This window comes from Falco punctatus, assembly GCF_963210335.1.
Source record: "Falco punctatus genome assembly, chromosome: 5".
In the NCBI taxonomy this organism is placed as follows: Eukaryota; Metazoa; Chordata; class Aves; order Falconiformes; family Falconidae; genus Falco; species Falco punctatus.
Window position 1 is genome coordinate 18,556,236 of NC_137584.1, and position 129,766 is coordinate 18,686,001.

Genomic DNA, 129,766 nt, shown 5'->3' on the forward strand with positions numbered 1-129,766 from the left:
TGTGGAGGACTGTTGCAGGAGCTCTCTTGGTTTCCTGTCACTTTCGTCCAACAAAAGTGCCCAGTACAGCTTTCCAAGGTGTACTTCAAGGTCACGATTGTGACTGCATCTGTAAATACAATAATATATTGCATCTTAGGACTGATTTGTTTATGTGAGGTATTAAATTCCTTTGAAGCCCAGCTAAGAGGAAAACTAATGGTCAGCTATGGTACTATTATCATGTCTTCTGGCTTTGTTTGGACTAAGTGCTGTAAAATTCTCATCTCAGTATGTACTGGAGTGAAATTTTTTAAGCTGGGAATCCTGAGTGTAATAATCTACAAGGAAGTGGGAGGATTTGTGAAAGCACTGTACCATTGTTTAAAAGAGGTTTTAACCAGCGTATAGGTACACTGTCTTTTAGTCCTTTGCATTTTGCAAACCTTCTTAGGCTGTACCCTGAAACTGAAACATTGCTTTGGATTCCTCCTTCATATTTCCTGATATTATGGCACTTTGGTCTTTTGTATGTACCTGATATGCTTAACTTTAAATATACCCTGAAGTACCATAGACTCCAATATTAACGAATTTTTTTCTGGATAAATACTTATATTAAAGAAGATTTCAGAAGGGACCCTGTTTTGTTGTTAACTACATAACAATTACAATTGTTTTTCCAATCAGTGCAAATATTTTTTATCTTTTCAGAGCAGTGGGGAAGAACCTTGCCCGAAGGCAGCCTATGAGACATTTTGCCCACTAGATGGCAGAAGATACTTTGGACCAGAATATTTACACAAAAATTACTATTACTGCGCCTAAATACTGGGGTTTGCCCACAATTGCAGAGATTTTATTTATTAGAAGTATATCTTGTCATACATTATCCAGAGTTCTTTGAGTATATAGCCCCAGAGCCTCTGCAAATAAATGTTAAAATTAAACCACAAAGGTTTGATTACAAAATTCTCATTAACTTATGTGGCATTGAAATCATATGTCAGTTATAAACATTTCTGCATGAGATTAATACATAGAAGAATCTACTTATCCAAAAGAAGCTGAAAAGGTGCAATGAAAGTGACTTAAATACTATAATTGTATTTCCATTATAATGTGTATCATGTTTTGAGACTGTATATGTAATGTACTGTATGCATTTTAAGTGCTTCATCTAAGGTAGCACATTGAGTTGCTATATGGCAAGCTTTTTTACCCAGTAACAGTTCTCACTAACATTTTCATGGCTGTTCATGTGGTTTTGGTACAACACTGTGACACAGCAGTAATTCATGTTTTGCCAGCTCCTCCTAGAGCATTCGCAATTCCAGAAGCTGGAATCTTCACTGAATAATGCAACAAGTATGTAGTGCACATAGGTAGAAGTCTCCCTCTCTCTAGCATACGCACATGTATGTAAATATGTATCTATGCTTTGACTTATTTTTCTCTAAGTGCTTCTCTGATCATCAGGCAAGTGCCACAGTTGCTAATGCCATTGTTTACTGTGACTGTTTTCCATACAAGTTTTGCTTCAGTAACATCTGCAGGCTGGAAGCACTGAAAAAAACAGCTACCTCTCATACTGAGAATGGTAGAATATATTCTGAAACATTTAGTGGAAAGTAAAAGGGTGTCAAAGACCTTAACTGCAGCAAAACTTACTCTATTGTTTTATATGCACAGAACAAATGATCTGAGTATCAGCAGAAAGTTTCCAAACAGGAAAACACTTGGGCCTCAGTCAGTTTGCTTTAACTAGCTGACACTTAGTTAACTTGTCCTTGTAACTTAAAGTATTTCCCTGCTATTATGTAAATTGCATGTTATTGATAGTAATAGAATCACCCATACTTTTAATATTGCCAGATCTAACCCCCATTTTTCAGCTTCTTATAATTTTCTGAACTGTAACACTTCAGGGTAATATTTTATGTCCTGGCTGTGCCTCAGGCTGAACTTTTTGGAAAATTTTGGCTGAGAAGACTTAGCCTTTTCCAAGAAAGCCTAGGGAAAATGAGTTCGTTATTCCATGTTAAAAAAAAAAAAAAAAACCAAAAACATTCTGGGATCTTTTCTTTGAATGACTCTTGCTGTCTGGTGCTCTGAAGTTAGGATTTGAAATTACACTGAGGAGGAATGAGTAAGAAAAGGCAATTTAGTCAGAATATGACCTTTGTTACTCATGGGAAAATCGGTTACAGGCCTTTGCAAAATTGTTCCTTGCACGTAAGCAGTATAATCTCCCTTGGTTTTTGTGGTGAACGTCTCCAGAGAGCATACTTATGTACCACAGGTCTGCCAGAGCGGGCATGCAGCATCCCCACAGCATGAAAGAGGATTCTGCCTTCTATCACTACTGCCATGTGCATCTGGTTGGTCCATGTGATGTTTCACAGGTGACTGAGCGTACACCAGTCCACGGGACTGTGACCTGAGATAGGAAAAGAGCAGGCTGGATTCATCACTGCCCATTTCAGATGTCTGCATCTATGTCAGCCACTGCATGCTGCTCCCTGTATAAGCTTTCTTAGGCAAAATATGCATGTCTCTTTCAAACTGCTGCTGCCAGTGGATGAGGTAACCTAGGTCAGATAAATATAAATGTATTTTTATTATTATTACTATCATTATTATTATTGTTATTTTTTTCTAATCTGGATGAATCTGATCTGATGACTCCAGTGAGAGAATTGGATATGCAGTTTTGGAGGAGGAAGCTGGGGCTGGCTGAGCATTAAGAAGGTGCATATTCTCAGCATAAATTAGTTTCATTTAGCTTGTTTTGCTTGACAAATGAGACTTCCTAACAGAACCCGAAGGCACCTCTGTACTTTTGACATCAGGCACGGTCCCCAGAGTACCTCCTGCAGCTTAGTGACAATCTTATCCCCCGGTTCCTCAAAAATGAATTTTGCTTGGACTATGCTGGTCCACCTTGAATAAGAATTAGCTGTTTAAGAACTCCTAAACTAACACAAATGTTTACGAATGGAAGTCTCTTTTCTTCTGTTAAGATAAAATGAAAGAAAACAGTTAACAAAAGACAGGACAGTGATATGCTATTGGAATTTAACTAAGCTGTTCTCTCTCCTTGTTGTGAGCCTTAGGAAGGAGAATGTGTTCTTGTGAGAACTGTCTCATGCAGAATGAAGCCTGAGAAAGCTACTCTAACACTACCACAAAATTGCTAGTTTTTTACCTTGCATAAGGAAGAACAAAACAAAATGTTTTTTCAAAGGACACCCTTCCCTCTATTGTATGGCTTGAAGAAGTCCCTTGTATTACTTTATACTACTGAAACGATGTGCTGATACAAGCAAATTATTTTGTAACTTATTAGAAGTTGCCCTTCATTTTGGATTTTTTTTAACGCTCTCATTTCTTCAACCTTTTATTGGGCAGAAAATATAAACATTGTTAAACTTGTTTCGCTTGTTTTAAATGATGTCTCTTTTGTAGAAGTAATATGCCGTCAGTTAACAATATTTCTTGAGTTCAAGCTTGCCTTCTCAGCTAGCATTTTCAGATCTACTATTTCACAAATCATATATCTCAAGAAACAATTATTATATCAATATCTTAATGGCACTGTAGAAATCAACTTGTCCACAACAGTTCATAGAGAACAATCAGGCTAAATAAACATATTTTATTCCAAAATTGGAAGGAGATTCTCCAGGCAGTATGAACTGCTTCTCTCTACACTGCTTTAGGGGACTGTTCCAGTGGGGTCTATCACACAAAATGGTATCATGGTCTAGAAATATCCTTTCTTGTACATGAGAAATTGTTTTTATATATATATATATCTCTCCAAAAAAATTTTGTTGAAATGATTGCCTAGATGATTTTTTTCTACTTTTCTATTGCTTAACATAAAACAGAAGGAAAGTGTTAAACAAAGGGAAGTTCCTTCTGTGAAATAGCTGCTTCTGATGACATTTCCAACTGATCTGAGGCCTGCTAGAGTTTTGGGCAGGTTAGGGTAGCCAGTAATGCTGCTTTGAGGATGTGGTTCTAAACAGGTTTTAATGCTCTCACTGATACCATATAAATATTCCAAGAAGACTTACACTTGAAACCATTTAAAAAATCAACTATGTCATTTGGGGGTAGATTTGGGTCTATATTCCCTTTGTTGTTGCTGTAAAAGATAACACAGCACTCCTTTAAATATATGTTTCCTGTCTCCCATAAAAATCTTGGCTCTTAGTTTGCTTTCATGTTAGCAGAAGAGATTGGTTCCAAATGACATCAAGAAACAAAGAAGCTCAGTAAATTAAGGTGCCTGGAAAAATCAAATAAAATCAAATAAATCCAATATAATGGATTGTTTGATCTTGATAGTGAAACAAAACAAACAAAAACAACATCTCATGTCTGTTAAAATTTCAGTAGAGTGTTGGAATGGAGGTCAGAGCTTCCTCGATATGAAAAGGAATCCTGTTACGGGGATAAGTAATCAACCACCTGGGAGAATATAAAACTAAAATGAGAGGTGTCCACGGAGACGCAGCAGTGCTGCCAAGTTAAAGATTTAAATCCAAATAAAATATTACAGTAGTCTCAGGTGATAGCATCCATAGAAGTTTGGACCTCATTAGGGGAATTGAAAAGCTTAGAGCTGTTTCCAGTAATAACACTCAATTTAGTTGGTTAAATTAAAGCCAAACTAATCTCCTTTCCATGAAGTGTTTGAGCAACTTGTAGAAAACTCCCCCATCAGTTTTCTTGTAGGAGAGAGAAGTCTCATATAAATAGCACTGCAAGACTGAGCTCAAACTCTTTGCACCAACCTGGCAATTCCCATTTACACTTTGGTCTAGTCATATCTCTTCATGTATTAAACAAATCTAAGACCTCGCTGTTTTATCCTTCATCAGATCCTATAAAATGAAACTTCTGGAGAGTGTTTGAGTTCATGACTGTCAGCTTTACACTCATAAAGAAAGTGGTGAGTTCATGATTTCAACAGAAGTTGATGGAATTTGGTTTGAAGGAACTGCAGTTGAGTTTTCCTTTTCATGTGGAGTCCTCGGTGTTTTTTCATGTAGTCCTCAACTGCTTATAAAGATTCTTAGGAAACATTTAACTAGCCAGAGTTAAAATGAAAAGATGACTTCAAAGGAACTGTTGAAGTAAGGAACAAAACATGTTCCATATATTAGAAATCCGTATTACACCGAATATTAACCAAACTAAGCAAAATTATCCTTCTTCATAGGAGGAAGGAATACCACATACAGAAAATGACTCTGTACAAGTGTATGTGAATATCCTCCAGCAAAGCCTTTTCAAAGAACCATGCTTACAACATGTCAGTTAAATTATAAAGTCCAGTGTTTATTGGTGATTAAACTTAATCAGTGTCCATCTCGGTCTTGGTCTAGCCAGCCTTGAACAGTACTATTTCCTCTCACCCTTTTGAGTTTTCCACAACACTTCTGAAACAAGTGTCAATGGTACAGCAAATTTGTTTTTCCAGTTCTCCTTGGCATTTTTGGATATATATACAGCCAGACTGAATAAATTGTCTGTGTTTAGATTTACCAAGTATTTTACTCTGACTAAAATTAGACAGATACAGCAAATGTGAGCTTGATATAATAAATTGAAAGTTGTGGACACCATGAGGGAAAAATTACTTTGTTTTTTATACAGAATTTTAGTAAATGCGTAGAAATAAATCTTGAGAAATATGACACGTCTGTTGGCTTTTGTTGTTACTTACTGTGTTCTACAACTTATCCTGGATCCAATAAAGTACTTAAGAGGAATTGGCCTCAGTGAATTTCAGCATGTGTTTAAAGGTTAGCATATGCTGGAGGGCTTTACTGAACTGGACATCTTGCTGTGTCTTGTGATTTATCACGCTTTTATTATACTGTCTAAGCTTCTCATGCTTGTCACCTTTGCTTTCACAGTTTAGATAATTTCTTACTTTAAAAATTCTCTTTGTTCTTGATAAGTAGTGTAATATTTCCCTTTTCAAAGCAAGAGATGTCCCATGGAAGCTGTGTGCAGCAGGGATGAGAAAAAAAAAGATGAGAAGATCAATCAGAACTGTTCAGTCAACAGGACAAAAATCAAGAAACTCTTTATCTTCCAAGGTAAGAAGGTATTTTACTACAAACTGTCTCAAACCTTCAGTGTGCTGCCACTATCATGTGAAATACTGTCCAGTGTGGTCCATTTGAAGCCTATTGGGTGGCTTTGGAAACGTGTAAAATGTGCTCAGGGATGAAGACAGAGTTCCACAAACATGCAGAAATTAAGACATTGCACATTAGGCATCCAGATCCCCACAGGACTCTTCTTGGGCAAGTTATGTCTGCTTTACATAGGAGGAATAGGTTACATGAACATAACATGGATACTTCAGACTGATCTGTCCAAGACACTGCTACTCTGCATTCCTCTACAGAATCCACACGTCACAAAGTTTAGCTAGACTATGGTTGTTAATGATGACAAAGCTGTTGACTTTAGGTGGCAAAACTTCAGCTTCACGTGTCAGTCTTGCAGTTATGGTCATGTAGTCATGGAACTCATTACTATGATTTCTGAAAAAAAGTTTCTACCTTAGTCATAGATGGTCAACTGAACTGTGAAATTGTGGAATATGGGTTGGACTTAGCAGCCTGGGGTGTGACAGGAGCAGAAAGGCTCATTCCTGTGCCATGGATATTTCTTTGCTGACCTGCCCAGGCAGAGCATGACCAAGAAATTGCTAGTAATGCCAGAAGTCTTCAGTAACCTACATGTGTCTAAAATATATTATTAAAAATGTCTTAAAGCTTGAAAAATTGTAGAGAATAAATAGTCTCGTTTAAAAATAAAAATAGCAAAAAATTACTCTAGAAAGTTCAAAGGTTAAGCTGATATTTCATGTCAGCTATACCCTGCTTTTTGCAATAGGTGAGGTCATTTACCCTCTTTAAAGTGCCTTGTGTTAATCTATGTTACTATAACAGCCTTAAAGACACAATGATGCTCACTTCATGCTGTGTTGTTGATTTAGTGGGATGTTGTTTAGTCAGTACTTTCTTCCTTCCCATGCCTTTTTCTTCTCCTTATTAAAAGTCCCTTTTTGCCCTTTGCTAAGTCCACTGATACACAAAGCATAGTACCATGAGGTAATTAAAAAAATCCTTTTTCTAAAAAGCAGTTGACCCAAAAGTCTTCCTCAACACTTTATTCTACATAATTAATATTACAATTAAGCTGTACTTATTTAAAAACCACCCTACAAAGAACCCAAGCTAGCACTTCTTGTTGAGACAAAATCCACTGGAAGTTGTGCTGTTGAAAGGAATGCACACTTGGACCCCAAATAATCACAGAATTATGTGATTTCATTTTATTCAGTGCTCCTGAAATTGCTAGTTGAAGAAATTAGATTATAGGAATGAATCATGTGCTTATTGAATACAGCACATTTGTGAAACTAATTTCTTATTTATGCTTTATTCCTATTGTATTGAGAGATTGAGAGTCTAGAGAGTTTTGGTGTGTTTTGTGTTGGGTTTTTTTTTTTGTTTGTTTTTTTTTTTTTAATAACCATGTATAGCTCTCTTAAACTGTGAGAGTCTCTTTGGAATATAAGCCTGTTTATTTTATTGTGCTCTGTTTAGTTATTCTAAAAAAAAAAAAAAAAGTTACAGACACATAATTGTAGCCATCTGTTGTGTTTTAAGTCCAATCTAGCCAAAAAGTCAAAAAAGTCATGGCAACAACTTATAAAAACAATGGCAATAATATGAACTCACTATGGTTACTGGTGAACCTTTATTTCTCCCCTCAAATGAAGTAAGTTTCCTCAGAGAATTATTTTAATGTTTGATTTATTTCTTTATTAAATTTGCCCACAGTATGACCAGCTTCTCTATCAAGATTGTCATATAGCTGTCTCCTTGATAGTAAATCTGTGTTTCTCCAAAAAGGTGAGTTCTGTTATCACACAAAACCAAGCTCTAAGGAAAACCCCAGTGCCTGCCATTACTCTAGCACAAACCAGCAAGCAGGATTAAGACTGTTTAAGAAAATTTATTAGTGGGGCTGAATAGTATTTATCATATATTATATTTAACCCATACTCTGACAGATTTTAAATTCATGATTTATAGATTTTAGATATTTGATGTATTTGGTTTAATAATTCTCTGAGATATTTTGTAAATAGTTTCCTTAATTAATTTCATCAAAATGTCAGTGACTTTTATGAGGGTGTTAATTTTCAGTATTATCCTGTCTTCTAGACATATCCAGTTTGTAAATGTACCACAGTTATTTTAACGAAGAGTGATGAATTGATACTTGCACTGTGAAGCAATAAATGGCACACATGTTGACAATGACCTCTAGATGTATTAGATAAAGTCAGATAGATGTTTTCTGCTACTGCAGATTGTTGACATGGTACATTTCATTAGTTCCCATTTCTCCGTATTTATGGAAGAATCACATGATAGAAAGCCATGCACGACTGTCATAATCATTCCCACACCTATCTCCTGTTAAACAGCAAAGCTGAAGAGAGTTCGGGGACTGCTGTCCTTTCAGGAGAATTACAGAGCACAGAATTCTAGTGGCTTGTAATTTCTTGAGAAAGGTGAGGATGCCCGAGGCATGAAATGTATCACAGCTACACCGGTTTCTCTCTTTTGACTATGTAAAGCCTAGCCTTACGGCGATGGTAATTTGGAGCCTCATGCAGTGCTTGCCATTAGGCAGGATGGGTATGACCCCAGGCCACCTCTAAAGAGATAGTCGTCCAATGACAAGAATCACATTTCCCCCAGTTGGTGAAGCAATGGGCATTGCTGTCTGTCCTACAAAGTTCTCTAATAGTCACCAACAGCAAACTGGGTTGTTTCTGTAAAGTCAGATTGGGCACTGACGTGGAGAAGTTAAGACAAAAAGTAACAGAGATCAGTGTCCAGTTGTTTAAGCCACCTCCATGAGAAATAAGAGGAGATGTAAGTAACGGGCAATGTTTGCAGATCGTTTTATCTAGCTAGTAATAATCTAAATGTAATGGCAGGTATTTCACACTGCTGTAAATGGGAGGTGAAATAAGAAAGGTGAATGATGGTGTCTGTAAATTTCATTCACAAGTATAAATGTAATGTAAAAGCCAACTGCAATTTTTTCCCTTCTCACTTGCTGGGTTAATTAAGATTGTGTGTGGAATTCCTTGCTTTTACTCTTGGTTCTTTTGATCAGTATGTCTAGTGAGCGCGGGAGTGAACACACTTTCACTAGTATCTGCCTCATATTACCAGTAAAAGCGATGGTGGGGATTGCTTTTACAGGTTATTGCTAACTTTTTTTTCAATGGTGTACAAAAATTATCAGTTTGTACCCTAAAGATGACATATTTACAGAGCGATAGTAACCAAAAAGCTTTGGGCCAAAATATCAATTTTCTTTTCTGAGAAACACTGAACAATTATTTACACAGTCAGACTTTCCCTGTATTTTCTTGATATATAATGAAATACCTTCTATACAATATCAGCTTCTCATTTAGGCATCCTTGGAGTTCCTCCCCTTTTTTGCTCTGCTACTTTTGCTTTTAACAGACTTCTGATTGTCTCCCATTTGAAGTAATTTTCCAAGTATTTATCATTATTTCTTGTTTGTGCATGCATTTGTGCAACTAGAAGTGTCTGTAGCCACTGTCTTTCGAGTCTTAATGCCTGAAGCTATCTGGTGTGATACATTCCTTTTATCAAACAACTCAGTAACTAAAAATCAACTTATTTTTGTATCATCCATACAAAGCACTTATTTCTTTAGTGTATCATTGTACAAATCTTTCTCAAGCTTCTTGTATTGTTTCATTAGAAGCAGATCAATGTGTAAAAGTAGGGTGTACCCATGGTTCAGAAGGCAAAAGGTGTGTGTGGCTGTGAAAAAGAAGCTGTGCCAGACTGGAGGCTGATCGGTAGCGCTATCGGTAACCTCACTTGGTCATCACCCACCGGAGCTGGGACTGTGTTAGGCAACTGCAAGGGCTGCTGATTTTCTGGATACTGTGTCATCCACAGCAAGTAAGAGAAATAGTTTTAGAAAAAGGAAAGACTTCAGGACATTCTCAGTATGGAGCTCAAGAAGCTGAAATACTAATGACACCAATTTAAATGCAGGTGGGATGGTTTGGGATGACTTAAAACCAAGGTTATTATTTAAAAAAATGAGTACTCCTGAAGATCAGAGACTTAAGTTTCTAATCAGAGATCTCATCTGTTAAACAGGTGGTTGCAAAAACCATTTGAAAAGTATTAGCAGGATCAAAATATCGCAGTTGTTTGTTGCAGTGCTTGGAATGTCAGTTCGCTCTAAACCTCTCTCCCATTTAATCTCTTTCAGTCTCTGGTTCATATTAATCTGGGCTAATGGTGCAAACATTCTGGGTGTGATGCAACAAGGCATAAAAGCTTGTTCATAATTTGAAGTATCTGAGTCATCCTTTTAACTGATAAGGATATGATTAAGTGCTCTGCTGGAATGGGGCCAGAGTACATTTTACTGCTAGCTAGAATCGGTTTGCTCGCGCACTGTAACACACACACCTTTGAATCTTGCTCCATCCCTATGCAGGCTGGAGTTGGTACATTGTGGACCATGTAGATTGTGAGAGCATTAAACAGAAAGAGTTCAAATCATCCTCCAGTGCCACACACAAAAAAGAAAAAAAAAGTCATGATATATGAGTGAATAAAGAAACCAGGCCCATTTCTACAGTTTGCATGAAGGGAAAATCTCCCACTGACTTAATTAGGTGCACTGCCTGTCTAAAGCCTGCATGATTTGGCCAATGTTTGCTGTCATTCCAGTGTTATGACAGAAGTCACCAGAACAATTCCAGCTGAGAAGTAGTCATGCTCCATACTTCATTTGGAGAACAAATGGAGGATGACTGCAAAACCTGCACACAGACTGATGATAGCTAATGATATCACATAACCCTGTGGCTCAGCTCCTGTTGAGCTCTCAGATTTAATGACCCTTCTATTTACACAATGACATGAGACAGAAAAGGTTTCCGGTCAGGTACACAAAATAAAGCTTTTGCTTTTAGCTCTCATACATTTTGTATAGGAAGTTCTGTTTTGACAAATCCCATAAAAATAGTATTTTATTTCCAATTAAAACCCTTAATCTTTTATTCTACTTATATTTTTCCTGTTATTGATATCTGGTGGCAGAGTTTTAGTTTCATTAGTTTCCTATTTGCATATTATTCTTGTGAAACTGACCTAATTGTGGTTTCTAGCAAACACTCCTCATAGCATTTTTGGTTATCGCTCTTTTCTTCTTGAGTAGCCTACATCTTGACTATAACTCAAGTTCGTGTTACAAGACACTTCAAGAGGAAAAGCTCTTGGTTTTAAAGGACTTCTGTGTCTGTAGCTGTTCTCTTCTTGACTGTAGAAGCCAGAATTATCCTCTTTTATTTGTTTTATCTGCCACACCTTTTTTGTACATTTTATTTCTGAAATATACCTTCCTTTTCACATTTTTTTCTGTTTTTAAAAGGACTTATTAACATCCTTTGTATATCACAAAATAACAAATTGCTGCAGTCAAATACATACTGCTAGGAGATGGACTCTACTGGTTTCTGCTTTCACCTTTGTAGGCATCCTTTTTGGGGAATTAGAAAAAGGCTCAAACCCCCCAAAACATGTGGAATTGATAAACTTGATGTCAAGGCAATCAGTCTAGTCAGTTTGGATAAAGGACTCAGATGATAGGGCTAGTGTTTTCTTTCTTTTTCATTGTCACACACAGCCTGTTTGTTGGTCCCTCTCATTTCCTGTGTGATGAAATATTGCTTGAGCGCTTTGGAGGATCAGATAAAGAGGTGTTTCAGCATACAGCCAAGCAGAGAAAAATTGTGGAACTGAACCTACAGTGGCACTTACTGCAATAATTCTTCATTATCAGTCCTCAAATCTACTGGCTTTTCTAAATCTTCACAGTTACATCCCACCCTGCTTTCTTGCTTTCACCTCCGCAACCCTGCTCAGGCTGTGCTAGGTGCCCCTCCCTGAGGGTGCTCCTTCCCTTATGTAGCATCAGCTGATTGGAACTGGCTTGAAATCTCACCTTAAAAGTTTCTCTCTTTCTTGTGATTAAAATCAGAATGCAAGTCAGCATTTAGAAAATTATCCACCACTGTGTCAATTGGATTTTGCTGTTCATAGGGACCTCCTTGGACCTTGGCTACATGTGGGCATCCTAGGCTCAGACTTCAGCCTTTCCAGTTGTCCCATAGACTATTGCTTGTTCACCAGTTTTTCTGCCCGAGCATTGTCACTGAGGCATATTTTCCAGCCTTTTTTCCTCACAAATTTGAAATCAATATTACCTAATAAATAGCTGGTAAAGAGTAATATTTGAGATTTTCAAAACCTCAAATATAGATATTTGAAAAAGGTCTGTGATCCAATTTCTGTGCAATTTCTATCAATTTCCTTGCTGTGTATTTCTGCCTTAAATTCCTCTTCACTTTGCATTTGTTCTCCAAGGACAGAAAATAAAAACAAATACTGTATTTCCGTTTTCATTCAGCTGTTTGGTCATAATTACAGCTCTTTGGTAATGTTAATCAATAGCGTTTCAGGACCCCCTCAAAAAAATCAAAAATCTTTTTTTTTTTTTTTTTCCCACGAAAAATCATGCAGCGGTAGATTATCTCCTATGCTCTTTTCCCTGTCTCTATTTGGAAGATCCAAAGGCAGCAAAGACTTGTTGAAGGTCCTCTTGGCAGGAGGCAAACTCCTGTAGGAGGAAGCAGGGAGAGATCTGCTGGTAAGGTTGACTCCTTTATCTCTTTTCTTAGCCTGAGAGTATGTTGGAGGGAAGAAAGGAAGTGACATACTTAACTTCAATAGTCTCTCTGGTTGGTAGATATTCCTGGGGGAAAATGACTGAATAGTTTTTGTTAGAACAGCATCATTCTAAGGCCAGAGAGGAAGAAAGGGGCTGTGAGCAATGTTTTTAGCTGAGTCTTTACTGTACCCAGTGCCAGTCAGGCTCAGAAAAACAAAATAATTATGAGAAACATACTCTTCAATTCATCTTCTGTTTTTCAGTTAAAAATGTTAAACATTTCTATTGATCTTGTGTCTATGCCTGTGTGGTACTACTATTACAGCATGTTAAACTACACGTGCTGGTGTGACTTACTTAATTTAGTGCATTTCCAGGTCCTTCTTTGAATACCTGATTGCCACCAGAGTTTTCCTGTGAAAATTAGATACCCAGCACTTGGGGACTGTATACGTAACGAGCTGATATTGTTTGTCACTGTTGGCTATGGGAGAAGACACACTCCAGCAACACAAAGAACATCTGAATCAAGAAGCAAAGGTAAAGCCCAAAAACTGATGGAGGATGTTTGTAGCAGCAACTGCTGTGGTGGGAAAGGGAAAGGGGGAGGTGGGTGGGCGGAGTGTGGCCAGCAGCAGGAAGGGTGGTGGCAGTGTCCCAAGCAGCACTGTCCTGCATCTACCTGGCCCTTACCCCACCACTGGCAAGCAGCTGGAGGGTCTCGGGCTGCTGCCTGCCGTGGTTTTCATTGCAGTGACATATAACAAAAGGAACTTGTGTGCAAGCAGTTAATACGACTCCGTGTCCGGGTACTGAAATTCTGCATAGTGTCTCAGCAGAGATGCCATACCATGGGGGCTGTGGTGATGCCCTGGTCAGGGCAGCCTAGAGAAGATCTAAATGTTTCGGAGTCCCTGAGTAACAAGGTTTGTAGTACCTGCCTAGGGCATTAGGAGGGTATAGCCAAAGAATGTGCTTTCTTATGGAAGGCCTGTGTGGTACAGATTAAGGCAGATGACACAGATGCTGTGGTATTACACTTCTCAGAGACCTAAACTATAAACCTTTTCTGGTCGCAGATGAGAGGAACAAAAGTCTCCGTTAAAAAACATAGAACAACTGAAGTCACCAAAAGACAGTTAATAATGACCTATAAAATGCATGCAATCTTCCAGTCAACAATATAAAAGGTATTTAAAATATTTAACAAAGAAAGACTACTAGAGGCAAGAGTCTCTTTTACAAGAGTGTCCTGGCAAGAGGGGCGGCATTACAGTCAATTATTACAAACAAAATCCAGGTTTCTTAATTAAAATACAAAATACTGGCTCTGCTGTTTAGCCTGTAATAAGTTATGTCTTGAGAAGACTATAATTACGCTGGCGCCTGCTAGTGCCTCCATAGTTAAGTCTGTCACCATTTCCATTATAAACCTCATTTTTAAGCAATTTATAATGTAGCCATAAAAAATAATTTTAGATTGAAACTTGGCAAAGAAATCCTTAGACCAAAAAGTTTTGTTTCTTATTTTTTAATACAAATAATCTGTTTGGTCATCTTTATGTTTTTTTAGAAGAGCACTAAACAAGCCAGAAATTTTACAGCTTTGAAGCTTTCTAGCCATCCTGCAGTATAAACATATTTTCTTTTTCTTTTTTTCATCTGCATCAAGAGGAACCTTCATTACTTGGAAGCAGAGGATTTTAGTTCTTCAAAGATCCATAAATACAGGAAAACAAACTTCATGATTCTTCACGAGAATACTGAAAACCGATTAACTTTGAATTACAATGAAGAAAGGAGAACAAATAGAAATGAGTTAACCTTGGGCCTCAGAATAAATCATTGCAAAATATTTCTGCCATGAGACTGACCTCAGCTTTTCATCCCCCTTCTCATGCCAGAGGAAGATGTGGCCAGGGCTGGAGGCAGGTGTCTCAAAGATGGATATCAAAGCTAAGGTGGAAGTTTTCCTGGCAGCCTATTATGTATGCTTCTAGCAATGCTTACAGGAGCATACATAAAATACCTGTCTGAAAGTCATAGAAAATTGTCATTTACTTGTCCCAGTGCGCATTTTATCACCAAAGGGTGATAAAGGGGAGACAATGAGCAGAGAAAATATTGGGCATCTCCTCTGAGAAATCACTATGAGAAGGTACGCCTGCGTGCTTGGAGTAGGTGGAAATACGGTACACCTATTGACCACTATTGATATAACAACTGACTAAACTAAAGAGGTTCCCTGAGTATCATCCCAACCTAAGCTATGAATGAGCAAACTCCAGTTTATTTTTATGATTTAATGCTGAGTTTCTAGAGAGGCAGATGCTTTTTCATGAGTAGCACTGAACAACAAATAGTAAAACCTATGAAAATATCATTGTGAATCCTCTTCCCAAAGGAAAAGACTGTTCTGCAGTCCCAGTCTGCATCTGTAGCTGTCTTATAATTTACATGGCTTAGCTAGAATTCCTCCAGGAAATACCATTTGTTCCAAATTACAGATCTGAATCCTAAGGAAGAAGCACTGAAGGTAGTAAAGCTAAAAAAGCAGAAATCAAGTACTGCTTATGTGTCTCTATCATGTTTAGATTACAGTGCAGTTTCAGATGCAAAGTAGATCGTGCTCTTCTTGCCTAAACCTGCTTCACACGGGACATGGATTACTGTATTTAATATTATTCAGATCATATTTTCAGAGCTCTGGCTACTTAAAATAAAGTTTAGCAGCTGAAGTGATCTTTCAATTTCAATGTACAGATTTTAGTGCAAAGTAGGTATATAACTTCTCCAATATTTCAGTTTTTCTCAACCACCTTAAAAAAGCTCTGAGGGAAGCAAATAGGTTTTCTAGGCTAGCAGCATAAGCTGGTTTTTAGCTTTATTCCTTTGCTTTTCCAGCTTAACAAATTCTGGCTTGAATAGTCTGTTGTAGTAAATTTTGGAAACAATTACCCATTGTTGATTAAATAAATTTCATCAGCTGTGGCCAATTGTAATCATTTTGCAAGATAAAGGCATTACATGCTAGAAGGGAGCATGGTCTAATGCAAGGAATTCTGGAAACCAGTATTTTATTTCAAAGGCTTTTCTTAACTGTGTTATGGCCATTGCTACCACACTGCTACTGCGTGTTGGCTAATTGAATAGACCCAACTCTGCAGAGTTTAAATGGTTTCCCTGATGTGTTCACACACTTGCATGTCTCACTGAACTTGGTTGCTACCTTCTTTAGGGTTCTTACAATGATAATTTAGTACAAATACACAGGATCTAAATAATGTCCTTTCTGACTGAGCTAGTGTGGGAACAGTGCCAGGAGAACACTGTTTGCTAATATTACGGACAATTCACAAAAACCCTGGTATTGTGCGGCTGATTGTTAGCTGCCTCTGATGTTGTCAGGTTTTCTAAAAATGCCATTGTAGTGAAAACCTTACAGCATTTTGTGGCTGGATTGTTGCCAGTTCCACAGCTGGGCCTAACGTTCCTCCCTGATGGATCCCCACACCTGAAAAAGTCTATGTCAGAGGGGTCAGCAGAACTTCTACCTTGGACTTCTGGAGAACAGACTTTGGCCTCTTTAGGAGCCTGGTTGACAGAGTCCCTTGGGAGACAGTCCTGAAGGGCAAAGAAGTCTAGGAAAGCTGGATATGCTTTGAGAAGGAAATTTTAAAGGTGCAGGAGGAGGCCACCCTCATGTGACGAAAGACAAGCTGGCGCGGAAGAAGACTGGCCTGAACAGAGAGTTTGGCTGGAACTCAGGGAAAAAAGGAGAGTCAATGAACTTTGGAAGAAGGGACAGGCCACTCAGGAGGACCACAAGAATGCCATGAAGTTCTGCCGTGCTAAAATTAGAAGGGCCAAAGCCCAACTAGAATTTAATCTGGCTACCACTGTTAAAAGACAAGAAAAAATGTTTCTAGAAATACATTGGCAACAGCAGGAGGGCTAAGGAGACTCTCCATCCTTTATTGGATGCAGGGGGAAACATAGAGACAAAGGACAAGGAAAAGGCTGAGGTACTTAATGCCTTCTTTGCCTCAGTCTCTAATAGCAAGACCAGTTGTCCTCCAGGTACCCAGTGCCCTGAGCTGGAAGACAGGGACAGGGAGCAGCATGAAGCCCCCATAATCCAAGGGGAGATGGTCTGAAACCTGCTACACCACTCAGACACACACAAGTCCATGGGGCTGGATGGGATCCACCCAAGGGTACCGAGGGAGCTGGCGGACGTGTTCACCGAGCCACTTGCGATCGTTCATCAGCCGTCCTGGCTGACCGGGGAGGTCCCAGCTGCGTGGCAGTTAGCCAGCGTGATGCCCATTGACAAGAGGGGCCAGAAGGGGGATCCAGGGAACTGCAGGCCTGTCAGCGTGAACTCAGTGCTGGGGAAGGTTACGGAGCAGATCAGCCTGAGTGCCATCATACAGCACATGCAGGACAACCGGCAGATCAGGCCCAGTCAGCATGGGTTTAGGAAAGGCAGGTCCTGCTTGACTAACCTGACCTCCTTGTATGACAAGGTGACCCACTTAGCAGATGAGGGAAAGACTGTGGATGTTGCCTACCTAGACTTTAGTAAAGCCTTTGACACCGTTTCCCACAGCGTTCTCCTGGAGAAACTGGCTGCTCACACTTGGGTGGACGTACTGTTTGCTGGGTAAAACATTGACTGGATGGCCGAGCCCACGAATGGAGTGCTGGGGAATGGACTTACATCCGATTTGCCAGCTGGTCGCAAGTGGTGTTTGCCAGGGCTCGGCACTGGGACCAGTTCTGTTCAATATCTCTTTCAAAGATCTGGATGAGGGCATGGAGTGCACCCGCGGTAGGTCTGCAATGACACCAAGTTTGGGCAGGAGTGTTGATATCTTCTTGAGGGCAGGAAGGCTCTGCAGTGGCATCTGGACAAGCTGGACCGATGGGCAGAGGCCAGCTGTACGAGGGTCAAGAAGGCTCAGTGCTGGGTCCTGCACTTGGCTCACAATAAGCCCACACAGCGCTACAGGCCCAGGGAAGAGCGGCTGGGAAGCTGCCGGGTGGAAAAGGACATGGGGCTGTTTGTCAACAGCCAACTGAACGTGAGCCAGCAGTGTGCCCAGGTGGCCCAGGCAGCCCAGAGCACCCTGGCTGGTATCAGAAAGAGCGTGGGCAGCGGGACTAGGGAAGTGATCGTCCCCCTGTCCTCAGCACTGGTGGGGCTGCACCTCAAATCCTGTGCTCAGGTTTGGGCCCCTCACTACAAGAAAGACGTCAAGGTGCTGGAGGGTGTCCAGAGAAGGGCAATGGAGCTGGTGAAGGGTCTGGAGCACAAGTCCTGTGAGGAACAGCTGAGGGAACTGGGGTTGTTTAGTCTGGAGAAAAGGAGGCTCAAGGAGGACCTTGTCACTCTCTACAACTGCCTGAAAGCACGAGGTGGGTGTTGGTCTCTTCTCCCAAGTAACAAGTGATAGAACAAGAGGAAACGACCTGGGATTGTGCCAGGGGAGGTTTAGACTGGATATTAAGAAGAATTTCTTCAGTGAAAGTGTGGTCAAGCATTGCAACAGGCTGCCCAGGGAAGTGGAGTCACCACTCCTGTAGCCATTTAAAAGACATGTAGATGTGGCACTGGGCATGGTTTATTGGTGGACTGGCAGTGCTAGGTTCATGTTTGGACCTGATGATCTTAAAGGTCTTTCCCAACATAAATGATTCTATGATTCTATGTAGAAAGATCAGTTAGCATACAGTGATGATTTTCGGGTATGCTTATTCTAGCAGTGGTCCCATGCATATGTCTTTCACAATCCTCCTGCAACAGCAAGATCTGACTGGTCTCTCAAGGACTGAGCGATTCATGGAGCGCTCACTTAATTGCAAGTACTGGAGCAGCAGCTCCTCTGTTACTGCCTGACATGCCAGTTGATCACTTACAAAATGGGAAACTTTGCTAAGCAAAGGAATTAATTTTAAAAGAAGACAATAACATCTGTCCACAGATGTGTGCAAAAGGGAAAGAAGAAATGTGAAAAGAAAGATGATGGGGGAATAAGGTTTAAAGTTTAAAAAGTTGAAAAGAAAGTCCATGTGGGATCAGAGGCAGCACATTCAAGTGGTAGACTAAACACGGAGACATGTAAAGGGAGGAATATAATAAAGAAGGGGAGCATGCTTATAAAACAAAGCACAGGAAAAAGGTATGAAATGCCCAGAACTAATTGTTACAGATTGAGAGACTGCTGCATCATCCAATTGCCAGTAGAGGTGCTAAAGCCAAGGCTATAGAGCTCAGTAGCAAAATGCTCAAAGGAAGAAATAATTTCTATATTTAGATGGGTAGAGTACTTCATGACATGAACAATATTGCAATGTAGCTACCTAGATGCGTCCGTTTAGGAATGAATTTTATATGTATCTGTAGTTGAAAACAAAAAGACCACTAGCAAGAGGCAGAAACGGTTTCCTGAAAAGTGTTGGGGCCAGCCCAGGAACACCACAAAACCCTTATGGCTGTGCTGCAGCCTAAGAACAAGGAAACCAGCAGGTACCAGTCTGCAGCTGGGGCACAATAAAACCCTTCTACAAGCTGAGCCAAGAATAATCTTCTTTAAAAGTGCTCTGCTTTGCTACTTAAAAATGTTGCTCTTGTCCAAGTGTTTTGTATTTGCCTCAGTGCAGTTTCTTTTTCTTTTCTTTTTTCTTTGTTTTGTTTTGTTGTTGTTGTTTTTTAACTAATTAGAGGTTTATTGCAAACCAAAGGGGATTTCTGGGAGCTCTTTGGGTTTTTAAATTATGCAAATGACAGCACTCTGATGTTGGATCATATTCTTTGTATATTGTGTGGTTCACATATTCTGAAGGGGGTGTGTGGAACAGGTTTTTCTTTTCTTTTTTTTTTTTTTCCCCCTAGTCCTTGAACACAGTAAGTGTAAAAAAAGTCTTCAGGTGGATTCTGAAATTATTTTACTTCATTTTCTTAATGTTAATGTTAAAGAAGAATATATTTTTAATGCTACAGACCATTCTGTGCTGATAGCTTTACAACTTTGTGCATGGAGTATGAATAGAACAAACTTCACAGATGATTATACTTAAAGCTGGAGGTCTTTCTGTAAATTTTAAACAAAGTGTTCTATTAAATGCCATCTATAAAATGCTTGATGACTTACCTCCTAGGCTGATTTGTGATTTTGTCTGAGCTTTTGAAATCTTGGATGAAAAGCTTTTGCTACAGGAAACTGGTTGATAACTGAATAAAGAGCACTATAACACAGAAGTATTGAACATTTCCACATAGTAAGTATTATTTTGCAATGCATTCCTCTGCCTGCAGCATAAAATGGAAGTATTCTCTCTATGTAATGCTTAATGATCCCCAGGGATATGTGTAAAGCATATAGATGTCAGGTAAAGCCCCAGTGGTTATCCTAAAATTCCTCCGTGTCTGAGGAGTACCCTTAACTTTGTAGTTCAGGACAGCTATCTTTCTGTCCTGTTATGAAGTTAAATAAAGTAATAACATTGAACAAATTTTCTGTTCCAAAAATGGTAGTGTTTCTGCCCCTGGAATGATTCCTGTCTGTCAGTCAGCAAACACTATAAGATTATTTGGGATAAAAGGAGTTTATATCAATATGCAACATTTACAAATATCATATTTGATTTGTGTCTTAACTGCCATTTTCTGCAGGCAATTTACCAATTTTCACACTCTGTCCATTACAAATGGAATTCCCTTTGCATTAGTAGACATATCTTTCAATGACACAGAAAAATGTGTTTGTTTCTTATGTTTGCAGGTTAAGAATACAACTGTTATATAACATCCAACTTCATAAAATAAAAAAAAAACCAAGTGACAGATGTCATACATGTTTTGTTGATTGGACATTTGGAACACATGAATATATGCATGCTTATATCCAAAGGCTCGAATGTATACCTCATGCAATCCCATACAATTGTAAATCTGACTTGGATATAGGTAGTATAACAGGTACGCATAACTATGGTGTCTGTGTAATGTTTCTGACCCAGGAAGAGTCCAGATGACTTGCTTTCATTTTGCTGCAGAATCTGTAGCTTTAACCTCAAATGATTTTCCTGCTTTCATGAAATATTTTCATAAAAATTATTCTCCATGTACATTTTGCAGCAATAACCTCGCAGAGAAACAACAAGGACAGACTTAAACATTTTTAATGCTGGATCATTTGTTTATGCATAATATTGATCTGAATGCCAAATTTAGCTGGTCATCAGCAGGGTAAGAGCCAGCAGGATTATTCAGCATGCATGTACAGGGTTCAGATTGAGAGTGCAGGTATCTTGGAGACAGTCTGCACTTTATTTTGTCAGAGAATTACAGAGAACCATTGCGGTGGGAAGTAGTGCTCAGCTGATGCGATGTTGAGAATGCAGAGGGAGTCTGCATTCAGTAACTATCCACCGATTTTATGTATCTTTTTATGGGCATCGCACAGTCAATGATTGCAGTGACTCACTGGGTAGTTACAATGTTTTTCACCATTGCAGTGTTATGATCCATTGGAATCTGAGAGTGGCAAGACCTGGGTTCCTGGATTTCATTACTTCCATTATGATATTTACTCTAACATTATTTAGGTTAGTACAAATTTAATGAGCTCTGAATTCACTCATCATGTGCGTATATGCCACATTGTTTAAAGAAATTCATGAAACTGTTTCCTATCTCAAGCTGCCAGGGGTGCCTGGATGGTGCTTTGCTGCTACCCCGTCTCTGAGACCCTGCTCTCCAGGTGCTCCACTGGTTACATGCTCCTCTGTCAGATACCTATCCCAAATGGGACCTCACTTCAGGAGTCATCTTAGTTTATCTTTTATTTTTAAAGGACTGGATAAAGGCTGGTCAGGTGTTTTCTTACGTTGCTTTCAGGCTCAGTGGGGAAGAAAGAAGGTCTATCTGTATGTAGGTTTTATATTTCAAGATTTCAGTTTTAGACTGAGGGTAAAACTGGAATCTCTGGGGCATCTTGTTCAAACCCCTGTTTTTGGTTTTCGGTCAATACTTTATATTGACCTCAACTGTTATTTAGATTTGAGTGCATCTAAAAATGGTGTTAACATGACATTTCCTATAAGTTTCAATATTATGCAACCAGCTAGGGATAATTTCTGTTGTAAAACTTGAAAACTAGAACTCAGCTGACTTGGAAACTTAACCCTAACCTAAACAACATCAGATATCTGTGCCAATGTATTTTTACATATTATCAAATAATGTATCTTGACATGATGAAATTGTATGTGTTATTTTTTCTTTACAAGTAAATTGATCCATATTGGAAATATGAAATGGGACCTTATAGCTATTACAGATATCTTTCATTTATTTCACAAAGGCTTGCATATTTAGAGCTGGCTATCTCTCCCATGTGTGAGATATCCATGTTAACAATGTTTATGGAATACAGGTTTATTGCAAAATGACACTGTGTTTATAGTAATAAAAACTATTTTTATTTTTACTTTTTTTTATTATTATTATTCTAGTCAAGGACATTTGGTGCCTTAGTGGAAGGTAGGTTAATGTAAAATAAATCCTTTGTATCTAGGTTACATGTTTGGTTGTGGCTCCGTCCGAAAAGAACAGGACCTGTTTTCATCAAACGTATGATTACTAGTTTATGTATTTTCTTACTCAGTTTCTGTCTGGAAAAGTGTTCACTACATAAAAGCATCCTCAAACTTGAGGGCATTTTTGGCTTTTTGAATGGGAAAAAATTAACTAAATGTGGAACTCCAAACACTCTAGTGGGATAATATAGGAAGTTTCTTTTGCTGGACATACTGATGGGCTGAGGACTTAAATCCTCTGAGCAATCAATCCACTGGCTTTTATGAATGCTTAGGGAAAAAAAGGAAATATATTGCTGGAAAAGTCAAATAAACCTTGTTGCAGGATATGTGATGGCCAAATTAAAAAAAGACATATGTATGGTAAAGTCTTAGGTATCATTGCAACTGTTTGAGCAAGACAAGTGAAAGCAAAACAAAAGCAGGAAATAATACTTTTCTTGTAACATGGATTTTGAGGGCAAACCTCAGTGACGAGAGAAAACGTATTCTGATTCTCACTGCTCTTCTGCTGAGAACAATAGGGCTTTTACTAAAGAGCTTCATAACTAATTTTAATGTTAATTCAGCAGGTCTATTATGAGATAAATCCTTCCTTGGGAGAAGCATTGTCCATTACGTGTGCTGATTTATGAGAGAGCATCAGCTATATTTTAATCATAGCTGGACTAGACTGTACAGACTAGGACTCACAATATATAAGAAAAGCTCATTTGTGCTTAATATACTAGATAAATTGTTCCTGGCTTCTTAGGGTGTGACTATATTTGCTGTCACACTCCCAAGTTTACTCAAGAACTGTGTGATTTGCTGAGTAGGTGCTAGTCATGTAAGGCAAAACCCGACGGGATGCATTTTATATACCTGATTTTTTTTCTCAGTGTCATGTATTAACCTTTTTTGTCCTTTTCTTTTCCCCTTCATCAAAGGAAAGTCTCCTCAAGAACAAATGCAAATTATAGGAGTGGGGAAAACGACCGCCAATAATCTGAGCAATATGAAATTTAACACTGTGATTTTGTTTTAGTGAGAGGAAAACACCAGTTGTTGGCTGTCAAAAAATTCTAAGCTAAACCTTAACTTCATGGGCAGCAGCTATAAAATCTATTTAATGCTTCTTAATTCTTCAGTGAAGCTGTTTCTTTCTCCAGTTAATAATAGGCTGTGGGATTAAATCTTAGTTTTTGATATTTACTGGGAAATGTAGTATAGCGATTTGTGAGTCAAAATGTACTTTGAATAAATTACCATTGCAAATTACAGTTTATGAACGTTGTGATTATAACCATAATTACACCATTGGCTATGCATAACTTGAAATCTTGCTTGCTGAATAAATTTGTTTTCATTCAGACTGCATTCCCAACATTTTTAGAAAAGAGTGAATCAAGCCTTATTGACAAAATTTCCTATGGAGTTTATTAAAAAGGTCACCTTTGTTTGCTAAACTTACCTAAAATATAAACATTTCTTGAATTAATGAGATGCTATTTTAGTCTGTTAAGAGAGTTTCCTATCCAAGTTTACTAAACCATAGACTCGTAAGGAGACTCACAAGAGCTTCTACATTACGCCATGCCTTTAGCTATCTGCATATCCTAAAAATGTTAAAGTTAAAACTGATTCTGCAAGCTGTTAGGAAAAAACCACTGGATAGGCACAATTAGGTATATTACTGTAAACTGGGGGGGGGGGGGGGGGGGGGGGGGGGAAGGTTTAAAGCTCTGTCTGGCAAGAGAAGGGTTAAGGACTTTTTTGCTATACCCGTTTCAAATTACAATGAGAAGCCTCTTCTTTCCCAGCAGGGTTGTGCTTACATTAGTCTTTAGATCTCTCTTGAAGAGAGCTGTTATATTTGTGCCTGCTAGAGTTGGAAATAACAGTTCAGAAGCTGAAAAGGGTTGAATGGATTTACAGAAGGGTTTTTTTGCGAGTAAATTCATGGCAACACATTAATTTGATCAGTACATGCTTTAGAATTACTTTACACTCAAGCGATTCAAAAGATGTTAAAGTTATCACCAGGCTGCTGGACAAATATGTGTTACACCACCAAGGTACAGATCAAGACAAATCTGTGACTCAGGATTTTATCTTGGGAAGAGCGCAAGGTGTACGAAGAACTCAGAATAACGAGGGAAGATAACTCTGGGAACTACAATGTGTCAGAAGAACAGCTCTTGCTAATACAGCTCCCCACCAAAGACCTGGTTATCTAAGGTTTATATAGGAATGCCTAGGTCAACTGACAAAATACTGGTCTTCTGCTCCATAAATGCAGAAAAAACGATAACAACAGTGGAAAATTGTAAATCTGAATTTCAGCTTTCTTAGAAATAACTGCAACCTGACACATTCCATAATATTTAAACAGGGTGGGGGGAGAGAAATCACCAAAGATGTTACGTTTAGAGATGACATTGACATGAAGAATAGGTAAATTTTGTTTTTCAGCCACTGGGAAAGCAGACCTCATAGGAACTCAGAACAAGTAGGAGAAAAGATTTTTTAGATTTTTTTTTTCCTTGTTCTTTTTCTTTTCAAAGATGAACCTAACTGCGCTCAAAGCTTTTGTGGGCTTGCTCTGGAATTGCTGGGTTCTGGTGGGTCACGCACAGGGAGGTTTAGGAGACAATCATGTCCATTCAAGTTTTATTTACAGGAGGCTGCGGAACCATGAGAGAAGGGAGATTCAGAGAGAGATTCTCTCTATCCTGGGTTTACCTCACAGACCCAGGCCATTTTCACCAGGAAAGCAGGCTTCTTCTGCACCCCTCTTCATGCTGGACCTGTATAATGCCATGACAAATGAAGAGGATACTGAGGAGCTGGAGTATTCACTAAAGGGATCAATGGCAGGGGAAAGCAGAGGGATACGGAAAGGATACCCTGCCTCTCCAAATGGATATTCACGGAGAATACAATTATCTCGCATGACCCCCCTGACTACACAGAATCCTCCCTTAGCCAGCCTGCACGACACCAACTTTCTGAATGATGCTGACATGGTCATGAGCTTTGTCAATTTAGGTACGTGGAAATTTTTTTTTGTTTTTGCTCTATTTGACAAACTGTTAACCTGATCTTGCAAGGGGCAAACCTTTCGGCCAGACCATAACCTGCTCTGAAATGGCAGGATTGGGCCCGGGCTGCTGTGCCACTAGTAAAAGAAAAGTTGTACTGATGGTAAATAGCTACGTTGTAGGTGGCCAAGGAAAAAGATTTTTCTCACTGTTTATATAAAGTCAGTTTCTATAACTCCCCTCTGCTGGCTTCTGTTTTCTTTCTTTCATTGATGTAATGAAAATTCTAGCCTTAGGCCAACTAACTCCTTTTTTTTTTTTTTTTTTAAATCTTAAAAAATCAAACACTTATGTCTATTGCTTGGTTATTTCCCTCACTGTTTTGCTTAAAGCTCAGACATGAACAAATATCAGTTGTTAATATTTAAAAGCCTACAAAGTTATGAGAAGGGAAAAGTTAAGCAATTTCCACCCCCCTACCCCCCCCCCCTAAAAAAAAAATAAAAAATACTTCTTAGGTTATTTGTGGGTTTTTTTTTCTGTTGGTAAGAGTCAGAGTTTTATTATCCTTACAGCTGGATGGCTGGATTTTAAATAATCTGTTGCTGTTTCTTTGTTATTTCTATTTAATAACCACAGACTGTGTTTTATTATACTGCCATGGTGCTCAGAGTCTGCACTGGTTCTTATTTTCTGTGTCATAAATAAATTAAATAACAAGTAGAGTATTAAACACCAGAAACATGCAAGCAAAGAATGCTTTTGAAAATGATATCAATTCAGACACAAAACCTGATAAAAATAAATTATATTGGCTTCTGAGTATAATAAACATTCTTACCAGTTACATTGTGGTTAAAAAAGCAGTTACAGATTTCTTTAATAGAAGGCAACTTAAATCTCATTAAGAAAGCTTCAAATAATTCATGAAATGTATTTACTATTTTTATAAGTATTTGAAATGTTGCAGGACTCATAAAGTTAGTTAAAAAAACCTGTCTTGTTTGATCTAAATAGCAAGAGATATAATTGAAAATTTGAACTTTCTCAATAAGCTAGTATGAAATCTGATGAACTCTTGCTTTTAAGGATAATACTTTCTGTAGAAACTTTTTAAACAACAGCACGTGTTCCAAAATACCTTCAGATTATCACATACATTCTGTACCTTTTATGTCTACCAGGTCTTTAATCCTTTCTGCAGGATTAAATGTTTCCAAATGCTAAAATCCTCAACAACTTGAATTTCTAGGAAATGAAACCCTAGACTTTAGTTGTCATAATAATAAAATTATTTTTCATTAATTATGTGGCAGATAAGGAAGTGTTCAATTCTGAGATCTTTTTCCTTAAGAGTAACTTATGTCCATAACTCTACAATACATTTGCTTGTTACTCTTGCCCCTGAAACAGCAGATTAGAAAAAACGGAAATCTCAGTTTTTTGAAAATGTGCTCTTCATCCTTAAGAAAGTGTCATATTATCTGGGTATTACTTTTAAGTTGTCATCGCATGCCTCAATTTACCCAGAGTATCTGGAGTCAGCTGAATTTAAAATGGGAATGTTATAAAGGAAAATAAGAAATGCTCTGATCTCCTAAGTCAATACCTTGATCCTGCAAAAATTTTCCTCGTGTGTCCTGAGAAATACCCTCAGTAAATATGTCGCAGACCATTTCACCAGTGACCCTGAGGACTATTTACATGGGACCTAGCCTTTGATTTCATGAAACATCTTTGATTTCAAAAGGACTTCTTGCAGTGCATGAGTAGAAGTCTTTGAAAACTCAGTGTCAGATATGTCCTAGCCTGATCCTGCTGCACTTCCCTGGACAAAAACCCTCTCTGGAAGAACGCAGGTTTCCACTGAGTGTCTTGTCTTGGCTGAGAAGTTTCTAATATTTGTCTCATTTTGTTGGGAAGCCTAAGAATGTAATTCTGAGAAACTAAAGCATATCTTATGTTTCTAAACTGTGAGAACTGGGGATGAGATGCTTTATTTTTCTAGTGATTATGATTAATAGACACCATTAACTTCCAAAAAAATACTGTGTAAATACCAGGATTTTTTTTGCCTCTGTAAAACTAAAATGTGTCTCAGCACTAAGTGAGTCTAAATCCTAATTTACTTTAAATGCCCTTCCATACATGTTGGATATTGTGGTTTATCACACATTCCACCATGTAACATGTGTAAGAAATATTGATGACCAATATAGATTAGCTTCAACATTTTTATTAAACAATCCTATGTTTCAGTATAATTAACATAAAAATGAAATAAATCATGGAAATAGGTAACCATTTTATATGATTTATGCAGTATGAGATTGTGACAGATGAGGGCAAGCTCTTTTAATGTACAATGGGGAAAAATATGCAGTGATAAGTGAATGCTAACACTGTACCTTAAAATCAATAAATGCTGATGCAGCACAGTAATAACTCAACTGCTTTTAGATGTGAAGCCTCAGTCAACTTGCATCAAATTAATCTGCTCTGGAAATAGTAGTCACCGTGTTCATACTTGCACACCATTAATTACATAAGGTATAATTATAAAGCTTTATTAATCATCATGATATTTTAAATTGAAACTTCTGTATATAGAAGTAGCCAGTTATAATAATTTAAGGCACATATATTAAAACAAGAAATATGTAGCTGAGTTGTTGGATAGGAATTATTAAGCATAAGAATGAGAAGACTGAATCAGATTAAAAAGGAAAGTTAAAAAAGATTCAAGGACGAATAATTTTACATCAAAGAATAAAAACTGAAACTTATATGCTAATTTAGATAAAAATCAACCTGTAAGAGTTGCAAATACCTCACTTTCAAAAACAAATTCAAAAAATAATCATCAAGAGAACGCCAACTGTAATTCTGTCAAGCAACCAGGGAGGAAAACAAGACTGAATTTACTTCTGAAGTTAAAATTGTAAACACCTGCTCTTTATACTGGAATTTATACCAGAATTTTCATCTCTTTCTTTCTTGAATGATACAACAAGACAGAGACTATGTCTTGTCCTGTATTTTATATAAGACTGTGTGCATTGGCAGCTCTCCATAAATATCGATGAGTGTAACAGAAGAGTTAACTGGGGTTGGTCCAGCAGTCAAAGAATAAATCCTCCAATAAATACATTGAGGTTTTCAAAGATCTGCTTATATCACCTACAAGTTCAGGACTTTGTTTTCCTCACTGGGTGGTTTTTTTTTTTATCCTATTGTTATATTTTATTATATTGTTGCAAAGCCCTGGCTGTTTAGAGTTCTGGCATCTTCTTTTTGGCCAGTCTCCCAAAATGACATATATAGGATACCCTGTTCCTCAGAGAACAGACAAATAATACTCATATAGTCCCACTCACTTTTCTGCTCACTCAAAATTTGGTTAGGGAAGGACTTTGTTAAGATTAATGTTAGTGTTCCCACTCTTCACCTTTCACCAAAACAGAGGGATTGAACAAAAAATACGTACATGACTGAGGCTTGGAGAAACAGCAGCACTTTTATAAACTTCATTTAAACATTTCTAGGACTGAATTTTCCATTAGCACAAAAGTCATCATCAAATCCAGTGCATTTAAGTGTTTCTTCTCATGCAATTCAAATGGCTTGTACTTTCATTTATTTACAACATACCTGTAAATCATTCTCTAAACAGATTACTGCATTTGCTAAGCAGTTCTGTTTTCTTTCTCAATATTTTCCTATGAATTGTTATGAACTTCCTATAACACAGGATAAATATATACAAGTTTTGTGGTTTTCTGTCATGTTTTCTTTCTTAACATATAAAATTAATTTCACTAACTCAAATGTGAAAATCACTAGAAAACTTGTGACCCTGACCTACACATTCTGATTTTTAAAAGGATTAAATATGACGGAGAATTTTAAAGTAACCAATACACCCCATAAGGACAACTTTTCTCTTTCACACACAATATGGTTCTGCAATTTAATTATAATAATCCTCAAACCACGCATGCTGTGATCAGTTCTTAAATCAGACCTTTTGCTGGTTTGAGGCACAGACGATTGTTCATATTTCTCCACCTTCTCTACACCAAGTTTGTACACTATCTTGAAGATTATGTTCTTCTTTAAAACCTGAATCACTAAGGAAATACATAAATTCACAAGATTTACAGCCCATTGTGTTCATCGGAGAATGCTAACATGGCAGAAACTTTAAGAAACCTACAGTACGTCGATCCACACCGAATACCTGTACAAATATAGTTTTGTTACACACAAAAGAGAAAGAATTCCTAACTGCAATCAGACCTTCAGCGTATATAGTAGCTATTTTCTTAAATTAAAATAATTCAGTTTCTACAACTTTCCACTAACAGCTAACATATCATCAGTGAGGGATATGGAGTGCTAAGCTATAAAATGCCAGGAGCTGTGGAAGGGGAGCTAGGTTTGAAGGATACACACAGAAAGGCCTTAGGATCATTAACTTTTCTCCTCAAAGCTTAGGAATGAGTACACTTTCTTTCTTTTCCACTGAATTTCAGATGTTGCTGTCTTAATTTTAACCTTACATGAATTTCCTTGGCTGTGGTACAGTTTTAGTCCGTAAAATGCAGGCTTCTAATGAAAATATTGACACAGCCTTAACTGAAGTGCAGAAATAGTGCTATTATCTTGCCTTGAACAGGGGGATGCTATTACAGAGATAAAATGTGTTAAATAACAAATAGACCTCATGCCTTTAATTGTGGAATTGGATCAATACTGAGAAAAAATGAGAAAATATTGGTGAAGTTTTTTTGAATGGCAAGCCAAAGTCAATAAGATGGATTTTTTCAGTCTTTTACATAAAATTTAAAGCAAATTAGATCAAATGGTTCTTCTTTAATCTTCACCCAAAGTAGACCTCATTTGGCATCTTGAAATCCTAAGATTTTTTTCCCTTAATAAAATTTTCATCACCAAATCAGTAAGCTGAACTAACTTGTTGTGACCTAGGTACACAATCAGGCAATAGAAATAACTATTAATTATGAAATAATTTTCTATGATAAAATTAAATATTAAGACAGCTTTTTTTGCAATATATGTTTATTTATTTCAAAAACAAAAGGACTTTACCCATGGGATGTCTTTCCATAGAAATTCTCACCCATCCTTACAATTCATTAGGCAGTTTTAAACAATTTTTGTGCGATGACAGAGTGTGTTGTTAGGGATTGTTTTTGATTTTGAGCAAGAAATATTCTCCATATTCCGTTTTGGAATTACACTACATTTGTTGTTTTATATTGAAATATATTATATTTCCTTTGAAATCTCTCATGTTACGTGAACCTTATGAACTGTGTAGCTCTACCTCAAAATAGGTTTGTGTGTGATCCATAAATATCATCTAACAAAATAATGTTTTTATAACTGTCAATTAATTTTTTTGCCAAAGTTAACACTTTAAATCCAAGTAAATTATTGTGTCTACCCAGCCAAAAAAATGTCAAGCTCTCCATTAACTGGGGTATAAAACTGTCTGACTTTCCTTGCCGACAGATTTGAAAGAAATTGCAGATAATTGAAGAGAAACTGATTTAGCAGATGGTTAGACGTGCATGGTGAAAAGCTATATATATATATATATGTGTGTGTATATGGATGGATATATAAAAATATATATTATTAATAATATTTTTCCCATTGGGAAGAACGGCTGACCGAGTTCCGCTTCTTCTTTAGAAAGTGCTCCTTTCCAGACTAAACACAGACTTTGGGTGGGGTTGTCGTGATTGTATGTATTGTACAGTGCATATTTTCCCAGGAAAACACAATCTTGAAGTAACTGGCTAGCCATGAAAAAGAAAGAGGGAGGCTTGTGGAGATGCCTTTGTGTGGAGGGTAGTAGGGGAGGAATCCGCCTGCCATGGAGTGGATGGAGAGCCTCTTGGTTCTTCTCTGAAACTCCGTTTTTTAGGTAACAGGACAACTTTGGCACATACGTGATCTCCCACACTTATTGCTCCTGTTATTATTTTCTCTGAATGTTAAATTATGCAAAGAATGTTACCATGGCTACCTGCCTACTTACTGCCTGAGTTATGGAGGTAATTACAACATGGGCAGTTCCTTTCTCTTCTCTTTTTAGCCACGGTGGTTCCTTTCAGCTTGCTTTCATAGGCCCGCTAACTAATAGAGTTTTGCAGAAAATTGATTGATTACAGTCTGATCATTCTAGGTGTTGTCTGGTGTTTCTACATAGCTGAGAATGAACAGTTTATGAAGTGCCAATTGCAGCCTCCAGCTAAAGAAAGGCTCCCCAGGGCTTCAGGAGAGCTCTGGCTGCTACCAGACTTTATAATTATTTCCCACACTTTTCCCCATCCTCTCCTGTTTGTCCTTTTCCTTGTCTCTAACCCCCACCGCCTAGGCAAGGTCATTGAACTTTAGTTTTATGTCAGTGGCATTTGGCTGCAGAAGGGATTAAAGGCCAAGAAGTGGGGAGACTGGGCGACAGTGCAGGAGATGAGGAGGGCAGGAATGAGAGCAGGCATGAGAGAAAAACGGCAAAGCACAGGCCAAAATTTACAGGGAGAACAGCCCTCTTCTTGGAAGGCAATGGCCAATGTGCAGGGCTGGACACAGACCTGCTGGGCATGGGAAAGGCTGACAACAGAGAAATAGCCTTTGCAGGAACTGGTATTACTGGGACAGTTAGTCCTGCTCCTTTGTGCCTCACATGGAACTTGATGTTGTAGCACTCAGAACATTTCCCATACCAGTGGAGTTACAGAAGTGGAGGGAAGTTCATCATGGTAGGGAGAAGGTGCATGCCGACAGAAGAAAGGGCAAAAAACCATGCTAAAGTTAGATAATGTGCAAATGAAAGAGAAAGTGAGTCCACATACAAGTTTCTTCTCCAGTGAGCCTTGTAGGTGAAGGGAGCAGTTTTCTTCTCAATCCCTCATGGCACAGCAGCTACCTCAACCTCCCCAGGCACTTGGCTCCCCAGGCAAAATTTTTTGTCCTCACAAACTGAAATGCAGCTCTCCCCACCCTTCACTATGTGTGTGCAGGGAGTACACAGACGGGCTACTAACATTTGCAGCCATAAATAATGTAGAAGCTAGCTTTTAAAAACCGCAGGTTAAAGGATGAGGGTTGCCATGACGCACACAGAGAGGTTGAGATCAGAGGAGCAGCTAAAAGGGGTCGGGAGAAACAATGAATCCCCTTGTTCTGAGTCATATTTATGAGTGCTCCATTGCACCTAAAGTTCATATTTTATTGGCTAGGCCATGGGGTTTCCCCATTTGCTCATCTCTTAAAATAACACCCCTGGTTAAAATTTCCTATAAAACACAGAAATGCTACAGCAGGCAAAACTTGTCAACCCTGACAACTACATTATTTAAGATTGTGGGTGGGGTACACCAAGAAGGAGCTGGTTTGTGTTTTGTACCGAATATGAATTTGTTTCTATACAAAAAAATGACTGTACAACAAGTAGAAAAGGAGAGTTTTACAGATCAGCTCTCCACTCAGAAACTTCCTGCTATTATTGAGAGATGCTGCAAAAGGTGAATCTAAACGTTTATTTCCCAACTCTTTTTGAGCAACTGCTCCAGTGCAATAGATTGAGAACTTGGCTTTATCAACCACTATTATACAACTCAGTGGCGTGTGCACCTTACCACAATGTGGCTTGACTCTTTTTCCCACTGTAATTCAGGGCAAACAGACAATTATTAATGAGTCAGAGCCCCAGAAAACTAATCAGGACAGCTAGTGCTAATACACAATATATAACCATAGCTGACAAGCAGTGGCTAGGCAGAAGCAAATTTCCATCTAACTCTCCTTTTTGGAGAAGAATCAGAAGGAGGTAGGAATTTGAATAGCTGAAATTTCTTTTAGGTTTATCTTTATCTGACTTAGCAATATTACCCATTCAGACCCCATGACAACCTGACGATCTTTTCCAGATTCAGTGATTCTGTGATTCTATCCCTTTGTAGACAGTGTCTGTCAAATGAAATTATTGTTGCTCTCACTTCATGTATTTGACTGTAGTCAAATTAATGAAGCTATGTTCATATTATCTGGAAAAGCTGTACCCCTAATCCAGAGTAATTATTATAATTGAATAACAATTTGTTTAGGCATATCCATTTAAAACATCCCTTTTTGAAAAGTGAGGGGGAAATATAAGTAGGTATTCAACTATAAGGTACTGCAAAATCATTTCAGAAAGATACTGTTCTGGACTCATGATATGGATGGCATCAGTTTTGGAGGTAGAGGTGTTAAATTCTGTCCTGGCAAACCTAGACTACAGAATGGGAAAAAGCATGGACACTGAACTGTTTGTGAGTCTGATTTTGGAGCTGCGGGAAGATGGCACCTGATGGCACCTGGTGCCTGTAGCCTTGGGATTCTAGTGGCAGGGTCTGCAAAATCTTTAGATGAGACAAAGAGTGGGAGAACAGTAGTGTGGATGATAAAGCCAGGGAAGCAAAAGCAAAGCCAGCATACAACCCCATGACAGCTGTAGTCTTTTGGTGATTTATGATGGCTGAGATTCAGCAGGAGCATAGCTTTGAGAAGGTTGTTCCCAAGGTTACCTCAGCTGGGGTATCTGTCAATAATGACAAGTCATAACATGCTAGTGATCCCAGAGGTTAATCTACTACTCCTGACCAGGTTACCTTGCTGCCTTGTACATGAAATGGATGCAAATATTTTGCAGTGGGTGTGTCCCTGCCCCAGCTTATCCCAAACCTGAAAGTCAGAGAGTGAAATCTCTGAGCAGCTGAATAGGAAAAACCTGAAAAACCTCAGCTAGAGAATGGGAACAGCGTGCTTCTGTTTTCCAGTCCATAGAGTGAGGATGGGCAAATAATTCTGTGTTCATTTTCACTTCTGTGTACTCTCGTTCATTGACCTTGCAGAGTTTTGGAATAGCTTTCATCTTGTGATGCCTCTTTTTACTCTGGCTGTGTGCTCTGTAAAAGACCTTGCTCCTTGCAACACCTTGCGTTTCCTCATGGTGATATCAAGCATTATTTTAGAAAGGGCTAAAAAAAGCCCTTCTATAAGGGCAAAAAGTCTACTTACTGTTCTTAAACAGTTTTACAGAATAATGAAAAAGAAACACTGGAATTAAAGCACCAAAACAGAGATTTCAGATCTAGTGCAATGGAGACATGATGTGTGGCTAATTTAGTTCTTAATCTCAGGATACAGATTTGTGCCCCTCTGAGGCATGTGTGCATGCCTATAAGTCTGTGTGCACGGCTTTGTGTATGTAATATAGAAAGCATGTAAATCTCTTCAGTTTTAGTCATTGGGATTTTTTCCCCCTTAAATCATAATATTCTTTCCCATCAACACTATGTGGCTTTAGCAGCACTGACCTTTCAAGCTGCCTGTTTGGGCCAGTGTTTATCAGATGACCGTTTGACCTCCTTGTTAATTGTACTTAATTACATCCTGTTGTAACGTTTTGAAATAAGGAGGAGAGTTTATGGATCTGCTCCAAAGAGCTGAAGACTAAAACGGCAGCAGAATTCAGTGGTATGAGGTGCTGAGTAATGTCGTAGCTGGGTCAATAAGAGCTGTGCCTTGTCTAATTGATTGCAAAATTGGATCCTTAAACTGTTCCTTATCCATTTAGGATCCTTGGTACTTCTGAGAACAAAATCACAAAATTTTCTTTGTGCTGAGAGGGCAGAATCCTCTCTGATTCTTGGCTTGGAGCTTTCTCCAAAAAGATCAAGGGAGGAGTGAGAGACCGATCAACAGTACTGCAAGGCTGAAGTTCACATATGATATAAAAAAGATAAGCCTCTGTTGACACAAGTGATCTCTCTGTGGTTTTCCAAAACTTCAGAGGTCCTTACGCTTCCCTAGAACTGCCAGTTCCCATGAGATTTTTGAGACTTGTGTAATGTTTGCTGTGAGACTTTTCTGTGCATTGATGATTTATGGGCACATCTGAGGTTTCACTAAAGAGCAGCAATTATTCCCTGTAGTTGCAGAAAAACAAAACCGAAAACAAATCAACATCCAAAACCAGATGCTGTTCTTGAAAATAGGCATTCTAAAGACCCAGAAAGCAACTCTGAACACTTCTTATATAGCTGATGGCTTTTGAAACACATTGGGTTGACCATATTGCTTCTCTTCTCACTAAAGACAATATATATACACACATGCATATGCTTCCTCTACTGTTGTTGTTTCATAGCTCACTTTCCACAAACTTATAAACAAGTTTATAGTAAACTTGATTTCCAAAAATTAATGAAGAAATAAAGGAATAGAAGCTATAAAACAATTAATACCACGTGGACATCTAGTCCTAAGACTTTAAGGATCACAAGGCAAAAGAATATACTTTCAATTTTATTTTATTAAAACACTGTTAGTGTTTTAGACTTACTGGAGAATGAAGTGCCGTGAAGAATTAATTGTCTGTAGTAGTAAACTACACATAATTATGGCATTATTGTAAATGCTTTATCATCCAGCATGAGTCATATTCAAGTTACTTGTGCTGTGAGACTCTAGGCTGACACAGTACTGCCCATGATTATCACCATGAACTGAACAGTATTGTTGGTAAGGCTAAAAGTCTGTAAAGTCTTTCAGGTAGCAAAGGTTAAACTTAAGAGTTCAACTACAAACAATTGCATTTGCATAGCTAAATGTTTTTTAAATGCTGATTTAAGTTACAAGCTTATATGGTTAAAAAGAAAACAGAATTTGCTGAATATCGTCCTAATGTATTAAAAGATCATAAAGTTTAAATCATCTTTGGTGTAAAGCAATAGTAAGTGTAACTGAAATCATACAATTAAATATGATTACTTTCAGGGTGGGTTGGTTTATTTTTCAGAATTTTGAGGAATTCGTGTAATGTGACACAACATAGTATTGTTTATCAAAGTAGTTTAAAATTATGTATGATTTCAGAATAATGTTTTCTTTTCTTTGATTCCTTGGGGTGCTCCTTTATTAATGTCACCTTATAGCTATCAACTATCTGTCTTCAAAAAGTAATATTTTTTAATCACTTCTTAAACTATTAAATTAATAATCATGTTTATTGAGGCTGTATATTGTAATGAGAACACACTTATAAGGAGATTATATATATATAGTAGAATATAGTATATATATTAAGTATATATAGTTTAAATAATATTTTATGAAATGTATATGTATGTGCGTATATATGTTTATACATATGGTAATGAAAAATCCAGAGGCGGTTTATGCTATGGACTGAATACCAAGTAGATCAAATCCATGTCGCAATTCACTGGGTCAGAACAGAGGGAGTAATGCAATTAAAATTAACAATATATTGCCCTCGGTTTGCTTTCCCAGCAGTTGTGTTTTGCTTTCTCCATATTTGTATGTATTCCTTACAAATGGAAAAATACAAAGGATGTGCTTACTAGCATCTGTATGTGTACGGGAGAGACCTAATGTAAAAAGCATTCATCATAGGACTCGAATCAATGAAACAGGCACACATATAAATTGAAAACTTGGCTCCATGGGCACCACACGCAAGTAAGTGATGACCTGTTCATCCTGTGTTTACATTACCATCTGCTGCTGTACACGAATGAAGCTTCTTTTATTAACATTACATCACCTTGGGTCAATAAGATCTAGCATGGACCCCATCAAACCATGCTGCTTCAGCTTGTCCACAGGTAGAGAGCGTGCTCTCATCAAAATGGGAAAGCAAGCAAGCCCCCAAAAGAAGAGACTGTGATGCCTGCAGTTTTGGGGATGAGCAACAGGTGGTTCTAAATGGCTTGAAAAAGAAAAGCAGGCCTATCACCAAAGATTAGGGCAGTAGTCACTTCTAACCCTAGTAGAAACAAAGGTTTAGTGCAAACATCTGCAAAGGTAAAGGCTGATCAGATGCTGTAAAATGCATGCCAAACATTGTTAATGGTGGTGTACCAAAAAGACTGCATTTAAAATAAAAGCACTATGTTAGTGGTCAGTTCCCACTCCCTGCTTGTTCTTACACTCTGCTCAGAAATACACCCAAATTTTGTGTGAGACACATCAGCTTAGCTATTAGGAGTGGAGAGAAGCCAGTATTATAACATATAATCCAAGCTTCATGAGATCATCCTTGCTGTTCTTGAGTGTGTTACACCTATAGATACCTCTACAATGGTATTGTGTTTGTAAGTAACTTGGCGAGGAATATGAGAAATGCAGTCCCAGGTGGAATAACAGTGAAAATACAGGATCCTGGACAACCAGCTCTAGGTGGCCCTCCCTGAGCAGGCTGATTGGAGCAGATGACCTCCTGAGGTCCCGTCCAACCTCAGCCATTCTGTGACTCTGATAGAGTGGTTACAGAGATGGGGGATGGGATCTTATTCTTATGCATTGACACCAATCATCAATCATTCTTAATTTTTTTTTGAGTGGAGTGGTGATCTTACTCAGACAATTGTTGGATGAACAATTCTGTATGCTCAAACTGTCATGCTTTTTCTTTCTACTTTGGAAATTATTTTCTTGCTTTTTATGTAATTTTGAAACTCCAGCATCTCTCTCCCTTAGGGTGTCCGAAGTAACCTACCCTGAGGGATCACCACCTATTGTCACATTATCCAGAGATGATCTCAGCTTTTTCATGGCACAGATGTTTCCTGTGAAGATTGTTTTTCCTTTCCTCTGGCAGTGCAGGTGTAATGCTGGATGGCCAACACAGAGGTCTTTTAATTCACTAACAGTCAGTGAGTTTCTTCCCTGAAAGAGGGTTGAAATGTTCATTAACTTTGGTAAGATTTAAGTTTCTTTCAGGAAAAAAAAAAATAATCCAGGTGGTGTTTCCTTCTTGTTGAGGGCACTTATTCCATATGGGGGATTACATGTGGGTGAAATAATCTCTCACTGTGAGAATAAATCATGATCAGATTAGGTTACCAGAACTGCAGAAGAGAGGGTGCAGTCTGAATCAGTGTAACAAGCTATTAAAATCACAGCCAGCTCCCAAACTGGCTGTTAAACCTTCTGCCTGGAAGTGCCACTCCTCACCACTGCTGCCCAGTATCCTGGCTGCTCTTCCTCCTCATCTTCCTCTTGATTGCTCCTGGGTGTAATGTCTGGGAGGCCCAGTCCCTGCAGTGCTTCTGGCCCCATAACTGTTTCTCAGCACCACTGCTCGGGCTCTCTTAGGTGGGTCTTTGGTGTTGGCCAATAGCAAGCATGATCAGGGCAAGCCTTCAAAATGAGGGCTAACAATTTATTCAAGATGAAATTCCATTCTCTTTACATTCTTAATTTTTTAGGTCAGACTCAGTACAGCGATTAGTCCAGTATACATTTGTGCACACAAGGTATAAATCTGAGGATCTGAATTCATTTGAGCCATGCTGCCATACCAGCTAAGTGCATGGCCTGTGATCAGCTATTTTTCTAAAAGTATTTAATATCCCATCTATAATACAGCATATAAACATAATTTTTTATTTATTAATATGTAATAAAGCATTTTTATACTCTCTAAATGAGATGTTCTTGAAGGTTTCCTTCTTCATCACTGTTACAGCTGGACGGTTTTTTATGGAATGTTTGGTCAGTGTTAATGGGTATAGGTAACATTAAAATACTCAGATGTGAGGACATGGTAGGCAGAAAACAGTTCCTATCTAGTCATATCCAGTTTGGCACACAGATACAACTTTCATAGAAGCTATTCCAAAAAATTTCACGGTGGAAAATGTGTAGCATTTATTAGACATCCATGTGTGAACGGTAAATGGTGGAGTGACTTGCCATCTCTGGGTGGAAGTGAGCAGAGGGTTAACATCAGCAGGAACTAAGGAGATGTGGGAAGATAGAGTGGGCTTTAATGTTTAGCTTTTACTCCCCTGCCAGTTGCCCTATGATGATATATGCCCTTTCACCCTCCTCAGAAGTTATGTTCCATCTGTATACTTTTACAGTGTCAAAACAGTTAGAGCTTACACCTATTTTCTGACCATTGGATCCCAGAGGTATAACTTTTGTTCCTGTTCAGTTGCAGCTGAACCCAAGAGGGATCTTTTTCTCTGTCATTTGTTAACCTTGAGGTTGTGTTGGTCTGACATCCTGACTTTCACACACAGTCAGAAACCTGGGAATAATTGTTAGTTTTCTTTGTGATGATCTGTGATTAGAGAAAAACAAAATTAAATATGAGAAAAAATGAAAGCCTATTGACAGATGGTATCAAAATGTACCGGCTTTGCCAAAGCCCAGGCAAAATAGACATCACTGAAAATGTAAACAAAATTAACAGCCTCAGGCATGGTGGTATAAGGATTAGCTAATTTATCTATGCATTAGCTCAGAACTACATAATACAGTGATCTTTTCTCTGATCTGTTCTATTCTTTCAAGTAAAGATTTATTTATCACTGATTAAAATTAACACAACCAAAAATCCAGTAGATACGCATTTTTAACATAGGTATGTGTGATTGGAGTGCCTTTGTAATACAGTGTGACTATAAAACAATTAAGAAATCACAGGGTCCTTACTACATTCAAAATAGGAAACTGAGTGTGATTTTTCCTTCATCGCCTCCTCCCAGACCCTTGGCTGCCATGCTTCTCTCTTTTGGCATATGTTACTACTGACAGTACAAAATAGGTCCAAATAAGACGTATTACTGTTAATCCTAGAAGCTGTGACCAGCTGCACTTTCAACTGCAAAATTTATGGATGAAGATTCAGCTGAGATTCATTCTACCACTGTTAGTAGAATTAAAAAGCACATATATGCAGTGTACCTTTTGTTCTGCTTCATGGTACAGCTGAAAAATTGAAGTGAAAGGTTCCATTTGGGAGGCTGAAGTATACAGGGCACTATACTATCGAAATCAGAAGAAAAATTAGGTTTCAAGGAATGACTTTATCAACTTACTTTTATATTAGAATTATGATAATACCCAGACTTAGACTCTCATAATTCTGTCCACTTCCAAAACTCAATTTCTTTATTCTGGTTACTCACTCCTCCTCTTGCATTGGTCAGGATCAAACTAGCATAAGACAAACAGGGTGTTGCTTTTCCGCTTATTCTGTATCCAACAACTGAAAGCCTTCCAGCATTTAAGTATTATTGGAGCAGCTGCAGCATAGAACTCGTTTTGACTTGTTGGGCAAGTGCCTTTGACTTGGAAGAAGACTAAATTGATGAATAACGTATGTTTACCAATAAAATTTTCAACAAAACATTGGCTATTGAATGAAGATCAGCAATTCTATTAAACCACCTATTTTATCCCATATTTTAGTGTAAAGTAACAAGAAGGCATCATAGGTAACCTCACAGTGTACAGAACACCAGGGAGATTATGTGTGAGAAAGCCAAGCACAGTTACGCCTTTTTGGTCAATGCATATCTTTAGGCCTGTGCATACAACAGCTGCTGGAAGGCACTGTTGCATGGTTCCTGGGAACTCTTTCCTGCTCAGGGTGAATGCTGGAAGCTTTTAATAACTAATTGAGCTCCAATTCCTAAAATAATTAATGAAAAAAATTATCTTTTTACATATTCACTTATATTCTACCAGGTTTTTGTGACTTCTATTATTTGCCCAGTTGCTGCCTACCACTTACTAAAGTTGCATACACTGAATGTACATTTTGAGGGGATTATAAAGTGGAAATCATATAATTTCAAAGTGCACCATAAGAATAATTCCATGTTTCAAACTATTTTGACTTTTTCAAATGTATGTTTTGTTAATTGATAAGAATGTATCAGATCGTATTGACTACAAAAACAAACTTAAGAAATTAACATTTAAATATTAAAACAGTTCTTTCCTGGTCATTCTCAAATGATGTAATATTCAATTCTTGTGTAAGATACATGAATATTCTAACTTTTTTTTTTAATAAAGTATGGGATATTGAAATATATTTCTTCTATGAAGGATAAAGAAAGAAAATGATATGGGCTTGAAAAAAGTCCAGACAATGTATTATTGTTTTTTAATTTTTAGTTATGGTTTTCCTTTTCATTCTTGCTTTAGATTCTGTTGCAGTTACTTAAGGGTTTTTTTCATTAACTTTATCTTGACTTGAATTACTTCACAATTCATACAGTTCAGTAAATCTGGGCAGTTATGGAAGGGATGTTCTACCATTAAAAGTCTGGATTCAATAAACAATAGGTGATTTTTTGTTTATTGTAACTGCCACTAACTGCACAGTATTTTATTAAACAATTTTCACTGCTCCTGATTTAGTTAAGCAACATAGCCAAATGCTGCTCATTGATGTCAGTAGCTGACCTGAAAATAGAGATTTTAGTGAAATAACTCTAAATTTACAGCTGTGTAACTTGCATCAGAACATGACCTATCAAGTTTCAGCTTTGGGTTCTAGTAAGTATATTTTATGTAAAAGCAATTTACATCATTCTTTCAAAACCACATCTGTTAATCTATAATTACTTTAAATATAACCAGTCTAATAATAATAAATACAGCGAAACTCAAATATATAGTAGTGCAATAAAGCAGTTATTAACAAACAGATCTGTTGCAATGAAAAAAAATTAAGTTTCTGCAGACTTGCCCTCCCTAGTTAAGTAAAACTCCTATTGATTATGGAAATAGTTTTGCTGCAGGTGGAAGGGGATCAGAACTTGGATTAAGTTTCTAACAATGAGTTTCATATTTAAAATAGGATACATGTGGAATGTAACTTTTGGGACACCTATTTTCATTGTCTGCCTACATCTTTGATTTAGGGAATCACAGAACCTTAGAATCATTTCTGTTGGGAAAGACCTTTAAGATCATCAGGTCCAAACATGAACCTAGCACTAAACCATGTCCATAAGTGCCACATCTACATGTCTTTTAAATGGCTACAGGAGTGGTGACTCCACTTCCCTGGGCAGCCTGTTGCAATGCTTGACCACACTTTCACTGAAGAAATTCTTCTTAATATCCAGTCTAAACCTCCCCTGGCACAATCCCAGGTCGTTTCCTCTTGTCCTATCACTTGTTACTTGGGAGAAGAGACCAACACCCACCTCATGCTTTCAGGCAGTTGTAGAGAGTGACAAGGTCCTCCTTGAGCCTCCTTTTCTCCAGACTAAACAACCCCAGTTCCCTCAGCTGTTCCTCACAGGACTTGTGCTCCAGACCCTTCACCAGCTCCATTGCCCTTCTCTGGACACCCTCCAGCACCTTGACGTCTTTCTTGTAGTGAGGGGCCCAAACCTGAGCACAGGATTTGAGGTGCAGCCCCACCAGTGCTGAGGACAGGGGGACGATCACTTCCCTAGTCCCGCTGCCCACGCTCTTTCTGATACCAGCCAGGGTGCTCTGGGCTGCCTGGGCCACCTGGGCACACTGCTGGCTCACGTTCAGTTGGCTGTTGACAAACAGCCCCATGTCCTTTTCCACCCGGCAGCTTCCCAGCCGCTCTTCCCTGGGCCTGTAGCGCTGTGTGGGCTTATTGTGAGCCAAGTGCAGGACCCAGCACTGAGCCTTCTTGACCCTCGTACAGCTGGCCTCTGCCCATCGGTCCAGCTTGTCCAGATGCCACTGCAGAGCCTTCCTGCCCTCAAGAAGATATCAACACTCCTGCCCAAACTTGGTGTCATTGCAGACCTACTGCGGGTGCACTCCATGCCCTCATCCAGATCTTTGAAAGAGATATTGAACAGTACTGGTCCCAGTGCCGAGCCCTGGCAAACACCACTTGCGACCAGCTGGCAAATCGGATGTAAGTCCATTCCCCAGCACTCCATTCGTGGGCTCGGCCATCCAGTCAATGTTTTACCCAGCAAACAGTACGTCCACCCAAGTGTGAGCAACCAGGTTCTCCAGGAGAACGCTGTGGGAAACGGTGTCAAAGGCTTTACTAAAGTCTAGGTAGGCAACATCCACAGTCTTTCCCTCATCTGTAAGTGGGTCACCTTGTCATACAAGGAGGTCAGGTTAGTCAAGCAGGACCTGCCTTTCCTAAACCCATGCTGACTGGGCCTGATCTGCCGGTTGTCCTGCATGTGCTGTATGATGGCACTCAGGCTGATCTGCTCCGTAACCTTCCCCAGCACTGAGTTCAGGCTGACAGGCCTGTAGTTCCCTGGATCCCCCTTCTGGCCCCTCTTGTCAATGGGCATCACGCTGGCTAACTGCCACGCAGCTGGGACCTCCCCGGTCAGCCAGGACGGCTGATGAATGATCGCAAGTGGCTCGGTGAACACGTCCGCCAGCTCCCTCGGTACCCTTGGGTGGATCCCATCCAGCCCCATGGACTTGTGTGTGTCTAAGTGGTGTAGCAGGTTTCGGACCATCTCCCCTTGGATTATGGGGGCTTCATGCTGCTCCCCGTCCCTGTCGTCCAGCTCAGGGCGCTGGGTACCTGGAGGACAACTGGTCTTGCTATTAGAGACTGAGGCAAAGAAGGCATTAAGTACCTCAGCCTTTTCCTTGTCCTTTGTCTCTATGTTTCCCCCTGCATCCAATAAAGGATGGAGAGTCTCCTTAGCCCTCTTGCTGTTGCCAATGTATTTCTAGAAACATTTTTTCTTGTCTTTTAACAGCGGTAGCCAGATTAAATTCTAGTTGGGCTTTGGCCCTTCTAACTTTAGCACGGCAGAGCTTCATGGCATTCTTGTGGTCCTCCTGAGTGGCCTGTCCCTTCTTCCAAAGTTCATTGACTCTCCTTTTTTCCCTGAGTTCCAGCCAAAGCTCTCTGTTCAGGCCAGTCTTCTTCCGCACCAGCTTGTCTTTCGTCACATGAGGGTGACCTCCTCCTGCACCTTTAAAATTTCCTTCTCAAAGCATATCCAGCTTTCCTGGACTTCTTTGCCCTTCAGGACTGTCTCCCAAGGGACTCTGTCAACCAGGCTCCTAAACAGGCCAAAGTCTGGTCTCCAGAAGTCCAAGGTAGAAAGCCTGCTGACCCCTCTTCTTACTTGTCCAGGAATTAAAAATTCTATCAATTTATGATCACTCTGCTCAAGACAACCTCCAACCATCACATCATGCATAGGTACTTCTCTGTTCACAAACAACAGTCCATCAGGGGGCCTTCCCAATTTGTCCCACTCACCAGCTGTGTCAGGAAGCTCCCTTCCACACACTGCAGGAACCTCCTAGACTGTTTCCCCTCTGCTGTATTGTATTTCCAGCATAGGTCTGGTAAGTTGAAGTTCCCTACAACATCAAAGGCTAATGATTATGAGATTTTTCCCATATCCTTATAGAATATTTTATCTACCTCTTCATTTTGGTTGTGTGGTCTGTAACAGTCTCCCACCATGATATCTGCATTGTTCTCCTTCCCCTTGATTCTCACCTATAAACACTTCACCCTATTGTCACCATAGTGTGACAAATAAGTTCTAGACAATCAAAACTCTTCCTTACAGGGCTACTCCACCACCTCTCCTTCCTTGCCTTTTGATGAGTTTATAACTATCCATTGCAGCACTTCAGTTGTGCCAGTCATTCCACCATGTTTCCATGATGGCAACTTTTTCACAGTCTTCCTGCTGCACAACGGCTTCCAGCTCCTCCTGTTTGCTACCCATGTTGCGTGTACTGGTGTAGGTGCACTTTAGTTGGGTTATTGATTTCACCACCTTTTGGGGGGAGAAGCTCTAATTCCTATGTGACCATTCTTGGGTGCTTCTGTGTTTTCTGACACATTAGTAACATTTGTTTCTTTACTGCTGCATGGATCTGCTTCTCCTAGCACTGTTAAGACAGCAGACTGAAGGGCCTTGCCAGTACATTGTCCCTCAAACGTTGGCATGCTGCTCCCAGGCTTATTTGTAGCAAGCCTGTTTTTCTCCCTTTCCCCCTTCAAATCTAGTTTAAAGCCCTTTCAATAAGCCCTGCTAACTCCTGTGCAAGACGCTTTCCCCCCTTTGAGACAGGAGTACCCCATCTGTTGCCAGCAGGCCTGGTGTTGTGTAGACCAAGCCATGATAAAAAAACCCCAAAATTCTGCCGGTGGCACCAGGCTCAGAGCCAGGTATCGATCTGCTGGCTCTTCCTGTTTCCTCCCTCATCATTCCCTGCAACTGGAAGGATAGAGGAGAACATCACTTGCACTCCTGATCCTTTAACCAACTGTCCCAAGGCCCTGACATCTCTCTTGAGTGCCTGCAGACTTCTTGTGACAACTTCGTCACTGCCTGCCTGAAAAATCAATGATGGACAATAATCTGAGGGCTGTAGGACGGTAGGAAGCCCCAGGGAGGCAGCAGACTGCCCTGAGAAGTGGGTCCAGCCTGCACACGGGGCCTTCTGTTCCCTTCAGCAGGGAGTCTCCGATGGCAATGACCCGTCTTTTGTACCTCACGGAAGCAGTTTTGACCCAGGGCATTGGCCGACTTAGCCTGGGCGACACCTCCATGCTAGACGAACCACCCTCCTCGTTACTGCTCGGTGCCACCTGTTGAGCCTCACACCAGCTGTGCGAGGGGACCTGGGGCGGTGGGGTGGCCACAGAGGGGACACACTTGCTGTGCCAGGCAGGAACTTGTCCCCATTGCCCCCTGTCCCCTACGTCACTGCATTCAGCCAGGCGGAGAGAGGATAGGGAATCCCCCATGTCACGCATCTGTCTGCCCATTGGGGCTGTCTCGGGAAGGCAGGGTGTGATCCCAGTAGTGTCTCTCTCTGGCTCCCTGACCCTGGTGCTCCCCAGCCCCCTCCCCCCTCCCCAGAGCGCTGTCACTGAGCAGAGCATCCCCTCTGCCCGGGTGCAGCTCCCACGGGAGCGCTCGCTGCCGCCGGTCGGCACTGGGGTCAGAGCAGGGCCCCGCCTGCGGCCCTGCACCTGGGTGGCAGCGGGTTCCCACCGGAGCTCTGTCTGGCACCTGTGTCAGTCGTGGTGGGCACTGAGCTGAGAGAGGCCATGGCTTTCTGCCACGTCCTTATACGTCTGCTCTTGAGCTTTGAGTATGGGCTGATCCATTTTGATTGGAGACGAGTTCCCAAAAGATCTCAGTTCCAAAACTAAATTCTGAACATCCCCAAGACACGTGGACAGACATAACTGAGGCCTGTGCAATGTGTTTTCCTACCTCAGCATGGGAAGGGAGATGGAGAGGGAAATGAAGGGTTATTAAGCATCTATCAGCCACTTTCCCTTACTACTGCCTACAGAATATGCATGGGGGCACTGGCCTTCCTCACTCTGCTGAAAATTGGTTAAAAGAAATGCAGAAGACTTAGTATTAAAAGAAGAACAAGCTGGTGGGCATATAACTGAAGCTTTGTAGCTAAAACACTCAGATGAATGATTATCTAGTCCATGCCTAATGTCAAACGAATTAAAAAATCAGATGTGGGAGCAAAAACTTAATTCATTCTCATTTTGAGTCCCAACCCATGTATTTCTTCTGTGCAAGGGCCTGGGATGTCCCACATCTGGGCTGTTCAGCACCCTGGCTGTTAGGTTGAAAGCAGCTGATAGGGATTGAAATGCCCTTTGATGGACCAAGGGCTATCTCTTAGTCCTATTCTCTGGAGCTTCAGATGACTAAAGGGGAAATGTAGATAAACACCTCTGCTCTTCTTACTGGCTGGTGCAAGACAGTTGACCCTTAACAAACAGAAGTGTCTCTCCACTGACTATATCAGGCAGCTGCCTCTGGTGTCTGAAACAATCCTTTAAGGACAGGTGACTATTTTTATCAATTTCAATGTTCAACTCAAAATAGATTTCCTGAGTCTAGACCAGGATTCCTACCATTCCATAGAACAGATTAAACCTATTAATGCAGTAGTGCTTAGACAAGTGTATAAATTGTCTACTTTTTTTTTTTTTTTTAATAATCACTTTGGGAAAGTATTTTGGACTTTAAAAACCTGCCTGATTTAGAATCTTTTTTTTTTTTTTAGAAGACTGTAGTCCTCATTCAAAGGCCAATGTGCAGAATGAAAAATCTGTAATTTATTTCAACAAACTTTGAAATAGCTTTTGATTTTTAGGACTTCCAGAGTAAAAAGATGAAAGATATACTTGCTGAGATAAGCTTAATCTAAGTTTCTAAAGTTAATATTAATTTCCTACCATGTAAAGGACTAAACAAAACTACAAACTTTAAAATATATTTATTTAAATATGTTATCTGGTCTCCTCAGCTGAGAATGATGTTCTGATGGATGTCCTCCTTAACCTCTCTGTGCTGCATTTCATTAAAATATTTACAAATAGCATAGCTGTTTTGGTTGTTTGGTTTTTTTGTTGTTTTTTTTTTAAAAAAAAAATATATATCCTGCATTCTTCCCTAGGATCACATCTTTTCTCCTATCCACATGCCCTACAAAAATGCTTGTTGCCTTATTTGTAAGAAGTGAGTCACTTTAAATAGCTTAATCTTGGAAGAGAGAACATGTTTCTAGAATTTGAATGCTGGAGAGAAGAGCAAGAATGAGGTAAACAGTTATTTGATGTCTGTCTTTTCACAGTAGCACAATAGCTAATTCCTAGGGCCTCTGACCTTTTAGTGTCCTGTAACAGAGTACTTGCATTAATCTGTTGCTTATCTGTCACCTACCACATTTGATATTTCCAGCCTCTGCTTTCAATTATCAGTCATTAGAGGCAGCACTGAGTAATTTCAGGAGAAAACGCCTGGAACCTTTGACCTGTTTTTGTCAGATAACCACAAGTGTTCACTGTAGATAAACTATCATTTCATTATATTCAAGATGTAAATGAGTGTCGTTTGTAGTGTATCAGCTTACTGTAACCTTTATCACCTTAAAATGATTAAAACTGACCAGTTTACTTAGTGCTTATACAAAGAATTCAGAGTCAAACAACGAAATTCAGTGAGATTAGTGTAAATGGCCCCTTATAGTTACCAACTGTCTGTAAGACCCTCTGTTTTGCCTTGGCATGTATATCTAGTAGTTAAACAGTGACATTGACTAGTGAGGTTTCACTCTTTGTGAATCTAGTCGAGATCTTCCATTGAAAAATCAGCTTATTACAACATATCTTTGGTTTGTTCCCTGGTTTGCCAAAGAAGTTTTCACTTTCCCTATGTGTCACCGCATACCAACCTCTTCAGGAAAAGTAAAGCACATGTCAGTGGGGAGCTAATCACTAATGAAAGAGCACGTCTCATAGTCCCTCATGCACTATGACCTAAACCCATTGCTAGCACTTTTAACATTTTTTTAAGCTTAGTCAATGGTTAATCAGACATTTATAGCTGAATTGGTAAAATACTGATTACTTATTATACTGTCCATCCGTACATGTGCTTTGTGTGTTATTTTTTTCCCAGAAGGCAAATACTTTTGTTAATGAAAATTAATACATAGTATTTTCTCCTGATGTAAAAGATGACCCTTTTTCCCAAGTATCTTTTTGGTGTAAATTTGTCTTCTTGCTTCTTAGAGTTGGGCTTAGTGTTAATACAGTATGAATATTTCATCAGTTTGCCACATGGGTGGAAAATATCTTTCTTTCCCATCTTACACACAGGTGTTTGTGATATTCCCCTGAGCCATGATTTGTCTGATGTAATCGTAGTGGTACATCTATTGGTTTCAGGTGGTATATAAAAAAAAAAAAAATTATAAGTCTATGCTAAGAATTCTGATCAATGAGAGCGAATGAAGAATTTTGTTGAAATCAGCATTGACCCTAACATTCTAGTTACTTTTACTTAGAAAGATTATATTCCTCCGATGGTTAAAAAAGGACTTCCTGATTTTCTGGTCAACTGGTTTTTAGATGCTGTGATCGGTCCCACAGAGATGCATTTTGGCAGATGAACCAAGCAGAGCTGGAATGACATGAGAACGCTCTGGAACAACTGCATACTCAAAGATCTTAACCTGTACTTTTTGGGCTGCCAGTGTTGAAAAGCTCTCACATGTGAAATAAAAATATTTGAGACAAGGTGCCCCCCTGCACTCATGCCTTTTCAGCAGGACAAAGGAGCTGAGAGATACCCTACTGAGCATTCATGGTCTTCTCTGACAAGGCATTTATTAAATGCAGAAGGGATCAAGACTTGTGTATTATTTTCAGTATTAAAATACTCAATATCATTAAATAACATTTTGCTTTTATAACTTGGCTATCATTCTAGCCATTAGTCATTATTGCAACATCACCATCACTACTTTTTTTTACGGTCTACTATATAATGCAAGATCTTAACTTGTCTAAATTTGTAAAATTTTTTTTTACATTTTGTACATTGGCCAACAGAAATTCGCAATTTGAGATTCTGGCTTCATTACGGAGAGTGAGACCTCCCTGGGCTGGGGTTTTTCAGTGTCCAGTGCCTGTTTCCTGCAACCCTTCATTTCTGCAGGCTGTTGCTACTCCCAAGTCCTGGCCTGTCTGTAAAAACTGTCTTTATCCAAGGAATTTTTGAACTTGTGTTCCGTTCAGATGGCGGTGCTATCTTGTTGAGGTTTAACCTTGGATATACATGGAAACACAGATAAGTGCTATCTGTGTGAGCTGTAAAATTAATTTCAGGCCCATCAGGAAGCTATCAGTATGCTTTTAGTAGTTGTGACTGGTTCTGAGAGAGCCCCACTGCTGGTATTGCAGACAGTTCTGACCAAAGTATAATATATAGGGAGAAAACTGCTGTTTCCAAACTAATATTACTAATTAGAGGGTACTTGTAAGAAACTAGACAAAAGGAAATCTCAAATCCAAATAAAAATGAAACAAGCCAGGAGCACTGGCATTTAAACCTTTTATTTGACATCCATTTCTCCAATACTTACACATGGTGAGTAGGGCTTAGTTACCCATGCATGCTCGTAAATACCTGTTGAATAAATACTAACCAGAGATATCAGAAAGGATTGCTACATTATATGTCTGCCTTTAGTATATTTCTCATTTGAAGAGTATTGACATATCTGTTCCATGTCAGTGTCAAAATGCTCAGTTATAACCTTGGAAACTTGCAGTGACTCTGTACTAGAAAAAGTCCTCCCCAGTTCAGTGCATTTGCATATGCTAATCTCTGCCAAGTTCTCTCTGAAATGAAAAGCTTTACATGGACATTAAAAAAAAAAAAAATCAAACAACCCCCAAACCTCAAGTCAGATCTCTGTATATCTCTCACATTTTAGAACTGGGCAGTGAAGCTGCTAAATAGACTGTATCCTGTTTCTCTTCAGTAGCAGCCCATTCATCTTCAGGTTCAGACCAGCCAGTTTACATGTTTCTGCCTCTTTTCTGCTTTACTTTTTCTACATAGTGTATGACGGCAAACCCATGTAAGCTAAATACACGCTTGAGCCAAGTAAACCTCACAGTTAGCAGACAATTTTCCTTTTGTCAATCACGAGAAAGTTCATTTTCACTGAAGATAAAGTGTTCCTATAGCCTATATATTTTATTTTGGTAGATTTTAAGGCAACATAGATTTGTACATTTTTAAAAAATATATGCTAATGGAAATGATAGTTTACATTTTTGAAAGCATGAAAAGGGAAATACACTGTAAAAGGCTAGCTACAGGGCTACAGGTGACTTAACTAGTAACTACTGCTCTAAAAAGAATTTAAATACTTTTCCTTCAATGGCTCTAACTTCAATATGGCCACAACTGCACCTTTATAAGGCAAGCCCAAAGTGTATTTTTTTAATACATTTCTATTTTGTAAGACCACATATACATTATAATAATACACACGTGCAGGTTTATAGATAAATATATATATATATTTAAACACAGATATGAACATATGCATGTTGCGTATGTAGACAAAATTGCTTGAGTGTACACACATACCTAAACATATAAGTGTAAATATATATTGTAATAACTTACACATTTTATTATTTATACATGTAGCAGTGATCTAAATATGCACTTTTTCAGAACTGACGTTGTTCTCTCAGATCTGGGGACCATTAATACTAAAATGTAATATAAGAGTAGGAGTTACAGAAGGGGACATTCAGCATAGCTGGATGCAGTCATAAATGTTTAGCTGATTATCCAAACAGCATCCCAGTTCTGAGTGTTTTAGGCTTTACCACCATCAGTACAAACAAAGCACCTATCTCACAAAGAAGGTAAAACTTCTCCAGAAGTGAGAGATTCTCTCTTCTCATAAAGCACAGTTTCTTCAGAGATCAATGACACATTGCACTTTATGGCCATGGAAACCATGGATCATTTTGCTTTCCACATCCATAAAATTTGAAGTATTACTTCCATACAATGGTCATCAGCCAGTACTGTGGCCTGTACGTGCCACTGCCATATCAAAACACATATTCCACTGCAAAAGTCACTCCTAACTTGGTCAGAACTGCAGCAGACAATGGAATTAACCCCAAATCAGTTGTAAAACTCAAATAAATTAAAATTGTCTGCTTACTGGCCCTTAAAATTCTGTGTGATCCTGAATCAAGCAATGATGAGGTTAACTTTTTTATTTTAAATGGTGGCAGTATCAAAAGCAGTGGGAGCTGCACCTGCCCACCCCTGCAGGTCTGAGGAGACTTCTTCAAGCCAGGAGTGTGCTCCCTTTGCTGCTGGGGTGCCAGAACCACTCGGCCCTGATTCACAGCTCCTGCTTCTGACCACTGGCAAGATGACACTTATGCCATTAGAGTACAACATGTGTTAATTTATATGATGTAACTGCTTCTTAAATATATAGTTGTCACAGTGTACTTTAGTACCACTTCAGAATTTATTACACTGAGCGGAAACGAGCAGCATTCCTCTCACCTGCCTGGTTATTAGCTGCAATTAGTGTTTTCCAAAGGTATCTATGACTCTGACATACTACTGATGTGCTTATGGCTACATTGAAGTCCTAAATCCTTTCGCAGCTTTTAGCTTGTCCATATTTCTTGCTACTTTACAACATGTCCCCTTTCAGCTTTTTTTGATATTCTTTCCACTCCAGCTTCTGGAATTTGTATAAAAGCCATCGAGGTTTTTTTTTTTTCTTTTGAACTGAAGACACTGGGCTGATGGAATTTCCTTTAACTGGAAGCATGTCTGGGCTTGTGGTTTTATTATTTGCACAGTTTTATATTGTCCTGTTTGTTTACTTCCAAGCACAGGGAACACTCTATTAATCATGGGAAATGGGCACTCATTTCGCCTCTCTATTTACATTTAACTCTTTTTCTTACAGTTGAAAGGGACAAGGACTTCTCCCACCAGCGAAGGCACTACAAAGAGTTTCGCTTTGACCTTACTCAGATCCCACATGGAGAGGCAGTGACAGCAGCCGAATTCCGGATATACAAAGATCGAAGCAGCAGCCGCTTTGAGAATGAAACCATTCAGATTAGCATATATCAGATCATCAAGGAGTATCCAAACAGGTACCTTATTGGCATGAACGTATCACATGCCGAATACTGTCTCATGTTTCTGTCTTAAGTAGGGAGACAATAACCGATCATAAGCATACCCTCGGCAAGGCATCACTGCTATCACGGGGGCTTGTGCAATATTAATTCCTAGGCAATGACAACAAACACCGAGCAAGAATAAAACTTATCTTCAATGTAATTTATTCCAGGTTTATGGAGAGTTCCATGTCCAACCTCACCAAATGATCTGCCCATGCTCTGAGAGGGTGAGGGTTCATGTTCTCAGTGAGCAAATGGTGGAGTTGTATGCACTGTCTAAGCATCTGGATTTGGGGAATGCACCATTTGCTGACACTGAGGTACTACAAGCCAAGATTTGCTTAGCTCCTTAAAGGCAAATAGATTGTTCAACTTTGTTTATGTTTGAAGGAGCATGGATTTTTTTCATGTGTTTTAATATTCTGCAGAATGTAATTAAAAGATAAAATCATGCACTAACATTAAGATGACATATGCACACTTAAGACATGCTGATCATCGTAGCTGAAAATTAAAACAAATCATAGAATCATAGAATCACTTAGGTTGGAAAAGATCTTTAAGATTGTTGAGTCCAACTGTAAAACTAACACTGCCAAGTCCACCACTAAACCATGTCCCTAAGTGCCACATATGATGTTACACATGAACAAATCTGTGTGTGACATACTTCCAAGACTACAAGACCTAAGTAAACAACAAGATTTCACCAGGCAAAGTAGGTGAAAACCTGAAAATTCCCATTGAAATGGGAAAGTAGCAATTCCAAGATGCTTCTGAAAAAAGCTACATACACCCAAATTTGGTTAAAATTAAAATTAAATTAGTTTATGTCTTTGCTCAGAAAAGTGGGGGAAGAAAGTTTTGTTTTGAGATAAACAAAAACTCTTCCTCATCTTGGAACATTTCTATCCCGGGCATGTTTAGCAAAAGCAAAGAAAATGGCAACCTAAACCTGCAGAGTGTTCTGGAGGAAAAAAATGCCCCACCACCAGTTAGCTTGAAGGTTGAGATGGGGTTCAAATATCTTTCCTGCCCACAGAAGCTTGAGCTTGTACCTTCCAGGTGAGATCTCTGAACATGAAGTTACAAAATATTTATGGCTATAAACAGGCAGTCATTTTATATGAATGGAGCAGTATCAACAAGAGGGTGAGCACTTTCCAGGATACCTTCTGCTTTCTTAGTAAATGTGGGGACAAACAAAGCAGTGCAGGATTATTTTTTTTTGCCTCTATCTTCAGCATGCAAAAATTCTTTTGACATAAGTTCTAAAAGATAATTCTTGGAGGAAGGAACAAAACAAGAAGGAATAAAACATATCTTTGTAAAGAGGTCAAGGCTAGGGTGGTGAAAGCTCTTCACCTGAAAACTCAACAGAGGTGGTTTTTTTTTAATAATTAATAGAGAAAGTTAGTTTTTCTAATCCATTGAATGTTTTATTTTGGGGTTTTTGTTTGTTTCGGTGTTTTAAATGTTTTGCCAGTAGGTAGTTTCTATTCTATTTTAGAGAAAGCAAAACTATTTACTACTCTGAAGCAAGATTGCAATTTAATATGATCTGACTTGTTAAAATGACACTTGTCTCTGTGAAGCCATTAAAGAAAAATCTTGATTTCTTTCAATACATAAACATAAATCTATAAACATTTTATAGTTCTATTTATAAACATAACCCCCCCATATCCTCTAATGAAAGCATGACGCCACAAAGGAGGTCATGCAACACCATGCCACCCATCTGATTTCACCAGTATAACTACAGAAACTTCAGATGTAGACCAAGTGTTTCCCTTCTATTGTAGAATTTGCCAGTCTCTACTTACTTATGAAGCAAATAGCAGCAAATGCCTCAGCGGGACAGGATGGGAGAAGACCACAAGGTCTTCACTGTTCAAATTAGACACAAGGAACTTTTCCCACAAGCTTCTTGATACCTCTGATACCTCCAGACAAGCTTCTTGATACCTCTCTCCTTTTTTTTTTTAATTTTTTTTTTTTTTTTTTTTTTCAATAAAGCCACAACTTTTGCTTTGGAGCCCAGACTCCATTAGTGTTATTCTTGACTTTGTCAGCTGAGGTTTGTCCTGCGTACGTGAATGTGAGGGTGAGAGAAATGTGAGGGTGATGAGACATGGGAGCAGGTTCCCCAGAGAAATTGTGGCTGCCCCATCCCTGGAAGTGTTCAAGGCCAAGCTGGACAAGGCTTTGAGCAACTTGATCTAGTGGAAGGTGTCCCTGCCTTATGGCAGGGGAATCAGAACTAGATGGTCTTTAAGGTCCCTTCCAACCCAAATCATTCAATGATTCTAGGATTCTGTAGTGTTCCACACTCCTTACTAGTGCCATCCCACAGCAAAATGACTGGGTTTGACCCTGATCTTTCACCCTTCCTTGCTTTAAACGGGAAACATGGATGTCTAACAGCGCTCTGCAATCCCAAATATAGTCCTGCTATGCTTTCAGGCAAGGAGTGGTCAGGGTTTAGGGTTTCTGAGCTGCAGGCTAAGGATTATGTTGTAGTCTTGGGCATTTGTCTGTCTCTGTGGCAGCATGGCTGCTGAAGTGTGTGTGTATTGAAATCACTTCAAGTTTGCTGAAATTACAGTCTTTGGGACTGAAGTTTTCTACTTGTTCTAAGGAAGCATGTAAAACATAGCCCATGGCAAGGCAAACTTTCCTACACAGCCCTGCCAATGTATTCCTACCTGGATCTTTTCTCATGATGGAAGTAATGTAGTGCAACAGGCTAAATCCTTGTTCATGATCTGCTGGCAGCTAGCCACTAATTTAACTAAACCCTAAGGATTCTTCCCGTATTAGGGAATCCTCAAGTGGCATTAAGATACTAAAGCAGCTTTCTGGAATGAGGCGAGAGGTGAAGCAGTGTTATGGGGATGGCCTATTACATAGTAATCGATTTGATCAGGTCGAAAACTTTGCTGGGTTTCAAGGAACATATAGATGTTTTATTCCACCTTTAGTTCCTTAAGTGACTCAGGAGATGTGGAGCTTCTTAGACATTCTGCCTGCAGCCTCTTTGTTGAAATTCTGGACTGTGGTAGCATTTCTGCTGTAGACAACTGGCCATTTGGGACCAGACTGAGATCACTAAACTTAAACAGCCTCCATAAAGGTAAAGCCAATCAGCTGTATTCTGCCTGAATGTGTTCACTGTTGCATTTCAGGCTATTTACGACATAATACCTTACTTTTTTATTATGTGTTGTGGGCTATTTTTTAAATAGAAATATTTTTTAAAATTAAAGCCAAAATTTGCAGCTGTTTTTCATTTTAAGTGTGATCATTTTTTTTTCTTTTCACAGCATAAAAGAGAATTTTTAAATCAAAACTGTCACAAAATGTGATGAGAAGTTTGAATGAATGACACCAGCTAATGAGGGAATCCTACTGTTAAAGTTCTCACTGCCTTCTCAGGGGTCGGGTTTTTACCCTACATTTGTATCAACTGTGAAAAAAGTTGGATTTTTTTCTGATAAATACTTTGAATTTCTGTAGCAAATTTCTTTTATGTGGGCTAAGTCATTAGCATTGGTCCAAGAGACATTTTCTTTATTCTGTTCTATGTTTTTAAGAATCAATTCTTGTTTTCTTTAGATACCCACAACTAATTATTATTTCATTTGCTGAGTTAATGTGTAGCAATCTGCCTCTTTGAGTCTATATACCTTAATCAGATCATTTTGCTTGGAGGAAGGTAGACAAGAAGATTGATATATCGATGCCAAAGACAATTGGGTGTGAGTTTCTGCTGCAGTACAACTTAATAAAGTCACACTGAGGAGAGATCCACAGGGGAAGTTTGTCCTTTATAGGAATTTCTGGACTGTACTGTTAGTAGTGCCCCATTCTAATTTGGCACGTCAAACTGTGCAACCTAAATTCTGAGTACATTTAGTATCAGTCCCAGCAAAGTTTGGAGTTGAAACAATCTATATGGGAAAACAATTATGTATTCTAGGAGGAGACAAGACAAATATGAAATTAGAACACTGTGATATTGTAATATTCTATATTCCAAACAATTTTACATTTTTCTATTAAATGTACAGAATGATGCAACAAATATTTATAAATAATGATCTTCAAATCTGTCACATTCAGAATTAAATCTTTCAGCTTTAAAGTTCTGATAAAACTGCTTATTAGAGAAAGAAGTTGGCATTTAAGACTCCAGGGAGTACTATTTTTGAGCTTGTGGTACGTCGTTGATTTGTTCAGTGCTAGTATAGTAGGTCAGGCTTTTTTGAATTGTAAGACTGTTTTCATGTTAGCTCCAGAAGGAGAACGTATGTTTTCTCCTTGTGCAGTCATTAGTACAGTTCTACTATAATGGAAGTAATAAGAGCCCAGCAAAAGATTATTCTTTAACAGAAGAAAAAAACGTAACTTGAAAGAAAGCACTTTCAATTTTCTTTAAAAAAAAAACACAACAAACAAACAAACAAAACCCACAAAAACCCAACAACCCTCCTTTATCATTTCTGAGCTCTTTAACTTGATTCTGCAGATATTCCTCACTTGTAAGTAAACACATGCTTGTCATAGCTCATTTGGTCTTAGTTTCCTGAGTGTTGAATGACCACAGTTTCAAGAGCTACACAAGATGGTTTTTTTCAGTATAAGACCTTCTAGGTGTATTTACAGTGTTTTGTCTAGATAAGACAACAACTCACTATCATGTCATTGCAATTAAGCAACATAAGACTACACTGATGGGACCACTGTATTTTTTAATCAAATTTTTATACACAAAGACTATTACTGCTGTCTCTTGTACCTCTTTAAGTATATATTCATGCTGTCTGTAAGGTAACAATAAGATTCCAAGGTTTGTGTAAGCCAAGCCTGTCATTAGTTGACTTGGACAGTCAAAATATAGAATAAAATATTTTTTCTTGTATATTATTGTTTTGATTACTATTTACGGCAGAAAAGAAATAGATTTCTGTAACTATAGATTTAGGTTTAAAAGGCTAAATGGTGAAAACAATTTTTAGTAATTCATGCTGCTTTTTAGAAACATGTCAAATGAAACTGATGAGAGTTAAGTATCTTGGGTTTAGTCTGGTCATCGTAGTAAGTTATTTGTAATACAGATGTGGTTCTGGAACCAATTGTGTCAGGAGATATGTGAAAACAGAACAAATACATGATCCATGCTAAACATTTAGTAACGTGATTATACTAACTCCCTTGAGCAGACCTTCTGAATTACTGGAAGATTTCATGGGAACAAATTTGAGAATATACCAGGGAACTGAGGGTTAAAATGTAATAATTACATTATTTAATCTTTATATAATTTCTACTTTGATATAAAGTCTTATTTTCTAAACATCTGTACTAATATGAAACTGTTCAAACTGACATTTATTCATGTTTTCTCATATGATATAGCTGCTGTCATATGTTATTAATAACAGATTTTTTTAGAAATGCTATACCTTTGAATTTTGGTTGAAATTGGAACATGATTTTGACATTTTTTTTCTTTTACATTGAATGGTTTATAAAAGTTAATCTTCCCGAGACATTTTAGTGCTGAAAGATGAATTCTTTACTTTGTGCATTTTTATCAGGAAGCTGGATTTTTCAGATTTTCCAGAGCTGTAGTTTTTCGATGTTAAGACCATTTCAGAAAAGTCTCTTGGGAAATACCTGTATTATATTTAACAATTACATGTTGGCTACAGCACATGCTGTACTGTGTTGTGATCAGGATATGTCAAAGGATTATTCATCTGGACTCCAGGAAGTTATTGTCAGCAAGGAAATTAAGGGCAAAAAAATAAAAATAATATTTGAATGCCTTAACTCTCTATTTTCTTTAACTTAGGGATGCAGACTTGTTCCTGTTAGACACAAGAAAGGCTCAAGCATCTGATGTGGGCTGGTTTGTGTTTGACATTACTGTGACCAGCAATCACTGGGTGATTAATCCACAGAACAATCTGGGCTTGCAACTCTGCGCTGAAACTGGGGACGGTAAGATCATAACTGTAGATTAAAATTCATCTGTGCTCGTCAGCTCTTCCTAGGAATCTTTTCTGGACGGGTGTTTTTTTGACTTGACTTGTTGACAATTCTCCGAGAGTTTAGAAGCAAAGAATACAAGTCTTATCTTGCCACAGCTATAGTCTGCAAACTTTCTATTATTCTTAATTCTGTAGAATATGGCAATTATAAAGCCAACTGAATCAAATTAAACAAATTTGGGGATAAAAGCTTCTACATACAAAATGGAGTTCCATTTTAATGTTCTCCCACTGATGATTACATTCAGGAAACTCAAGCATATTTGCAGAATTTTTGTTTTAGAAAGTTTCTAAAGAACTTTATACCATGGAGGAAGGTATTAAAAAAACTCAGGACAGTTCAGGATGTGTCTCATAGCCTTTGGTACTGATGTTCAAGAAAACTTCACAAAAGGGTAATGTGGCAATTAGTTTTCCGTATTTTTTTTAAAATATATTGAAATTGTTTAAAATTTTGCAATATTGAAAATTTTAATTAGTTGAAAATTAGAAAGAACAGTCAGAGCTGTGGGGGTTTTGGTATAAATTTACTGGGCCACTACATTATTCACAGCTATGCTTTTCATTAAAAAGTGAAAATGCATCTCAATGCAAAATAATATTTTTAGAAGAAATGTTCTTTACTTAGACTTCTTTAAAACTAATAAAAAGAGACTTATATACTGTTTTTTCTGTGATGGTTCACTTAATCCATCCTACTTTACAAGCAAACTTTCAGATTTAGCTCTTTCTTGTCAAAAAGCTTTTTATGTCAGAGGTCAAGGGTTCTATGATGCCAGTTAATCTAAACCTTAGCTGACATAATGTTAATGAGTAGCAGAAGAAACCCTGGTGTAAGGATTAATATTTTTTTCTCCTTTCTTTGTTCTGGCTAGATTTTCTCATTGTTTTTGATCTGAATTCTCCCTCAGGCTCAGCTGGGCTGTGAACAAAGCCTCTCATACTTTTTCACCAAGTGTTCTGGCTGCCAGAGAGTTATGCAAAAACTGTCCTCCTTTAGGCATGATGCTTGAAAAGGGAGTTGGCAGGCTGAACCAGAGCAGACGACTATTTCACCTAATATTGCCTATATGGTTGGAGTACAGTCAGTGGAAAAGGGAGGCAGCAATGCAAAGTAGACCACGTTGTTATTGCATTCAACCAGTCTTCAAAGGCACCACACCTGAACTCGGGCTGTATGAGGAGTGGCTCTTTTAGATGGCCTGGTTTTGTGAAGCCATTTTTAAGGCCTTAAAATTCTGGGGAGGTGACACCTCCGTCAGGCATCCAAATTAGGTGGACTGGCTTCTGGCCAGCTTTCCTGCTCCAGAATAAACTCCATCCTTGACTTTTTTTCCAGGAGTTTCAAATACAGAAATTCTTGAAAATTAAATATCCATGAAAGGCATTCATTAAGAAACCCTGGAACCAGCAATTTGTTGGTTCTAGCCTCAAAATTTTATCTGTTCAGTAAACAGCAGGAAAGTTTGTATGGGTAAAAGGAAACCTTTAGGTTAATACACTGAAGAAATTGTAAAATAATAGTTTATGTAAATATTTCCCCTGTCATACTCCCAAGATCAGAAAGGTGATAGGTAATTTTCTATTTTCAATTCCAAAGCCACAAGCAGCTTTACCTTCTGCACCTCACTTATTTGAATTTCTCAACACAGCTGCTTGAGCGAGGAGGGAATTCCCCTCTTCCCTCACTTTCTGTTCCCTTTTCAGTTTATTCATGCAAAAAGAGTGCCCTTCTAGGGACTAAAGTTTTCAAAACTGTAGGGAAGACCTGTGCTACACCACTTCAGCTTAGTATAAGGAAAACCATCCTTTCATGCTCTTACAATTTTGCTCTTAAGGCTTTGATTATTTTTATTGGGTTGCTGTTACTTCTGGAAGCTATTAGAAACACCAGCAGTTGAATGACACGTTTGTGTACAGATGGAACATGAATTTTTATACATGACTCAGTGTATAGTGGACTCAGTTTGTAACCCAGAGAACCCCACCCACCTTCCCTCCAACCAGTTTTCTATGAAACCTCAGAGACTGGTTTAAATCAACCAGAAAACCTTCTCCTGGCACAAGTGAACTTTAGGTTATACAGGTCTCCATGTCTCCAGCTGTCTATTGAGTTTACGGGAGGTAGAGGAGTTCTGTCCCATAACTGGAGAGACATTTATGATAAGACCTGATCCATTAACCTTTCTATTGCAACAGACCATTAAACTAAATGGGATTCTGTTAAATCAGAGGATCCCTGTTTGAGGTATTCGGGTGCTGCACTGGGGCCATGGATAATCACATCTGTAAATACACACTAATTTTTAGATTTATTCATACAGCACCTTTAAAATGGGATGCCAATAATTACTGAGACTCTGGAGTGCTACTATATTGTTATGATTAACATTAAGAGTAACCTTTCTTGCAGTTATCTTTCAGTGACTTTAGGCAATTACTTGTGTAGTTATATTTCTCTGGCGATCTCTGAACATGGTGCATAAATAATAATAAAGTCTACATGAGGAATAAAAAAAATGTAACTATTTAATATAACAGTGTGATAAAAACAACTTTGGAAGAATGTCTGGTTGTTGTAATTCACATTTTTCTCCCTTTGAAAATTCTGAAAAAGTACAAAAAGCCACATGACATTGGAATGTGTTTTCTTTTTTTCTTTAAGACAGTATTTGGTATCATACATCTCATTTTAGCATGAAATGTGGACTTTTACTCTTAATGGGACATTTTATTTTGAACAGTAAGAATAAAGGTTTGCATGACACATATGGAAGCTGTCAACATATAATGCACTGTTTCCCTGGGGCTGTGGTAAATTAAGGATCAGGTTTTTTTGATTCTCTTTTTAAATGTCTCCTCAACATTCTGCAGCACCCCTTTTGGCTGATTCCCTCCTTCTGACACCAAAATTCTCTGTGGTGTTTAAAATGAGAGGTGATCATTTTCACACTGATGGTAGTGTAGGTGTTAGATGAATTGCAGCATAAAATTAATGTAGATGCAGAAACATTACAAAAAGCTCCATGCAATGTTTTTCCTGTATATATACCATATGTCTCCTTAAAATGTTCCAGTGAATCAGCACCTTTGTATTAACGTATAATATTTATATAATTGGAAGTTAGCAACGGTTTGAACATCACTTTTACTAGAGGAGTATAAATAGCTGCAAGGGTATTCCTTTTTCTGTTTATATCATTGCTGAAGAGAACCTAGTGCTGTCTACAGTAAATGGGTGAGGGAGATAACATGTAATGATGACTATTGATCCACAGAATAAAACAGATTCCAAACATACAACTGTCAATAGAACATCCAGGTAGCCTCCACATCCATGTAGTTTTGTGCCTTTTCTTAGACTGCTGCAGCTCTCAGTTATTTTCCATCCACTTGCACATCAGAGTGGAAGAAACTGGTGGTAACTTTGAAAAGCCCAAGCTGATTAACGTGATTTCTGCTACCACACAGTCCTGTGGAAGGTTTTTTGGGGCTTTCCTGCTGTTTGAGGTGGGCAGGCAGTAGGAATTCTCAGATCCCCAGCTCTGACTCTTACTTCAGGTTTTTTTTTTTCCTCAGAGCAAAGGGAAACTTGAAATAAATAGGTTCCTTGATCGAAGTGAAGCCTGGGGAAGGCCAATTCGCTCTCCAGCACATATTTGTGTACACTCTGACATGTGTGCTCTGGAAGGGGGGTTGGTGTTTCAAACCTACGTGCTGCAGAAAAGATTGGTGAGGTCCTTCTCCATCAATGATTGGGGAAGCATTAAGAGAAACACTTTCTTTTTTAGTCTCTCCTCCTTTCAGCTTGGGCCTTACAAGGTCCCTTTTTCCTACAAAGCCTTCAGAGAGGTAGCATGGCCACATTCTCTATGTTACATGGGGTGACTAGCTTGCTTTCAACCCCTAGCAACCTGGCAGCATCCTGGCTTCTCCAGGGAGTTGGCTGCATACTTGACACTGGCCTTGGCCTCACCTTTAGAAAACTAAATGTTATCAATCTCATCCCAAGGTTGCCCTCCATCAACCTTGGCACCTAACTTACATGACGCTGGTAGCCATTAGGTACTCTGGAGGATGCTGCTGGCTTGTTACATTTAAGTCTCTTGGTGGATCTGGTATTTACAAGGCAAAGTATCAGAAGTGAGTTCACCTCCATTAGTGTCCTTACAGTGGGGGAATTTAGGATATATATATTTATATTGATGTATATATATGGACTTTGGCAGGCAATAGCTCTGCCTAAATTCTGAGCCATCTGGAAGCCATATAGCCATGTTAGCACAGCACTGAACCCGAGCTAATATATCCTGCCCCTCAGCAGGTTTTATTAGCTTGGGCTCAAGCACTGCCTAAGTACAGCTACATGAGTTCTGGTTCAGAGCTGACTTTGGCCAAAGTTACACTAGTAAATTAAATGTGCTCAGGAATACTGTGGTGTGAAATGAGCTGGAGGGATGACTTTCTCAGTCTCCAAAACAGGGTAACCCCATGGCAGCTGCCCCTCTGGGAGAGGTCCCTACAGCACTGCCTTGGGTGCTGGGGACTCTGCGGTGGAGCTGGCATAGAGTGTAAGTTCATGAGGAGCACACTCCCACCCTGAGCAGAGCAGATGATCTAGCTCCAGCATCTGGGAGTGCTCCTGGGCACTCTTTAATTTTCTCAGATAGGTGTAACCCCTGTTTCCAGCTGGGTCAGAAATACAGTCAGCGTTTTCTTGTGTGTGCTTGTAGCAAGCAACATGAACATACCCTTTGTTAGTAAGGGCACACTTACTTTAAGCAGGAGGGTTAAGGAGCTGAGATGGGCTCCTGCCCCTTCACTTGCCACCACTGCATACTGGTGCATACTTGTCCTAGCTATACAGCTATGCAACTCCCCCCCCATCCTGCTCCCTGATATAGACCGATATTTTAGAGATAATGGCATTTGTCTTCCATTTGATTCAGAAGGCTTTTATACGTTTTATTCTTTGGTGGATGACCAATTAGTTTAATCTCTTCTTGTTTCATTGTCTTCCCAAATACATTTTAACTGTGCAGAAAAGCCCTAGGACTCCCACAGAACATTCGCAGTTTAAGCACATTAAATTGAAAGGATAAATTAAGTACTTAGCAAGCATATTTGTGTATGATTACAACTAATTTTCTGTGTAAGCACACACGGTACTGCCACATTATACAGCATACCATGGTTCCTAACATGTTCCCAAGTGCTTTCTTCAAGAGTTTTATGAATACTAAAATGACCACAAAAAGATACTCAAAGTGCCTTCAACTAAACTGATTAAAAGCAACGAAATGTAAGATTTTAAAAACAAAAGCTGAATTTTTAGTTTTGACTAAAGATGTGAAGCCTAGGAAATGCAGAGCAGATCACCCAAGATGATCCATTTTTCAGAACCCTTTAAAGCCTCCAGAGATCAGAAGAGTTAATAAAACACATGAAGTCTGTTTCAAAAGGATATTTTATGTTGATGCAGATAAATGTGTCCACCAAAGGAAAAGTCTGCATAACAGTTTATATAGATGATACAACAGAGACAGTATAAAATACTTCAGAGTGTGTAGGATGTCTTATATATGGACCATCACACTTGTGTTAGGTATTCTCTTCTTGATTTTTTGGGGGTTTTTTGTTTGGTTTTTTTTAGTGAGCCTTCATTTATGCTTTTGTACCCAAACTCTGCCTCAGTTCTTTTGTTTCTGTGAAGTCCCATTGCTCTCAAGAGGACTGTTCAGGCATGAGAAACCACACAAGTTTCTATCTAATTTTGAAAACTACTTTGTGAGCTTTCAGACTCAGAGCGTCAGGACAGTTTTTGCTCAAATATTAAATATTCTTCAACCTTGCATACTCAGGATCTTCCTCCAAAAGGGTTTTCTGAATCCTCATTTCAGATATCACTCCCCACAAGCAGGATACCATAGGTGTGGCATCAGATATTTTTTTTTCCCAGCAAACTAGAAATGAATTCTCAGCATCACTGAAGTTTTTATTTTGATCTACAAATATATAACATTATTACCAAAATAACTACTGTGAACTAGCAGCAGTGTTTAATCTGCAAAAAGTGTTTTGTGGCTTGTTGAACACTTTTGAAAGTAAATAAGTGCTTGTTTTTCATAACAAAATGAGTGGTTTGCTGCACTTCGATGACTCAGGACAAAATAATGGATCTTGGAATCACTCATTGTCCTGTGTTGCCAGTGTAAATCTGGCCAAGATGCATAATGGCTGAAAGCTCTTGCAAAATTGGTGTCTGCTCAATGCGTTACATAAAATATATACTGCCTGAGGAGAGACAGCCAAGTCACAAATCTTACCACTGTCATTGGCATCCATGCTGGCTATCTCAGAAGAAGTCAGCTTTCTGAATGTCATGAAAAACGGGGCTATGTCTCCAGGTCAGGACTGTGAGACATACTGTTACTGAAAACTTGAAGGGATTCTTGCATTTCCATTTGGAGCAGCTGGGGGGAGGAAATGAACTTTTAAGATGGACCTTGATCAGTTAATGAAAAAAATTGTATGCTATGACTGCATGTGACAGCAGAAAAGCAGACATAGTGACACAGCAAACAGCTCTGCAGCTATCACCCTGACTGTTATTCCTATTTTGTAGGTTAAAAAAAAAAAAAAAAAAAAAGAAAAAGAAAAAAAGAACAAAATCATCAGGATTGTTGAGGTAGGACATTTTTATAAGCTGAACTTCACAGTTATTTTTTCAGCAGCAATTCCTTTATTACAAGGGGACAGAACACGAAAAGGCAAATAATATTCATTCAGTTCAGTCAGTCAAACCAGCACTTCCATACAAGCTTTTATGCAAACTGCTAAGGGCACTTCGCTATCAAACAGAATAAAAGCCAAAAAAAAGTTTAAATGCCAAGTCAAACAAATACAACTTGCCAAAGACTCAAAATCATATGAATAAGGACTCAGGAGTTCAGCAGATTTGGAACATAATGCTTTAAGTCTTAGTCTCCAAATATACCTGTCAATATGGAGAAGAGATAATAAATTATCATAGCAGAACTAAGAAACACATGTCTGAATGTGAAGATTACAAAGGCTCTGGACTGCCCCTGCACAGAGTAAGGCTGTCTGTTTTGCTTATTTGGTTTTTATAGGTGTAGGGGCAATTGCACCGGCCAGGTTAAGTGGAGCAAGCACTAGCTGACTGCTGGTTTTTTGCACTTTCTTCTTGTTTTCTTTTAAAATCTGAAGAAAAGTCTTTGAAATCCTCAGAATTAAAGATATGATGGAAGGATAAAAACAAACCCACTTTTCAGAATGCTTGACCACATTCAGTTCTTGTTCAGAGATACTCAAGACAAGCAGAGACACACACCTTGCTGTTTTGGTTTTACCAGTTTCATGCGGGTGAAGCTCCCAGGGAAGGTGTAGTTAAGCAGGTCAGCCTGAGTCATTCAGCTGATTTTAGAAAATACTGTTCTAATATACCATTATGGAACAACTGTGTGCTGGAGAGGCCTGGATTTTCAGTTGTCATGGAAACCAAGAGTTTTCTAAATGCTTACAAGAAATGATAGACTAAAACTACTTACTAACTGAAGCCCACGAGTATTTCTTGCTGCAAAGGCCAATTTAGGTTAGGGTAAGATTTTTCTTACTGTATTCTGAAATCCACACTGTGGACAAAGGTGAGGACTACCTAATGAGACCACAGCACATGGATGGAGCTACTGCTGTGGCAGAAAGCTTGATGCATTTCAGAGGCCAAATACTTTGAAATGCCTCCTGTTCAGGAAGGGGCAAAGCTTTGTCCTCTTAGACTGTAGGAAATCTCCCACACGTGCACTTTTTTTTTTTTTTTTAATAAAGGATAATAGAAGCTCTGTAAATGCAAACTTTCTTTCATACAGAAGGAACCTAAAATGGAGACAACATATGTGGTTTGAATTTCCAAACAAAAGAGTTCAGAGATAGTCCTCAGAAGAAATGCAGCGTCTCAAGGGCAGTGTATATTTTGATTGCTTAGTCTTCTGAAAGTTGCAGTTAAACCAAGGTATATGATAAACCAAGACAGGAAAGTTTAATGATGAACCCACAGAAGTCAATAAAAGTTTTCCTGTTGACTGCGCTAGAAGCAGATCCAGTGCATATACCATTCATGAATTGAACAAATGGGTCCTAAAAATCAGGTTGGGTGCTTGAAAGATCAAACAAATACAGGAATAAAGTCACCTAAGCTGTTTCTGTGTGTAAAAAGGCTGTGGGTTACAGCATTAATTTTTTATAGTATATCTCTATACCCTGAATAACTAAATAAGCCTTAACTTGTGGAATCTTAATAGCCATCTCATTGCTGAAGTCTAAAGGAAATCCAGAGGAAACTTAATAATATTAAAAGTTATTTTAAAGGGAGTTCACATTGGTTTGAAGGATATTTTGCTTCTCACACAATATCCACCATTGTAAATTCAGAGGACCTAGATTTAAATTCAGAAAACCTCCACACGTCTTTACAGCCCTCAGTATATACAATTAATAGTATTCTTAAAATGTCTACCAGTGAGGTATTAATCTTTTACAGATAAAATTAAAATTCTGAAAGTCATTGGAAGAAAAAATAAAGAAAAATAGTAAAAATATTCCCTCTAGAAATGAAGGGAAACTTGGAACTTTGTGGTAAGAGACTGGTTTGTCCATGTTGCAATGAATAGAGAATAGTCTGTACAGTTTTTCATATCTGACTTGCAACAGAAGATTGAAACACATAGAAATTAATGTTACTGAATTATTTAATAGTAACTCAAACACATGAAAAGAAGAATTAAAGAAACACAAGTCTAAAAAGGCATTTAAAATGAAATCAGAAGCTTCAACAAATATATTTTTCCCTTGCAGTCAAAAAAGTAATTATCAAAATTGTTCAGAATATGTTGCCAATTACTCTGCTCCATAACTGCTAACTTTCTCAGTTCTTCTCTTGCCTTTGCTGGGCTCTCTGTCACTGGAAACATCTTAAACCAATTTAAAGTGCTACACCTGAATAAACATGTTGTAAAAGTGTTTATGTATTGAAGTGGGTCAGTTCAAGGTATGGTATTTGGCTGGAACTTCTAATTTCTCTTTTTACTGCAAAAGGGCTGCCAGAAGGAGGAAGTCTGAGCTGAATTAATACATTTGTTACCGTGGAAGTAGAATGGAAACTACTTTAACCACAAATCAAACTGCCTCTTTCATTTACGCCAGTGATAGAGTTTTTATAAGAAATATAGACTCTGGCATACAGCCACTGTAAGTTTGTGTTTGAAAAGGAAACCTATATGCTTATTTCTATAAGGTTTACTCTTATGCTTATTTGCAAGTTCTTTTTCAGGATGATTAAGTTAACAGTATTATACATTTGTGAGGCAGATGCTCCTTTGTCGCCTGGGTAGCAAACTTTTCCAGTCGGTTTAGAAGAATCCCCAGGCACCCTGATGCTGCACAGCTCACATGGTGCCTATGCCCGTACCCTCCTGTTTAAAGGACCTCTGTGTCCCCCACCCAGCACAGCTGCACAGCTTCACATGACACTGTCTCATTTTCTGACGGTTGAAGGGCTCTGCATAATACACGTATGCACAAAAGTGTTTATGCTGCCAAAATAAATTCTGTTAAGAGCAAGGGTTTATTTGCTAAAATGTCACTGATGCAGTTTCAGTGACTTGTTTTGCTTTCTTTTCTTTTAGTGAGGTTTAGATCCTATAATATAGTGAGGTTACCACACAGCTCTGACTGAACAAATATTTTAAAGAAATATGCACATCCCCTGGGAACAGAACCAGCGTCAATAATGTACATATTTCAAACTCTGTTCTCTTGAATGACTGAATGCCTTCCTATCTTTACTAGTGAACGAACATCAGTTTGAGTAACACCGCACAATATTTATTTTTAAAGCAGAAGTATATTTATTATCTACACTTCTAATTGCTACCAATCTGCTTTGGGGATATAAGGTTCCACATCTCACACTCAAGTGATGCAAAAATTAGCTGACTGCATTACATTATCCTTTCTGTAGCCTATAGACTTTAGTGGGGCTCATTTATTTTTCAGTTCTATAGATGTGTACCTAAGACTGAATTAAAATATATGTGTAATGAATAAATTATATAGTGCACAGAGACTGAAATTTTATTCAATGACAAACTACCTGTAAAGCTGTTGAAACTTTTGTAAATTGATGAATTTTTTGTCTTTTAAGTTCTGTTTAACAAAATGCATTTAGGATTCTTAATCACATAAATTCAGGGTTATGGGCAAAATCCTTGCCATGTTTCAGTCAGCAGTTGAACTCCACGGCTTCAGGAGGGGCAGAAGTTCACCTTTTAACATACAATTCCCATTACTTTATAGGTCGAAGTATCAATGTTAAATCTGCTGGCCTAATTGGAAGACATGGGCCTCAGTCAAAGCAACCATTCATGGTTGCATTCTTCAAGGCAAGTGAAGTGCTTTTCCGTTCTGTCCGAGCAGCCAATAATAAAAGGAAAAATCAGAACCGCAACAAATCCAGTAGTCATCCGGAGTCTTCTAGGATGCCAAGTGTTGGGGGTAAGATGAAGCTATGATTTACTAGCCTATTTATCAGAGTTATGGGCACCTGCTTGAGCGCAGTAGTCACAGCAAGATTTGCTCACTGTCTGAACTGTCAGAAGCTGTGTTCCCCCTCCATTTCTACCTGCCCCTCTAGCTTTGTTTAAACCTATGTTATGTTGGCCCTCAGTATGATCTACCTTCTGTGAGTTAGGTCACTTATATGTATCGTGGGCTCCTGGAGGGTGAAATGACCAAGCAGCTTTGGAAAGGCTGTATCTGAGCTTGAAGCTAGTCCTACATAGAAGGCAACTGGATGAGGTCTTTGCTATGCATGACAAAAGAGTAGAGAGAGTAGAGACAAGGGTTATGCACCAGCTGCTTGTCTAGGAAGCCTCAGCAAAAGGTAGTGTTTGAACTCTTATTTAACTGCCTATCAGCTGAAGAAGCCAAAATGTAACACAAAAAAATTGAATATTGGAAATGAGGAAGCTTGACCAATCTGTGAAAGCCTAAACTGTTTGTGAGTTCGGATCAGCTGATGTGTACTGATGTAAATACACTGCGTTTCCTTGAACGGAGTGAATTCCATCCCTTATTTACCTGAAAGGTACTGACAATAGTGCATGTGAAAATGTTAGTCCCATTAGAGCCTGGAATAAATTTTGCTCCAGTTCTTTCCTGAGGTGCTCATTTCAGCTCGAGGCACAAAGTCACTTCCTAAATATTGTCACTTTTGAACAAAAATTTCTATTTTTCAGGGACAGGGTGTGCAATTGTATCTTTCTAAAAGCATGGCAGATCTCGTACCAGCACAGCAAAATCTCAATATAGATGCTATTCTTAAGCCCCATGGATGTCTACAAGTAAGAAAATTAGTAATTAGTGGAAAGTATTCAGCTCTGGAGTGGAACTCATCTGTTTGAGGAGAACTGTTATGAGCATTAAGCATTACTTATACCCATCTCAGAACCTTGACAGCAGCAGATTAGAGACCTTTAATGGATAAGCCTTTCCCTGATCTTATGCACAAGGATGAAATTTTTCCTTAAAAACTACAAACTGCTATTGAGTTGCTAAAGAAATAAAAAAAAATTTAGTAACTTACCTTTCTAAATTTATTTAAAGTTTACCTGGTAATCTACTGGAATAAAATCCCATTGTAAGGTTAAAAGTCAGTATTAGAACATATCTGGAAAAAAAAAAAAAGGGGGGGGGGGGGGTTAATGGGTTAATCCACAGCAATAATTATTACTGCTTCAGTCGTGGGCTCATTTTTATTTGTATATGATGTACAGGTAGAAAAAATACTGCGCTATTTCTCTAGTTTCCATTGAGGACCTGAAACACAGTTCTTGAAGCAGATGACTTGAAGCTGCACGTGTTCCCTCTGCGGACACTAGCCTTTGAAAAGCCCCTGACATTTGTCAAGGCACCAGGTTTCTCTGTTTACAACAGGGTTTTGTTTGGGTTTTTTTCTGACTATTGTAAATTTTTTTACTATTCTGTATGACAATACAGAAAAAGCTCATCTGCATAATTAACTTCTAACTTCTTATTTGTCAGTATTGCAGGGGAGCGGTTATAAATAAATAATGAAAGAACTCTAAAACTGGACAATTTCAGGGTTTTATTAGTTAAAAAAAAAAATCACATATCCATAGCAGAACAGCATTTTTTAAATTAGTCATTATTTATAAAGTTATATTGACTAAATGTTCTCTCTTCATTAACTTTTTAAAGTTCTTCAGATTTTTTTTAAATAATGCAAGTTAAAAATTGATTTGCCATCTTGTAATTTAGATGTAGCAAGCATGCTCATCAGTTAAGCTTGCTCACTGGTGCTTGCTCTAAATGCATTTACTTCAGTAGATGAATTGAATCTGTGTTTTGTTTAATTCTAGTAAAAGCAGCATATTTTTTTCTGTAGAAACTATTCCTTCTATTTTACTGGTACTACATGATGCACCTCCCTATTTTCATAAAAGGGCTTTGGACTGAATAACACAACATGAGCATTTTCTTGTGGGTTTTGTTTGTTTGTGTTGCTTTGTTTTTTAAATACAGTCAAACATGATCTGTGCAACTGCATTAACTCCAAAATACAATCTTTTACCTGAAGGGTAAGTAATATTTTCTCTGCACAAAAAATATTTTTAAAAAGATTTTTCATGTTTCCTGGAAAATGACTGCTATTTTTGAGAATCACATTATTTTGGGAGAAGGGGAAATCATCTTTGGGAGAAGGGGAAATCATCTAAGTACACGGTACACACAACATAAATATTGTACTTTCAGACTGAAACATATCTTTCTAGTCCATGAGGAAATGAGAATTGAAAAGATTTGTTAAGCCTTCGTGATTATAGCAGGAAAGCTGAGCACAAGCTCCCTGCTGGTTTAACTGGGGAAAAACTCAAACTTACACACTAGCAAATTGCATCAGCGTGAGAATTACCTCAGGAAGAGCTGTCTGTATGTCTCAAAACTGGTCAGTCTCATCTGTGCATGCAGTCATGCTCTAGAGCTGTTGTAAAACAAGAAAAATCAGAACATCTCTCGTGAAATGTGCGTTATGAAACAAATTTTCTCCTAACCTCTTTCAGCCCCCAGTCTCCGTTCCCCAGTCTCCCTAAGTGTAGAGGTACATCTCTACATATGTTGACCCATGCCAGATCTCCATCAAAAAAGACTATAGTTCAAGAACACCATGCTTTTAAAACAAAATTAGTTTAAGAAGCATTTGCACATGCAGTTGCATTAAAGGCAGGGATGTTGACCTCTGACTGGGCATGGAGGAAGCAAGATGTGAGCAGGCTAGAACAGGTGGTAAAGCTGAAGGCAGATATGTAACCACAGCCTCACACAGCAATATCCTCTGAAGCAAAACTGCTTGGAGGAGTAGCTTCTGCACCATGACAAATTTGCTTCCATGCTCTTGCTTTGCAGTTTGCTTCAACAGTCTCCATATCACAAATGAACAAACTCCTTTTATTTAGATATCATTAATGATCAGTGATGGGACTTTTCACACTGTGTTTCAAAACACTTTTTAATAACTATTGCAACAATACTCATTAAAATCTGCAGATGAGCACACTGACGGCTACAAGGCAATGTGCAGATTCTATCCAGATTCTCCAGTGTGCAAAAAAGACATAGAGAACACATTCTTGTTTCCCAGATCTCTGCATCTTTGCAGAACACAGTCCTTCCATGAGAAGAACCTGTTATCAAGGAATAGCTATGCACTTTTCCACCTGTTCACCAACCCAGAAAATGGAGCATATGCTGCACCCCTGCAGGCTTGTGGGAGAAGGCTGATTCTCCTAGTTCTCTACAGCTTCCAATAATAAGCCGTGCTTTAAAATTATAATTCTTCTCTTCATATTTAAACCACAGAAAAACCCAAAGAATTCTGCCCATCATCTTCCTCATGGCACGCTGTCAACAGATGATATTAAATTCTCATTCACCCCTTGATGCAAGACAGCGATGACATAAATGACACAGTGATGGGCAAATGTCACTGTGTGATGTAGGTTCTTGTTTTTAAGCTTGTTCCATACTCTTGTATCTACAGCATCGAAGTCAGACACTGACAGTGAAAAATGCTCATCTACATAACCAGAGGTTATGTAGCCAGACCCTGATAGGTATGCTGTCATTTCTGTTTCACAGGCTTTGATTACACTTCTCTCTGTAAGTCAATCCCAACTTTATTACAGTCATGCCTTCCTTTTCTCCTTGCTTTTTTCTTCTTCCTTTTCTGTTTGTTTTCCCCAGCTCTTTTCCTTTTTCTTTTTTTTTCTTTTTCTCCTTCCCTTTGCCCTTGCCTTTTGTCATCTTAATTTTGCCTCTTGCCTTTTTTTCTTTTGCCTTGTTTCTAAGTTCTTGGACCTTGAGAAATTAGCTTTATTGTATTCTCAGCATGTCAAAAGGAAAGCCTCACTAGGCAACTCAGTTCTTCCCTTCCAATGGACAACACATGTTTTTAATTATTCATGAAGTTATACACAAACACAACATCAAGAAAATAAAATCTATATGTGTCAGTTATTATAACAGCTGGGCAGTTGACAGATTTGAGGTCAGCATCCCTGTGTTGCTAAGAACTTCAAGAGAAGATGACCTCAATGCAGTATAAAGACAGACACAATTAAAATTAGCATTCAGAGTCCACCTGCCTGCTATGCACAGATGATTGAACTGTTTATTACTCACCCAGTTGTATTTTTGTCAATCTATAGATAAAAGGAAAAATAAAGAAAACAAATCAAGAAAAGGCAATGTGTTCCCAAAGTACATCACATAATTCTTCCTTAAAAAAAAGTCTGGCTAAATTTATTTTTTTTAGCATCTTCTAAAAGGAGTTACAATGTAATTGGGCACTAGAGGATGACCACATTTAAATACTGAATAGCCACTTACACCAAGAAGGTCAGAATTTTTGTTCATAATCCAATGAGATAAAATGCTTAAATACAGTGAGAAAACAATACTTAATTCTAAATTTCCTGCATTTTATTGGCTGGTGTCACACTAATTAATTAAAAACACAGAACTTTGTGATAGTATATATAGGCCTGTCTATATGTATTTATGTCCCTTGGGAAAAAAAAAAAAAAAAACAACACACAACCAAAACCAAACAAACCAAAGAAACTAATTAAATTTCTTATAGATTTTCTTGCCCTCCTTCCACAGCTCTTTCTGCTATGTAGGGGTTTGGGCCCCAACTGCAGTCCCTGAACAGCTGAGGAACAATGTTTTCTTAGTCACAATAGCCTACATGTTTGATTCTTGACAGAATAAGCATATGGGTCTTGAAGCTACAGTATATGAAATTGAATCCTTGGCACCAGATCTTATTATAAATGTCACATTTGATACTTACATGAAATGTTACATTACACACAACATTTGCCTTATATGAAAGATAGAATTTGAGGAAGGAATACAGACTTGCCTGAGTCTCATTTTCCTCATAGGTGTATGGATTAGATGGTTTGCAAATATATGTCTACATATGAAACACAGATTATCTTATCAGGTGTTCTGGTGTGACTTCTCATCCACCACTGGTTAACCTATATTGAAATAATTCAGAGTATCCAGACAATGAAGACATCTATGCAATGACTTACATATTCATTATTCAGCCTTTCTCCTTTACCTGTAGGGACTTCTGTTACATTCTGGTCCTAAAACTTCTGTACACATTCTTAAATATGAGAATGTCATGACTGAGAGGAAACTGACAAAAGCAAAATCTTCAGAGTTCTTTTGTTTGCCTGCTTGGGTGTTATCTAAAACCAGATTGTGACTTTCCTGACTTTCTCATATTCATATCTTTCCCACATTTTTCAGTCACAGGTTTCTTTGCAGTGACTTGGGTTCTATATGACTGAATTTAAAACTCCCACTAACAGATGAAACAGAAAAGCTCAATATTTGCCTCCTATGAGCACTGATATTAATCAAAATCAATATACAAATCCCTGTGAAGAGTGATCGACGAAACACAGTTCAATGTTTTTTAAGTTCAAGTTCCTTTACTTTTCACTCCCTTCACCTTACTTCTAATGTACATGCAGAACATACTAGATTATTAGCAATAACTCAGCACAAAGTATGACTTAGAGTGTTTGCTTATATTAAAGGCATACAGATTTTTGAAAACTCATGTCTTAGGATGTCCTGCCTTGCTTCCACTAGCTGCTCCAAAAAGACACAGGACTCTCATAGGATGTGGGTGTATATATTGACTCTACATGCCCTGGGGTAACTGAGAGTACCTGAGCTGCTAGCAGGTAACTAATTAGCTGTGGAGAACCTTTAATGACTGTCATTGAGAATCAGTTCATGAACGGCTAGGAAAATACCATATGAAAGAAAGCAGTATTCATCTTTAAAAAGGAATGAGGATTTGAGGTATTATAGCTTAGAAAAACTATCTTCACATCTCTGGTGGCACTAGAACAAGTTATTTAGTATTGAAAATTGATATATCTTGACTTGTGCACAGCTTTTGACACAGTCTCAGCAGAGATATTGGGGCCCAGGTATATTCAACAGAAAGTAGGTACATAGCCTGTTTAACAAAAAAACAAAAGCAAAAACAAAACCAAAAAAAACCAAACCAAACCCAAACCAAACAACAGAAAAAGCATATTCAAAAAACATGTTACCAATAAGAGTAAAAATTGGGTGGCTATTTTGAATGATGTCTCACTAAGTCTCTTCTGGATCTGATTCAGTTCAACATTTTATTGGTAATTTGGATGATTGATCATTACTCCCAGATCTGGTATCCTCTGTGAACTTGCAGAGAGCACACTGTTCTATTGTCCAGGTTACTAACAAAGACATTAATCAGTACTGGCACCAGTACTGATTCTTCAGGGACATCACTAGTAACCAGCTGCCAGCTGGACTTTGCACCACAGCCCTTTAAGCCCAGCAGCCCAGCCAAGTTTCCACCCGTTATATTCTTTAGCTATCCAAACCATATTTGACCAACTGTCTCTAAGAGTACTATGGAAACCATATCAAAAACCTTCTTAAAAGCAAAGTGAACACACCCAGTGCTCTTCAAAAGCCCAGAAAGCTAGTTAGGTCACCCCAGAAAACAATCAGGTTGGTTAGGCACAGTTTGAACTAGTAAATTGGTGCTGATTCTTCCCAAACACCTTATTCTTCATGTACCTAGACACAACTTCCAGCAGAATTTGCTCCACAGACTTCCCAGAAACTGTGGTTAAGCTCATTGCTCTTCTTAAAGATGGGTGTGACATTTTCCATTTTTTAATCATCAGAAATATCCTCTTGTCACAATGAACACTCAAAAATGGCAGGAAATGACTTTGCAGTTATGTTGGTCAGCTCATTCCCCACCTTGAAATTCAGCCCTTTTGCTCACATGGACTCATGTATCTTCAGTTTGCTTAAGTGGATCCTGACTCTATCACTGTGGTTAGAGCTTCAGTCACTAGGCTCAGGGACTTGAAAGTCCTGAGGGTAAATCTTGCCAGTAAAAAACAAAACAAAGAAGTCATTGAGTACCTTAACCTGTTCTGAGTCCTTGTCACTAGGTCCTCTGCCCTACTGAATAGGGAATCTGTATTTTTCTTAGTGTTTCTTTTCGCTATGAATATACCTATAGAAGTCCTTCTTGTTGACCTTCACACCCCTCACAAGTTTCAACTCCAGCTAAGCGTTGTCTTTCCTAACATCCATCCCTGCCTGTTCAGGCAATGTGTTTATATTATTTCTGTGTAGCTCATCACGATTGCACATTGATTTCACTTCCTATTTGAATTTTAACTCAGTCAAAAACTTCCTATTCAGCCACAGTGGCTTTGTGCCGTACTTGCTTGACCTGAACATGAAAGTGGACTTACTTACCTTGTGCTTCTCTCAGAGGTTGTCCTGAGAGATCAGCCAGCTTCCTGGTCTCCTTCACCCTCCAGGCTAGTCTGTGATGAGATCAAGTGAAGAAGATCTCTGAACAAGTTGAAATCTGTTCTCTGAATCCCAGGTTTGCAATGCTGTTGTTGATCTTGGTAGTCTCTCAGAACCTTTCACCTCTACCATATCATGGTTCCTGCATCCCCATCATGTTGCAGTTTTCATCACCTTCCTTACCCCCAACCTGTTCTTTATTCACTGATTTGCGTAAATGGAACATAATCCTAATGTGACTAGGCTGGAGTACCTAAAAAAAGGATCTGAAAGTGATCATTTGACAGTGTAGTTTTGCTGAAAAATTCCTGGTCTGGGATATACTGCTAGAAAATAATCCAGAAATTGTAGGAAACCTTCTATTTCACACTGTGTTCCATTTTGGCCATCATATCTTCAGAAAGACACACAGAAACTGAAGAGAACCCAGAGAAGCAAAGATAGTATAGAATAGGATAGCTGTCAAGAAGCAGTTGGTAAATTTGCAGAAAAGCACCTTTAGGCCAGCTATTTGGAAGAGTTTTCTGCAAGGATAGTGAAGCACTACAACAGTTCATCTCACAGACTGTAGAACTCCCTTCCTTTCATTTTATGTGAAAAAGGCTTTGCTCTTAATTTTTCAATAGAGACCTTCCCATCCAAAGTTCAAGTCTTTTAATGTCAAAAAAACTTCCTAAAAAAATAATTATATTCCTGAAAATGAAGATTTGTTACTTTTTTCAGTGTCTTGTTTGTTTTTTGTTTGTTTTGTTGTGAATTTCAGCCGACATTGGGGTTTATTGTTGTTCTGCCAGAATGGTTATTTCGGTCCAAAAAAGCCACTTTGAGCACTCTTGAAATGGACCAGAGGATACAGCCTGCCCTCCCTGCTCCATCACATACATCACTGATGGCACCATAAACCAACTCTGGGGTGCTGATGTGGTGAAGGCATGCCCCTTCCTTTCCTGTTACTCAGGGACAGTAAGGAACATGTACTAGATTTTTTCCGGGATTAAAATTGTCCTGGGAGGGATGTATGGAAGGTTCTCTGTGTCTTCCTATCCTGCCACATCTCTGACAGTACAGAAATGATCAGGCCTTTAAAAAGCATCCTTTAGTCTACTTGTTTACGTTAGCATTACCAACTAAAGATCATTAAGTGGTGAACACTTCCAGAAAATATGGTAAAAAATGAAGGAGTATAATATGTGCTAATGCTTAAATAACAGAATTTTGGAAATTCTTTGTTTCAGGACAATTTTTATCATTGCTAACTTATGTTTTGAATTGGGCTATTTTCTTTACCTGGCAGTTAAACTTGTGCCAACATACAGATGACTTCCCCATGTCTTGGATCAGGCTGTCACTTGTTCTCCTTTGATTACATGCATACATATGATCAGAGTTGTTACCTAGCTAGCCAGCAAACAGATACCTAGTAAACCTGTTTCCTTTAATGCTAACTGCATCATTTCATGTGTGTACACAAATTGCATCAGGCTGACACTGCTGATTCTGCATTTCCAAGTTTACATTGCCTTTACAACTAACCCTAGGAATATAAATGACAGTATGCTTGTTCCATTCCTTTGTACAGTTTGCTCAGGAGCTTCAAAATAGCTAAAACTTGTTGGTTCTAGCAATGCTTCTAACAATATTTTTTTCCCCTGTAGATTATAACACGAGCGAGCAAAAGCAAGCATGTAAGAAACACGAACTTTACGTGAGTTTCCGAGACTTAGGATGGCAGGTATGATTATAAATGCTGCTTCCCATCAGTTCAAATTGGGACAATCTGCTTTACAGACACCCATTATTTACAGTCTATTTTCTTCATGGTAATTTGTATTTCACTGATGAGAGACAAATTCTTTAAAATGCATTTTGTAATTAAACCCTATCACTATCTCTTTACCTTTTTTGGTTGCTGTTCTTTCAGAGTTTGCGTACATTACTGGCTTTACAATCTGGATTCATTCACATAAAGATAAATCTGAACTATTACTCAAAATATGAACAGATTGGCAGTAGATGAAACCAAAATACTCAGGCTGAGCAATTAACTTCTGAAATCTGCATTTGCAGTCTCCCTGGTTCAGTGCTGTCTACTGCAGGTCAGAGAGATTTCACTGGGGTAGGATCTGTAGGGAACTACAGCTTGGATCAGTGCTCATTGTTCTTTATAACACCATAGCTAAGTGTATATCATTTCTGGGGAAAACTCATCCTGCTATACAGTAACAAAAAAAAAAGTACTTATAGTAAAAGGTTGTAAAGAGGCAGGGCATTATGAGAAAAGAAAATAGAGATCAATCTAGGTTTTTTTTCCAGAAAGCAAGGAGCTCTCTATAAAGAAAGAACAAGAAGGCCATCAGCAACCTATAACCTAGACATATTGCATATGTAGGTAAGAACTGAGAGATGGCTGTGCATTTCACATTTCTCTGAATTATTTTAAAACAATTCTCCAGGAGCAGAACAAGCCTATGAGGAGAAAAAGTGTGCTATCTCTTTAGTGCCAGTTCATCCTTTACATAGCTAGCTCAGATTCCCATATGCCCTCATTACTCTGCCTGGTATTTTGTAGTATATTTGTACTCACAGCAGCCTGAAGAAGTAGGTTGAGACTGTTTACCCAAGTCTGCAGAGCATAATAACACTGTCCACGGCCACAGAGCAGGCTTGTGGGATTGGGTTGAATGCAAGCTATGGAACAAATGAGTCATTATCTCTCTGTACATCACAGAATTTTCCAGGTATCAACAGGTTTTTTCGGTTTTTGAAACAGTAATTCTGATATACCCCAAGATGTGCAAGGGTCTCAGATCAGTCATTCAAGGTGGCCATAGAGAAAAGAATTAATTTTTTTTTCCCACAAAAAATACTTGCAGAATCCAAAGTTTCATTTGGAAAGCCAAAGCTACACTGTACAATATTTGACCAGCAAAACTCAGAGTGAAATGAGATAAAAAGAAACAAAACCCAAGAAGTAGGTACTTAATCCTCTCTGCCTTTCCCACAGCACCTCCATTACCTTTGCCTGCCAAAGGAGGAATTCAGCAAACTAAACACATAGCTTTCATTAACATTTAAAATATTTTCCCTCTTTTCCCCATCCTGTGTTGCTAGAAATACTCAAAATTCATGATTCAGCGACATTCCAATGGGTAATCTCTAGCAACCTTCAGTCTCATGCAACAATACAATTAACGATATTGAGTATGGTGAAGAAAGAGGATGTATTTTAACTACCTTTTTTTGCACCATGAAGTGCTTGAGATTTTTGATCTGGGAAGAAAAGTATTCTGATTAATGTATTTGGACCTTTAATTCCCCTTGTAGCCTCATTAGTTGGTATTCACTACAGATTTCTAAGTTTAACTTACATTTCATCTGAATTTTGCATGAAGAAAGCAAATACTTATTTTTTTGTCAAAAAAAAAAATTAACATGCCACATCCTGAGGTTCATTTTGTCCTTGGACAAATCTTAGTTAGTTTAATATAGTTTTAAATGCTATGAGTGACAAAAAATAAATAATTGAGTGGGTTTATTTCTTCTTGTTTTAGGATTGGATTATTGCGCCAGAAGGCTATGCTGCGTTTTACTGTGATGGAGAGTGTTCTTTCCCCCTCAATGCCCACATGAATGCAACAAACCACGCCATTGTTCAGACTCTGGTATGCCTCTGCTGATGTTGTAGTTGCCTGTTTGCAGTTGTGTCTGGGCATGGGGACTGTCTCCTCTCGTCTGTTTGATTATTTATGCATAAATTATAACCCATTTCAAAGACATGCTTTGATGATTATGCTAGAAAGAGGATGAACTGTCCAGAGTGATCTGTGTGGAAGGTGTTTCTCTTCCATTTCAAATGTAATAACACATGAGAAGACTGTGTCATAATACTGGAGAATTGTGTAGACAAGAAAAAAAGGGGCCCCCTGGTCCCACTTCCAAGAGGTTTTTTCAGCTTATTGAAACTCTGTGTTAACATCTACATGCTATACCTTCCAGAAATGTTGACACTTGGCCAGTCTGTGGACCTCTGTTGTCAACTGCTGGCAGAGATACTTATAGTGTAATTTAATGTGAAGTTTTGCAAGCAGATGCATTTGCATGTAAGAAACTGTGTTCAGCCATGCCTGGCTAACAAATGCAATTTTTAAATAAGTGTGTTTGAATCTGTTGCTCTGCCTGGTACATGTAAAAGGAGATTTGCAGCCAGCTTTCTGCCTCTGCTAGCTCTTATGTTAGTCCTGTGCATCAACTGGAGCAGCCAAAAAGATGATAGTTGAAGCAGCTGGCTAGGAAAACCTACAGAAATCAAGACCTTTAGAATATGCCTAAATGTAATGCTGAAAATCTGATGTCTGGTCATGAATTTTCACATATGCCAGCTGAAGAACTGGCTCTGAACAGCACCAGTATTAGCAGAATGATTAAGAAGAAGAGAAATGAGAGATAATATACAAGGAGAGAGCAGGAACACAAAATCAGAACAGGAAAGGGTTGCCATCCTTAATTAGTTTCTGGAAAGGTCAAGGCACTCAACTGCAATTAGTTAAACATGGGTTTAAGGTTCCCTCTGATTTAAACTGATGATTGGAAAGTATCCTGACCATCTGACAATGATGATGAGTCTGTCCATGGTTGGCAATCTTTTCCTTTGATTTTGACATAAAAAAATCTGGGCCTGAAAAATCTTTCCCTTTCAAGAATGAGTGCAGCTACTACCCTCTTGGGGATCTCCCCACCTCCAAACCAACCCCCCCCCCCCCCCCAAGTCCCAGAAACAAACAAACAAACAAACAAACAAACATACAAACAGTTTTATTTCTTTCTGATAGAAAACAAATCGTGCGTCTTAAAATGACAAGTATTTCGACATGAAAGAGTCAGTTTTAAAACCTCACCATGTGCTGAGACCTTTTCCTATACATTCAAATTTTCATGTATGCACCTTCTCCAAGTCCAGCCACCAATGCAACATTATTCCTCTATACCAGAATTCGAGTCAGCAAGATTTACAAAAAGCAGGGGAAATGTCAGAGGCTGGAAATAAATAGAAGTGTGGTAAGGGGTTCAGGTGAAAGGGAACAGCAAATGCCAGTTGGCAAGGAACAGAGCAATGTGCCTAGGAGACGAGGAACAGCATATATGCAGTACTGAGCTGAAAAGAAATAGGTCAGCAAAAGCATAGTTTAGCATTATGCAAACATTGCCCAGAAAAGTTGCCAATATCAGTGAGATCCCCAGGTTAGAGTTCCCCCCTGCAATTATTAACTGTTAAAGAAGAAGTGGCCCAGTGCTACCTTCTCTTGTGTGTCTATACTTTACAAAAAAGGGTCATTTCCCATTGTTAAGAAGTTTGTTTAGGTTTTCCTATTTTTTAAATTGTATACTTAAATTTTCCCCCTTTTTATGGCCTTTTTGGAATTGTGTGCCTCCCTCTGCATGTACTATATATGCATTCAGTTGTGCAGCCAAAAAGCATGAGGCTAATTAAATTTTAACTGCACATAAATTAGATGAGATAACAGTAGTTGAATGCTTTCTGGTTTAAATTATACGAAATTCAGATTTACACAAGGTGTGCACATGGGGATGGCTTGGGAAACAATTATTCATACACCCCACCCTAATCCAAATGTAATCATCTCCCAGCCATACTGATTACACCATTCTAAAAAAGCCCACTCTTTGGGTTGGGAAGTGATTGTTCCTTGGTACCCCTCCAAACTTTACTAACTTTTTTTTTCTTTCTTTTGTAACAAGAATAGCAGAAATGCTGGGCCAATACCTCTCTCTCTCTTCTTTTTCTGAGACTGAACTTAGGCAGACAGACAATATAGATGCATATAAATACCAGACAGACTGCATTTAATGAATGATATAAACTTTCTTCTCCTCTCTCACTTCCCAGCACCCTCAGAACAGGTGCTGGAGTAGCACTGACCTCTTGGTCCTGCAAGTCAGTGGATCAACGGGTTGACTCGCACTGACTTTCAGGCTCACTCTTGAAAATGCTGTGAGCGTTACTGTCATGTGGGGCTAGCAGGTCCATGGAGCTCCCAGCTGGGGTGGCAGAGGCTGGTGGGACCAGGAGTTATGGCAGGGCAAACATCTGCCTAGAGAAGGCACAGTCATTCTTTCCTCCAGTGCTTTGCTATTCATTTGTTAAACTGTTTTTAAATGTGTGTCTAAACCATTACTAAACTGCTACTTCAGGATTTATTATTGCTCATTTCAAAAGACCTTCTCATGGTAACAGTTATGTAAAAATCGTTTCCTGATAGACTGTTCTCTGTTGTCTGGCAAAGGCTCTGGGCTTATATCACTGCAAGACAGATGGCTCTAACAGATTTACAAAGACTTAACATACAAATGAAACCTATTACTGCTGAAGTTTTCATCCATGCCTTAATAATCTCTTGCCCTCTCTATTACAACTCCCTTTATTCTGTCCTCCCCAGTTTCCAAGTCTTCGGCATGTGTAGAATATTACATCCAACCTTCTTTCAAGTACAAAGAACTTGTATTTCCCCCATTTTCAGATATTTCCACTAGATCTTGTTCATTCTGGGATACTGTTCAAAACCCTTTTCCTTCTTTTTAACCTTTCATTGATATATTTCAGCCTAGTGAACATAAAGCCACCTCTGCCTCAGTCCTTTCCCCAAACCTTCTGTCCAGCTGGCACCCAGATTATGAATTAATTTTTACTTCAGTGGAAGTAGAATTGGATACACGGATACCTAGATAAGACTTTAAAATGCACTCATGCTGTCTGAGAACGCACATCTTACCATTTCACAGGCTGAAAACAATTTCAGTATGAGCCTTTGCCTGCACAGCCTTTGCTGACTGCAGCAGACTTTCCCCCACACTGAGACCCTGACACAGGAAAGCATTTCAGCACGTGCTGGGGTCCCGGTGAGACCTGGGACTTGAGCCTGTGCTTCATTTTAAGCACTGTCCTCAGCAGAGATGGTACTGACAACACGTTTAAGTGTTTTCCTGAGCAGCTGCCTAACTCCAACTCTTTTCTAAATTTCATCTGAAAACCAACTTTGTGTCTTGGCTGCTCCCCCTCATGTATCTCCCCATCTTCTATTATTGGATAACTCTGCCTGAGCAATTGAAATCAGAGCAACATTCTGGAGGTAAGCTCTGCTTTAAAGTTGCTAACTGAGGAAAATCTGTAACCACAGCCCTCTCTGAACTGCAAAGATATGTTTTGCACTGATGTTGTCCTTGTACCTTGCTGTTTGATATATGAGCTATGTATTTATCTGTCTTTCAGGTTCACTTGATGTTCCCTGATCATGTACCAAAGCCATGCTGTGCACCAACAAAACTGAATGCAATCTCTGTGCTCTACTTTGATGACAGTTCCAATGTTATTTTAAAAAAATACAGGAATATGGTCGTGCGTTCATGTGGCTGCCACTAGAATAAAAAAATAATCTAAAGCAGAGGGGTTTATTCAGAATTATAATAAAGTCAAGATATAAGCCTTGCTGATGACAAGGCAGGCCTAAATTTATTCCATTTCATGTCATCTCTCATTTAAATGTACAGTATAATGTATATAGTAGCTCTTATTTATTTAAAAGTATATCGTTTCTTCTGTATGAGCAAAATTTCAGAACCATTTATTTTATGGGTCACCTCACTATGCAGTAGAACTTCACAAAGTAATTTTTCGGTTGACCATACTGGAATCTATTTAATTTCATTTCACTACTTTAAACTAAAGACCTTGTATAGATATTTTTTTTAAAGCTAGAAAGTCCAGAACTTCTGTAACTGCTTCGTATTGTTAAAGAAACTAAAATACATTTGGTCATATTGTGCCAATGAAAACTGTGGCGGGGTATTTATTTAGAAAAAGGCACAGAAAAAAAACTAAACAAAACTGCTTGACTAAACGTGTTTTTTCTTTTAGAAGTTGTGCTCCATTAGAAAAAGTGAAATATTGAACAGTGCTTAAGTAAATAAATAGTAGATAGAAAACAGAAGTGAAAAGATTGCACATAATTGTCATAACTATTTTCTTTAACAAGATGAGTGTAACTGGAGGAGTATGTTACTTCTTGGCTTGTGAGCTGCAGTTTGCAAGAGGCTCAAAGCTACAGGAATTCTATGGAGACACTCTCGCCTCTATGACTTTCCAAGTTAACACTAAAAATTGAACTACAACATTCTTACCTCAAATCATATCAGTCTATTACCTATTACACTGCTCTGGCAAATATCTTTATAATAACAGCACAAGGTAAAAATCAAACAAAAAACCCACACAACCTTCCCATTATATACACAAATTAATGTATACACAAAATATACAGAGGACAGGGTATGGAAGGGCTTTGCTTTATTTAGCTCCCACTTTTTGGATGTGTTTTCTGAGCCTGCGAGGGAAGGCATGGGGGAGGTAGCAGTTGCCACCTGCTTAATCAAAAATCTTGTCCCTGATGGTTGTTTTCAGGCAATGAAAAACACCTTTCATAATGAGCCATTGGGTAATTTGCAGCCTACTTGCCAACCCATCTGCTTTTCTATCAGGTGGAGATTGGTTTAAATCATGAGGCTTAAGATGGGATATCTTTCCTTTTTTTTAGCATTAACTATCGTAACTGTAATAATTCTTAAAACCATATACATAATTTTTAATCTCCCTAAATTTTTGGCCTCATATGAAATCCTGTGGTTGTGAATTGAACAACTAATTCTGGATTATCATTCTCAGCACCAATACCCATATGTTTATTTTGAATTAACCACATGTAATGTCTTTGGACATCCCTTTGTTTCAGTGTTATGAAAATGGGAAAATACAAACTCTGTTTTCTCTTTATTACGTGGCTGATTACAATATATGCTTTTATCATGAGTTGCCTTGATTCAAAATGCTTCACTTAAACAGTTCTCAGAGAGCTGTTAAAAAATGAATAGTTATTAAAAAATGAACATATCAATTTCTCCTTAGACAATCTATTCATGTAAACTCTGACTTCTCCGGTTATTTAAAACATATTTCATAAAACTCAGATTATTACAGACTGATAAAATCAGCGTGTGTGTGTGACTGTGTGTATGCATGTGAATGTGCAACTATCGTTTTTTGCAGAAACTAATTTATTTTATTTTGCTATTGGAGTAATACATAAATCCTTTTAATGCATACACGTTGTTTTTTTTTAAATAACAGTCCTGATTTCAGCCTTGGGACCTCTTTCCCCCAATACAGCCGTTCCATTTTACACTTCCATCTCTATTTTATACTGACATTACCTACATATCTACACTTAGCTGCAGTTCATGCACAAGGGTGTATAGCAAAATCCAATGTCTCCAAATGAATTACCATTGCGGAACAGTGAGATTCCTGGGTTGTCTTCAAAAAATTTAATGGTTTCGGTATAAAATGGGTAGGTGGATATGCTTCTTTGAACTCAATTTATTCTATATGGAATCTGATGGAAACTACATTTTGGGTACATTAAGTAATATATTTTTAAATAATGGTGTACCATTTTGAGAATAAGAAACTGAAGATTATTGTTATATTGTTCTTTAAAATATGCTGTTGTAATATATTCCTATATTTTGAGACATAATAAACCTGTAATACTATTTTATTTTGCTGTGATTTTGCTTTTGAGACACATGAAAAATGACACTGACGTCATATATTCTTTTAAAGGTAAAAGCATGAGATCACCAATAATTATGGATAGATTTTGTTGCAGTTCATTTCTTAGTACAGACGTTTTGCAAAATTACTTTTATACTGTTACTTCTTTAACTGCAGCTGGTGAACCATCTACACTATTAATAAAAATCACGCCTTCAAATCATACCACCAAATGCTAATACTCTACTCAACATATACTAGAAAGGAGAAATGGTTTAAAAAAATCTCCATAAATCCCTAACTGGTCATTTCTCTGTTTGAAAGGAAAGATAGTGGCACCACACCTTCTGCATGCTATGGATAAGTGTATATATGTGTATTTTCAGGTAAACTTGTTCAGGTAAGCCCTTCTCCAGTAGTACCTAATGCAAGGCTTTTTGGGTTTTAGCTTGGTCCTGTCAAATACCTGTTATTTGATATATGTTTATACATAATATATGCATATATATATAAATATAATGTTTATGTAATTATATTACATTACAATATTAAATATATACTCATATCTACAGATACATGTATTTCTATAGTTAAGAAGACCATTCCATTATCATTTAGAAGAAAAGAGCTTTGCTCTTTCTAAAGTTCTTTAAGCTTTCTACATCCTTAACAACTGAGAAGAGTCTAAAGGGCTGAAAACCAGAAAAACAAAAGCAGCTCTGTACAGAATTAATGTTACATTATGGGTCAGAGCTATGGGTCTTTAACTTACTCATGTTAATACCATTGCTACACATTCTAGGCCAAAATCAAATGTTTACAGGATATTACTAGTGACCACTTCTATGCCTCAGGAGTACTCACCCAGTGGAAGTCAAAGCTGAGAGATGAACAGTATTGCAGTACTGATTTTATTTCCCTTTAGAAGCACATTGTTCTCCGAGTGTGACTCTGATGTCCAAGACAAGGTGGACTCTGCCTGACTGAAGTATGGAGCATTTATAAATGCTCTGATGTGCTGAGCTGTGAACCCACATAACAGTCTCCTTCAGTTAGACCACTTGATGGGTGTCTCTCCTTTACCCAGATGCCCATTTTCACAAAGTATTTATAGGGTCAAGTTTTTTCTGATTTTGCCCAAAGGTTTCAATTTCATTATATATATATATATAAATTTCAATAATAATAAGGGAGTAGGGGTGGCTGACACTTGCTCATAGTCAGAAACACGCTTGCTTGGATTGTATTGGCCCTTTTTTTGTTTTTTTTTGGTACAAGATCAAGCTAAAACTTGAATTCATATAAAGCAGTCTGGTAGCTGACAACACAGCAATACATCCAATCAGTACAAAACTCAGCTAGAAACATCTTGGACAGACATTGGCATTGATGTCTTTAAGCAAAAAGGATGATCCTTCCTTGTTCTGTTGTCACCCGTCTGAAAGGCTGTCGTGACCACACGACTTTTACAGCCCCATGACTCTTCCTTCTGCAGTGGCCTGTTTAAGCTTTTAGGTAAATGGGCATTTATGTCGAGTGATTAGGTAGGTAATATAAATGGAGCCATATGAGGAGCTCAGGTATCTTCAAGAATAAGAAACCAGTCCTTCATAGCTGCACAGGAAAGCACAGCTGTTTATTTTGCATATCGGCACCTATAGAACAGTAAAGTCTTTATATTATGATAGGAGTCAACTGTCAGACAATTTGGGGCCTCATTTCATTAAATGGTATATACATGAGTGCTGTGAGTTACATCTATACTGTAGACACCCAAACTGGGACTTTCATTAGGGACAACGTAGAGAAATTGCTCTTTTGGACTGCAATCCACCTATGTCTCTCCAAAGACTACAAAGTGGGTTTAGGGCAGTGGCTTTGCCATAGACCTTGTCTGAGCAATTGTAGTCAGTGACAATCCCTGACACCTTTAAAGTAATGTTATGATGTTGACAAATTTTTATTGGGATGTTTAGTTGGAATGTGAAGCTTTGAGAAATCTTTTGTTATGATGGGATGTCAGACACTTCCATTTTGGAATATAATTCTCTTTACTATTTACTTGGAAAAGGTTGGATTGCTGACTGTGTATTTCTTCTGTGCTGCTTTTGTTGTCAGCTCCTCTTCTGAAACAGTTTCATGGTAAATTGACTTTGACTCAAAGACAGATAAAAAAGTGGTTTAGGCTTGTACTCATAAGATTCTGAATTGTTTCACCAATAACCAAAGGATTTTAATAACCAGGACTTTATAACTGCATTCTTTGCAATCTCTATGAACTTTCCTGCTCACACATTCAGCTGTGCATAGGCAGAAACTGACATGTGGTGCCTGAATGATGAACAAGCCACATGTGAATTATACAGATTTATCTTTTACTATCTCATCTGCAGTCACAGAACTTGCAAACTGTGATTTACAATGTGTTACTAAATTCTTACTCACATGGCTTGAGCAAGAGATTGATTAAAAACAAAAGAATAGTCAACTAAAAATACAACAAAAAACAGTGAGAGGAGGTTTTCTTGCCATCTTAATTCAAATAAATCAGCACCAAACGTGGTACATGGGGGATCGGGAATCTCATGTGAATTAACTGAGCCTTTTGTATTCTGTTTTCCATATTTACAGCACATGACACAGACACTTCTCCTGACTGCTATATTTCCAGCTAAATACTTTTTGTTCTGTTCCTCCACTTTTTTGCTTCCAGATGGGCACCATCAATTATTATTATTAATATGAATGAAGGTATTTTCATTGCTTTAGCAGATGTTCATGTTTTCAGAAGAGGTATGTGTTATTAGTATTGCTACTTCACAGGTACGTAGAAGTGGAGAGGCTTGCCTAAGAGAAGAGCAGATGAGAAGCAGTATAGGGAAGACAGCCAGACCTCCAGTGTCCCAGTGCTCTAACCCCTATCCCACACCCTTGGTGGAGTAATGCATACACTTGACACTCCTGTCCCTGCAGCTCATAACTTTAAGGGATGATGGGCAATCTTAGGCATTACCTGGAGCTATATTTTGCATTTACCAAGTACTTTTCTAGTTTCGTGATTGTGGAAATCTGGGCAGTGCCTGATAAAACTGGGGCATGTGCAGGGTGGTCTGTACCTTTCCTGTGTTGGGGTGGTTGTATTTTAAAGCTACTTCTAGGGAACCAGCTAAGATGCCCTGGAAACAGATCTTGGAGCACCTTTTCAACAGCATTGTAAATCTACACCAGTAGAGTTGAAGGCAGTGATGCATCCCTCCCTTTTCCTCCTTGCATTTTCCTCCTGCTCAGTGGGAAGTTCAGCGGTGTGTTAAGGCTGAGACTGTGTTAATATCTGTGTAGCAGGGGATCTCAGGGTGGATGTTGGCTGGAGATATGAAAGCCATATATATTTTCTAAGGAACAGCTCCCTCAGAGAGTAGTATTGAAGCAGAGACACGGGAGCAGGACCCTCTCTGTATAACTTGTTCTGGTCTCTTCTGGGTCTCCAACTGTGAGCAGAAATATTTGTAAAAATAAGAAAGCTTTTTAATTAAATTGCGAGGATAAAACTTAGAGGGGTCTCCTTCTGGCACCTCTGCCCCTCATAAGTCCTGCTACAAAGAAATCCAGGCCCAAACCCAGAGCAACTCAACTGCATGGAGACCAAAAGTTGGATGAGACGTGGTAGAGGAACACGGTACATATATCAAACTCACTAAACTGATCTAATTGGAAAACAAAGTTTTTCATGCCTGATTATTTTCTTGGTTGTTCAGCTGCCTCATATTAACTTGCCACAAGAAAGTGTGTTCCCTTTTATCCAGGCCAATTACACATCCACCACTGGGATTCCTTTTCAAAACTAGTGTTTCTCCTTTAACCTCTGCAATGGCTCTTTTCAGACTTCTCTGCATGTTATCTGTTTTATTATTCAAGACTAACAGCTCCCACAGGGAATGCTCTTTCCTAGACTGTGCTGCAGGGATGGAACAAAGACAAGACCTGCCAAGTCTTGTTTAATTGGGATGTGAATCTTTGAGAAATCTTTTTGCTCACTTTTTCTTTCTCTTTCACATGCATTTGGGATTTTTCTTGGTTTGCTATCTTGGTACGAGTTCTTGTGGTTAAAGATAAGTAAGTGCATAGGGTTCCACGAAACCTTCCTGTGAAAAGTATTTGTGCATTTAGCAAGAAACAAAACATCGTAATTGGTTCCCTCTTTCAAAACGGAATTGGTATAGCTAGCAAAAAACTTGCATTCCCATCAAGGAAACAGCGTTTAGCAATCTACTGAGCCTGGTTATATTTCATGTTTTGAAATCTGTTAGTTTAGTTGAAATAGTTGCTAATTAGCAGGACCTACATTGCTTTCCTCAGGATATACATCCAAGTACCAGATTTTTATTCTCAGATGCGTTGGTGTAAATACAAAAATCTATCAAAATTAACAGTGCCCTTGAAATACTTGTAAACATATTTCTGATTCTTTCTGTTTATCTGAATTGGACAGTGAGCTAATGAGAAAGTTATTCATGCCAGAATACAATTAACTGCTTAATTCTCAAATTTCTTTTCCTTATAATCAAGCCCTTATGCTTTTGCTTTTTCCTGTCACCCACCTACAACAAAAAAAATGGTTAAAGGTCACAGCTTAAAATTCTGGGGAAAGATTTTCATGCTTCAGAATGGAATTGAATGTGGAAATTCCCAAACATCATTTAGACGTTTAAAAAAACATCATTAAAAAAGTTTTTAAAAAGATCATCGCTGCTCTGCAGAGCCCCCAGTAGTGCCGTGGAAGTGGCCGCTGGGGCAGGACAGCCTGGGCCATGTCCGAGCCGCGCAGAAGCCCCAGCCTGGCAGGGGCTGCAGCCGCGAGGAGACAACGTACCCCGATGAGGAGCCAGCGGCTCCGGGGACTGTGACTTCCCACATTTGTGGAAAGGAGCCTGGAAGCTGCAGGGTTCCCTTCTCCGACACAGTCCAGACATGAGGGCTGCCCGGGAGCTCTGCATCTCTGTATTCAAGGCAGGGAAACAGGAGAGGTGTCTCGCAGCACAGTGCACGGTGGAGCCCGCTGAAAATGCCTGCATTTAATCAGAAAAGTGCTCAAAGATACGGCTCTATTTCAATGACAGAAAAGCATTCATTGGGAAATTCCCACACTGGCTAAAATTTCTCCTGACATTTCTGAGTGAAGCTTCACTGACATTTTCACAGAGGTTTGCTCATTTTTGGCAGGAAAGAATTTGACCCCTCTCTTCAATCATGTTACACCCCATTTCCACTGACTGTCTCTAAGTCTTTTACCATTCTCTTAGTTTTTCCCATGATGTAAATACACACTGCAGTAGAAGCAGTAGTGCTCCTCCGGATTTACTCTAGAACAACTAAGTAGTGTTGCAAAATGCTTCCTACAATGTTTTCCTCTCACTCCTCTAAAACTTTCCCCTTAACTGACCTCTGCTGTTGAAAAAGCTGTAAGAAATGAGCCAAATAATAACTGTAAAGGCAGGAATCAGGTGACACACATGTATTTACATTTTTTTAATTAGGCAACAAAATGTAATACTCAGCTATTGTACCCTCTCCTTCCAGTGATTACTTCCAAAGCACTGGCCTATCAACCTTCCAGGACACCAGTTTGCTTCAGCGTTCAAGCAATGTCAGGTTAATCAAGCTGTTTCAGCTCACAACTACGATTTTTGCAATGTTTTAAACAGAATGCTCCACTAGAATTTTACGCAGTACAGTAATGTCCTTCAGAAGTGCAGCCAAGAGCAGTAACCTCTCCATTAACATACCTGGATCATGATGAGGATACTTGTCCATAGCTGTATTTTCAGTATGTAAATGTACATTCTTTATACTCTAGATATTAAAAATTATACTATGGCTTTTCTAGTGAGGAAGAGAACTCTGTCAGACGGTAAAACCCATCTGCGGTGTTTCCTGCTTAATGGTTCTACTTTTTTCTCTATAATGTGGTTTCCACCATTGCCCAAAGCCTCCAGAATACATCTCACTCATCACATCAATTACTGCAATTAACTTTCCTGTGGACTCCTCTAATCTCAGCATTTCTAAACACCCATTTGCTATGTGGATAATTACTGTGCTTATTTACATGCAACCAGATGTTTTGGTAATTATATTCTTGTTTGCTCTTTTTCCCACCAACATCAGCTTTTTCTCCTTCACAGTCACCCTTTAATCTTTTTACATTGCAGAAAATGCAGTATACTCTTTATGAAAATTTGGGCAACCTCCATTTTTTCCTTTAGGAAGAGAAAATTAAGTGTTTCTACGGCTAACCCTATGTGACACAGAACAGCAGTTCTGTGTAGATACTTGAGCTAATCCTGCTCCAGAGGCAGTGCAATGGTATTACTGCGATTTCCAGGTTGTTTGCAATACCAGCAGCAATTCAGTCAGAACCTGTACCTTGACATGGAAAGATGCTGTATGTGTGGAGAAATACCTAGAAACATTGTTGATCATTCGAGGCTCCCTGAAGGTAAGGTCAAAATGAGTTTGCAAAAGTCTGTGAATCACAATTTGAAGCGTATGCTTTTCTGTGTATTTCCCTTTTGATGTAAACAGTGCAAGTAAGCCAAGCTGTCGAATCAAAGGGTCTTCCAGTGAGTGCATTTCTGTAAGGTGTGCTCAGTGAGACGCTGAGCATCAGCTTGCATTGAAATCAATTTTCAATTTACACTTGGGGGTTTACTTTCTCTTGAGCCTGACTTGTATACTTTGGTTTCCTGTAGAGCCCCAGCTGCCTTAGAAGTTCTAATAGCACCATCTTCTGACTAACGTCCTGTCGGGAGTACTTCTGAGTAGTTTTATCTTTGGTTCATTGCATCTCTGAGGGTCCTACTTTTGCAAAAAAGGTGACAGCTCTCCTGCTGCATGCAGTCCTCCAAAGAGGCAGTGAAGTGGTTAACCATGGTAGATACTGAGCAGTACAATCATCTGTGAGGAGCTGCGAATTCCTTCGCATTGGCAGCCTGATGTTGAAATGTACACACATTTCCAATGAAAACGCTGAGAGAATTAAATGAAAATAGAAAATGTTCCGCTGACATTTCTGATGCTGGCTCAGTTTTATATGAATAAGAGCCACTGACAGCACTTGTCTTCTCAACCTCTTCCAAGGTCAAGATTGTATGCTAGATATTTTGAAGAGTTTACTACAGTATAAATACTGTCCAGCTAGTAAAGTTTTAACCTTATATAACCTTTGTTTTGTTATGCACAAAGATATAAATCTACAAAATGGTTGGAGGTATTTTCCCAGAGGAGTCCATTTGAATAATATTAATATCACATCTACTTTAACTCTTGGCTATATGCTAGTACATACGGGTCTTTTCTTTCCATTTTAGCCAGGACAGTAAAGAAAAACCAGTAGTGACTGGCAGCTGACTATCAAAACTATTTAGTCAATTAATTGTGGAAAGGCTGTGGATTGATATTTGGAGTCACATATCCAGTTCATTTCATATAAATTATTAAAACTCAAGGTACAGTTTCAAGGGCACAAAACCAGAGTCGTGTGCTACATTTATACAAGAGAAAGAGAAGGGCTCAGAAGTTCTGGATTGTTTCCCTGCTTCTATCACTGGTTCACTATGAAACTTTGGGAACCAAATATTCCATATCTTGTTGTATTTGTTACGCATTTTGTGAAATTAATTAGATTTTGTCAGACTTTTTGACATTCAACTCTGTTGAGCAGAGTAGAAATAGTGCTATTTTTGGCATTAGATATTGTTGGTTTATTTCTGAATTCTAGTCTACCATACACTTCTTCTTTGTGATAGGCCAAAAATTTACAAAAATACGTTTACCTCATTCAGTTCTCATTTGTAATACAATAAGAGCATTTATTAATATCACAGAAGAATTAAGAGGATAAATACCTTAATAATAATGAGGTACTCAGATACATCCACAGTCGTCTAAATGCCTATATGTTATTTGTTTATATGCACCATCTGATATATTTCCCCATTAGGATATTGTACGTGTTACTCACCTGAGCTCTTCTCATTTTTTTTTCTCCAATATGCTCACTTGAATTCAAGGCAATAGTCTGTTCCATCCTAAAGAACTCATTTAGTCATTACCAAAAGAGGTTATTTGCTCAGTCTATCCATTTTTTTTGTTATTGTTGTTAATTCCTTCCAAGTGACTGTCCTGGTTTTGGTTGGGATTGAGTTAATTTTCTTTTCAGTAGCTGGTACAGTGCTGTGTTTTGGGTTTAGTGTGAGAACAATGGTGATAACACATTGATGTTGATAACACACTGATGTTTTCAGTTGTTGCTAAGCAATGTTTATACTGATTCAAGGACTTTTCAGTTTCTCAGCCCCATCAGCAAGAGAGCTAGAGGGGCACAAGAAACTGGGAGGGGACACAACCAGTACAGCTGACCCAAACTAGCCAAAGGGGTATGCCATGCCACAGAACGTCATGCTCAGTATAAAAACGTGTGTGTGTGTGTGTGTGTGTGTGTTGGCTGGGGTCTGGGGATCGCAGCTCGGGGACTGGCTGGGCATCAGTCAGCAGGCGGTGAGCAGTTGAATCATGCATCACTTGGGGTTTTTTTCTTTTGAATTGTATTCCTCTTTCCCTCTCCTTTTCATTACAATTATTGTTGTTGTTATTAGTATTATTATAATGTTTCATCTTATTTCAATTATTTCAAATTTCAAATAAGTGTTCTTATCTCAACTCAACAAGTTTCACCTTTTTCCCCGATTCTCACCCCCATCCCACCAGCTGAGGGGTGGTAGTGAGTGAGCAGCTGCATGGTGCTTAGTTACAGCTGGGGTTAAACCACAACAGTGACTTTCTCCAGTCTCTGAAATATTAATGTTCTTGTTCTCTGAATTTTATACATGTGAAAAAGTCTGAGAAACATAATGTGCAGAGCTGATGGCTCACTGGAACTGAGAGGAATTTTTACTAATTAGTAACATGTGGGATGATTCATTGCATTGTAGAACTCTTTACAGAGGTTTACATGCTAATGCAAGGTGCAAGGCAGTAGAGAACTGGAATAAATGCCTAAATATACATTGCAGTTGTGTTGGTCTTTATTTCCCTGATGACTTTGATCTATGAATGAATAAGCCAGGCAGAAGTACAGTTGGTTATAGTAAAATTCTTTACTGTATAGCTCATTTGGTCTATTCATTGTCACTAGGAACTGAAGGGTTTGGGGCTTACACACTGTCAGTGCCATCTACAATATGCCACTCTGGAAGCCTACCTCCAAAATCATGGTGAACTTGCTGGATCAGGATACTCGCTACTACCATTTCTCCATTTATTTTCAGACCAAAAGAAAAGGTAGGTGTAACTGTAGACCTCATTTAAAGGTCACGAGAAAGAGAACTATCTTAAAATAGCTTGGAGCAAGAAGACTGTGCATTCAATTAAAATATTGGTGAGGTGATATCCCCCGATGGGTTTAGTTCTTGTTTTGGTTTCTAGCTATACATATTTGTTTCACCTCCTGCACAACAAATGGTAGGTTCAGAACATCCTGAGGGACCAAAAGTCCTTCAGGAAGAACATAGATGCCCCAAGAAACATTTTTGTCTCAAGTTTGTTCCAACCCCGTTTATGCTGGTGAACTGCAATATATGTTCAATACATCTACATTAGGGGTTCTGCCATGTGTATCCCCTTGATATCAAAGCACTTAAAGTGCAATCCCACCACCCTAAGGTCTCCAGTCTGCACCTCTTCTTGCTGTACTAGCACAAATTAGGTCATTTTCTTGAACTGGTGATCAAAAATCGCCACCTTCCATCCTAAGGCCTATTTGAACAGTTATTTGTCTGACCAGCCTCTTCCTGTTTCTTAGCACATTTCTCATGTTAGCTGTTAGGACGCCGCCCTCGCAGGCAACCTTGCACGACTGCCTGCTTTTCATAGGAATCTCTCTGTACTTTTTCTAATTATAGTTCTCCATGACCTGATGCACAAATCTGCCACCCATTTCCTTGAAAATGCTCTTCAAGCTAAGCTTTGTAGAGATAAAAGGTTAAGACAAAACTGGACGATTTGGAGCAGTTCAAAGTTCAATACAGGATGAAGTTGAGGAAATGCAACATTGACCGTTACTATATGCAGCGTAGCAATGCAGAGGTCCACTTCACTGCAGTACCATCTGTTCCTTTAAGTCAGCATATCATAAAATACCCCAGAATATTTATGACAACCTGTTTCTGTATTTATGTTACTTTAAGCCATGAGATTTGGTACAAGTTCTAAGTCATGACAATTCTCCATTTACTGATTTTATCCTTCCCAGAATCACCATTTGCTCTGCCATCTTTCCTTTTCCTCTTCACACATTCTTGTTGCAAAATGGTTGTAGATAATCTCTTTGTTAGCATATGTTCTCAGTGTTTGCATATCTCTGTGTCTTTCCACAGGATGTTTATTGTTCTTGTGCTTTATTTGCATGTATAAATAAAGAAAACGTCTCCTGTTGGGATACAGATTAGCCTGTGTAAAGCACGTTAGCCTTTTTTTTCACTCCATCTATTTCAAGTAAGAAATGTGCTGCTAAATGCAACACATTGGTTTAGGGACTCAGCATACCACTGGAAAGGCCAGAACACACCATGATGGCTTTCTGAATTCCCTGGAGGACAGGTAAAAGCCAGATGGAAAAAGTCATGTCTCTCTGGACAATTCACCTGTGCCTGGCTGATTTGTGGCTTCTCTGAGACAGTTGTATGCAGCATAGTGTGTTCAAGAGCACAAGAAGACTTCTCCCTGAAGGACTGAACATGTAGCACATGGTTTACAGCTCCCCTGTCCTCCTTTAGACAAGTTTTGCTCTTATCTTGGGATTGTCGAGCACATGTCAGTTCCAATTAACATTGTCAGAAGGCAGCAGTGTCTTTGCATGAAAACAATAGTGCTTGGGCGCATTTTGTTGCTACATAAGGCTCAGAACTTTGGTCCTTGGACTGGATCTGCAGCTGGTACATTTTGGAGCAGCTTTATTATATTTGACTGATATCACCTGGAAATTTGACACTGTCATCTCACTGCAGCAGTGACAAATGAAGCTTTCCCATTTCACAGCACACTATAACAGTGCTGCGCACACAGAAAGATAACCTGGGTCTGGAATTTATCTAACCGCCAGCATATATCTCAATGACAAACAATGGAAAGATGCAAAAAGCCCAGATTTTATTCTTACAGGGTTTACTGGCAAAGGAAAATACTTTAATTTCTATGATTTCTAAACTTACTCTTGTTGCTTGATAAAAAGCTGTATATGTTATAAGTTAATAATTTTACTAAGCGATGGAAATCTGATTAGAAACCCAGTACAAACTCTTTTCCCTTTATGACTCACATGAATTTTTCTGGTTTACTGCTGTTAAAATAGATTTTGAGAAAGTAGAATCCATCCTCTTATGCTTTTTTATCTGACATTCAGAATTTTTCTCACTTCTCAGGGCTCAGACACCCACAGGAAGATATGATTAATAATAGATTGCAATGCATGAAAATGCATAAGGATATGATCCTCTATTGTCTTTTTGGCTACACTTCTGTTGCTGTGAGTGCCATACTTGCATCTGAAACTTCTTCATAAAGGTCTGAAGAATAGGTAAAAGTAGGAGAATGGCAGTCTTCTGGCTTTGCTGAATGCTGCTGGGGGCCTTCACCCAGGGAGGGTCTCAGGAAGTGAGAGAAATCTACTCCAGATTTGGATGAAAGTGCCTTATGGAGAATAAGACATTACAGGCTGGGGGGTTTATAATTTCTTTCTTAAGAAGCAGGAAACAAGATTGTATGAGAGTAAGTTAACAAAGAATATACTATAATTTATATAATTCAAAAATTAAACATAGAAAGATCTTTTTCAGCCACTCCTTCTAGCAATATAGTAATAGTAGTTATCAGAAAAGACTGCTCTGAGAGAACTTGTGACAATCATCATGAGCCTTCCAAGAAAGCTCTAGCTGATTATTACATGATATGGTATTTTGCGCTATCCTGTACTTAGTACTACACTACTGTTGGACTTAGGAGTCACTTGTAAAAGACAGAAGTTATTACAGGATTTACAATTATCCTTGAATGGTTTGGAAATACAGTGGCTAAAATTCTCAAAGATACCTAAGTAAATTAGGGACTTTCATCACATTTTCCAAAGTAGCTTTGATACCAGGAGTTAAAAAATTCAAATTGATCTAGGAAACCAAATGCTGTTTAACTGCTACAAAAAAAATCTTCCTCCAAATGTAAATTCAGAAAAATGTTAACTTAGGCATCACTGAATCCTCAAGTTGCCTAAAGTATAATTTCCTCCTGTGAAGTTCCCTGAAAGTGCCTCAATATCCATCCCCACCCCCCACCATGAGAGCACTAGGACTGGCTACACTTGCTTAGTAGCCAGATGCCTTCTGCTTACATCAAAGCCCAGGCAATCCTGTTTCCCTGGCTCGTTCAAGGGGCTGGTGTGCAAGCATTACCTGACTTAACTACTGGGTTCCAAGGTCCCACCCTTTGCCAGAGTCCTGACCTCTCCTTTTCTGAGTTGATTCGTGTCTGTCTCTGAGTCATTTCAGCATGCAAATCCAACAGAACATGGATGTGAAAAAAAGGCAGGTGTTTCCCCAGCACGCTGACAGGGCTCAATGCAATGCTGGTCAAATGCTCAGGTCAGTGTAGTAGAAAGGGTGGGAGCAAAGGGTGGGCAGGACCATCAGCTGGCTCAAGACTGCTGTGGAAACACAACATCAGAGCATGCTGGATGCATCAGACCACATGAAAAACATCATAATGAAGATGTTTTATCCACCCCAGTGGTTGTGAAGGTTCACTTTCCAGTGACTCAAACTGTGCCGGCCGGGGTTAAACCACGACAGATTTGCACTTGTATTTTTTCATCTGTCCTTATTTGCTCATGAGCAGTTCAAGTTGGGCTCCCTTTTGGAGGCCAACCACCTGACTGTGTCACATGAGCTTCTGCACATCCAGGATTGTCTTTGTGGTAGGAGGTGACTCAAGAACTGAACCAGGCACTGCCAGATCTTCCTGGGACCTAGCTGAGCATCCAGCCCAGCCTACTCCATCTTATGGGAGTCTTATGGGCAGCCACTGTCATCTTCCACCCATGGACTACTCCTGCAGCTCCTCCTCGTCCTCTCTGCTTTCCCAGGTATATGGCATACACCCTGTCATTCTCCGCCATCTATGCCTTAGCTAGGTATTAAAAGGTGGGTTTCAGTTCTGAAGGATATTTTGGGATAAAGTGGTCTTAGTATTGTCTGACAGAATTTTTCTTCTCTCAGTAGCATACTTAAATCTTTGTGTATGAGAGAAAATATGCTTATGATTATAGAGGGTCATTACCTTAACGGCTGAAGAACTCACGTGGGAGATGTGGGCTGTAAATCCCCTCAAGCTGCTCTGAACCCCCCATTACCACATCTTGATCTCTGACACTCAGCTTTTTTGATAAAAGGGAACACTGACATGATTACCTTTTACCACCAATACCGCATTTTGTGCCTAAGACTGCAAAATTATTAGTCCACAAAAGAATTTGTGGCATGAATTCCAGCTAAATGCGGCCTTCTTCTCTGGCAAATCTTCCCAGACAGCCTCAGCAGTATCTGCCCATTAGCTTACCCAGTTCTCCATTCAGCTTCTGGACCCCAGAGATGGCAACTCCACTCTTGCTGAGCACTCTTGGGGATGGTGAGACACGTAAACCACTGGGCTCCTGGTGTTCAGCTTTTTGATGACTGTACTCTATACAGACCAGTGTCCTGGCTGGAAAGGGGGCTTACACTTTTAAGTCCCTTAGCAGCTTTTGAAAGTATCGTTGCTTGCTGTATTAGCTGAAAAATGTTTTATACAGAATGTGATACTCCCCGGTGGCTTCGGGATATGTAATCCGGACTCTGAACCCTGTGGTCACTGTGAAGCCTCCCATTCACAGGCATGTTAAAGAGATGTAGACCAAGAAAGCTTACTGCATTTCTCTGGTGAACGTAATGTGAGACCCTCACATAGTAGCTGATCTAATTTTCATCAGACTGAGCTCACTATTTTGGGGCATCTCACTGCAGAAAAGAAAGGAATCGCTTATACAACTGTATTTCAGCAAACAGCTCTAAAGTACAGACAGTAGCTTTTACTCCTTGTCTTGCATTGTTAACTTTAGTTCTGTTCTGCAATTCCCAGTTAAAGTTGTTTTCCATGTGACTGAAGGAATTTTTTTGTGACTGCAGTGAGAATTGTCTTTAACTAAAAACAGTAAGACCATGCACAACAGATATGCAAATGCTCACAAAAACTTCACCCATTTACTTCATTTATACATTTGAAATATATCTCATGAATCAGGATGGCAATTTTAGTCACTCTAACTATGTCTGCTCTAACTTAAACAAGGACAGGCCATGGGTCTGTCTGGTTTCTGTTTCCATCCTGCTGTCCATCTCCAAACGGCTGGTTAATAATTGCCAATATTTTCTCTAGACATTGCTTCACGCTAGTTAGCGCTCTCTCATATCTAGGCTCCGTTCAGGGGTGGTATGAGTGAGGGGGCTGTTCCCAACCGGCAGTATGGGTGAGGCCATCTTGACTGGGGCAGATGGGGTGGACTTAGCTCTATGGACAAGCAGCATGTCAAACCATTTGTCCTTCAAGGTACAGGGTGACCCCTGGGTCATTGTATTCATTAGCATGGACGTAGTTTCTACTAGCAGAAGCAGATAGACCCACCTCCAGAAGAAAAAGAACATTCAGCAAGGATGAGCTCTTTGCTTCAGCCAGAGAAAACCGGTCTGTCCAGAATTCTCAAATAGCAAAGCACAGAAAGAGTACTCAAGTGAACATAGCCATTTGACAATAGGCCATTTCAATTTTTTTCCCTCCAGACTGTTTTCCACTTGGTTTCACTCTCATGTTTTAAATGAAGAGAGCTGGGAGAAGTGCCACTGTCAGATGGACAGGGTTGTGGTGGTGAACAAAGAAGCAGTGACCCAGGACTGTCCATGCTTCCTGCAGAGACCATGGAAGACTGATGACAAAGTAAATAGCTGTAAAGGAGAGGAAAAAAATCAACCTAATTAAGCAACTCTTCCCTCATTTAGAGATGATTGACATTTTCTGATTGAATCCTGCTGATTTTTGAATTAAAAGATTAACTTAACATTATGGTTTTTTTTCATTTTGAGTTGCACATGTCATATTGGATCAAATTCGTATGACTTGATCTCAGAGGGTTTTTTAAACTTTAATATGAGTTGGCTCATTAAATTGGCTTTGAAGGTTTTTGTATTCCTCATAGGATATACAACTTTGTTTATTAATTTTAACTATAATAAACTGTTTATCAGTAGCCGTATAATTGATCATGATAAGCTTGTGATATTGAGTTTCACAAGTTAATGTTAAAAATATTTCTTTAATCTATCTTTTCTATTTTTGTTATCCTTTAGATTTTTTCTTTTTGTTTTACCATAAAAATATTTGGAATACAAAATTTCCTTTAATCATATTGCTTATGTAATATTCTTTTTTCTAATGTAGCAGAAATGCTAAAATCTTTCATATGATTAAGAAACAAAAAACCCCAACATCTAAAAGAGACGTGAAGGTAAAATTAAGGGGAAACCAATCAAACACTGACACAAATGCTTTATAGAAAAATCTTTAACTGAAAAAAGAAAAGATATTAGAAGTCCTTTGTGCTCCATAGCTCAGTCAGAAAATAGCAGGTTTCTCTGTGTGTGTGTGTAAATTGCATGATTCCTCTGAACAGAATACCATAGTCTGGGCGGTTTTGTATATGCTAAAGAGAGGTTTTAAGGATTTTTTTTATTAGCTTGGCACTGGATTTGAAAGTTGACAATGCATTCCTTGAATCAACTTTCGCTGAAAATGGCAATACTGTAACTTTTGGAGTGCATTTTCTGCTAATACAGCTACTTAAGTTTGCACAGCTGGGGGACTTCTATTTTTTTCCTGCAGCCTTTTCTCCCCCCTCCCCCATTCTGATTTGTTATTGTTTGAAATTCTGAGAATGTTTTACACACATTTCCAGTGTACAACATTCGGACACTGATAAACGAATGACAAGTATGATATAAAGCCTTGTGGAAGACCCTGTAGGGTCTACCCAGGGAGAAGAACACATCTGTCTCCAGCTGTGCAGCTATTTAGGAGTGAAATGAGTTGTCCTGGGTTGGGCAGAGATGGTAATTATCTTTTTTTTGTTGATGTGAAGATCAAAGGTTATTCTCAGGAAGTAAGGACAAGGACTGTGGTGTTTAGCAGGAAAGATTTATACAGGACATAAATTAGTACACGGTTTGCACATTAACCTGGTGCTAATGCATGTAGATGACAGAGAAAATGTAAACAGTCTGATGTAAGATAAATTATAATTGGTGAAAAGCAAATTAATCTACTGGTCATGAAGCTCCCACAAGTTAGGATCCTGAGCAGCTGTTACATTCCACAATCACACTTGGAAAAGAGGTTGCTTGATCTGAGGATTTCTTGCTACAGTGCAAATAACTTGTTCCTCCTGTCCCAACATGGCTTTTTTTTCCCCTTTTTTTTTTTTTTTAAATAATGAAAGCCCTGGTTATAACAACAGCATCCAGTCTTAGACTAATACAACTCACAGATTTCTTCCCATAAGAGTGAATCCTTTGGGTTTATGATTTTCAAGGTGCAAACTAAGAATACATACACACGCACACACCCCGAACCACAGAGGTAGTAGTTTATAAATGACTTTTCATAACCGAGTGTACCATGACCTCATGGTCAGTAGATGAGATGTAATGTTTACTTCTCCACAGTTTCCTGATACCTAGCCAGAAATCCATGAAATAGCTTTCTCATGTTTCTCGTTCCTAAATTTGACTTATATATGCAAATAGTTTTTCTCTGTTAAAAGTTACTTAGTATAAAATTCAAATATACAAACTGTGTGAGCAAAGAGAAAAAAAAGCTACAGAAATGGTGTGGAAGGAAACATTGGGATCCCTTAGAGCAAACCAAGTTTTAACTAAGATTTATAAACTAAGTATTGGGACACAAACCATTTTTCAATAATATTGACATGCGCATAAAAGCTTTTCTGTTAAAAAACTATGAATTTCACTATCCACAGGACCTTAGCTCTCTTTACTAAGTCAGATTCTGCTCGGATTTGTACTGTTTTAAATAAGGGAAAACTGCCATGAGCTAAAGTGACCTATACTGATGGGAAACCAAAATAAATTTATGCTTAAGTGTAAAATGCTTATTGCAGATCCCTATGAGAAACAATAGCCTGTCTGGAGAAGGTTTGGCCAAAAATCAGAGGCAGTAAAACCATTTCATAATTGTATCTCATTCACAAACATTCATGGAAACATATTTTGCCATGTACATTAAAATTCAGGAGTTTATCTCTTGAATAATTGCTAGGCTATGGAGAAACAATGAAGAGAATGAAGTTATATATTTTTTCCCTTCTGTGTCTGACTTTGTTTCCATTTTCATATGTGAAAGAAAGCATATCCAAGGGATCAAAATATGTTCTTCTCAGATGGCTTTGCTATGATTCAGGCATCAAATGTCTGAGGAAGGCAGGTAGCAGTGGATTGTACAGAGAATACCTAAGCAGGCTTTGACATGGTAGAGAAGTTTTTTTCCTAATTTTGTGCAGTCGCCAGTAAATCTCTCAGCATAGACTAATCTGCTATTACAGCAAGTGCAGCCAAAAACCAGAAATTCTCCAACTAATTCCAGCTGCAAGCCAAACCTCACTGTTTCCCCACTGTACTGCCCTCCCACAGAATAAAATCTTACTGGATTCCCTTAAAATAGCAAATGAACTTTGAATTCATTGAGGGAAAATCAGCTCCAACCAATGAAAGGCTACCGAGTCTTGCAATGGGTTACACTTAGTTTAACATAAAAGCCTTAATATAACATATACTTTAGCATCTTTCAGGAATGTAGATAAATTTAACATTTCTGTGTAGTTAAACCAGTGGGGTGGGGTGGACTGATGGGTCCACAATGTAAAGTAAGCAGCAGTATGGCTTGGATGAGGAGACTCCACCACTGCTCTTTTGCAAATAGAGTAAGCAGAGACCAGCAGGTACCATAAAGCTCAAAGTGACGAGATTACCAGTCATTACAGGACTGAAATAATTACAAGCTGACCTGCTGGGAGCTTCAGCTACTGAAACTGTGGCTTCCTTATATACCTTGGTGATAAAGAGCTTCCATGTTGAAAGATTTAGATTCTAGTGGTCCTTAGTGTCAAATTGCTGAGAAAGGAGCGTGGTGAAATCAATAGCAGTGGTTTGTGGGCATGCAGAGGTCGCTTCCATTGAGCAAAGCGAGGATGTGTCAGGCAGAGTAAATGCTGTGGTATCACTGGGAGAGAAACAGCCATATGTGCTTTCTGGCTTTGCTGACAGCAGTTGTGATACCATGCCTAAACCACTACAAAGGCAGTAAAGATTGGGAAAGGGTTATCTGTACTCCCGATGATCAGTAGATATAGAAAAAAGGTTGCATACATAACTATCAATGATTTATTTTTTTAAAAAAACTCTGATATGTCTTGTACTGCCTGCAACTGTAATGCTTCCATGTGTAAAGTTTAAAATGAAGCTCAATTCTTTTCTGTTCCCTTTTCCACGTCTTCATTTTTTTTTTCATTTTCAGAATGTCCTATTGTATTTATTTTTAAGGTATTTGCACTATTTTACACTTATTTCTCAGGTAACACTGTTTTCCAAATTACCCCTGAATAAGACTGAAGAAAAATTGTTTTGTATTAGTGTCTATTCCACAGAGATTTATTTCTAAGAAAAAAAAAAAAAAAAAAGGAACTCCATGTTTCTCTCCTTCAAATGTTCCATAATGACAAATGGGCAAAACCTTCAAAAGATAATTTTGGAAAAAATTATTTAATCTGTAGCTTTCAAAAGATCACACAATGGACACTTTATATAGAAAAGCATGTTGAATAAACGTATACACAGTTAACCTCTCAAGTACAAGGTGGACATTTGCCATGTATGTCATGTTTTCCAGGATGAATCTATTCTCCACGATTTTACCTATGTTATATATCTTGTGGTAGAAGCTCATAAAAGTCCACAACATTGTTAGTCACTTAATAAAGACTAATAACATTAGTTGGCCAGAGCTAGGGAAAGCAACTGAAACAGCCTATGTTACTGACTAAGCCAGATTTCACAATAAGTTTCAACAAATCTGTAGAATGTGAATAAACTCCTCAGAGGACAATTAGATCTTAAAAAAATAAAAAGAAAGGAAAGCGAAAAAAAAAAAAAAGACAGTGGCTATACAAGCACCCAATGGATTTTGACTTTTTTTCCCTATTTTTTTCTTGTAAACCTAGTAACTTCCTAGTGTCACAGAAACATGGTTGTTTTGTAATGTCACTGGGGAGACCACATTAAACACATAGTGTTAGTAAACAGAAAACTTTAGCAGCCACAGCATCATCACATCCAATTCACTCAAAAAAAAAAACAACAACCAAACACAAAACCAAAAAAAAAAAAAACCACCAAAGAAAAGAAAGAAAAGAAAAAGCCCCTATGTTTCCTCTAAGCCATCCAGCTCTCATACATTTTTTTTCCTTTGAAAAGACAATCACTGAAGATCTCTTAATGAAAACTCCTATTATGTAGGAATGTTTACAGTCATTATTAGCCTTCAGGCAAAGTTCATCAAAGGAATACAATTTAAAAATACCTGTGGAGCTTAACAAATACCTCAATGGCACTTAACTCATCCACTTTCAAACTGTAAACTAGTTCTACAGGTTATTGCAGAATTTGACTGAAAAGCAAGCCATGGTGTGTGCTGTAGATCAGCCCTCCCAAACCATGGGTCTGCTTCTGCCTCCGTACAAAATTCCATGTAACACCACATTCCTCATCATGTGAATCACAGCGAGTCACAGCTGCTAGATTTGGGTGGATCACCTTGTTCATTAGAAAGATCAACTGGCTGAAAGAAAGGAGGAAAAACAGAGTGATTTCCTGGCAGCGGATGTAAAAGTGACGTATTGAAATGTTTCTTCATACCAGTCATGCATGTTTAGCTGGCGGAACTCATTGCTGCAAGAGTTCAATGAGACAGGGTCTGAGGGAGGCTGGCCATCTACCAGTATATTTCTAACCCCCAAGAATTAGACTAGTTAAGCCTAAATATACAGATGAGAATGCTAGGAGACATAAAACATCACATTTCAGGAAATAAACCAGCTTATTATTCTAATAGATGCTTTGCAGGAAAATCTTCTGACATCATGCATGTTTACTTCACCAACATTTCTAGTTGGCTGAGAAGCAGTGATCAGCCCAGCCACGTTAGATAACTGACAGTGTGACAATTTGACAGCTGCTTACAATGTGGGGTAAATTTTGGACCTTACCAAAGCAGTTTATATTGAAAGTGAATTGGTATTGTCATGTGCGTATCCCACCATTTTTGCGTTGTAACGTTACTTTTAAAGCTATGGTGTTTTGCTAGTAAACCATCTTAACTTCCAGCTTCTGTGAGCAGTTGGTGTTTTATTCCTTATTGTCACAGAACCTTGGATCCTGATGAAAACCTGATTTTGTCTGTTCTGCATGCCTGGAATAAGACCACTGAATGTTAGAAATGGCAGAATTCATGTGGTGAACTTAAAATCAGCTTCACATTTCATTAATTAGATCCAGAAAAGTCAAAGGGATAACAATGTCTTTATTTAAAACTCTGTGCAGTCAGAATAATTCATACAGAGGTATTGATCTGTGTGAGAGCAGTCTGTCAAGAGGAATCCTTATAGTCACAACAGTATTGATGCTGCTTTCTGAAATCTACTGTTCCTTATAATATTATTAGTTTATAGCATCCATAGCTGTTAGGTGTTAAAAGTAGATTAAGAAAATTTCTATTGCATTTTGTCTGTAGATATTTGATGTCCATTACTGAACTGTTACAATGAAGCAACAGTTAAATCATTAGTAGAAGTGAAATTTGAAATCCCAAAAAAAAGCTTAAGATTTAGCGTCAAGATACTATTCAGTCTTTGTGCCTATAGCTATTCACTACGCTAAAATATAACACCAGGAGTCTTCTACAGTCCTGGTCTCATAGTCTTATTGTTGGGAACTCTTCATAGAAGTGGGAAAAGGCAAAAGAAGCATGCTCTGCTCCGGAGCAGTGCCCTGCTTACCTGCATCCTTCAGAAAAGCGTGGCTTATACAGAAGCATAGAGTTCCTATGTTTAATCTTTTTACTCCTTTCTCTCCCTCTATACAGGCCCTTTAATTTCTCATTTTTAAAGGATCCTCTCTCTAACTGATCAGTCTAGGTCACAGAAGTTTAAGTTAATTTTCCAAGGATTTAAGAAAAAAAAGTGTTTTCAGTCCTCCTCCAGTATAGCACTGAAATCTTTCTTACAATACCTGAGCACATATCATGGGAGAAAAACATACATAATTGAAAACACAGGATCTAGGACTAGCACGACTTTTAGGCAGCCTTACATAAGTATATGTATAAGCCTCTGCACAAGTTTATTGGCTATGACTTCAAGGCCATTGCAGAGGGTTGTCTAGTGGTGCAGCCTTCCCCGCCGCATGAGCACAGTACCAGCAGGGAGTCATACAGTCCCTTTTCTCTGCAGTGTGTTTACCCCAGCTCCCAGTCTCTGACTGTCAGACCCTCAGCTGTCCTAATAGATACCATCTTTGAGTAGGTATCAATACTTATTTCCAATTTAATAGGTTACTTTTCATGCTTCTTTATTTTTTGTACTTTCACTTGAGAAAAGAGAACACAAACAGTTGTTTTCACATTCTGGTTTTCATGTTAGCTCAATGATTGCTTGGGAAACATTTCTTTGCTAGAAGGAGAGTAGGAGAATAGCTAGACTGGGTTTACCATGAAAGTTCATGGAAACATTGCAAAATCTATGCATTTGGGCCAATCTTCAACATGTTGTGCAGTGTAGTGGCATTACCTGGCCCAGCAAGAAACTTGCTTTAGAATAGCATTTCTGTTGAGGTGGAAATTCTGTATTTCCTACTGCCAGGGAAACTAACTGCTGATTCCCAGTCTAACGGCGCATTCTACACAATAACACAATCTGAATGGGGCAGCACAGTTTGGTTAAAATCATACGAGAAGAAAAGAAAGACTGACAGATGTGTTAAATAGACAGAAAGGGAAATTAGGTGCCAAAAATCCTTTGGAAATATTCCAAGAATAAAAGAAGCATTATAAACCCCCTCAAATGTATCTATACTGCAGCTAAGTGATTACTTGATTTGGTTTGTATTGCATTTTTATGTTGTGATTCCTGTACTGCAAAAAATGCTAGTACATAATGTTAAAAAAGTATTACTGTAGACTTAATGTATGCTCTAAAAGGACTTTATTTGGAGAATAAGAGTTAAATATGTGTGTATTTCAGAGAGCAAATACACATTTGCTTTGGTGTAGGAGAAGAAATTGAACTTTTCAAGACTAAAATGTAGTTTCTCAAGTTGCAATTTTAGAATGATTTTCCATATATTATATGCATTCAGATTAATCTTAATTTTAAATTGGTTAGAGAACCCTTCAGTATTAATCAACAGATTTTTCCAAGTAATACATATTTTTTCTGCCTTCCTTTCTTTGAGTCCTTGAATTTAATAACGTTGGGATTTCCTCTTCCAAAGATGGATCTGCTAAATAAATTTGAATGAATTCAAACACTTAAAAAAAGGAATGAAGCCTATGAAAAATATAGGCTGATAAGATCAGGAGTCTGCATCTATAATCCCCAAACATGAGAATCTGAAATCAAACCCGAATCAATGTGTTCTTCAATTGTTATTCAGAAATGTTACCTCCTTCCTTTAAAAACCATTTCCCCAAGCCCATAACCTGAACATGAAGTTCATATAGGAAAATATTCTAGAATAAGGCTATTATTATACAAGACCCATAACTCCCACGGAATTTCCCTTACGAAAGGGAACTCCAGACTGGCCAGTTGGCTTTCCCGTCATCTTTGCTGGTAGAGACATTCAGTGGGGTCATTATTGCGGGTAATGCCCCATATGCTTCCTGCATTAAGAAGGTGAGGGGAGATGAACACCTGCCATGACATAACTCACAATGAAATTCACCCTGCAAGGTAGAAAAGTCCTAAAAAATGAGTGGAAAATGTCTATTTTTGAATTTGAGAGTGGAGTTGTAGAGGGCACTTCCAGCCAAAAACCGATCAGGTTTTGAAACAAATGATGGGGACGGTCTGTATCTTGCATTTGCAAGATGGCAGAAAAGGTTAGAAAAGAAAAAGAAACAAGTTGCCAGATTTTTAAAACAAGCTGGTGAGCTCTGGGTTTTGATGGCAGCACTGACAGGCCCCACCAGTTCCTCTTGTTAAGCACATGCAAACACAAAGGTTCAAGAGCAAAAGCACGTTCCTGCCCACCCCACCACAGATGGTTTGTAGAAATGGCAGAATGAGCTGACACTTAATAATACAACTGTGCTTAGAAGCAGGTTTTATGATGCCAAGTACGGTATACATCTGCTAAAATGTACACACTCCCCCCCCCCCCAAAAAAAAAAAAAAAAAAAGGCACAAATTACAGATCTCAACTCATTTATATGACAAACATGTGCCATGGCCCTATGGCAGTAGCTGGGAGGTATGGCAGGAGAGGGCAGGGGTATCACTTTTCCCTAGGCATCTGCTGTTGACTCCTCCTGCAGGCAGGTGTGGAGCTGGACAGACCTCTGCTCTGACCCACCCATGGCTTTTCATATTTGCATATTTGCATATTTTCAAAACTGAGCAAATAAAAACATGCGAATCAAGTACTCTTAATTTAGCTTGCCCGTCCCACATTTCAAATAGAGCTATATGAAGGACTTCTTTTGGAAAACAAACTATACTTCAGGTTACAAACTAAACTTTTTTCAGGTTTGATCCTGTGCGTTTCACTGGGTTTGTTTGAAAGTGCCCCTGGGTGTGCAGAATGGAAATGCTGACAGACTTTTAGCTATAGATGTGCTAGCAACCCAACTCACATGCATTGCCATCAATTAAGCAGATGAAACAGAAAACAGAGAGAGAAATTAGCTCAAGTTCAGTGGTTACTTGTTGCAAATTTGTAAATGGGCTCTCTACAGTAGAGATATGTAAAATAATGCTCCTGTTAAAAGTTATGTGGAAAATAAAGGTTCTCAGCAAGCTAATTTTACTCTGTTAACAAAGCATGGTTTCAAGCTATTCTTGTTAACCATCCACCCACTTTCTTTTCCTTCACCACCTCAGATTTGCAGATAGGAGGTACAATTACAGCCCTTTGTTTCATCCTGAGATCTCTTTACAAAATAAAGTCTGCTTTTATCCTGTTGAAACCTATGTGCTTTCCTTCTTTGTGTAAAGCTAAAGGAGCCAAGGTCTAACTTTAAAGTAATCCTTTGTGTTGCTTTCCCCCCACCTCCCTGCCTCTTTGTTATATGTATAGCCCAACTGTGTGCCTTCAATTGAACTTTTCCCCTGCCAAATCACACACTTAAAGCAAGAAAAAAGAGGCTGGGGTGAAATCCTGGCCTCACTATGCTTAACGGTCTTTAACAGGGTTAGGTTTCCACTCTAGTGGCCACTGCTCTTGGAGTTGCTCATTTTAGTCCTGCCAGAGATGTTTTTCCTCTCCTGGAAGTGCTCCGGTGCAAATTTCTGGTGTAGATGGTCTGCTGCAGCAAAAAGAGTGCCACCGATTTCTGTGATTTAACTGGCTTTCACACAGTAGTGGGGACATGGTCTGAAAACTTAAGTACCTCACTCTTAACATGTATGTGATTCCTAATATGACTCCAAAAGAGTGAAGCTAAAGAAACTTTGTATTTGTACTTGTATTTCTTCTTCTCTACTGGTCTTTTTTTATCTGCCAGAGCATGCCAGGCAGACTGATTTTCCCAGTGTACTTCATGGGGTGTTCTGGGCATTTGTAGCAGAAATGGATGCTGCAAAAGATAAGAAAGGGGTATAGAAATAAGGAAAGCCAGTCAAAATTTATTTTTTTTAAAAAAAGGCAAAAATTAACAAAATATGGCTGACAACAGTGGTGTGGTGGGGATCTTGGCCACTGAGCTGGCCAGGCAGAGGAAGTGTTTGTCTGCAATATCAATGCAGTGGGGTTACAGGGACAGAAAATTTGGGACATTAACTCTGGAGTGTTTCTCATGGTAGACTCTGCTTTTGCTTGGTGCCTGCAACACAGCTGTTCTCCTGAAAGAGCTGAAAGAGCCACAGGAGACGGGACTGATGGCAGGCTTGTCAAAAGACTGTGCGCCTGAAGACTAAACCCTTCCCCCTTTTTCTGCCAGTAGCTTCAGACTGTGCTGATTTCCTGGCCATCTCTCCTTCATTTCCATTAAGTAATACCACTGAGTGCACACTGAGCCCTCAAGGCAGCACATGCTTTGTGTTGAATCAAATCCACAGGGATGTAGAGATGTGAGTAGATATGCTTGATCAAACAGAATGGGCAGTTTCATATTTCTGTATCTTTCTCTTCCTTCCTCAGTGAGACCCAAGATGCACCATCATAATCCTGGGAGAAACTGCTTTTTTCTTACTCAGTTTAAGCTCCTCTCTGCAACTGAGGCACCACCTTTCTGAAATCAGTGCTGTAAAAATGGTTAAACCTCTACAAGCCTTCATACTTCTTCCAATGAGATGCGCAGAATGCTCTGAACTTTTTCACAGAAAAGCTGCTTCATTTTGTCCTTGGACATAGCCATAGTCTTCCTACCACCCATACTCATCTTCAGCTTAAAAGAAAGAGTAGTTCCACTACGATCATAGTATCTTTTTTTCACTTTGTATTTATCTTCAAATGTTTTTTTTTTTATTCTGTTCTCCTGACACACTAGGGAGCTGATTTTTTTCCTTCCAAATCCATCCATGAGATCGATAATAAAAGGCATTGTAGACATTTCTGGTATTTCCATTTTGCATAAGATGGTGAGAAATTGGAGAGGCTGCAACATGATTTAAGAAATGGAGAAAATGTCTAAACCCCCTCAATCTGCTTAGGTTATCAACAAGAAGACAAAGTGGTGACTTGGTTACTGTGTTTAAGTACATCTGGTGAAAAGTTTTGACTTTGTAAACTCATTTGGAACAAGAGTTTCATGAGGACTGAAACAACTAGCAAATGTCAATGAATTCAGAGCATAGCTTCAGCTGAAAGTGGAAAATATTTTTGTTTTGGCACTTTTAAAGCTAAAGCTGCATTTGAAAAGATTTTAATTTAAAAATTTAACTAAGTGAAAAAGGGTTAAATAAAGGGTCCTACCTAATTATTTGGTATTGACCCAACCAACCCCTTTGTTTGTTAAGGCAAATACTGGGATGACTCATTATGTTGTTAATAACTGTTCCAGCAGTCCAGCTATCATTGTGTTAATTATTCTAGTGCTAAAGAGACACCCCCTGCCGTGGGCTTTGTACTCTGAAGTTGATGTAATTAAGAAAAAGCAACAAGACTCTGGAACCATCTGAGCATTCTTGGATATACAAATAACCACTGTCTTCTACCAACAGGAAAGTTAGAGAATGGCCTACCCATGTTTTAATCTGATAGTTTGTCTGACGTGCTGAGAAGGAAGGGGAAAATTTAACCAATTATTACCATCACTGTTTTTCAGTCCTAGTAATGATTTAAAGCTTTCCTCTGATAATCCTGTGATGTTAGCACTGACCTTCGGATGGAGTTTTTTCACACCCCCTAATTTTTATACTTTTGATATGAAGATGCTCATCTTTATAAAAAGTATTTGCTAAAATAATTATTCTGAAGATCCCTGCAGAATAACCAAAATATTTTTGTTCATTTAAACTTTCATGTAAAAAGTTGTAGGAAATGCAAGGAAAATATACATCCAGGGTGAGATTGTTGAGGTAATCAGGGAAATGGGCTCCTCAGGAAGATGACTCAAACTTTTTTCTGAATAAGGAATCTCAAGCTTGGGGTCTAGGTGAAAGAAGAAAAAACTGAAATGAAAAACACGTTTTCAAAAATCTTATAAAGCAAAGTCACTTTGTGCTTAGGCAGCTCTTGTAGCTGAACTCTGCTTTTTGGAATAAGTGGTAGTATTTGTCTCTCACTCTATGGAACACCAAATTTAAAGATAATAAAGATTAACAATCTCCAGCAACAGTACTTAAGTCTGCTCCATAGGCCAGCCAGCAGCTCTGGACTCCTCCAAGCTGTTCTGAAAAAGAAAGCATTTGGCTAATTGGACAAAGGTGCTTGGTGGAGCTCTAAAATAATCACTTCCATCCCTCATCTTTCCCAGCCCTAAATATACATTTGAACTCTATCTTTTAATCCTGTATTTTTGGCAGAACATCTTTAATCTCCTGCCCTCCATACTAAGAAAAATTCATCTGCATGTGAGTTTAAGTAAAAGTTACTATTTATAGTAGTTTTAAGTGGTTTATATTCCCTAAATTTTTATTATACTGTCATGATAAATTTGCAGGCTTTTTTCCTGTGTTTTGCTCTGAATTGAGACTCAGATGTGTGCTTCACTTACACTAACTACTGAAGTTGATTTTTTTTTTCTTCCAGTAACAAATATCTTTACCCCTTCCACCCCTTTCTAAAACACAGTTTGAGGTCATTCAGAAACAGTTGCAAATTTGACTTGAATTTTCTGTAGTTGTTCCCACCAAGTGAAAAATAAAGACTAAGTTTTGAAATGAGAACTTTCCAAATTCTTTAAATGCTACAGTTTGGTTCACAGCAAGTTTAAAGTGCCCTTCATAACCCTGTTTTGCTGTCAGTGCACTCAATGATTAGGATGTAATGTAGTTTGGATATCTGCTTAAAGGATGTCCTACTCAGAGCCCCTACTTTCTTCTTTTTTGGAGTGTTTTCAGTTTTTCTTGTAGAATATAATGTGATAGTTCTCTCTGCTACTTTGTGAATTCCCGTTTAAACTCCTAAAATATCTAGGAAATAATTAAGTAATGTTACTTCGATAAGTGAGAGAGGAAACAAGAATTGTATGGTATATGCTGGTTCTGTGGTCACATAGAAAAAGCAATTCCTTGTACAGCCCATTACCCATACACTAAATTTTTGGGTGACAATTTCCTGGCTACATTATGTTGAGTTAATAAAGAAGTTTGATGCTGTGTTTTGGGTAGGGGGAGGTCTAAAAAAAGCTGACTGGGTTAGTCACTGGCCTAAGGACTGCTTACTTGTTAGTAACAATTCCACAGAATAACCTAGTTTCTTACTGATTTTTTTATTTTGTTTCAATTCCATGGTTGTTGTGACAGAATGAGTTATCAGATGTAGGAAAAAGCCTAAGCATCTGGGTTCAATTAATATTTAGCCCCCTCATGGTTTGTAGGGAGCTGTGACTGGAGTGGGGAGAAGGCTCTAAGGTCTCTATAAACTGGACTCAATTCATGGTAGGGCAAGAAGTTTTCAGGATTTTCAAAGTATCAAGACAGGACTTTTCTAATGCAAGATTGACAGACTGCAGGGCACATTTAATAACGCTTCCATTCTGATCAAGCCTTGCTGTGCCCAGTTTTGGGCCTCACACTTCAGGAAAAAAATGTAGTTCAAATAAAAAAGGACAGCAGAGTGCGTAATCTGAGATCTTGAGGACATGGTCTATCTGGAAAGAATGAATGAATTGTGTTAAGTTTAAACAGGTGCACCTAGTGGCAGGATTTGAAATAAACAAAGAAGAAGAAAAAGATCTGATTTCTCGGTCAGTGAAGAACTGGTCAAGAAGTAACAGGCTGAAACCACAGCATGGGAGGTACAAGTTACCAACAGGAAAATTTTCCAGTGGTTAAGAAGAGAAGAACCTGTTCCTGTATTCCTGTCAGTGACAGGAGAGAGATAACCTCAAAACAAGCTAGGGTTGACCCTCCAGCACTATCCTGTCTTTCACCACATGTGCTCTGAATAAGTGAAATTTAAATTTTGGTCATCCTCCTCCAGATGAATGCTGTAAACCTTAGACCAGTGGTTTCCAGATTGGAAGACAAGGTGTGATCACAATGAATATGAGTTACCAAGCCCAAACTAATAAGCTCTATTTCTGAAGGGCAGTATCCCTACTGGTCTTGCGACTGGTCTGGGGAAGGAAAGAGGCTAAGGAGCCAGACCCAGCATGCATGGGAGAGGGCTGATTTATATACCTGATACTCAGTAATACAAATACTGTGTCTGGTAGATGCTTGCGTTTGAGTCCCTGATTGAGTGGGAACGCATTTATATAAAATACTATAGCTTCAACAGAAGAAGCTGAACCTGCTCACTTGCTCCCAGAATACTTTTCAATTTCCAAGTTTTTTAAAGATAAGGGCTAAAATCCTTTAACCCAGAGAATTCATTAGCTACTGTCTAGATTAGTACCTTAACCCTCAAGCTACTGGATAAACAGAGCAAAAGAAGTCTCTTCCCATAAGTTTTGTGAAAAATTTAGCGTGAAGAAAACCAAATGAAATGATTGTATGAATCAAGAATTTATGTATAGTTTTAGTGTGACTGAAACTGAACTTTTCAAGGGAAAAAAAGATCTTACCATTGTAAACTGTTGATAAGATGTTATTCTAGAACTTTTGATTATATTATAGTGTTAACACATTTAGGCATACAAGGTTAATTTTAATAATGGGACATGATCTCCATGTCTTCATTCTTTTCTGGAAAGATATGACCTGACAAGAGCTGTTACACTTATAAGAACAATGTCCTAAGTATCATTTAGATGCTTGCTGCTGTTTCAAATTGTTTCAGGAGAGCAGTGGACAATGCTTCCATATAGTTCCTTTTACAAAAGGACCAAAAAGTTAACTCTGTCATGATACTGGAAGACAAAGAATAACGTAAAAAAAAGACATCCTGTTTTATAATTAGGTCACAATATGCACAAGTACATCTTTTTGACTCTGCCCACTTATATTAAAATGCAGTACCAATTGCAACAGATCTAATCATTTATAACATGATAATCCTTTTCCTGTTTTACCCATTTATCAAAGTCCCAGAGTATTAGAACAGTCTCCCACACTATTTATGAATTATAAGAACAAGTTTAAAATAATATCTCCACCCTATTTATTGCTTAGTTATTTGGAGAGTAATTGTGATCTAGTCAAATATAAGTACTAGCAAATAGATTCCTGATTCCAGCATATAGAACCTACAGATTCCTAAGATAGCCCAAACAAGCATTTATCCACTCCTTAAGTCTGTGCTACTCAAAGCAGAGAACAATTGTTTTCTGAGCCATGGATCCGGCTGTTGTCCAGATTTCAATTTCACCCCCCCACCACCCCCCCGACACATAGTAGACCTCTGCTATGTAGCTATCAGTAACATTGAAAACCAGCGTGGTGAGGAAGGTGAGCCTACTACTGTAAAAACAGAAACACAATAAGCAAAATAAGTGGAAGCCAGGGGAAAAAAGCAGAACAGAAATAGAGGAATGTTTTTGATATTTTCTATTTCTATGTAAGCTTTTGTTGCTGTTGCTCCTCCTTCTAAGAAATAAGTTTGCCCAGTTTAACTTATTTTTTTTTGTATTAAAAGAAAACAAAACTGGCACTAGTAAAGAGCTCTATGTGCAGTTTTTAATAGGGGGAGAAAAGGTTGTAAGAACCTCAAGAGCAGATGAAGGGCTGTTGAAGCCTATAGCTGTGACAATGCTTGTGGGAAAGTCTGGAACAGTGGGGAGGAAAGTGTCAGCCAAGAAACCTGAAAAATAGTCCAAACACTATCATAAAGTCCTCCTTTTAATAATGTGGTTTTAATTTTAATAATATATTACTATTTGGTTTGTTTCTTAGGGACCTGTGTTTATTATAAAGCATTCCTTGAAGCTGTCAGTCTATGGGAGCTCCCCTAAACTCCCTCAACATGCAGCTTTAATGGTTTTTCTCTGTTTTGAGAGGGCACATTCATAACCACATACTACTATAGGCATTAAATAGGCCACCCAGCCTTCAAGAAGCGCAGTCCACATTTCTATCCACTCTTTATGGCCACTAGTCTAACGGGAACGATGTCAAGGGGTGCAATGAAACGTTCCGTGTGTTACTTGACTTCTGTGTTAGGGAGGACATCTTCCTGTTTGACAGGTATGTATTCAGTGAAGGAATATTACAGAGGAGCTCCTATAGTGCTCATGTGGAAGGAAGGGCACTACCCACCATGTCATCATCATCAGAGCTGGTGTCCAGCCTGTGCTGTTGTTGCCCTTTGGTCACATCTGCACACATATGATCTGTAAGCTGCTCTAATTACTCATAGCTTTCGAGTTTATCACTCACACGTGCTGTATGACTGCGACCTATGAGCAACATCTGCAGCAGTGGGAGCCTCGTTTTCTGGCTGACTCCAGAAAGTTCATGCTTGCTCTCGTAACTGTTCTTCCCCTCTATGTTTGGCCAGCTTTGTTGGATCTGTCCAGGAGCAGACACATGGGCACAGATGAGGTTTTTGAGGAACTGCATGTGTGTGCATAGTCTATGTCCAAATTTTTATTACAAGCAAGGCTGGCAGCTCTGTTTATGTAAAGTTGCCAGACACTTTCCATTACATAATCTTATTTCCAGTTGCTGAAATTTTACTATTCAATCAGAAATGTTTCAAATCAATAGCCCACCTCAGATTTATTTATTTGAAGTTACCAGGCAAGCCCCTTCAGTGGTTTCCTGAAAGTTAAGGACACCAATGCATTGTTTTACAAGCAGTACATTTCTTTTCCCACGTTAAAAAGCATGGTTGTTTGGTGAGAACTCATGCCTTCACAGCAGCAGGCATGACTGCCAGCTTGGCTGGCATATTGGTGTCTGTTAGTCCTCTTCCAGTGACAATGTGTCCAAATCTGGCTGAAATTTAAGCCAACACCTCAGAAATAATAACCTGCCCCATAACTGCAACTTTGTTTGCTCCTGCTGCAGCCACATGAAAGAACATGAACTGGTTGTAGGCTGTGTCTCTTGATTGGCAGGGCTCCAGGCTGTATTGCTGTCAAAACTCACGTATCAGACACCTAAACTACAAGTCCTTAGGACGCGCCTTACAGGGTATCATGTATTCATCAAACTTACCCTTTAACTGCAGATTATGCTGGTAGCCACCTTTCCACAGTCTAAAACGGCCAGAGACCATCCTCTGTCTCTGAGACCTGGTGACTTGGCTGCATCCATATGACACAAACACTCAGCCTTGGCTCCCAAAATATGTGCAATATATATCTGCACCTAATGTAAAAGGTTTTGTTTGTGATATGTCAAAATTACTGTACTGACCTGGTGCTCTCTGATGTACCGGATTCACTACGTGATCTGCACATAGACATTTATTTGATATTTCTCAGCATTTAATAGCCCAATCAGAGCTACATCATTGACCAGAACAGCAGACAGATGGTGTATGCAAATCCTTCCAGAACAAAGATTCTCTGTGGAAGAAAAAATAAGGGTATTTATAGCGAAACTCAGATGTTCAGTAACTATATATTCCATCAGATTGGTGAAGAGGCCAAAACCAAGGCACCTTAGAAGGACAAGAAGAGGTCCTTCACAGCAGGCAGCAAAGTCCTTACTTAGGAAAGGCTGCTCTTCGCCAGCCAGAACCCAACACTCATCCCTGCTATCACACTTCTATCAGCAAACCCTAACAACCTGACCTATCCCTTCTAGTGATAATCAACAAAGACGACCACTCTAAGTGTGTTATCAAGTTACCTTCATTTGTTGAAGTGGAAGAATTTTTGTCTGGTGTACTGGGAGATCAAAGGGCAGTTACATAAGGTTTCTGTTCTCTTTTCTGTTTTCTTTTTTTCTTTCTAAATTTCCTCTAAAAGAAAAAACCCAGACCTTCCTCACACATAAAAGAATTGTAAACCAATAGCATATTCAGAATTTAAGAAAATCCAGAATAAAAGGCTTTTCCATGCGCTTCGTGTTTATACTAAAAATGTGATTTTATAACACATAAATATAGAAAATACTATATAGTTTGCATCAGTATAAAACACAACTGGATTTTTTTTACAGAAGTCTTAATCACAATGTGCATTATTCTCCCTTTCTTAATATGTAATCTTTTATTATTGTGGCTATTTTACAAAGTTTTCTTGAAATGGATTTTTTTTAATTTGTTCTCTGTTGTTTGCCTAATAATATTTTCCAATCAACCACTAAAAAAAATCCTCAGTTTGATCCTTCCTTCTTTCTATAATTGACATTCATGGATAATTAAGCTAATCATCACTTTGGTATTTTCTTACTTTATTTGACACTTTCTTTATGTAAGTGTCCTGAATTTTAGTCCAATAAATTAAGAATTCCTTCAATGATACAAGAAGAAAATTACATAATACAAAGTCATACCAGACTGAAAAGTCAATCAATTGTTTCTAATAATTTTTAGTGTTGTGAAAGCAAAAAAAAACCCCACCAGCGCATGATGTTTTCAAGCAGAGAAGCTTTTAGAGAGCTTTTATCAACAGCAGCTGTCACAGATGGGTTACGTTAGTTAAGAAGATTCCAAAACAAGACACTCTCCCCTCCCCCCTTATATAAATGAGAAGAATATCAGCTTGATTATAATAGTCTTTCTCTAAGAAAATATATAGTGTTTGGCCCATCTGTGTTTGCTTAGACATGAGTAAGGAAATGTAGACTATAAAAGTATAGTTCAGAGCACTTTTTCCTAGCTAAAAAACTTGCATCTACTCACATGCTCAGTGATTAAACAGAACATAATATATCATTCTACATATTTTGAGGACTTCGTAGGAGCCTGGATGAGAGAAGTGCTAAGAAGATCTTCAAGCCAAACACTGAATTCTTTAGTCAAAGGATAATATTTTATTGCCAGATTAATTTCTGAACACTATAGATCTATTGATCTTGATGTATTACAAATTGATGTAGTTACTCGTTTTTATTCAAATCTTTACAGAATGTTAATTAAAGAAAACTGTTCTCCATACAATTAGCATAGACAGTCAAAACCCAAAAGGTATTAATAATCTGAAAATGAATCAAACTTTGTCTGACATGATCTCACATTTTCTGGTTTTAGTCATGTCAATAGAATTAACTGCAGCGTACTTGGTGATTCCTGTAATCTGTGCTAAGACACAGGCCTTCATGAAGTGAAAATGATGATGGTTATATATGTCAAGTTCACTGCATAGTCACATGGAGGAACTAATTAGCACCAGAGTACTGATTTAAGAAGTATTTCTCTAGCCAAATCCATCAGCATAATCTAATAATAAACTATCTGTTTCAGTCTTTGCTATCAAGAATATGTTCTTTACTCTGTCTATGTAGTGTAAAGCATATAGATGGAAAAACACAAGCATGTTCTTGATCTTACATACAGAGTGCTCCCACAGTCATATAATTGTTTGGGTTGGAAGGGACCTTTGAACATCACCTAGTTCAACATCCATGCTACAGTCAGAAACATCTTTCATATATCAAGTTGCTCAAAGCCCCATCCAACCTGGCCTTGAACACTTCCAGGGACGGGGCATCCACAGCTTCTCTGGGCAACCTGCTCCAGTGTCTCACCACCCTTATCATAAGAACTAGAACTCCTTTAAGTTCCACAGTTTGTGTTATTGACAGCCCAGTGGTGCATCTTAAGCAGGGCAGTAAATAAAAGCTTTCATCTTCTGGAGGAAGATAAGGATTCAAATCACCTGAGGTTAAGGTGGGACCTTGACTGCCTACCCTAGGTGGCAGAATACTATGTGAATGGTGGTAGTACTACTGTCACTCCTTGTCTGAAGAACAGGATAACCATTTGTATCCAAAGAGCAAATGTGATGCTTCAGGTGCTGATGGTAGTTTCAGCATCAGAATCCATCTTACAGAGAAGGTGAAGAGTGTGCAAGGGTCAGAAGCCTGAACACTCTCCTTTGGCTGCGTCCCTCCTACTCATGTAGGCTGATGTTATTCACACCCTCTTACGGCGGCTAACTTTTTCAATTTATTGTATAGGGAATGCAGAGTCTTCACTCAGTGTTATGAATACCATTTCCTAACACTGGCACTAGCAAGTCAGATGTAGTTAAGCCACATGAACATGCTTTTCTCAGAGTGTGCCCAAGCAAGGCATCACTAAGTATACATTATGCTATACTGGAATGTGAACTGCTCAAAGTGTTGGGTGCAGAGGATCAGCTGGAGAACAACTAATCTCTGCATGCACTTAGCTATGGCTATAATGCTTTTCAAACTATTTTTATTTTCTTTACACCTGCTCTTTTGGTATCCTGTATATATTAGAAAATTCTGACATAACCATTGGCTTGCTTTGGGCAAGGTGTTGGAGGAATCTTAGGAAAGTAGATGTACTCTAACTCTAAGGAGGTAATTAGACTGTAATATGTGGAATAGTATGTTTAAACCCAAGGGATCCCGGTTTTGAGAATTACCTTATAAATTGGTGTTTCCAGTATAAGCATGAGATTTGAAAATGTGTTGGAGCACATGCTTCCCTAAAATGTGTCTCTTGGCTCTTTAAGGACTAGGAACTTAAAACAGTTTTCCTGTTGCTGACATCCTCCTTTATTCAAATGGTCTGAGCAATAGAATGAAGCCAGAAGAGTTAAAATCAGTCTGTGCTTAGTTTGAAGTTTGCTGCCTGCACTTCAGATCATCCAAGTCCTGTGTTCCTAAAAATATATCTGTTATTTCTAACACCATTGATCTAATAAACACATACAATCCCCCTAAAATCCTTGCCCTGTGTTATTGAAAACCACGGCCTAAAGGAATCTGTTGGAGATCTATTCTTCTAAGCATGTCTGTAAGTTCTTGGATATCTGCTAAGTATGGAAATTTTTCTATACTCTTTTTAAGATAAGGCATGGGCAATTCTATGTGGGAACTGTCATATAACACATTGTAAAACTTTTTAAAGTTTAAAACATTTCACTGTATCAAGAGGTCAGGAAGATAGGAGATTTGGGGAAAGGAATGTGTTAGTTTGCTTTTAATAAAGACAAAAGAAAGGGCCAGTATAAAATGCATACTAAAGCTACTAAAGGATTATAAGGTGCAAAATTATAAATAAAATTATAACAATATTTTAGAGTAATTACATCCTTAGTCTTAATGATTTTGCATATATTATGTTCTTTATGTGCACAAAAGCAATACATTTAATATAAAAAATAATGTTATTTTGATAAAAACTATTTAACAAAATTATAATTCAAGAATCATTCAACATTTTGAGATAATAGAAAAGATAAGTACCAACAAAATCTGTCCTAAATGGCTCATAAAACCATCTAAACAAAATGACAAACTTCAGTTCAAACTGAGGGTAAAAAATGAACCAGTAAAACTGACACCAGCTATTGAATGCATATCAAGGCATCATCAGAAGAACTCGCTAGAACTGAAAGTGGAAGAGACTATCAGTTCTGCTTAGGAGTGAGTGATGTAAACAGCAAGAAATCCAACAGAAATGTTATTTGTTTTTCTAATCAATGTTAATCAAACACAGAGTAAGAATTTAAGATTCCTATTTTTCGAAACTTAATCAGAATTAAATGTAAGGCAATCCATCCTTCTGCCTAACAATTTCTTTCTTTTTTTTTCTTCTTTCTTGTTTCTACTGTGGGAGTATCTTAGCTTAGCTCTTACTAAGCACTAGCCTAGACCACAATGCTTTTTTCCCTTTTTTTCTTAAGCTGTGATTTAAGAAGGTCGAACAGCTACATTTCCAATCATGTAGCTATAGTGGAAAAGCTAAGAAGAGAACCTGTGAGAGGGAGCAAAGAGAGAAGCTTTCTTGTTCTCACTTCCAGCAAGTAAATGCTGTTGTTTGGTAGACCAGAGGAGGAAATTCAGACTGTGTGTAACATTTTCACCCAATCTCCTCTTCAAAAGCTTTAACTTAGTTAGCAAAGTTGAAGTTATTCTGCCAAAACCCTATGTATCTTTGGCATTCACAGACAATCAGACACAGAATATATTCCTGTAGGTATAACTGAATTCTGAAATAAGTACTTACTGTAGTATAAAATACACTTGGGCAGCATTTTCATTACAGCACTTAATCCAGCTGAAATCTGTATGAGTGCCTCACAATTCCTCCAAAGAGTATTGTGTTTGCAAAAATAGATTTGACAGATGTACAATAGGTCATGAAGTATTTAACAGAGATAACACCTCCAAAACATAATTACTTCCACAATGAAATGAATAAAAGAAAGGTGTAGAGGCTTCAATAAAATAAGTCAGAAACACTGCACATTTTATTGAAGTACCTAAGAGAGATCGATCTTTCCAGGAATAGAGCTGAACCTTATTACAAAGCGGAGGTGGAATATTTGCACTCAGGACATGGCTTCCAAAATACCAATTATTTAAATGTGACTGTAGACCTTTTAAGACCTAGATTGGTAGGAAAAGTATTTTAGTTGGGTTTTACAATGAATTCCTAAAGTCTATGAAAATGATTCTAATGATTTATTTTCAAAAACTCCACATCACACTACAGGACATAACAGAAAAATTTTAAATAGGTTTTTAATTGCCAAAGTGGTTTAAGACCTAAGATAAATTTGGAACTTTTGGAACTTCTACTCTTTTTCTGAAATGTCAAACTTTTGGAAAGCCATACTTTTAGAGACACTTATTTTAATTTATACACTTCAGATGATGCTTCTGTCTTCTTTTCTGAAGGGATTGTAAACTATGGAAAGCATATTCAGGTACAAAAAAATGTGCTAAACAGACAGATGCCTGATAAGAGGTCTCATTAGGTGTATATGTAAATTCCCTTTTGTCCAAAAAGAAACATTTAATAACATATAAACCAGACGCTTTCCAGCATGGAAAACTGTTGAGATTTATACAATTACCAAAATTAAACGGTATAGTGTCCTTTTTCTGTTTAGGCAATATCAACGTGCTTCAGTGCTAGGTGTCTTATCTGCATAATCACTTATAGCTGTTTCTAATCTGTCAGTTCTTGCCTAATAACAGAATAATCTGCCAGGTGATCAGAATAGATTAATTTGCATGATTACTATATATTTGTTCTTCAATAGCCATCAGCTGGATAGGCATGACTCGACTGAGTGTGAGCCTTCCTGTCCTGAAGCTTTTCATTAACGTCAAGACTCTTGCCAGCAGTAAAGTTTCTCTCCTCCCCTCCTCTTTTCAACACAGGCAACTAGCCCCAACCCAACACCACGGTAGAATTTACATAAAAGAGAAAGAAAATCTCTTTTCTCTCCACAGGCCCAACTCTGCAGATGGTGGAGTCGATGGAAGTTTTGCCAACGGTCTCGGTAGAAGCAAGGCTCCCTCAACTTCCTTTCTTCTAGCAGGCCCGTAAACTTCTTATCTGCGCAACTGCCGCATATTTGTACCTACAGTTAGACTAATGTAGCACTAGGAAAAGGTACGCAGCCATACGTTTTGAAAGCATTAAATAGGGCTGTTAGGCATACAACCCGCTGCAGACCAGCAGCAGTTATGCAGCTGAAACCTGACATTCGCTTGGGAAGTGCCATTGAGGTGCCGTTTTCTTGCGCATGGTGTGACTGTTAGTAGACATATGGGTTTTTATATCAGAATAATGAATGAAAAATCGACATTGTTTATTTGTAATATATGCCATTGGGCATCTGAATTAATGAAACTGAGTTTGTGGATGGATGGCATGTTCATGAAGTAGAAAAACATTACTGCTTATAATTCAACTTTGACATTTACATTTAGGAGTGGCTGAGATGGAAGTTTAACGTGTTGCTGGTTTTGCTGTCTCTTACATATTTCAGCAATAATTTCAACTTTGGAGGGGAAGAGCAACTATCCATGTTACGTGTGTAACTACAATGTAAACAAATTTAGGCAGAGCTGCTTTCCAAACGTTGGCCTACCCCAGTGTGGGTGGGAAAGGGCATCGTAGCCTGACATTCAAGTTGGATGCAGCCTCCCCTGACTGGAGGAAGAAAAAAAGGCAGCTGTGATGGAGTTGTGGGATGATCACATCTGCTCGTTAGGGGCTGGACATCTCTCTTTACACAGAGCTACTGAGCTGCCATCATTTACATTAAAACTCTCAGTCCATTACCAACAGTTGACCTTGCAATCTTAGTTTAAATGCTTCACATCCCATTACTTTCCGCCCAAGCCTCTGCTTTCCTAATATTTTACAACAATGTGCTTCAGCATTGTCACACGTTTCTGGCTCCAATTCTGGAAAATGTTTCTTCAAGAAAACACTCCACTGTATGCTTTATTTTACTTATCTCCTGAAATTAAAATGAAGCGTGTTGTTACCGTTTGCTCTCCATAGAGATAGACTGAAAACACACTTCTGTGCTTCTCTGTCCTGGGCTCTGAATCGTGGCAGTTATTTTTTCCAGTCTGTTTCAAACAGAAGAACTAATGTAATCATAAATGCACTGAAATTAAATCCTAATAAAGGGTCTTCAGAAGAATGCATATATTCATGTTCCCACTTAAAAAAAGGGCTTATTATACTTGAAAAAGATATTTGAAGCATTCCAGCTTTCTAAAGCATTGCAATATACTTTTGCAATAGCTTGTTACCCATTACTGAAAAGATTTAATTATGCTTTCTCTGTAGTAGAACTACAGTTACAGATGGTTTTTTGCTACTGATTGGAACGTCAGTAATAATTTAATTAGATATTATGACAGTTTCCATGGCTTATATGTTAACACAGTTAAATTCTCTCTGTAAACTAATTTTGAGAACAAATGTTTCTGTTCAAAATCTTTTACAGTGGAAATGTTTCAAAGGTAGAAAAAGTTAATTACAAGGCTTCCCCCCCCTCCTCCCCCCTTCTAAATCCTCTGAAGGAGCAAGAACATTTTCCATGGAAATATGGTCAGTCACTGAAATGTCAAAAAGGCTCTAACCATAGAACACTGAACGGTATATGGAAAGTATATGAAATTTAAACTACCTTACAATCTAAGTTAAATGGTACAATTTATTTATATAACTATGTGACCCTCAGTGTCTAGAAGATATGCTTTTTACTGTGCGGTTTTCTTGTATGCAAGAACATTGAATGGCTGTATTATATTTAATTAAAAGCAATAGTGGGCCTACCCAGATGTTAAAAGGGCTTGATCTGAACAGTGTGTTGACATCAGATGAATAGGAGAGGCCACCTGCTAGCTCCACTCTTGGCTTTGTGGATGATTTGCATTCCTGTGGCCTGTTGCTCTGCATGATTGCTCTCAGCACTTCACAGCCCCATGAACTGTTTAATATCATGGATACCTTCCAGCCATGCAGGCTATCTCCTTTTGTAACATCAGTGCAAAAGAAAGAATGACCACTTGCGTGATTCTGATGGGTAGAGCATGATGTTTTCACTTAGAATATACCACATCAAAGAGAAGGAAATGCTTTTCTATAAACTGGATTAAGATAAAAATTAATCCATTCTTGCCTAAGAGTGCTAACAGGCCTTTTTTTTCTCTTTCTGAAAGATAATGCTCATCAATTGAATCTGAGTACAATACGGTTCAGACTGTAAGTGGTATCCTTGTCTTTTCACTTCAGCACAGAATATTTCTAGTGTAAGTATGTAAAATTTAAATAATTTACAAATATGGGTACTGTCTGAACACTAAGAATCCCTTCAGTAGCATAAATGTATTCATGAACATAAATGCAACTATTAGACTACATATGGTTTATAACCACTAGGCTGCCAGTGCAGTCCTGATTACTGTCATCTTTCTAAAGGACCTATAAATATTTTGAAATGAGAGGCAAGAAAAATGGAATCAAAAGGAAAAAAAATATTATAGCATTATCCAGTAGGTAATGCTGAATGACAAAAGGAAAAGTTTCAGATCTGTTTCCATATATTGTCCTCTCTTGAGATTATATATGCTGCATAAAATGCAGTGAAAGTTTCTTACATGCTCCCAGCTTGAAGGTTATTGTATCATCATTAAAGGAGCAGAAGGATGCTATTATCTAAAAATAGTCATAGGTATTTTCCAGATTCGTTTGTATTTGTGTTCTATATTTACTTTTGCAGTGATGAGTTGACTTCAACCTAGCAACCTCTCACTCATTTCCTTGTAGTTTTATACTTCAGTATTAAATAATGCATTTAGCAGACATAAAAATGCATCCTGTTGTGTTGTGATAAAAGATACATTAATTTATTTCAGTTCTAGAAGAAAAAGCTAATAGTTACTTTAAGTTTTAGTAGACTGCTAAAAAATATGCTTGCTTTTGTGTTTGATGTATCTTTTCCATTATGCAGTATGATGGTTTAAGGTATAAGACAGAAAAATAAAATATTAATGCACAGCAGATTTATATACGTGTGTGATAATTCAGTTCTAACTTGATGTTAAAAGATTTAAAAACTTCGATCATTTTAAATCAACTTTTTGATACAAGCAATTACATTCTTGCCAGATTATTTAGTTACCTAAGAGCTGGGATAACTGAGATTAAAGCAGAATTTATATACCTAAATACCTCTTTAGAAGCCTAACTCTAAAGCATAGATTTTCTGACTCCTTGCTCAGCTAACTGCTGAGTATTCCTATGTATTTAGGCTTCTGATTTCAAAGTTGCACATGTATCGCACATGAGAAATTTTATTTCTCAGCATATCCACAGATGACTTGGTCTTAATGCTTAGAGAGAGCAGAGATCTCATTTTGAATTCCAAGAATATAAAGTGCATGTAGCACTGATGTGGTTTCGGTTCCATCCTTTGGCTGAATGGGTCTGAATCTGACAGTGTTTCTAAACCACGAGACTTTAGAGGTTTCAGGGAATAGGAGCTGTCAGGTTCTTCTGGTTAATTAAAGTTTTTCATTGCCTGAAGAAATGTTTTCTAGTCAGTGGCTGTGATGAAGTCAGTAACTCCATGGCCTGCTGATTGGTATTATCCCTGGAAAAACTATAGTGATGGCTAGGGAGCTTCTGCAGTTGAATACAAAGCTCTGCTCATGCTGAAAGTGGACAACTACCACTGGACTATTGGCTAAACAGAAGGTACTTGGTTGTTTTGGTTTACTTGAAAGAAAAAAATTGCCCACAGTTTCCAAACCGTGAGACACCATCAGAGGGAAGTATCTCTTTAATTAGTAATTAAACTTCCAAAACTTTAGAAGGGACGAAGCTGAAGATGATCTCCCACTTACAGCATTTCAATTTGAGGTGCTCAGGGGTGTCCAAGATATTTGCATCAGGTCTGACAGACGTCACAGGGCCTGCAGAAGACCTGTACTCCTCCAGACTGGCAGCCAGGGGAGGATGTCATATCAAATGGCACTGGGATTTTGTAAGCAGGCATGTTAAGCTCAGGCAACTGAACCCCAATAAGGGTGTTCAGGCACCTGTGATAGCAGTTATCTATTCAGCACAGTCTAGAGAGTGATCTAAACCACTTTGTGCCTGGAGCTGGGAATGTTTTTTCCAGCTCCACGGACTGCATTGGCTAAGTCTTCACTGGCTGCCACTGGAGCTCATGTGTCCAGAACACATGGAGACAATTGCATGTAAACACAGACATTCAGGTGTCTTAACCATGCACGGAATCTTTTAATTAATGGTGATATTTTCCTGTACTTTTACTGTAATCAGTAAAGCTATAAGGGTTTAGAGAAAATATTTCTACAAATATAAATGTTGTAAACCACCTAATTATGGGGTAACCATGGGAGCTAGGCATCGTACACTTGGGCTTCTGCAAAAAGTGACACTTTTTCTGCACATCTTCTCCACAGCATCACGGAAGTGCAGAGAGAAGAGAACATACTGATACTATTGCCCAGTGAGCTGGCTTGCAGAACTGGCTTTAACTAAGAGCTAATATAGGTCATGTCCACCACGCTTATGGAGGGGCCCTGCAGTCCTAAAAAAGCTGACGGACTTGGGACTGGCAGCAAATTAAAGTTTAATATGTACTGCAATTTGTATCTTTTAGAATCCTACATCACTTCCCCATCATAACTGTGTGTTAACTGCCATTACATTCAAGTATATGAAGTAATAAATAGGTCCCAAGTGCCAAGTAAATGCTAAAAAAAATCTGAGGCATTTCTTCTCCATGTGGGAACCATCTCTAGTGAACTCTACTTCTGTAAAAGGAAAGTTATTAC

The 129,766-nt window shown here is 38.4% G+C and overlaps 1 protein-coding gene across 1 annotated transcript; it reads left to right on the plus strand.

The window, feature by feature from the left end:
• The first annotated feature begins 557 nt into the window (after positions 1–557).
• On the plus strand, positions 558–110,163 carry BMP5 (bone morphogenetic protein 5). The gene is made up of 7 exons (XM_080389915.1): positions 558–25,467; positions 52,608–52,800; positions 58,691–58,839; positions 69,264–69,461; positions 78,563–78,639; positions 80,459–80,569; positions 84,193–110,163. Exons 1-7 carry the CDS (start codon positions 24,984–24,986, stop codon positions 84,340–84,342), a joined length of 1,362 nt encoding a protein of 453 aa, XP_080246041.1. The 5' UTR covers positions 558–24,983; the 3' UTR covers positions 84,343–110,163.
• The last annotated feature ends 19,603 nt before the right edge of the window (positions 110,164–129,766 follow it).

Excerpts from the sequence above, each read along its gene's own strand:
- BMP5 (XM_080389915.1), top strand. The coding sequence starts at position 24,984 with ATGAACCTAACTGCGCTCAAAGCTTTTGTGGGCTTGCTCTGGAATTGC. Across the intron at positions 25,468-52,607 it reads CATGAGCTTTGTCAATTTAG|TTGAAAGGGACAAGGACTTC; the intron begins GTACGTGGAAAT and ends TTTTTCTTACAG. Across the intron at positions 78,640-80,458 it reads TCCGAGACTTAGGATGGCAG|GATTGGATTATTGCGCCAGA; the intron begins GTATGATTATAA and ends TTCTTGTTTTAG.